The following is a 112488-nucleotide window of genomic DNA, read 5'->3' on the forward strand; positions in this document are numbered from 1 at the left end:
CCAAATCGTTAGATGTGTTCTCCATATTAAAATATGCTTGGAGACCAAATTTTACATTTTTTGGAATTTTTTTACTATTTATTAAGCCACTTTGAAAATTGCTGATCCAACGGTGGCTTTCCAAACAGTAAAAATCAGAAGCTACCGTTGGATCAGCGATTTTCAAAGTGGCTTAATAAATAGTAAAAAAATTCCAAAAAATGTAAAATTTGGTCTCCAAGCACATTTTAATATGGAGAACACATCTAACGGTTCGGATCGATCATTTGGACTTTAAAAATCGGAAAACCACTTGGTTGCACGAGAGGCGTGGTGCAATCGATTGTATATTAGCCTATCTCTCTCTCTATATATATATATGGATATGATTTTTGGTTGCCTAAATGATCAAGAGAGCAATAATAATTAAATTAAAAACTCACGTATGCCTTTTGAAATAATGACCTAATTCTAGTTCTGTAGCGCTATATATGATGCCACATCTAGCTATATCGAACTGGTCAATATCAACCAACCAAATCAAAACGAGGACATATACAACATGCTTGCAAGTAATAATTATATGAACAAGTTTCCACCTATCAGCTATGAAATTTGAATCCTTCTTAAGTACATATATATGTTTAGGTTTGATTAGGGGATGCCTCAAAGAGCTAAAGTCTTAAAAACTAGTAAAAGTTGTTGATTGTTGGTTGTGCACCAACTTCTCATTAATTTCCCTCTTGTTTGAACCAAATTACTTATTTGACCTTAAGTTAATTAATTAATTATGTTGCATATTTTCAATTCAGTATTTATCTCTTCTCAAATTTTACAATATGTGCTATAGAGAGATGTGTTTTCCTAATAAATTAGGAGGCCCCCAAAATTTTGATGCTCAATTGGTTCTAAATCTAATAACATTGTCTCAAATTATTATTTTTTAAACTTTCAGACAATAATATTAATTGATTAAATTTTTTATATGTATAAATTGTCTCAACAAAAAATTAACAATTAAAATAGATAGATCAAGTTTTGGCATTTTTTTTCATTTCTTGTTGGTTATTTAAATGAAAATTTGTCTCTCTTAATTAAATTTAATCTAAGAATATAGGAATTAGTAATTCTATCAAAATAAATTGTTAAGGTCACTGTTAAGGTCATTTAAGTCATTTGGCCTTACTCAACTAGACCCACATTGGCCAATGATCAGATGCCACGATCTTCATACGTTGATATTAATTATATATAAGAAGGACATGTATCTATTCTAGAAGCAAAGGAGAAAAAAGCTTAATTCCCTCTTGACACCTCTCATTAATGGCCATTTTGAAGGTTACACAGTACTTGCCATTTATACTTGCTCTGCTACTACTATGCATTCCAACTCCAGTTTGCCAAGGTAAATTCTAATGTTGTATCTGTATATTATGTTCATTCTTAAAAAAATGTAAATAATGAAATTTTTAAGATAAAAAACTTGTAGTTCTTGATGTACTGAATAGACTGTTATTGTAGTTATATATGTTTTTCTTAATTACATTCTGTTAATTTGTTTTCTCTTTTTTAGCACAAGCTGATGCGGTTCAAATTGTGTCAAGAGCTGCTCTTTGTCTTGACAATAGATCTGTAAGTTCCAAAAGATACAAAAAAATATAGACAAAAATATATATATATAGGCTAATGTGCTTTCGGTAGCATATGGGCCGAAATACACAGTTCAAATTTGAAATTTCAAAATTCAAAAAGTCGATTTGAACCGTTCATCTTGTTCTCCATATTAATATGTGCTTGGAGACCAAATTTTATTACTATTTATTAAGCCACTTTGAAAATCACTAATCCAACGGTTTTACTGTTTTGTGCAGCCACCGTTGGATCAACAATTTTGTAAAATACTTAATAAATAGTAAACAAATTCAGAAAAATGTAAAATTTGGTCTCCAAGCACATATTAATATGGAGAACAAGATGAACGGTTCAGATCAACTTTTTGAATTTTGAAATTTTAAATTTGGACCGTATGTATTTCGGCCCATATGCTACCGAAAGCACATTAGCCTCTCTCTCTCTCTCTCTCTATATATATATATATATACTAATACTAGTAGCGTGTCCGTGCGTTGCAACGGGAACATTATAAGATTGAATAGAATATGAAGAGACTTGTTTTATTGAAATTTCACCCATAATTAAGTAAAATGTATAAATGAAAATAAAAAAACACAAATGAAAAAAAAAATGGAGAGATAAATAAATTATAAATAATAACAGTAAAAGAAACAACAATAAATAAATAAAAAGGATCAAATATAACATATGTTATAAAAAAAACTTGTAGTATCATTGCCAGTATGATCCTCTTCGATGTAGTCTAACATTTTTGAAAATGAACAAAATAATATGAAAAGTAGATTATAATTGCTCCAATTGAAAAAATATAATAAAATTAGAAATGTTAAATTAATATAATTCGTACCTTATTCCTCGCTCAAGACCTCCCAGTAAACTATATTTTTTGTATACACTTTGGGGGCATCAATTTCCTCCTATTTTAGCATGATTTTTGTTGTACGTCATGACGTACCTATTGACAATGCGACATATATTTACTGTTTTGTATATTGTGCATGGTATGAAATGGTAATAAACATTCTTTCTGTATATACGTAGGTAATGAATGGATGCCTCCAGTCAATGGGAATAAACATACCAGGTTTTGGAAACACCACAACCACCGCCGTTGCCAATGCTTCATCAAGCGATGAATTGGCTCCGGCTCCAGCTCCGTCTTCACAAACAGGCATGTGTGGTGCACCGTGCTACGGCCAGATGATGCTCCTGATGCAGTGTATGGACGGGATCATGTCGAACATCCAAGGTTACCAATCCGGCTTGATGCAAGGCGTTCAGGCCATTTTTCAAATGTCATGCGGAGGTCAGGGTAACGGCAATGGTGGCAGTGCGGGTGGAGGTGTTGGTGGCGGTGGCGTTGGCGGAGGCAGTTCAGGTGGTGGTGGCAGTTCAGGTAGCGGTGGCAGTATGGTTTCCAGTTCCGGTGGTGGTGGGGGTGGAAGTTCAGGTGGCGGTGGCAGCACGGTTTCCAGTTCCGGTGGAGGTGGGGGTGGAAGTTCCGGTGGTGGTTCGGTTTCCGGCCAGTCGGTTGCTGCTGCTACTACTACTAATGGAGGTGAGCAGTGTCTCTTTCAAAACATTTGGATCCTCTCCATTTCTGCTGAAACCAAATAGGTGCCTGACACGTGTCTTGGTATTAATCATTAGATTAGATAGGCCTCAACAAATTAGTATCTAATAAGAACCTCAAATTAAACAAATATTAAATACACTCCATTATTTTATTAGATAATAGTACAAAATTCCAAGATAAGGCCCAGAGAATATTTTTTTTTTTGAGAGAAGGCCCAGAAAATTTTAGTTTAAGAATTTCACGGCAAATTAAGCACTGTTAAAAAAAAAAAAAAAAAAAACTGTGTGAAATTAAAATTGATTTTTTTTTAAAAGTACTTAGTTGCATAGCCTTTAATTTTAAGGGAATCAGGGCTGTCCGATGTTTATATCGGATCAAAATCGGTCTGATGTCAGATTAGAGTCTTCTGATTTGTATAAAGATTCGTGTGGTCATGAATTAAGTGTGCATAATTTTGATACAGATCAGACATTAGCCCGAATTTGACGGACAGCCCACACTGCTAAATTGACATTTTTATTTCAGGCCCGTTTTTCATTATAATTTGGGCCTACTTCTATTTTTTTATTGTAATTTGGGCCTAATTGTCTCTTATTCTGTGTACTCTTAAAAAGGTTCTCACTTGGCAGCAAATGGGCAAGGCACAAATGGAATTGGGTCAACAACTCCAAACTTGAGATTTTTGCTACTACCATTTCTCTTCACTGTTATCTATCTCATATTGTGTTGATAATTAATACCAATTTTTAAAGGAAAGTACATTGTAAAATGATATATTTTGTGGGATTTTTTTTTTCTTGTAAAAGAAATATTTGATTGAGAAAAAAAAAATTATATGAGATGCATGTCAGCCTCTTATGGGCAGTCACATGTTATTAAGCCCAAAACATTAATTGGGTTTTTTTTTTTTTTAAGCAACTGAGAGAGTTGGTTGGCCCCATCATGCTTGTGTTGTCTTAAGTATATAATGTACAATTTTTGAGGAAAGATATGAACATGCTAGCTAATTGTTTGAGGTATAATAATATGATAGAAAATGTATACTAAATGATTAATATTTGGGATGAAAGAGTTATATTGTTTCCTATTTGAATGTAATGATCTAGACCATAATTGACTTTTCTCGTCTTTTTTTATTATTATAGATTACGCATAATAATATAAAATAGAAGGAGCTCGATGTATCGTACATGCAAAAAAAAAAACAATTACGTTCTTTATTTTTTTGAAATATAAAACAATAAGTTCTAATACATATGATCAAAATTTTAAAATTATGGAAGTAGTTGAGCCAGTACTTAAATACCATTAAGGCCTGGAATGAATTAATTCAATAAAAACATCCGAAAGGTCCTTTTGTTAAATTGATCTCAGGCCCATAACCTTAATTAATTGGGTTACATAACATTGACACCCCTAATCCTAATCTAATCACTCTATCTTGTATATTTACACTAATAATGTGTTAATTTCTAGTTCCTGACAGGTACTAATTGCATTGCATATTGGCATATCATAGATAAAAATGCATGGGTGAACCGATATTTAAGTTATCGACAAATTGCAATTGATGACATATACATTTATATCAAGCAAAATTTTCACTTGAAGCCAAGCACTACGATCCTATCGATACCTATCTTCAACTCATAACTACCACAAGAGTTTCTTGCAACCAAAACAAAAAGTTTCTAGAAATAAAAATTAATTTCATTTCCTAAATTTCTTTGGCATGCTTTCCGTAGTAACAAGTAATTATTAATTAAGCATAGAAGAGCTTAGTGAAGAGGAGCTCGTTCCAGGTGTCCTGGAGACCGGGCATGCACCAATGCACACAATCGGCATAGCTGACAGGGTTGGCGATTTGCTCCGGAGTTAAGGGGTTCCACTGCTTCTTGTAAATGGCGGTGTGTGCATCTTTTCGGTAGGCCGACAGCTGTGTTATGTTGAGGAAAGTCACTGGCACGTCGTCTTGGTGCTCCTGCAGTATGTCGCTGATTACACGCATGATGCTCTTCCTGCTGTCGGAACCCCAGTAGTTGGGATCCTCGATCATTGTTGTTTGGTTATAGCAGTTACCACCGGGAGCAGCACCCCAGTCCTGGCTCCTGTGTGTACGTACGTATGTCGATTAATTATCTTAACAAATTTGTCATTAATTAATTAGGGATGTACAATTATACATATCATGCTTACTTTCCATGTGTAGGGGACATACTAGTGAAGAAAACCCTAGTTTTGGTGAGATCCATGGTGCGGTTGACCCATCCGAGCATGCTGTTAATGGCTATGCTATACGCATCTTCCGTTGAAACCTTCACTATTTGCTTTTCTTCATCCTTAAATGATCCTTCCCTGCACATATACATTAAGTCATTAATTTCATCTACCAATTAATTAATTATTCTCACTTCAAAGAAAAAAAATAGTGTATATATATATATATATATAAAAGTATGTACAAGATTTTCATCTCGAGGCCGGTCATCCACCAGAGGTAGGAGTTGAAGACGATGATGTCTCTGCCTTTCCAGTGATCTCCGTGCGTGTTTATCGAATCTCTGCGCACCATCCTGTCTGATATCCTGTGCACGATCGCATCATCCGAGTTTGATTCCAGAAGAAACGGCGCCCAATAGAACTCTACCGTTGCATTATAATCCTGAAAAAAATAATCCAATTTATAATCCCGATAATAAATACTATCACTACTGTGCCAATGAAAGAAAAATTACAATAACTTAATGAGAAGAGAAGACTGTAAATAGTACCATGGCAGTGAAAACTGTCAAAGAACCGTTTTTGACGAAGGATTTAGCGTGCGACGGGATAGCGGATTGAAGAAGGCAAACCATGGAAGTGAATTGACCTCTGTTTAATGAATCTCCTACATACAACATCCTCTTCCCTCTCAATGCCTCTAGCATCATTGTTGCATTAAAACTGCATGTTCATTGGATTTGATTTTTCTCATAAATTGTTGCATTAATATTTAATACATACAACAGTGGCTTGAAGAATATGATTAATTTCTTTTAGAGAGTTTGTAATTAATGAAGATTAATTGAATATGATTAATTTCTTTGAGACAGTTTGTAATTAAAGATTAATTCGGGTTGGACGAACCTTGGAAGGTCACACTCGAATGGTTGCCAGCGCCAGAACTGGTAGTCTTTTTCGGGTCTGCCTCTTTCAAGACAGGTGAGTTGCGGCTGTATATAGGGGCAATCGGCCTCTTGATATAGTGGCCGAGTAAGCTCGTCTCTCACCCATTTTCCACTAAACAAGTTGCACGATTCACCATCATCAAGTTCATCAATCACAAATGGCAACTTCTCCCTTTTTTCTAATTACTCAATGGGAGGAACAAAAAAAGAAAAAGAAAAATGTCATTTATAATTTGTGAAAAGTATGAAAGAAACTGTGGCTTAATTAAACAACACAACACTTGGACTGACCAAGTCGTACCGGCGCCGGTTGCTTTGCATCGACTCGGCTAAACTGGCTAGATGGGCTAAATTGGCCAACTAGTTGTGCAAGTTCTTCTTCATATAAATAAGCAAAGAGAAACAAGAAAATGAACAATGTATATAGAAATGGAGATAGCTTGATTTTTCTTACAACAGAAACATATGAAATATTAGATGGAGGGATGTGAGAAGCCTTCATTTCCCCCTTTCCCTTTAATTCTAAAATGGTCCCCTTAATTTCTTTGCTTGAATAGTGGTGCTCACCGTCCGGTTGATTATATATATGTACCTTAGAAAAATTAAAAGGGTTTGACAGCCTACAAAGATGGAGAGATATTGTTTTCCATGATGGAACAGTTGTATTTCTTTACAGGAGAAATATTTCGGTAGATGTAACCTGTCTTTATATAATATAATATATTTAATTAATTATACAATAATGCTCCTTTTTTTATCTTTAATTTTGTGAGACTAAAAGGGGTTGCTTAAGACGTGAAAGAGTAGAATTTGGTGGGTTGGTCAGATTTTAAATAATTCAACTTGCTTTAATTTATTCTGCTAGTTCAAACTAGGGATGTACATTCCAATTTTTTTTATAATTTTTTTTTTTTGATAAAAATGAGCATGTTCACCTTTCTTATTTTCTTATTTAAATCACATGTACATTCCAATTCAATTCGTACAAAATTGTGGGAACATTTTATGAAGGCTAGCTTTTCGTCGGTGCATTTTATCATGTGCACAACTTGTCGGGCCGTGATCAAAATCAACGAGAATGCATGGTTACGTCATGGAAATAGTCACCGTATATACATTTAAGTTACGTTATGACTAAACGTGACATGACTAATTATATTTAATTATATATGTTTGATCATATTTATTAATTAGTTAAGTTTAATCATATTATTTGGTCACATGTAGTGGCGTTTGGTCACCTTTAATTTTTTTTTTTTCAAATATAAGTTTGTTTAATAAAGAAAAATATGAAAAATTAGTTAGAATTGTATAAAGTTGTAAAATAAAGAAACAATCAATGTAGTCGAAAAATTAATTATTAATCTGAATTTGAGTTATAGTTTGAAATAATAATAATGATATAAAAGTTATGTTTTTATTAGCACGTGTCGTGTCGTGTTATTTAAAAAAAATATAATTACAACATGTAAATAATCATAACCCGTATCTAAAAGAGTGTTAAAGTGGGTAATTAGAAAATGTTGAAAGAGCATTAATTACTTAGAAAATAGCACTTGAGGTTAAAGAGTAGTATTCATGAACTGGGTAGTTCGAAAATGTTATATAATGACCATGCATATAGCTAGCTAATTATCAATTATTGGTCTCTTGAGTATAGGTCAAGATTAACTATAGATATGGTCTTGCTGTCTTGGTTTTATTTTTTCCTTTCTTTCTTTATAAACAAGCTCACCATCATGAGCTACAATATTGTATCTTACTTTACTGGTTACAAACTTTTGTAACCTTTTCTTAATATCAATCAAATGAGAGCTAGACTCTTATTTTTCCTCAAAAAAAACTATAGATATGGTCACATGCTTTATTTCATTTTTTATTTTTATATTTAAATATATTGCCATTATGGGAGAAGATTACAAGCTATATATCAGATTTCAATAAATAGCTTCAAGTTTCTATGAGCCATGGTGCAAAAAAAAAATATAAAATTACAAGCTATCACATGGTCAACCATGCACATGCAACCTTCATATCACTGACGGAAAGTAAGAAATTTGACCAATTAAACACATGAAACTTCTGGGGTAAATATATTTTAACGAAAAATGAGCTCGATCCCAGACTATTGGAAATAAAAACATGCGAGGTATAGGATTCTTAATTATATAAGTTATAAAATAAATGGAAATATTGTTGCAGTTCTGTGCATGGTATGTGGGGGCTAAGTTGCCTCCGCTTGAAATTAATGTATTGTCAATACATTTATTGTTGGGAAAAAAAAAAAAAAACATGCGAGCCCATCCAAATTTAACTTAGAAGCTAATGATTTGGATTGTTGACAAATTTATTATCCGCTTCGTATATATGATCTATTCGTTTAAAGCAGATTTAGTTTTAAATTTTAACATTCGTTTATTATTTAAATCTGCATTCGTATCTGCTCATTAAAAAGACGTATACAAATTTGATATCAATATTATCCGCTCCATATTGGATTAGTTTAGACCCGTATAGAAGGCCCTTAAACTTTTGGTTTGTGGCACGTTGACCTCCAAACTTTTTAATTTTGACAATCACCTCCATATATATAGTTCGTAATTTTTTTTAAGTAAAGGTTGGAGGTAAAGATTTCTAACTATTAAATATTCACAAATGATTGTTTTTTTTTCCGTATTTCAAACCTGCGACCTTAATTCCATATAGAGAACATTGTTTTTGTTATTTGATAAAAAACTAATTAACTATATACATAATTAGTGACAGTGATCCCCAGGTTAAAATTTAATACTCAATTTTAAATATGAGGGTCTATCTTGATGTTCTATTGGAACTTAAATTATAACAAATTAATTATATGAGGGCCTATCTTGAAGAGAGTATAGGTGATGGATACATATGAAATTTTTGCTGGGTCCTGCATTTTGGGGTCTTATGGAAGAAGATTAGTTGGTGTTGCATCACAAGGATCAAAGACCTTTTCTTGTCTTCAAAGCTAAGGGATCAAGGGAGGGGGACGCATTAATTATGCATACAATTATAACGATCGAAAAGGTAAAATATAATAATGATGATCAATTGTGGTACCTTTTTCGGTTTTAAGGATACGATTTTGGTAACTTTACACGAAAATATAGTAGCACCCTCTATTATATATGGGCTTGTTAATTCCAATTTGAGCATTATGACTTGCAAGATGTAACAAATCGACTATTTTATTTATGATATATGGTATCTTAAACTTGTTCAATAGGGTTGTCATGATGTGATTCATAAGAGAATGTTTTTTTAGCAAAGGTTGGAAATCAGGTCATCCAACAGTTTATTTTTCACAAGATTTTCCATCCGAATTTCAAATTTATAATTTTTCATATATTTTTTTCTTTGTAATATTAGATCAAAAGTTGATTCTCAAAATATTCATATTATTAGAGTAGAACAAGGGTGTTCTTAAGCTCACCAAGTCTTTTTGTGAGTTTAACTCAAAAACCTACCGGGATTGTTAATTGCAAACAACATATCAAAATCATTAAAATCAATCTACTTCACGAGTGATGTGTTTACATGTGAGATTTATAAAATTTCAAACTAATTTAGTATAAACTGAAGTGGTAAAAAAAAAAACTTTATAAGCAAATTTAATGCGTTCATTTTTCATCATTTTTTGACCGCTTGATTGTATACTAAATTACTTTGAAAAACTATAAATTTGACATGTAAATACATAATTCGGTTAAGAAGATCAGTTTTAACGGTTTGAATTCGTTGTTTCAAACTAATTAAATAGAATTTTGAGTTAAACTCACAAAGAAGCTTAGGTCATGTTTGGTTGTGGCATAAACAATGGAATAAAAGATTTAGGTCTCGGTTAAGCCACCAAACATGATGTAATTGAGTCGGACTAAGATGGAATAAGCCGAACTTTAGATAAGCCTAAAGTACAAAAAGTTAAGCCACCTATCAGGGTGGTTTAACGTTTAGTCCCTTATATGGCCTAATTAACTTATTTTCAGTTTTCTTTTTTTCGCACGATCTTGCATTTATGTATGCTTGGAGTCTCTTGATTGATCTAAGTTGTGGTATTTTTTTTTCTCTTCTCACTTGTTTCCATTTGGCTTTGATTGATGAAAATAATTATTAATGGACCAGCTTGGTTACTCGAGAAGATTAGCTTTTCTAAAACACAAGCACTTAGTTTTCACAATTAGCAATAGACAAATTAAGAAAAAAAAATGTATTTGAATCTAGCATCGAAAAATTAAAAATGGACCACCATGTACTCTTGTTCATAGACAAATTAAAAAAAACATGATCAATAGACCAGCTTGATTACATTTAGCATAGACCAATTGAAATAAAAAAGATTAGACCTAGCATAAACTCTTGTAAGATATTGTCATTATGCAATTATGTTATTTAACACTCCTATTATTTTTTTTTTCTGTTATGTTTGAAATTATACGATTCTGTAATTTTTTTTGTAGGAATTATATGACTATTGCATTTTTGTGTTATTTCTCATTGGTAATTTCCATTATTTCTCATTCCTTGCAAAAATCATGTCACTTATAATTTTGTAACATTATATTTCAATTATAATTAAGCTGGTATTATAAATATACTTGTTTGAACTGGTACCAGCTTTTTGTATTATGTTTTGCAATAATAAAAATTAGAATTATTTCGGTTTTCTTTGTTATGTTTTTGCAGTACATGCAATCTAGTTAAGTAAGATAAGTAAACAAAAAATAAAACAAAAAAAAAGAAGTTAATGGACAAATTAAGCCAAAAAAATTGCAAAACCTACACAATTTAAATTTCCATTAAGTTTATTGCATTAGTAGGTGTGCCAATACAAAAAAAAAAAAATTAATCATATTTTAAGCCACCAAAATGTAATCAAAAAAGAAATAATTTAAAATATGACATAACTTTAGATCTCAATCAAATATAAATAACTTAAGCCTTGTAAATTTTAAACCTCAATCAAACACCACCGTAGAGCTTAAGAACATGCACCCTTGTCATATTATTGATTTGTCTTAAAAAAGCTGAGTCATCATAATGTTATCTTTGGACTCGGAGCCCGTGTCACATCTAAAAAAATAGTATATGACCGGAATTCGAGGCCTAACAGATAATATAATTGCGGGCTCAAATTGGATCTAATTAGCAAACATTATGGGCCTTGTACAACTTTTTTGTAATTGTCTAGTGCTAGTGCGCCACTAATAAACTGGTATGCTGTTGATGTTAATTTTATTATTTCATCATACATAATATTAATGATATCCAACAACTGCATTATCTGCAGTGCTATATAGAGTAAAGTTGGCGTGTGAGCGCAGCATAACTTAAAAATTTATCATATTGGTTTTAAACAACGAATCAAAACCGTTGATACCGATTTACTTCACAAGTGATGCGTGTATATGTAAAATTTTAAAATTTTAAAATTTATTTAGTACAAAGCCAATTGAAAATTTTGAATGAAGACAACTAATTCTGAAGCTCTCACAAGTGTGTGTATATATATATAGGTGAAGACACATGTAAGCATATGGCCGAGCGAAAAATACATCAAATCTTTGTGCTTGTAAATGTACTCTCTCAAGTAAAATAAATTGAAACTGATATACTCCTCTCTTGATTCCACAATCCAAGTTAAAATTTCCAACACTTTCTGGTGCTCCCACAGACTGGTAAATTAAACACTAGGGTATGATACCATGTGCTTTTTTGAAAGAATATACTATAAATATATATATGCCAAGTGTCTCCAGTATGCTTGTCCCCAAAAATACACAATTCTCTTATGCTTGTTTTACAATTAATCATGTTATATCTCCCTCACACTAGCAACTTGTTACGTGCTAAATTCAACTCTTTTAAAACATCATTCATTGCAATGCGCTCTTTTGACAACTCCTTGGAGCACAATAGGCCGCATCGAATCACTGAAACCAAGCATTCTTGAGAGTTCTCTGGTACAAATGCATTCTCATTCCCATGATCTGATGAGAACAATTTGGTATCAATAATGTCCATGACTTGGGTTGGAAATGCTGTCTCGACATGCCTGTGAAGGCTCAATCTGTCTCCAAATCTTTCATCGGTGGGACTAATTCCAGTGAACATTTCCAGCAGAAGAATCCCGTAGCTGTAGGCGTCTCCTTGCGTGGAAGCCTGACCGCCCATTCCATATTCTAAGCAGCAGTGAAAAATATAAAGAGGACAAGTTGTTAATACTCAATATTAGATGAAAGATACAATACTGAAGGAAATAATTTCTCATGAGCAGGGTTATTAAGCTTAGTACCTGGAGGAATGTAGCCAATAGAACCCTTGATTCCACCAGTACTTGTTATTGATTGATTTGGCACAGTATCAGATCTAACTAGAAACCGGGCTAATCCGAAATCGCCCACATGTGCAGTCATGTCGAACATTGCTGGGTTTAAGATCACAATGTATAATTGGCATTGGCTTGTGATCATGGAGATAGTCCAAAGCCTTGGCAAAATCAATTGCTACGTTCACCCTTTGTGATAGGGTGAGGCCTTTGGATGGCCGATCCCTATATGCACTCGGATGTAACCATTTTTCCAAGCTACCATTAGGCATGAACTCAAAAATTATCGCCTTGAAATCATTACCTCGATGATCTATGCTAGAGCACACACTGAGGATCCTAATAAGATTTTGGTGTATCACATTTCTTAAGGCTTCACATTCCGATAAAAAGCTTCTAAAAGCGCCATGTTGCTCGAGGTTTAGTACCTTAATAGCAATGGTGTTGGCACTTCCTAAACTCATAGAAGCTTTATACACCACTCCAAAGGAACCACTTCCAATTAGATTATCCACAGAGAAACTGTTAGTAGCTCAAAGAAGGTCATTACAGGACACTCTTTTATATTCTGTCATGGCCATAATACCTTGTGGATCTTTTTGTGACCTCCTTCTCCAATATAAACCAGCTACTAAACATATGATGATGCTTATACACAATAATCCACCACCTATGCAAACAAGTATTATCTTGATACTTCGGGAATGATGCTTTTGTTTGGGTGAATCAGAAATACATTTTGGCAGATGGTTATCAGGTAATCCGCCACAAAGTTTCGGGTTTCCTCTTACATCAACTGCAGTCACATTCTTAAAAACACCTTCTTCCGGTAATTCTCCTTGAAAATCATTGAAAGAAATGTTCAGACGTTCGAGTTTCATTGCACTAATAAAATAAGGTATTTTACCAGAGAAAGAATTGTTGGAGAGATCAAGCTCTTGCAACCCTTCTAAATTGCTCAAAGAGGGAGGAATGGGCCCGTTGAGTGAGTTCCCTTCTAATTGAAGGATTTGTAGCACCTGACAACCATCAATAGTGCTAGGAATTTGACCAGATTAATTGTTATACGACAAGTCAATTTGGACTATATTATTCAACTTGCCGATTTCTGATGGTATCGATCCATTTAAAAATTTTTGTGACATTAAGCTTAGGCCAATAGAAAGAGAACGAATATTCATGATTTCTCTTGGAATTTCACCGATAAATTTGTTGTTTGAAATATCCAAGCGCACCAGATATCGCATGTTACCTAAAGACAGTGGTATACGCCCTTCAAATGCATTATTCATAAGAGCGAGCTTATTCATCTTAGTAAGGTTACCAAAAGTAGATGGAATTTCACCGGATAACATGTTGTTGTACAATAATAACCCTTGCAGGTTCCAAAGATTCCCAATTTCCATTGGGATTTTGCCACTAAGGAGTGTTTGATCCAATTCAAGTTCAATTAGATTAGTCAGCATTTCAAATTCTGCAGGAATAAATTGGGTTCCCAGATAATGACAGAACAACGAGACTGGTAATGTTTGCTAAAGAACGAGGTATCACACCTTGAAGTTGGTTGTATGCAGCTATTAGACGTTGAAAATTTGCACAATTGATCAAAGCATGAATGAAACTCCAATCACTAGATGTCTTCGCTTCTAGTTGATTGCTACTAACTTGAAGACTATAAAGTTGTTGCAAGCTTCCTAAACTGGAAGGTATTGCACCAGTGAAATTGTTATAACTAACATCAATCGCTCCTAGAGTTGTGCAATTGGAGAGAGAAGATGGAATTTGACCTTTAATTCTTTAAATTGGTTTTGATAAATGAGTAGAACTTGTAAGGTCTGAAATGAATCACAGATGTAAGTAGGAAGAAATCCTTGGAGATAATTGTTTCCGAGATCTAAAAACACCAAGTTGGATAGATTGTAAAGAGAACGAGGTACTATGCCGGAAATTTGATTATCATTGATTTGAAATACATGAAGGAACTTAAGTTGGCCAAGCGTATCCGGAGTGGAATCCGTAAAGCTATTTGAGTAAAGATCCAAAAACTGTATGTTAGTAAGATTTCCCAAGGTAGGCGGTATGGTTCCGGTGAGATTATTGACAGACACAGATAAAATTTGGAGTTGCGGGAGGTTACCGAATCCAGGAGGTATACCTCCTTCGAGAAAATTATTTTTCAGAGAAAGGACTAAAAGATTTTTGCATTGCGTGAGACTCGAAGGTAAGGTTCCTCTGAGATTATTATTTCTCAGATGAAGGTATTCTAAATTGGAACAATTATTACTGAGGGTGGAGGGAATGCTTCCATGAAGAGAATTAACGCTGAGATTGAGGTGCCGCAATCTGCTCAATCGTCCGAGTTCCTCTGGGATGTTCCCAGAAGGTGGTTGTCAGAAAGGTGCAAACTCTGAAGAAAGGTGAGGTTTCCCAAATAGGAAGATATTTGACCGTCCAGTTGGAAGGAATTGAGAGCGAGCCCTGTAACTCTGTCAGGATGGCGACGGCCGCAGGTGACACCTTGCCACCAACAATGGTGGAATGAGGCATTCCAAGAGGACAATGCGCCGGAGGGGTTGCTCGATATGAGAGACTTGAAGGAGAGAAGCGCGAGCATGTCAGTTTCTGTTGCGTTGGTAGTGGTAGTGGCTGCTGCATTTGAAGGAATAAAGAAGCAGAGAGAGATGAGTGAGATTGAGATTGAGATTATTAGGAGGATGTTAGAGAGAGTAGTGGTATCAGTTTTGATGAAAAAGCAAGGTTCTAAATAGCGATTATAGCGGCATAGCGGGGAGACAAAAAAAAAAGCTATTGCGAATAGCGTAGCTATAGCGGAAGCTATCACACATAGCGATTTTTCTTTTTCAAACTTTATATTCTATATTTCTACTAATTATCAACATAATCAATATTAGAGAATTAATGTAACAACTAAATGAGAACTAATCTAAGTCTATACTTTTTATCAATTACGCAAATAAGAATGAAAAAAAATCTAAAAAGTAACATTATTTAATAGTTTATACTTCATGGTATTACATATTATAATAGACAAAGAGCAATTAATTTTATAAGGTAAATGAAGTCAATATACATATTTAAACATTTTATAATTATAATAATAATCAAAATCAGCTTTCAATTAAAACAAACGATAATAATTTTACAAACGAATACTATAAAAAGAGTAATCAAAATGAATAATTAGTATTTGAATATTTCTCGATATAGAATGATAGATTAAATCACAAATAAAAATAGAAGCATATAGTTTGATTTAGTATACTTATCGTAGAAAACCATGTAGCATTAGAAATAAGAATAGAAGTACAGAAGTCCATATAAATTGCAAAAAAAAAAAAATGTAGCATAGCGGTAGCTATAGCGGGTCTCATATAACGGTAATAGCGGTCAGCTATTATAGCTATAGCGGTCGTAGCTGAGTTAGCGCAATTTTATCTCATAGCTTAGCGTTTATGGTCCGGAAAAGCTATAGCGTAGCTATAGTGCCGCTATAGCTAGCTATTTAGAAGCGTGTGAAAAAGAGATGAGAAGAAGTCATTTCTTTGATTTTTTGTTGGATGAGTTCTGGTTCGTATACCATACATGCATATTTAACATGGATAGAAAAGCTAGCTAGCACTAACAAGTGGATATATGGCAGTACTACCATAGGTAGTATTGTAGGATGGAATTCGTATCTTCTGCATTAACTCAAAAAGGAATCTTTTGAGGTAATACATCTGGATCGTTCAATTAGCTTTAAGATTCGTGCAAATTAGAACACACTAATATTAAAGACTCTCTATGTTTTAAGCGAGGACCGGATGAGCTATGTTTACAATCAGACGGCCGATATGTATTAACTAAAAATATGCTCTTTTGAGCGGACTCTGTAGGATGGGATTGGACATGTGTGGGTTCATTCAAACACTTTAGAAAATGTGTGGATTAATTATAGAATGCACGCTTCAATTGGTTGCGGTTTTTTTTTTTTACATAATTATATATGAAAAAAAATTCGAAAGCTACTTCCGTTTTATTTTTATTTTTAAACTGTCTAGACTGTCAAAAATTTTAATTTATAGTAATCCTATTCCTTCAGGACTGTCAAAATTTTGAGCAGTCCTAAGTTGTTGTTGTTCTTTTTTTTAAGAAAAAAAGGGTATTTAAATATGTTTTCCCTCTTCTCTCACTCACAATTCACTCAAATATAACCGAAGAGAAAAAAAAAAGGAAGAGGTGATTTTTGGTAATTTTGTTTTTATTTAATTATTTAAATTGGTAATTTTTTTTTTTATAATTAGTAAATTGCTTATAAATATTTATCATTTGACAAATATATATAGTTTGTTGACCAAAAATACTCATTGCACTGGGAGTGGGGGAATTTAATTAAGAAATGTGCGAAAATATAAATGAACCAATTTCATTGGATTTCGTTGTTTTATTCTTCAAATTTTTTCACATGTCAACAGAAAAAAGTATGCAGCTCTTGTTCGTTGTCAATTTGAAAAGATTCAACTCTCCTGTCTATTTTAGTTTCCAAAGATCCTTACTTTTTTGGGGCCCCTTTTATTTCTTCTTTTTCTTTGGTCAACATATGATTATTACAAATACGCCCTTTCTTTTCAATAATTCAACAACAGTCCTTGTTTAAATTCAGACTTAGTGCCAAACCATAAACCCTTTTAATTAATTCCTGCCAACAGAAAAAGATAAATTATTTCATTTGAAAATAAACCAATTTCTTTGTTCAACTTTAAGCAGCATCTAAATCTAGGAGAAATTGAGAATTGTATTTAATTTGGTAACAAGGTAAATGTATTTGATTACCAAGTTATAGGCTGTCAATAGCAAATTGGGTTTGATGCATGAACACGGTTAATTATCATTTGATGTAGTCCAGAATACCAATTAAAGCATCCCATTTCCATTGTCACTGTTTATTTAATCAAAACTCTACCTGCTTCAAGAGATGTACATGTACTATATATATATATATATATATATATATATATATATATATATATATATATATATATATATCTCCATTCCATTATTAAGCACGTTGGGTGTCCGATCCGCCAACGGCTAGGATTGAAAGATGAAATTTTGAATTTAATCTCAACCCTCCGATCACATTATTTGTCTTCTTTTGATTAAATACATATGAATAATATGTAGAAGTCTAAATTTAGTTAAAAACATACTAGCCATACGTAATGGCACACGATACGTTACAATTAAAGTTGAACAGACACCAAAAATATAGCAATATATTTATTTTTTTCCTTATTTCTTACTTTCCTTACTTCTCTTTTGTTTCTATATAGATCATCTATTATAAAATTTATATATTAAGATCATCGAACGACAGAATGAAAATTTATATATTAAAATTTTTCTGCCATATAGATCACCCCCATTTTATTTTCATATTTTTCAATTTTGTTTCTACACAGACGGTCCAGAGAAAATCAAGAATCAAGAGTTTATTTTTCAAATTAACTTGATAATTCTTAATTCTGTGTGTCCCTCTTATTATCTCTTATTATTTGATTGAAAAACTATATTTTGCTTAACATTATTGAACAATGTGTATATTAATATTTTTTTTTGTGTTCGAGGAAATGTCTAAACCAAAATAATACATAATTTATTGTTGATTCGTAGATTGACACTTAGATTATTAACTTATTTATCACTTAGATTATCACTTAACATTCTGAAAAATTAATTTATAATTATCTATACTTACAATTTTATTATAATATAATAAAGATTATAAAAATTTTAGTAACACATTTTATTGAAAATTATATTGCTTTTAAAAAAATAGAGAAATAAAATCGTAAATAATTTTTATTTCCTAAATTATTGAAGTGGCCATCTTTATTTCTATTTTTATTTGATTCTCTGAATCATTAATTTTGTTGCATCTAATTTTATTTAGGAAGAAATGCCAATGTTGAAATTTCATGTCCTTGTATTAATTATTTCCTCTGATTTCTTCACACGGCATACATAAGTTCATATAAAATATTATAAACGGATTATTTATACTTTAATTTGATAATTGCTACAAATAAATAATATTTCAATGTGATAAATGATAAATGCCAGATTTATTTCTATTCATATCCATTTCAAATTTAATATAAAATAAGGAAATCTTTTGATGAGGCGCATCTCTCTTTATATCCACTCATCTTTTTATTTAGTCATTTAATTCTTATGCAACTATTTGAATAACATCAGGTTTTAAAAAAAAATGTATGCTTGTTTGCACTATCACTAATTGATATACATTTTTCAAGGAAACAAACTTTTATTATTATTTTCGTCAGGATCTATAGCAAATAACATTCATAGAAGGTTATTGAACTAAATGGTCATATATTGTTGTTTCTTTTAATATTATTTAATATTTATCTCTTTGTTTAATTTTAATGTTTAATCTTATAATATATTTCCGTTGCAACGCACGGGTCTGATACTAGTATATATATATATATATATATATATATATATATCGAGTTGGGCTACGGTATTTCGCAAAGAGAAGTAAGCGCTTTACTTCTCACGTCTATATCTTCAATTTTAAAGTTTAAAACGTCAATCCAAACCATTCAAGTTGATCTCCATATTAAAATGTGCTTGGAGACCAAATTTTACAATTTTTATAAATTTTTTACTATTTTTTTTGAAATTTTATAAAATCACTGATTTAAAAAAAAATATGGTCTATGATTTTCTGAAAAACAGTGATTTAAAAAATAGTAAAAATTTCTACTAATGATAGTAAAAAAAAAAAAACAGTGATTTTAAGAAAATCCAAAAAAATAGTTAAAAAAAACAGTGAATTTTCTTGTGAGCCGAACAGATAAATATAATTGTGGGCTCAAATTGGATCTAATTAACTAACATTATGGGCTAAATTGTACAACTTTTTTTGTAATTGTCTAGTGCTAGTTCCCTAATAAAATGGTATGATGTTGATGTTAATTTGATTATTTCTTCATACAGAATATTAATGATATCTAACGATTGCATTATCTGCAGTGCTATATATTCTCTTTTCACAATTACACATTTGGGCTTTGATACAGCTTAATTAGCCCAATATCTGTTTATATCAGCATCTTTATGCATAAATAAGTTACAAGTAGAGTGAGGCTATAGTATTTTGTAACGCGTATATTGGTCCGTGTTATGAATATATTTTAATTTTTAAAGTTCAAACAATCGATTTAAACCGTTCAACATGATCTTCATATAAAAATATACTTACAAACTAAAATTTATATATTTTTTTCAACTTTTTTAGATAGGTAGAGAATGTATTCTGGAGATCAATTACTTGAATCTAATTCCAACACAGTTCGTTTTATTACATTTTGGTCAATTCGAGTTTAAATCCAAAATTATTTTAGTTGGCTCACTCGAGTTCGACTTTGAAATGCAATTACCTTAATAACTTAATATATAGTCTAATATAATATAATCTGCTTATTTGTTTAGACATTAAAAAAAAATATTAAACTAACAAATATTAGTATATAAATATACAAATTAAAAAATGAATATTAATTATTTTACTCATAAATTACTAATATGAAATAAATATAAACGGAGAGAAAGTTAGAAGTTAGAACTATTGCTCACTGGCGAAAAGGTGCATGCCTTCAACTTCAAGATAAAATTGGATAAGAACAAATTAATTCGTATAGAAAACAACCAATAATTTTAAGCAATTATTATTTCAGTTGAACTCTTAAATTTTCGAATATTACGAATAGAAATTTGAAGTAAATATAATGAAATAAAATTTTGGAGAATTTAAATATAAACAATACATAATCTTGCCCATGAATGTTTGTAACGTAACTCAGGTAGGCATGGTTTCTCTTATGAATCTAGATTCAATAGAGGAAGGCCAAATTTAGGATTCAGGGGAAGAAGAACTTGGATACGGAGAGATGGACCTTTTAGCCGAGTTTTTTAAAAATACTCAAATTTATTAATATTTTATTATAAATAATCAGATATTTATAAAAAACTTGGACCTTTTAGAGTTTCTGATAGACAGAGTTGAATCAAGTCCATGGACACCTCTTCTGCAGACACCCAATCAACTGATGTCTCTCATATGGATTACTCTTCAGCTTCTACTAATGCTTAGTGTTTTCTTTTTAATGCATGTCTGTTATTTCTACCTATTTCTTGTTTTGTAATATGATCTAAGCCGATTCCGTGACAGTATGTGACTATATATTTTGTACAATGAGGATTACCTCATTGATTATTGTATGAACTGAAGTATTATGTTTCTATAAGAAACAGGTGGGGGATACCCACTTTTGTCAAAAAAAAAATAATATCAACAATACATGCTCTATAAGTACGAGAGCAATAATAAGTTTGTAATTGAACAAAATTGTAGAGACGTACGGTTGTGCAAATTGGCGACAAAAAAAATTATTAGTCTCATGATCAGTTTATTGTCTTAATTTGTTTGTTTGTAGTAAATTGTCAAATACATATAATTATCTGAATCTGAATCCGTATCTGATACCAAATCCAAAACCATATCCATCAAAAAATATCCGAATCCGAATCCAGATCCAAATATCCAAATTTATTATTACCTTAATTTTGATCTATATAAAATCGAATAATATCCAATCCGTTTCACCCCTAGCGCCAGCCCTAGGACTTACAAGTCAGAAAAAAGCAAAGCAGCATGTTAGGCAGCATGATCAAAAATTCCAAATTTGGTTTGGGGATTCTGTCACCGTCAAGGGCCTCAATCCATGACCCAGTTCATTTTTTTGGCATTATTTTCATTTTCACAAAACCCCTTTTTCTTGTTGATTAACGCCGGTCAAAATGAAATAATACTTTTTGAAATAACTTTTTCAACGCTGTAACATGACATGTATTTGCTTCTCAATTTTATCCAAATCCAAATTAAAAAAAATATATAAGAAGCTAGGTTGGTAGAATGGCAGGTCTGATAATTCAAATGACTTGACTTTGTTTAGAACTTTTCAATTGGCTTCAGTTGACAAGTTAATTTTAGCGTCTAGTCTTCGCTCAATTATTCTAAATTTTGAAAAATGAAGATCGGGATCGGAATCAGTCTTTTGGCCGTAAAATTAGAATCAGGTGAATTGGTTAGAATTGATCGAATCAAATTGAAAACTCATATTTTTTTTATCAGAAACTTGTTTTGTGTTAAAGAAAATTTATCAACAATATTTTGTTTAAATAAATAATTACAATTAATTATTCCACTAATACAATATAATACAAGCATTATTCATCTTCAATAGTTGTTTAAACACTTATATTTACATATAGTTATGTATTCTAGTAACAAAAGGTAGCATGGTATGGTGGTAGTTGGCTTAGTTTATATTCAAGACCTCCTTGGTTCGAGTCATACAAGAAGCAAAATATTTTGGATAATAGTATTTGTGCGTTTTGGATGAAATTTGACTGATATTAGAACGTTTTGGCCGAAATTGGACGAAAAAATCACCTACCGTGTAACTCGACCTGAAATCAGATCAATATAGCCCAATTCCGATTCGAATTGGCCAATTCCGATCCGGAACGACTAATTTTTCCTTCTATGCAAAGATCAATCTCACTCACCCCTTTCATTCCATCCCTTCAACCTCTTCTTCTAGGTCTCAATTTGACAGTGATATTCTTCTCTCATTTGTATCTTTTTAGAATGGAGAGGATAATGGAAGAGAGGGGAGTGAGTCGAGCCGAGTCAATCGGAACTAAGATTGTGGTATCGTTGGAGCTCGGATAGTAGAGTGTTTAGATTCGGCCGTCGGAATGCGATGGTGAGTAGATCCGTTTATCAGAGCAAGACCGTGATCCAACCGTCGGAGTACGACAGTGTATTCGGTCGTCAGAGAGTCGCTGTGAGTAGATCCGGCTGTCAGAGCACGGTGGTGAATAGATCCGGCCGTTGGAGCTCGGCAGCTATTGGACAAAAGCGGATCCGGGTTTAGGGTTTAGGGTTTAGGGTTTAAATTAATTAGTGAGAATAAAAAAAATTTAAATATAAAAATTAGAGTTAATTGATAAATATGTTTTTTATTGATAAATTAATTGATATTTAAAGCCATTAATATTGAAAAAAAACATACGAAGAATAAACTTTTTAAAATATTAGAACATATCTCAATAAAGTCGATATAACAACTCTATAGCACTAATTCTTCAAACACAGAACATTCCATCAAAATATTCTTGAAAAATTCATAATAAATATTAATACCAATAAGTACAAAATTGGTCCCGCAGATATAATATGTGGACCAGTTTAATAAGGAAATTCTCAGAAAAACTGATTAAATATTTTTTTTTCGAAGATAAAAATAAATATATTAAAAATTATCAGAAATTTAATACACGCACAATTAAAAAAAAACTATATATTAAATTTCTTTTAATCTAAATAATATTTTTAAATATAAAATAAATAGAACTATTCAAAGAATTTATTATAGAATGAGTAAATAGAGTTATAGTACACTTTATAAAACAATTATAAAAAAACGGTACGGTTGTACTTTCAAAAGAGAAAATTATGTGTCAAATTAACAACCATATATTCTTTAGTTCTGACACATAATTGCTCTATCAAAAGAGCAAATAATATATCCTCCTGCTTTCAATCCCAAAAGCCACAAACATGGCCTCTCATTCATCTCCACAAAGCTCCTTGCGCCTGTTTCTCCTCTTCTTTGCAACAATCTTTCAGCTTGCTACTTCGATCTTTGTCAAGTGCTCTGACTCAAACTTCACGAGGAACAGTACCTACCAATCTAATCGCAACCAACTTCTCTCTAACCTTTCTTCGGCTGGATGGCACACCGGCTTCTCCTTTCAAACCCTCGGAAAAGACCCTGACCAAGTTTTCGGCCGTGCACTGTGCCTCGGCTCATATAATTCTTCTGTCTGCCAAACATGCCTCCTAAATGCGGTAGAAGCAATAAAAACCAATTGCTTACTTAGCTTAAGAGCTGGTTTATGGTATGATGGCTGCTTCCTCCGCTACTCCGATACCAACTCCATCACCTCTGACGAAGACTCATGGTCCCCGATACTCTACAACACAGCTAAAATCTCAAATCCCGACACATTTGAAGAAGTGTACAGCAATCTGATGGGTAGCCTTGCCGATAGAGCAGCTAATTCCACAAATTTGTTCAAGGTTGATACAGCAAAATTTACTGAAAGTATCACATTGTATGGACTGGTACAATGTATTCGAGACATTTCGCCAGACGATTGCTATACATGCCTACAGCAATATATCGGCCAGTTCCAAGCCAATGAAGGGGATAAGCAGGGTGGGGTCATGTTAGGCTTTCAATGTTACATGCGTTATGAGATCTATCAATTTTTTAATCTTTCTCTCATCGATGCAACGCCAAAAGGTATGCACAATTATTTTTTTTACTAAAGATTGGAAGTCAAGCTATCTAACTATTTAATATTCTTGTTATTACAACAAATGATTTTCTCATCTGAGTTTAAAACCCATAACCTCCCATATAGAGACCATGTGTTTTTGTCACCAAACTAAAGACTGATTCTTAGATATGCACAATTATAATTAATGAATTAGTGTAAATTTCTTCTCTTGTGCGCCAATAACCGGCATAGGAATGTAACCAAAAGTATGGAACAGTTTGAATAGTCACTATACTCTCGCACATTCGCTCGTTAGTCGACAGCATTTTCTATACCGTGTTTAGTTATACCACCTGTCGTATGTTTGTGGACTGTACCTTTCTTCTTCAAGCTCAGTGTTATGTGTAAGTCTAAATCTATTATTGTTTGGTATACAACAAACTAATTGATAATTATATAAAGAAAATAAAATTGACTTATCAACGAAGAAAACAAATTGTTTAGTCACAACGATCTATTTGGTTGATGTAGCCATGAGGGACATCTGGTTGAATTTATTCCAAACAAGAGCAAATTAACTAACAACAAATAATAAGCTGGATCAAATTTAAAGTTTTCTAATAAAACTCATTTAAATTTTAAATTTTGTAATTTATTCTAAATCCAAACTTAGGATACTGAATATGTCCGTTCAAAATGAACCGTAAATGTATACATTCACAATTTTATTTGAACACATGATTCAAGTTGAATTATGAACCCTTACATTACTAATTCAGTATGTTATCCCCCATGCAGGCAAGAAGAAAACATCAACTGGTACAATTCTGGCAATCACTATACCACTGGTCCTTGCTTTTGTTCTCATTGCTGCTCTTTGTGTTTGCTTCTTAAAGAGGAGAAAATCAGGGCTCATGACAAAACCATTGCTGAGTAAGAAAGATCAAATATAATTTTGATAGATATTTTTTCTCAAGTAAGCTCGACACATGCTAATTGATTTTGGTGTCAATGTACAGATGGGAGTAATTCTGAGGAGATCAAAACTGCCCAGTCACTGTTTATTGATCTCTCTGTATTAAGAGTTGCTACAATTAACTTTGCAGAGGAAAACAAACTTGGTGAAGGTGGATTTGGAGCTGTATATAAGGTATGAATATATATACTCAAATTAACTTTACTTATTATCTGGATTTATTGTATCTAATTACATTTTTTATTCTTCCATTAGGGTGTACTGCCTGATGGCCAAGAAATAGCAGTAAAGAGGCTCTCTCAAAGCTCCAGCCAGGGACTAGGCGAATTGAAAAATGAGCTACTTTTGGTTGCAAAGCTTCAACACAAAAATCTTGTCAGACTTCTTGGCGTTTGCTTGGAGGGCCAAGAGAAATTGCTTGTTTATGAATATGTACCTAACAAGAGCCTTGATCAAATCCTTTTTGGTAAATTTTTCTCTCTATCAAATTTTTTTTCTTCTAATTTGTTGACTCCTAATTCTAGAGTAACAGCCATAACATTAATAATCTCATGTGATTTTTTGGTGAATTTTTTTCTTTTTTTTTTTAAATTTGATAGTAGCTACCAGTGAATTTCAATATTTTTCTTAGGTTTGATCCAAACCAAATTAGTATGGTACTAGCCTTCACAAAAATAGTTAAACATACCCCTTTAGATACTATGCTTTTATGTTAAGTTTGCTTGCCAGGTTGGCATTATTGGCTTTAATTATTTGGAAATGCCGACGGAGTTTTGGGCATATATATATACTTAATACTATATAAAATGTAGATAGCTATATATATATGTATAGTAGTTCAAATATTGGAAAAAGTACATTTGTAGTCGTAAATAAGCTCCTCATTATCTACTTGTGTAGATCCTGAGAAGCGGCACCTACTAGACTGGGGAAAAAGGTACAGGATCATTTGCGCAATTGCAAGAGGGTTGTTATATCTACATGAAGATTCTCAACTAAGAATTATTCATCGAGATCTGAAAGCAAGCAATATCTTGCTCAATGCAGAGATGAACCCAAAGATATCCGACTTTGGTCTGGCTAGACTCTTTGGAGGAGACCAAACTCAACAGATCACAAGTCGAGTTGTAGGAACATTGTAAGTAATGTACAGTTATATAGTGCAGTAATTGCTGAATTAAATTACCATAATAAAACTGACGATGATATACATACTTTTTGTAGTGGATATATGGCCCCGGAGTATGTAATGCGGGGACAGTTCTCGATCAAGTCAGATGTTTTCAGTTATGGTGTTTTAGTTTTAGAGATTATAACTGGAAAGAAGAACAGTGGTACTTTTGAGAATGAAGAGACCGAAGATCTCTTGAGCTTTGTAAGTAGTAGATCTCTTAAGCTCTCTATAACCAGCAAAGGAAATGCATGTATACTAACAAAACTGAAATTAATTACCATAACATATATATATATATAGGTATGGAAGCACTGGACCAATGGTACCATTACAGAAGTAGCAGATCCGTCTTTAGGTCAGCACTATCCGAGAAGTGAATTGTTGAGATGTACACAAATAGCGTTGTTGTGTGTCCAGGAAAACCCAGCAGACAGACCAACTATGTCAAACGTGGCCGTGATGCTTAGTAGCGAAACAATGTCTCTCCAGACTCCATTTAAGCCTGCATTTTGCATTGCCAATAGCAGTATACGTGGAGGAGGCAACACCGACTTCTCAAGCAAGCCTATCCCCATTACACAAAATGAGGTTTCAATTACTGATATTGAAGCCAGGTAGATTGAAAATTAAGGATAGAAATTGTTGAGTTTTTGAGTTTGAGACAGAAAGTTCGAATGAGAGAAAATTATTCCTATTATTTGTATCTGTTACAGTGTACCTATTTATATCTAAAGGGAGAATATAGCTGTTGGAAAATAACAGCTGTACATGACTCTAACGGTTGCCTATACTCTAAAAAAGATAAATGCTACAGTAGCTCTATTTAATTTTAACGGGTCTAAAGCTTAACGGGTCTGACTTATCCTTCATTCTCAACAGAAATGCTCTTCTCTGGTGATTGAGTATGTTAATATATCCTTGAGGTTTGTAAAATAAGGTCAGTAATAGGGCACATTTTCCTTTTCTTTAGTTTTTTTTTTCTCTTGGATAAAGTACTTGAATAAATTTGATTCAGAGATTTTAGCAGCTTACAAAAGTTATACATGTTCAATAATGTAAATTTTGCTCCTGTTGGTCCCTTATATAAGTTATACACTGTGGGTACACAAGAAAAAACAAAAATGTATTCCAACAATTGATGCCATTATTCCATTGGTAAAAGCGACAGAAATACTTGAGTTTAGATCGGGATAGTCGATCCCTTTGATATTCGTGCAAAAGAAGATAGAACTTCCTGATATGAATTCATCCGGACCATAAATGAATTATCTTCTAGAGAGAGATGACAAATATAATAACTAATTTTGTATTGAATGAGATTTACCTTATATATAAATAAATATTTATTAGTAAATAATTAAATAATTTTTATCTATATGATTAAAGCTGAAAAAATATATGCAAACGCTGTGCATCAGTAGTACATTAAAAGTCTATAGCCACAGTCATAGAAGAACTGAAATAACTCCATGCGGGGAAGAGTGCGTATCCTTTGAGTTATCTCAACTTTTGCACGACCGACGTGTCCGGTGCCTATTCGGGAGTGATGTAGGGGGTCAGTATTATGTGCTTTGAGATTCATGCAGAACATATTTAAACGGTTGGAATTTTCTATAAAGTCACGCAAAGTTTGAGATATCTCAGAGGATACGAATTCTGCGGGGAAAGGCACTACGGCAGGGAAAAAGAAATTCGTATCCTCTGAAATATCTCAAACTTTGAGTGTTTTTTTTTGGAAAACTCAACTGTTCAAATACGTTCTTTATGAATCTCAAAGCACAAATAATACTGACATCTGAGAAGCAATGTTTTAATATTCTTGAAATTCGTGTCATCGAGATATCTCTCTAAGAGTCAATGAATATTAAAACAAATAATATTTTTGTTCTTTACTACTCTAAGAGTGAGATATATCATCTCAATCTCACTGACTCAGAAGTGAGTTCTTTGGCTACTGTACTAGGTGTCAAGTGGCATCCTTATTATACTACCTTAATTTTCAACGAAGTTTTACGTCAGCGATGAACAGTGTTTCCCATATGTTTTGCCGTCCGATAATCAAAATGTGATGCAGATCCATTCAAGTGATCTCACCTCTCGTCATCCATTACCTACTGGATTCTCCAGTAATTCGTGCGCTACAGCCGCCCCCACAACAAACGAAGGCTAAAATCACTCTCTCGGCTTCTCTCCAGTTCGCATGGGGTCCCAGCTGTCGTCCGCTGCTCCCTCGAGCGCGCCACGTTGTGAGTGTCCGCGCAACGTGTTGGCTCCCCGCGCTTAGAACCTCCGCCTTTTCCCTGTCTCCAGGTATTTCCCCACCCTTCTCACCACCGACTTCGACTTTCCACCTAATTAACCACGCTCCTCCACTGTTTCCCGTCGAATGCCGCTCAATCTTTGACCTCGATCGGCCTCTTCCAATTGGACTCCTCCTTGCTGGCTCAGTCACCTACAAGAGAGAATAACTGATTCATGTGAACAATCGACTAATGCATGGTATGTAATTCAAAGGTTCTATTTTGCTTTTTTTTTTTGTTTTAATCAAATTTCATTTCCGTTGTCTCCTTACCATTATGATTTGGTTACATAGGTTTCACATTTTAGTTCCCAATTCCTTCTTCCAATCCCGGGACACACTGGTAATTCTGACCTATAGTTAGTTCTCGGTTCATGATTAGACACTGGTGGCAATTAATTTCTAGGATTAGACCAACGAAGTCTTTGTCCCAGTTCACCCTGTCAGTATCAGCATTCACTTGAGAGCAGTGTTTCATTCAGCTAATCTTTCATCATGTGTGGTATCGATTGAAGACACAAATCTCTTCAGTCCTGACTGAGTGCCGAATTGTGCATTGGTAATAATTTATGATGTAATTTATTTTCCGGGATTCCAAACATATGCAGGAAGATTGCTCAAGTACAATCAACTGCATCATTGACTGTTAGGCTGATGAAGGTACAGTGTTCCCTATGTTCTTCTCATTTACTACTCTTGATTTCATGATTATGGATTTATTGCCTAATTGTATAGGGTTTACCTTCAAAGTGTATGCAAGCAAATTATTCCCCACGACATCTTTGTTATGCCAAACAAAAATGTACAATATAATTAAATTGAAAACTTGCTCAGGATGGATTGATCTTTCCAAGAAAGTACAAAAAAAAAATTAACAAGAAATGAAATAATTGCACTGTTGACATATCGTCTGCTATGAATATCTTGTTTTTCGTACAATAATCTTTTACGTCTATTTGACTAATTTGCAAAAACATACAATTATTGAATTTTACGATTTCTTCTATTTTGAAAATATATAGGTCCAAGAAGAGTAAGAACTGCAGTATAATATGCTTGGACTGAAGAAATCACGAAGACTTTTATTAAGAATACAAATTGTAAAATCAGAAACTTGGTAAAGTATGTGTGAGGTTGATTAAAATGGGATAAAACGTTGGTAACGTTTTTAAAACGTTGGTAACGTTTTTAAAACGTTATAACGTTTTATATTGGTCAGAAACAACAAACTGATCAAAAGAAGAAACAAATTACAACGTTATAACGTTATACAAACGTTGTAACGTTTTACAAACGTTGTAACGTTTTACAAACGTTGTAACGTTTTACAAACGTTGTAACGTTTTACAAACGTTGTAACGTTTTACAAACGTTGTAACGTTTTACAAACGTTGTAACGTTTTACAAACGTTGTAACGTTGAATAGCTACAGAACTACTAAAGCACAGCTGTACAGTACCAACATGAAACGTTGTAACGTTTTTACAAACGTTGTAACGTTTTATAGATGTCAGAATTTTAAGTACAGCTGTACCAAAGATTGAAATTTCAAATTTAAACGTTGTAACGTTTTCTAAACGTTGGTAACGTTTTGTGAGACTTCAAAAGTCCGAAAGCTTCACAAAAACGTTACACAAACGTTTTGAAAACGTTATAACGTTTTGCTGAGCTGTCAGAAAACTAAAACAATAAAATCGCATTTGAATTAAACGTTGTAACGTTTGATAAAACGTTGGTAACGTTTTATGTCAAATAAATCATTTTTGAGCTGACACTATAAATAGAGTGATGGGATCTCTTCCCAAAGAACCTAAGCCGACCCTAATCATTTCAAAAGCGATTTTCTGAGAGCTTAGCCTATTACATTGTTGTGAGAGCTTAAAACTTCAAAATCTCTCAAGCAACCTCAAACCTACTTCACTAATCTTGATCTAGATTAGGTTAGAGTGATCTATTGAGTGTTTCTCTTGTTCTTGAGTAGCTTGTGTGACTTCCCTCGTTTTGTAAGGGCTCGCCGGCTCAAACCTCGAGTCGCTCGTGTGACTTCCCTTGTTTGTAAGGGCTCGCCGGCGCTCATCTCTTGTTGGCCGTGACTTCCCATTTTGTAAGGGCTCACGGTTCACAATTGTAATCCTTTCATATTGGGTAATAGAAAGGCGCACCTAGAAAGAGGTTGCGACGCCCCGGAGACGTAGGCCATTGTTTTGCCAAACTCCGTTATCATCCCGCGTGTCAATTTCTCTAAACTTATCTCTTTTACTTTCAATTGCAATTTAATTTCAGTTTTCGAGAAAATTAGCGGTGCCCCTAAGTGTAACATATCTGTACTATTTAACAGTACATGTTCGCAAATATTCAGGCTTGTATTGCTCCCACTATGTTGCATTTGGTACTGTACAATGTTTCTGCGCAATTCAAAAGTACAATTTATTTTGTTTTTTTCCCCCAAAGTCCACATCATGTGAACATCAATAGCAAAAAAAATATACAACTCAGTGATTTATTCCTGTCATGCTGCTTGAAAATTCAGGTCGTCATCACTTTCTGTCGGCTATAGCTATGAATATTTACCCACTATGTAGCAACCTCCGCTGATACAATTATCAACTTATTTTCCGACCTAAATTTAACTTCCTGGATTTCAAATGTATGCAGGAAGAAGCTTCAAGTATAATCAACTGCATCATTGAATGTTAGGCTGAAGGTACAGTGCTTTCTATGTTGTTCTCATTTACTGCTTCTCTTGCTTTCATGATTACGGAGTTATTTCCTATGTCTGTATATTCACCAATTACGTACAATTTCAGCTGCTATGCAGCAGCACTTGTACAGTAAGATGCATCTAACATTTTCCAAAATTTCCTAAAGTTCAGCTCACGTTGAATTCTCACTTAATACATGAAATTAATCAGTCATGCATTATTGTAGTAATTGAATTTTTTTCATACAGATTAAAAAAGAAATAATACATGACACACCAAAAAACTCACCAAAATTCACCAAAACGAGAAAGAAGCATAAAGCACTTGCCCTGATCTTAGTACCAATATTTTGTAGTATGTACCCAGTGGCGTAGCCAGGATTTTTATTAGGGGTAGGCAAAATAAATTATTGTTATATTAATAATTATTATTATTTTATTTAAATAATTAAATTATAAAATATTATTAAATAATTTTCATTGGAAGCGGAATCGGTAATTAACCATAAATTAAAATCGAGAAAATCGGTAGAAATCCACCGAATTAGATCGAAAACTCGATTTGTTTGAAAGTTTACTTTGAAGCACAGTTCACAAGACTTTTTTATTAAAATTCAGCTCATTTTGAATAGTTAAACATAATAAAAATATTTTAATGCATTACATTAAATTTCAGTATATTACTTTATAAAACATTTTAGTCTATTTCTTTCACAAAAAATAACAAATTTATTGTGGTTCCACGATCATACCATTCTTATTAACCTTCTTCTTGTCAGAATATTTCAAAATAGATTGATGAAAGACTATCAAAATTGTAACAACTCGGCCAATTTCACTAATCAAGAGTTTTGACTCAGTCAGAAATAAACAAAACCTAAATCCAAACCAACTATATACGAACTTGGTACTGTATTTCAAAATCCAGGGGTAGGCGACTGCCTACCCCTGGATACAGGTGGCTCCGCCACTGTATGTACCTATATGAGTTAATGGAACATCTTATGTTAACAACCTATACTGATCGTAGTTTAAAATAGATTTTGCATATCAGCCTTTCAAAATATCAAGCTTGCATCTGTCAAGGTGTCACAATACAACTGTCTTTTTTTCCCCAGTGAGAGTAAAAACACTACTCCAAAATAGACATTTTGCAACAAATTATTGCAATGAAACATAATTTTGATGCATTAGATCAATGATATTGCTACGAAATTAATTGGTTGTATTAAATATTATTTATTGCAACTAATTATTTTTATTACAACCAATTAATTGGTTGCCCGCAAAATGTAGTATTTGCTACCAAATTAAGTGCAATTGCAACCGAAAATATGTTGCTAAAAATATTCACGCGTTATTCCCTTATAATCATTCATTCTTTCAAAATTTCTGTCGCGCGTTGATTCATATCAGTTCCTTGCGATGTCTTATTCCAAAAGGATTAATTTTTCACTGCTTAACGCTTAATTAATTTTTTTAATGCACCACTCAAACACTTTTATATAGCATTTCTACATAAATAGATCATTTTTGTCCAAAAGCTTCGTCTGCTCATATTAATTCATTTTTTTCAATGCACCGTTCAAGTTTCTAAGAATTTTCATTTAACAAAAATTATTTATTTGTTATCCCCATATAAACATGTGTCTTTACATATTGTGAAAATTCCAACCTCTTCCCATAATTTTTGCATAAATGGACTTCAATCATTATGTGATAATTTTGACAAATGTGACTCAAAAGGCACCGATCAGTAAGAACCAAAAAATAAAGAAAACAAAAATAGATTACTTACAGTTTAATATTAAAGCAATGCGCATGGATCATGAAGTGAATTGGAATATTAAGAAGACACACATTAGGATCCACAAATTATAAAATGAATTGAACAGTTCCAAACAGACATACATCATACGCGTTCCAATTCCAACAAAGAAGCGCCAAGCCGCCAAGCACCAGTTAGTAGCACTAGTGGAAAATATGGAATCAGGATCGGTTATATACACATATCAGTAACGGAATCCAACCGATCCTGATGAAGGCGATACTGATACTATCAGGATCGGTTTTATATTTTTTAAAGAACCGTTCCAAATAGAAACTAATAGGATCGGTTTTTTCATAAAACCGATCTTAATAGTAGTTATCTAGATCAGTTTTTGAATAAAAACCGATCCAGATAGGAACTATTAAGATCAGTTTTTATATAAAAACCGTTCTTGATAATATTTTCGAATATTTTTTTTTATTAAAAATTTCATATCTATATCAGTTTTTGAATAAAAACCGATCCAGAAAGGAACTATTAAGATCAGTTTTTATATAAAAACCGTTCTTGATAATATTTTCGAATATTTTCTTTTATTAAAAATTTCATATCTAGATCAGTTTTTGAATAAAAACCGATCCAGATAGGAACTATTAAGATCAGTTTTTATATAAAAACCGTTCTTGATAATATTTTCGAATATTTTTTTTTATTAAAAATTTCATATCTAGATCAGTTTTTAAATAAAAACCGATCCAGATACGAACTATCAAGATCAGTTTTTATATAAAACCGATCCTGATACTTTTTTTTTTGTTGGAATGAGGATCTGAAATCTGGATCGGTTTTTAAAAAAATAACCGATCATAATAGTAGTAATCTGGATCGGTTGTTTAAAATAACCGATCCTGATGTTTTATTGAAGCTAAAAAAAATATTTTTATTTATTTAACCAGCTTCCATATATATTTTGCTGGCCAGCATCCTAAATATATTTTTTTTTGCACAGTAAGAAACAATAATCAAATATCATATACACATCATAAATTAAATATCATACACATCTTAAATTATTACAAAAAATTCATGTTCATACAAAGTTTTGTGAAGCATTACATATTATAACAAGAAATTTAAATCCAAAAAAAATTAATTAACAAACATACAAGTGACTAATTGAGCTATTTCTTCAATTAACACACATTTATGCAATTAATGTAAAGCACAACAATAAAAAAATCAATAATTACCTCTTTTGCAATCACATCACTTGAGATTAAAAAAGATCCTAAAAATAAAAACAAATGTAACAATTAGATGGAAAAACATTTTACAATAAAAAATACAAAAAAATGTGTTTTTAAAGCATAATAATGAGAAAATTATATAAAGTTAATACCGTAATAGTTGATCGGCCGAGCCGGAGGTGCGAGAGGCTCGGCTTTGAGAGGAAGAGACGGAGAGAAAGAGAGAGAGAGACACGGAGGAGAGGGAGAGACGGAGACAGAGAGAGAGACACAAAGAGTACAGAGGGAGAGACGGAGACAGTGAGAGAGACGCTAAGTTGAAAATGAGAGGCGCGGAATGAAAATAAGAAGAACCCTAAGCAGGTTATATAGGGAGTTATCATTAGGATCGGTTGTTTATAAAAAACCGATCCTAATAGTATCAGGATCGGTTTTTTATAAAAAACCGATCCTAATACTAATTTTTTTTGGCGGGACTAACTTTGAAAAAAATAGTATCAGGATCGGTTTTTTATATAAAAACCGATCTTGATAAATTTTTTTTTCAAAATGGGTTCTGCAAAAAAAAAAAAAAATCAGGATCGGTTTTTTATAAAAAACCGATCCAGATACTATCAGGATCGGTTTTTTATAAAAAACCGATCCAGATACTATCAGGAACGGTTTTATTGCTAAAAACCGTTCTTGATAATTTTTTTTTTTTTTTTTTTTTTTTTTTTTTTTTTTTTTTTTTTTTGCTGCAGAACCAACTTTGAAAAAAAATAGTATCAAGATCGGTTTTTTATAAAAAACCGATCCTGATACTATATATAAGAAAGATCACTGCGGTAAACCCCACTCATATTGATGGTCTATCAACCATCAAACGGCTACCATTTATTTTCTTTTCTGTTGATAATGCATGTACACAGATAAATATTAAGAAAAATGTGAAAAATATCAAATTTATTTATTTGTGTTTGTATGGCCAAATCAACTCTACTATGATCAATTTTGTACAATTTTATTATTATTAATGGCATCAAATTGTTAAATGGAATGCAGACCGTTCATTTCTGCATGATCATCCAACGGTGGGTCTGTAATTAAATGACATGTAATAATTTTTAAAATGATCAAGATATAACATGGAACATTAATAACGTAAAAGTGCTGAAGACCCGACAACTGTAAGTTTTGATCCAACGTAAATTATTTACGGCCGTGCGATGTTGCTATATTGTTTTGCTTTGATGAACTAGTACACGAATCCCGAATTGTATCAAATTTTATAATGGTGAAATTAATATGACATTCTTTCATTTTAACGGTTCCGATCGACCAAATGCTAATATTCGTATTCGTTCCTTCACAACCCCACACAACAAGGGTTCAAGTCCTATGTATATTATTATATGGCACAAGTCATTGATGCATCATGCATGATTGTATAAAAAAATTCAATAGTCAAAATGACTTCAAAATGAAATATCAATGTCAAATAACTAATTATATTATCACATAAATTTTAATAATGTAAATTACATTAATTTTCATCAAAAAATATTTATAATTGAACCATATGCCATATACAACAACCATATATATATATTCTATTAATCACCACACTAATTACATATACAACAACCATATAATTGAACCATATGCCATATACAAAAAAATAGTATTAGAATTGGTTATTTGAAATAACTGATTCTAATACTATTTTATTTTCAAAGTTGTTCTTAAAAAAAAAAAAAAAAAAAAAAAATTATCAAGAACGGTTTTTAGCAATAAAACCGTTCCTGATAGTATCTGGATCGGTTTTATTGCTAAAAACCGATCCTGATGCTATTTTCTGATATATATTTCATTTGTTAGATGTATTTAAGTTATCTGAGAAATATATATATAACCAGAGATTATTTAAAAAAAATAAACAACTTGTTTGTGTTTGTATAATTGTTTGTTTAATTATTTATTTGTTATTTATAAATTAATACCATAAAATTAATTGCTTAATTGATGTCATGAACAAATGGAAACGAATTCATATTACCTGAGATAACAAAATATATATGGTTAGACCAAGACCATATTGATTCGAATTTTATCAGACGGTTCATATATAGGATGTACATAGGGAATTAAATATCTTTAATTTGACATCTTTAAAGAAATTAATTCAATTATAAACCTCTTTTTTAAAAAATATATATACTTGAAAGCTGACCAGGTTTTACAATGCTACCTTTAAAAAAAAAAAAAAAAAAAAAAAAAAAAAATTTATCAAGAACGGTTTTTAGCAATAAAACCGTTCCTGATAGTATTTGGATCGGTTTTATTGCTAAAAACCGATCCAGATGCTATTTTCTGATATATATTTCATTTGTTATATGTATTTAAGTTATCTGAGATATATATATATAACCAGAGATTATTTAAAAAAAAATAAACAACTTGTTTGTGTTTGTATAATTGTTTGTTTAATTATTTATTTGTTATTTATAAATTAATACCATAAAATTAATTGCTTAATTGATGTCATGAACAAATGGAAACGAATTCATATTACCTGAGATAACAAAATATATATGGTTAGACCAAGACCATATTGATTCGAATTTTATCAGACGGTTCATATATAGGATGTACATAGGGAATTAAATATCTTTAATTTGACATCTTTAAAGAAATTAATTCAATTATAAACCTCTTTTTTAAAAAATATATATACTTGAAAGCTGACCAGGTTTTACAATGCTACCTTTAAAAAAAAAAAAAAAAAAAAAAAAAAAAAATTTATCAAGAACGGTTTTTAGCAATAAAACCGTTCCTGATAGTATTTGGATCGGTTTTATTGCTAAAAACCGATCCAGATGCTATTTTCTGATATTTATTTCATTTGTTATATGTATTTAAGTTATCTGAGATATATATATATAACCAGAGATTATTTAAAAAAAAATAAACAACTTGTTTGTGTTTGTATAATTGTTTGTTTAATTATTTATTTGTTATTTATAAATTAATACCATAAAATTAATTGCTTAATTGATGTCATGAACAAATGGAAACGAATTCATATTACCTGAGATAACAAAATATATATGGTTAGACCAAGACCATATTGATTCGAATTTTATCAGACGGTTCATATATAGGATGTACATAGGGAATTAAATATCTTTAATTTGACATCTTTAAAGAAATTAATTCAATTATAAACCTCTTTTTAAAAAAAAAAATATACTTGAAAGCTGGCCAGGTTTTACAATGCTACCTTTAAAAAAAAAAAAAAAAAAAAAAAAAAAAAAAAAAAAAAAAAAAATTATCAAGAACGGTTTTTAGCAATAAAACCGTTCCTGATAGTATTTGGATCGGTTTTATTACTAAAAACCGATCCAGATGCTATTTTCTGATATATATTTCATTTGTTATATGTATTTAAGTTATCTGAGATATATATATATAACCAGAGATTATTTAAAAAAAAATAAACAACTTGTTTGTGTTTGTATAATTGTTTGTTTAATTATTTATTTGTTATTTATAAATTAATACCATAAAATTAATTGCTTAATTGATGTCATGAACAAATGGAAACGAATTCATATTACCTGAGATAACAAAATATATATGGTTAGACCAAGACCATATTGATTCGAATTTTATCAGACGGTTCATATATAGGATGTACATAGGGAATTAAATATCTTTAATTTGACATCTTTAAAGAAATTAATTCAATTATAAACCTCTTTTTAAAAAAAAAAAATACTTGAAAGCTGGCCAGGTTTTACAATGCTACCTTAAAAAAAAAAAAAAAAAAAAAAAAAATTTATCAAGAACGGTTTTTAGCAATAAAACCGTTCCTGATAGTATTTGGATCGGTTTTATTGCTAAAAACCGATCCAGATGCTATTTTCTGATATATATTTCATTTGTTATATGTATTTAAGTTATCTGAGATATATATATATAACCAGAGATTAAAAAAAAAAAAATAAACAACTTGTTTGTGTTTGTATAATTGTTTGTTTAATTATTTATTTGTTATTTATAAATTAATACCATAAAATTAATTGCTTAATTGATGTCATGAACAAATGGAAACGAATTCATATTACCTGAGATAACAAAATATATATGGTTAGACCAAGACCATATTATTTCGAATTTGATCAGACGGTTCATATATAGGATGTACATAGGGAATGAAATATCTTTAATTTGACCTCTTTAAAGAAATTAATTTAATTATAAACCTCTTTAAAAAAAAAAAAAAACGTACTTGAAAGCTGGCCAGGTTTTACCATGCTACCTTAAAAAAAAAAAAAAAAAAAAAAAAAAAAAAAAAAAAAAAAAAAAAAAAAAAAAAATTTATCAAGAACGGTTTTTAGCAATAAAACCGTTCCTGATAGTATCTGGATCGGTTTTATTGCTAAAAACCGATCCAGATGCTATTTTCTGATATATTTTAATTTGTTATATGTATTTAAGTTATCTGAGATATATATATATAACCAGAGATTATTTAAAAAAAAATAAACAACTTGTTTGTGTTTGTATAATTGTTTGTTTAATTATTTATTTGTTATTTATAAATTAATACCATAAAATTAATTGCTTAATTGATGTCATGAACAAATGGAAACGAATTCATATTACCTGAGATAACAAAATATATATGGTTAGACCAAGACCATATTGATTCGAATTTTATCAGACGGTTCATATATAGGATGTACATAGGGAATTAAATATCTTTAATTTGACATCTTTAAAGAAATTAATTCAATTATAAACCTCTTTTTAAAAAAAAAAAATACTTGAAAGCTGGCCAGGTTTTACAATGCTACCTTAAAAAAAAAAAAAAAAAAAAAAAAAATTTATCAAGAACGGTTTTTAGCAATAAAACCGTTCCTGATAGTATTTGGATCGGTTTTATTGCTAAAAACCGATCCAGATGCTATTTTCTGATATATATTTCATTTGTTATATGTATTTAAGTTATCTGAGATATATATATATAACCAGAGATTAAAAAAAAAAAAATAAACAACTTGTTTGTGTTTGTATAATTGTTTGTTTAATTATTTATTTGTTATTTATAAATTAATACCATAAAATTAATTGCTTAATTGATGTCATGAACAAATGGAAACGAATTCATATTACCTGAGATAACAAAATATATATGGTTAGACCAAGACCATATTATTTCGAATTTGATCAGACGGTTCATATATAGGATGTACATAGGGAATGAAATATCTTTAATTTGACCTCTTTAAAGAAATTAATTTAATTATAAACCTCTTTAAAAAAAAAAAAAAACGTACTTGAAAGCTGGCCAGGTTTTACCATGCTACCTTAAAAAAAAAAAAAAAAAAAAAAAAAAAAAAAAAAAAAAAAAAAAAAAAAAAAAAAATTTATCAAGAACGGTTTTTAGCAATAAAACCGTTCCTGATAGTATCTGGATCGGTTTTATTGCTAAAAACCGATCCAGATGCTATTTTCTGATATATTTTAATTTGTTATATGTATTTAAGTTATCTGGATCGGTTATTATGTATAGACCCGATCCAGATGCTATTTTATGATATATTTCAATTAATAAGATTTATTTGAGATATTTTAATTATCAGGATCGGTTTTTGTTGGAAACGGATCCTGATACTATCAGGATCGGTTTTTACTAAAAACTGATCCAAATGATTGAACTATTAGGATCGGTTCTAAAATAAAACCGATCCTGATAGTATCAGGATCCGTTTCCACAAAAAACCGATCCTAATAGTAATAAACTAGGATCGGTTGTTACTAAAAACCGATCTGAATAGTTTTTTGGATCGGTTTTTTTAAATAAACCGATCCAGATACTTATTAGGATCGGGTGTCCATATAACCGATCCAGATAGGCCGATCCTGATTTCTGTTTTTCCACTAGTGTAGTACAATTTTTTTTCTTTCTTGCATTATTCTTCTTGTTTGTTCTTTTTTTTTGGATAAACTGATTAGGGCTCCAATTTGTTTCCAATATAAAGGGTACCGTATTGGCTCTTCGCGCCAATTTTTGTAGGGAGTCAATTGTTCTTCGCGCCAATTAAAATTTTGTTTGCCGGTTCATGCCATAACCGCCAGGAAAAGATAATTAAAAGGCCTCTGTTTCCATATTTCACAATATCTTGTTTCCTTATTTCATATATTGTTTCCATATTTAATACAAATTATTTGGTATTTGAAACGGACTATTAGAATTGTACAAAACATTTAATAGAGAGAGGATTGACATAATTATTTGACAAAATTTTTAAAAATATTCATGAAAAAATTAATATAATTATTTGACATGGTTCATATATGTCCATTATAAAAAATATCACTTTTCAACTTTACTTTTATATAAATCAATAGATAAATATTTTTTGTAATTTTTTACATGTTCACAGTACACTGATAAAAACAAATATCATAATTAATAACTATAGTACAAATTGTTTGAAATATATTTACATAACTTGCTAGTTAAATTCTCAATTAACTCGACACTATGAGTATACTTGATAATACAATAACAATCATGAATTTTAGATTTTTGAACAAGAATATTTAAATCACTTATTAGTGAATAAGAAATTATGAATTAAGTCTTGTTATTTTTATAGATATAATGCATTTATTAGAGTGAGGCTACAGTAATTTGCAAAGGGAATAACGGTCTGTACCGTAGATTAATATATCCGTTTACAAAGTTTAAATAATTTATTCTAACTGTACAATGTGATCTTTGTATAAATATACTTGGAGAAAATTTTACATTTTGTAGAATTTTACTATATTTTTAGATAGGCAAAAATTCAACCAATCTAAATCACCCAAATATTGAGATTTCCTACCTATCTAAAAAATGTTGACCCAAAAATTCTAATAAATGTAATATTTTGTCTCCAAAATTAGCCAATATGGTCTAATTAGATCTTTTCCCCCTTCATGCATAGATTTCATAGACTTAAATCAGTCAATGTAATATTTTGTCTCCAAATTCAATCAATATATGTTATATTTTTGGTCTCATATATATAAAAATTATTTAATGATACCTAACAAATTTTGTTCTTTTTAGATAAAATTTAATTCATTTTGGTATACTATGCTTAACATATATATTCAAATGTTTAATGATTGTTATAAGTAATTTTTTTTTTGAAATATATATATATGTATGTATATGAGGAGGGTACCAATGCCTCATTTTTTTTATACCTCATCAGATGTCATATTTTATATCTTCATTTTCTTCATATTCAAAGTCTAAATTGTTGATCCGAACCGTTCAACATAATATCCATACTAAAATATAGTTAGGGATGAAATTTTATAATTTTTGAAATTTTTTTACTATTTTTTAAAATGGGTAGAAAATCGCTGTTTTTTGAACGGTTCAAAAACAGTGATTTTGTACCTATCTTAAAAAATAGCAAAAAAATTCCAAAAAATATAAAATTTCATCTCCATGCATATTTTAGTATAAATATTTTGTTGAACGGTTCGGATCGACAATTTGGACTTTGAAAACGAAAATATAAAATATGAGGTATGACCCTAGACGGATAAAAGAATAACTAAAAGAAAAGAAATCCAATCTATTAGTTAGTTATTTCCAACCAAAAAGAAAATAAAAAATAAATTAATTTTTTTTGACATAGTTCATATATGTCTATTAAAAATATCACTTTTCAACATTCTTTATTTATAAATCAATAGTTCAAAATATCACTTTTCGTAATTTTTTACATGTGCATAAATTAATAGATTTGGTAGAGTTTCCTAGTGAAACCTAAGTTTTAATATTACAATTATTAAAATATAAAAAATAGATTTAGAAAATGTTATGTAAATTTTAAGTTTAACTAATGTGGCTAAATTTAAATTCATTAAGCGTTTCTAGCTATAGATCCATAAAATGTTATGATTAATATGAAAATAATGCTATTAATTTTATAGAGTTATTTAAGAAATGTTATTTGGTCTAATTTTTTTTATGAAAATTTATCATTTTGTATAATTTTTTTGTTGTTCTTTTATAATATTTCCATTGCAATGCACAAACACAATACTAGTAAGTTGTTCGTATACATAACTTGCTAATTAAATTTTCAATAATTCGACCCTTTGAGTGTAGTTGTTGACCAACAAAATATAAGATGTTTGGCAAAATAAAAATAATTCGACAATTTAAGTATTGTTGATAATACAACAATAAATAAATTAAATTCTCAAATAATTTAGCAATCTGACTTTAGTTGATAATACAAAAAATAATCATGAATTTTTGAGGATTTTTTAAATGTTTAAATTACTCAGTGAACAAAAAAATATATATAAACTAAGTCTATTCGATGTTGGCCAAGAAATGAAATACTGCACAACTTATATAATACATTTATTATATAAATTGTATTATAATGTTAAATTTTAAGTTTAAACTATTGATGTGGCTGAAATTTAAATTCATTACATGTTTCTAGATCTATAAAAATGTTATGGTTGATATGAGGACGATGCTATTAGTTTTATAGAGAATGGACGATAGAAAAAAGTTTTAGAAAAATATTTAGAATATACTTAAAAACTATTTGTCGAAAATATATTTTTACAATACGAACAATATTTTTCCAAATCAAATTAATTTAAGAAGTGCGCATGGTTTCATGCTATTGGTTTTTTTTGTTTTTGTTTTCCTTATTGATAATTAAAAAGTATATTACATGTTGTTTATAATACAAAACTTGCTAATTAGATTCTCAAATAACTTGACACTTCGAGTATATATACTTGATAATACAACAATAATTATGAATTTTATGTTTTGGATAAATATTTAAATTACTTAGTAAATAGCAAATTGTAAATTAAATTATATTGTTGTATAGAAATAATATATTTATTATATAACTTGAGGAGGGATCAAGTTACAACACTTGAAAGTTACAACAAAGTTACAACATCATTTTTTTTCATTTTCAAAGTCCAAATCGTCGATCCAAACCGTTAGATATTCAATCTATATTAAAATGTGCTTACAGACCAAATTTTACATTTTTTGAAATTTTTTTGCTATTTATTAAGATGGGTACAAAATTGCTGTTTTTTAATGGTGCAGAATTTTAATAAAAACAGCGATTTTGTACCCATCTTAATAAATAGCAAAAAAATTTCAAAAAATGTAAAATTTGGTCTGCAAGCACATTTTAATATAGATTGAATATCTAACGGTTTGGATCGACGATTTGGACTTTGAAAATGAAAAAAAATGATGTTATAACTTTGTTGTAACTTTCAAGTGTTGTAACTTGATCCCTCCTCATATAACTTATACTAATTATAAAGTTGTTATATAATATATTTATTATATAACTCATACTTATGAAGTTCTTAATAGATTTGAAGTTTAAATCAATGCGAATAATTTTTAAAGAAATATTATAGCTGGCATCCAGGATATCTTTCCAATTTTTTTGATTTAGGGAAAGACGGTAAATTTGGGTGATATATTGGGAAAGTCCATCTAAATTGTCTCCATAATTCCCTCCGCTTGCAGACATCTATACTAGATGTCTTTCTCAATCTACAACGATTTTGTCGTATTTGAAAGTTTTCTCTAAATTGTCTCCATGCTCTCCGGCGCTAGGAGGCACACATTCAGACGTACCACTAGAGGCAATTCAGTAGTGAAAAGACGATAATATTTTTTTATCATAATTTAGTTTGTTCATTTATCATGTTATCTGCTCTTTTTATGTTTGGAAATTACTTAGGGAGGCAGTCCAAAGGAGCTTGATTTATCATATTATCTGCACAGAGGTAATTCGAGAAAATTTTCTATACTTTGAAGTTTACTTGAACGAAGAAAGAAGGGTCTTTTTGTCCATTTCTCTGATTCTCTATTTATTTATTTTCAGGGAGAATTCACATTAAAGGTTGGAGAAGCACAGTACGTCTTTCTCATTACTCTTTTACTAATTTTGTTATTTCTCTTGAAATCAAATTTGTAATTTTCTTGAATTTATTTTTTCCAAAACCTCATTTAAACATCTGATGTGTTCTTCATTATGTTTTTTTTTTTTTGCAGTTTATCATGTTTTGAAAGGGATTACAAAAGCAAAATATAACCAAGACACATGATCCAATGTAGGAGGTGATTTTTCATCAAACGTACAAGATAACAGAGGAAGGGTTTGTAAATATTAGTCCAAGCTGTAAAAATTCTTTGATTTTATGGGAAGTAAAATATCAAAACATGTAAATTGTAGTTGATTTTTTTTGTTATTGATCAATGTAAATTATTATTGTTTATGAAAGCCTTTCTTTGAATATTGTATTTTTATTTTGTATTAGAATTAGAATTAATATTATAAATTTGAGAGCATTTATTAATATCAAAAATCTGCTATTTGATTTTTGAATGACTAATTGCAACAAAATATTGACCGAAATAAATTGCGTTTGCATATCAATTTGGTTGCATTAAATTATTAACGAGTTGCAACAATGAATTTTGTTCTGATATATTAAATTATTGCTATCATTTTTCGGTTGCGTTAAATACACAATAGCAACTATTTATTTAGTTAGTTGCAACAAAATATTGCTACGCATTTCTAACAACAAAAATTTGGTTGCATTTATTTAACAAATTGCAACCATAGATTTTGTTGCAATACGCTACCTTATTACTACCATTTTTCGGTTGTATTACATACACAATAGCAACCATTTATTTTGTTGCAATACCTTATTGCTACGCTGTTCTTGCAACCAAATTATGGTTGCAATAAAAAAAAATTATTACAACCAAGCAATTGGTTGTGAATATATTGCAACAAGAGATATTGCAACCACTGGCAACCAATTTTCTTTGTTGTAAAATTATTTTATTGCAACCAATTTATGCCTATTGCAACCAATTTTTTGGTTACCCGAAATAGAAAATGGTGTAGTGAAAATACTGACAAAATACAATGATCTTCTTTCTTCCATAGACATGTAGAATCCATCTGCTTAGAATAAAGCATCCTTTATCTTAAATGTTTATAAGAAAATAGTTGAAGAAGAGCAATATATGTATCATATTGCAAGCATATAACTGGACTTCATAATTAGAACTGTACCAAATTTATGAAGGTGGTTTGCAGAGTAATTGAAGCTAATTGAAGCATCAGCAGAGAGGCCAGTTACTAATGAGTTGGCTTAGTCTAAATCAAACTGGTATAAACTTTTAATCAGTGTAATTCATGTCCATCTAATTCAACTGTTTAGTTTCTACCACTAGCACAATTGGTCTCCTTAGTGTTAATCAGTAGCATAAAGAGAAACTCAAAGTTGCTCTAGCAAAAGCAATTTATTTTCCTTTTTGGGGGAATTTCATGTACACCCGTCAACAACTTCGAAATGACCTAATATGCCCCTCTAAATTTTATAATACCATATTTATCCTTCTAAATTTAAAACACTCACAAGAACCAACTTTTTGAATAATGCTTATGAGTGGAATCCAGAATCTAGTAGTATCTTTGATAAATAAATATGGAATTTCCAATCATTCTGGAAGAAAGCTTCTGATACTTCTACTTGATATGTGTGGTCTGCTACTGGCTAGAGACCCAATATCAAAGGGGCACAACTGGAGTGCTCAATGAAGCATTGGTCTGACTGATTATTTGACCGTATTTCTTTTCTCTAATGTTTGCAGGCCTTAGAATATTATTGGTGCTGCCATTTCTTCGGATTCATCCTTCTTACTCAACTTCAGGTTCGTAAACTGTCACTCTTCCTGTCAAAGTCTTACAGTAAGAGATAAGAAAAAACATTTCTATTCTTAAACTAATGTCCAAATTGGAGACAAATTTGAAGTTTTTTTGACTGCTTGTCAAAGGACAACAAACCAGTCTCGATAAGGTTGTGTTAATATGTACAGCAGATTTCAGAGGTTCCTTAACTAACTCATAATTAAGAAAAGTTGGGTGATTTTTACTTAGCTGCAAGTACATTCAATATAGGGCGGTATTAGAGGATGTGTATTTAGTAATATGTTTTAGTTACAATAAAGATCATGTTCAGCTTTTGTATTTAAAAATATCTTATTGGCAGGGTCATATTTCGGTATGTGGTTTGTGATTGTGTATCTCTAAAGAATAAGTTCAGGGATAATTTGAGGGACTATGTTATAAATGTGTCACATTAAGCTTGATTGAACTATGCTATGAAAAAAAAAATCTACAGTTTATGCTTACTTTTCAATCCTGGTTTTGGCACACAATTATTTTGTTGATTCCCAGTGTGAAGATGGAAAGAAATAATATTTTGCTATTTTTAAAATTTACAGAAGGCAGCATAGAAAAATGACAAATGATGTTTGCATACCTTTATTTGGGGTGCGATTTCTTGCTGTTTCCCTACTAGATTTCAGGTACACTGGAATTATTCTCATTTTACATCTATAATCTGCATATTTAATTTTCAAATTAAACCCTGCCTTATATTTTATTCGTAATTACCAATCACATCAAAAGGTTTTCCTTTCAGTCTAAAATAAAAACATTAAGAGTTATATTATATCTTTCCTTGATGCTCCAGATATCAGAAAAAAATACTTTCTGTTCCAGAAGAATTAAAAAAAAAGAAGTTGAATTTGTGCACTAATTTAATGTATTTTAACATGCACTACTTTCCTCCTGATGCAGGATGTTACTAATATTCGTCAAGTTCTTGATCGTAAACAATGAGTCGAAGACGTCTTGGGAAAAAAACACATTTGTAGTCATCCATCAACTGTAGCTCAATCGGTGTCTCTTTTCCTTTAAGCAAGGTATAAAGTGTGTACCAAGTACTAATAGTCTTTAAAAGGAAAGTTGCAATATTTGCCTATTACTTGTCATGCATTTAGGTCCTTGGGCATAGAGGTATCTTTATTTAACTTCGGATCAATAAATTTTCCATTGCAGAGTAGCTAATTATTTTTTATGTTTCTGTTTAACAAAGTTACAGTGGGGTTGTGGGGGGTTTCAAATTGTTTCATTATCATAATTAAAAAACCTCCTATTCGAGAACTCGAGACTATTCAGCTTTTGAATTTTCTAACCTAGAGTTTGTAATTATTTTAGTTAAATTACAGGTTTTGATGTATGATTTTCTTGAAGATGAAGGGGCAATATGTCACACCCCAAATCCCCGGGGTCTGACAGCCTGCCGCGTGTATCTATCAAGTGTCACATATACACGCAAGGCAGTGAATCTTTTATATGCATTGCCAATATCCTCATTCGCTGCATCCGAGTAACAAACCTGAAAATAATCGGGGAGAGGGGGTGAGAATAAATTCTCAGTGCGAATTTGCCACATATGAATTATTGGACTTGCAATCAAACTCTATATTCAAAAATGAAACCCAAACAATAAACAATGCAAACAGATACATATAATCATAAATAACAGAATGCCAATGCACGACAACAGTTAAATCAACCTGCAACACAGTTTACGGAATTTCCAAGATGAATTTCAAACACAACATATATTTTGGCTTAACTCGATTCATAACTCAGTTCATTAGGGCTTGTAGCAACTACAGATGTTCTTTCGAGCTGAACCGTTATCAAACCCACATCTGTAGGGTTACAGGCGCCTACAGATGGCCAACCAAGCTGGACCCTTTATCTGACACCCATCTGTAGCTGTTTGGCTTAACCATTTCCTAAGGTCCGGTTACAAGTCACCAATACAGGTCAACTTGACAAATGCAATCACATGGAATCAAAGTTACCTATACAGGTCAACTTTGCTAAATCTCAAGCAAATATATCAAAGCCACACATACAGGTCAGTCTCGCAAAATCATCACAGGTCAACGCATAAGTCAGCAGCGTCACCTTATCCAGCCACCTAAACAGGTCGGTCTGGCAAATTCTAACAGGTCAAACGCATAAGTCAGCAGCGTCACCCTATCCAGCCACCTAAACAGGTCGGTCTGGCAAATTCGAACAGGTCAACGCATAAGTCAGTAGCGTCACCTTATCCAGCCACCTAAACAGGTCGGTCTGGCAAATTCTAACAGGTCAACGCATAAGTCAGCAGCGTCACCTTATCCAGCCACCTAAACAGGTCGGCCTGGCAAATTCGTAAACACAGGTCAACGGATAGGTCACCGTCACCTTATCCAGCCACCTAAACAGGTCGGCCTGGCAGATTCATTCACATCAAGAACAATTAATAGAACTAATCAAATGATAACCATACCAACATGCCAATTAACCTTAACCGAACAATTCAATCATTCTCATTTATGCAAGAATCAATATGCAGCATGAATTCCAAAATATGCAACAATTAATCATTCAACATGACAAACGAATAAACAGTTTAATTCCTGAAAATAAAGTATCAAACAAGTCCAAGAATCCCGCACCTTATTATGACGAGCGTACCGCTTAATTTAAAGATCAGGCGTCTTGAATTGCCTCGCGAAATCTGGCTCGACTGAGCCTACACCTATATTATACGATTACTTGGTTTAGTTCGGTTACATTCTCAAAACTTAAATTCCAAAAGCCGTCTTTCAATTCGTCAATTCTTTTATACCTTTCGGCTCATTTATAATCATTTTAATTCAAGTCCAATTCCAAAATTATATATATATATGGTCGGCCCTTATATAAACTTTCACCTTATTACACTTTGGTCCTGTTGACGTATCAATTATTTTATTCCAATTCAATTTAATTAAAGGCCCATAATTTAGCAAAGGTTTAAGCCTCTAATTAACAATTCACAATTCATTTCAAGTCCATTATAACTATTTTCACTTTCAAGGCCCATGTATAAAATTCTCATGCATGTCATACACTTTAATCCAATGGCCTACTTATTTAATTTAGTCCAATGCATACATATGGCCAGTCTTATACATAAATTTCACCACATCTACAATTTGGCCCCCTTCACTTACATTATAAAAAACTAAATTTTAAAGTCGTGTTTTATCCGACAATTATGCCTTCTAGAAAAATTCCAGGTACCGTAATAATTCTTTTTATCCGTTTTAAAAATTTGGCAAGCCTATTAGTAAGCCTTGTTCTAATTCATTAATAAATTAGACATAGGCCCAACAAAAATCAGAGCCCAATTAATTCATTTCCAAGGCTTATAAAATACAAGCCCAATTCACTCATGGCCCATTTTATTCAAATCACGTATATGGCTGGCCATCATATTAAAATTTACATTGTTTCACTTAGGCCCTTATAATTTCTACAATTCACGTATGACCTACAATTTCCCATGACAGCCCCAAATAGCATAAGTTTTAAACTTTGGTCCCTGTCAATCCAATATTCTGGTAAACATGTAAAACCAGACAGTACCAATTTCGGGTAATTAGCACAACACCACTAACTCAACAATACATCAAACAAGGCATCAACAAGGCAGTAGCAAGGCACAAGCCACAAGTCAGCACCTTTGCCGGGAAAATCAACAACCCGAGCAAAGGTGAAATTAACAACAATTCCTTTTACAAAATACAACCAATTGAACAAGAGAATCGATAATTTACCCAATTAGGGCAAGCACAAAGAAAGGGTAATAGAACGGTTGTCAGAAAAATCGAACACCAGAACGGCACCAAGCAAACACCGAGGCAGCACCAATCAAGCATCGAGGCAGCACCAATCAATACCAGCACGTCTCAGCACCATAACCCTAATTTCTAGGGTTTCCCGAAAACTCGCAAAAATCAGCGGCAATTGCGAAGAATCTAAGAGATTTGTTTCCCCGGGTCAGAAAGAGAGAGGAGAGAAGGGTTTTCGTGGTGGTGGCGGGGATCAGCGAGAGAGAGGAGGGGTGGTGCGGAGGGGCAGTGGAGGCAAAAACCGAGAGAGAGAGAGAGGGGTTTCTGGCGGGTCTGGTGGGTCGGACCGAGGATAAAAAGGAGAGAGATGGGGCTGGGGCGCGGGCGGCTCGCCGGCGACGGGAGGGGGCGGAGCCCCCGGTTTCTCCCTTCTCTTTGGCGTAGAAGAGAGGGAAAGGGGGACGGGTTGGGGTTGGGTTTCTGTCACGTAGAGGGAGAGGAGAGAAAGAGAGTTTATTTGGGCTGCTTTGAGATTGGTGCTAGATTAGATCTAAGGGTTCACAAATATATGAATTTTTCAATATAGTTCCATTTAATGATTCATGGTTCATTTACTTTGTAAAATCGAGTCGAAGTTCCATAAAATTTTGCAATTAATTACGCATGAATACTTCGTACTTTTATTTCCTTATTCTAAGATTCGAATCATTCGATATCAATTGTATATCTCCATATATATATTTATTTAATTAAACTTTTATATAATTTATCTCGTACGAATGATTTCGTATAATTATATTCTTACTTAAATTAATTAAATTTTTTTTTTAAGTCAACTGATCGATTTATCCATTTAATCATGTTTTAAAATTTTGGAATGTAACACAATATCTCAAACATGAGGGGCTCAAATTCTGGTTATGCACATTATGGACAATGATGATGCGTAACACTAATTGAAAGTTTCTTGAACTATCAAGGTATCTTAAAATTTCTTAAAAAGGTGGAGCCCATATGTTAAGTTTAAAATGGTTGGGCTCAGTGGGAAATGAAATGGAGAGAGAATTTGACAGTTGGAGCCTTGGAGGTGAGATGAAGAAAGATTTCTGACTGTCAGTAGTCATCTTTTCTAAGTAATTCTTTGTATCACATGTTTTTTTTTCAAAGTTAATCATCTATGCTTATGCTTCTCCATGTAGTTTGAAGTTGTTGTGTAATGATTTAGTAAACTTTTTGAAGAAATATTAATTCAAGTTCAATTTTTTCTTTTAGATATTTCTCAAAAAAATAGTTATTCCTCTGTGCGTAACAATCGATTGCTGTGTACATTTGACTCTTATTATTGTCACCATACAAAAGAATGAGAAGAAATGTCACCACAGAAAAATGAAAAAAATTGACACTTATGTATACCAGCATACACAAAAAAATGGTTGCGGCGTAGCCGCAACAACGACGCACCTAGTTTATTTAAAGAAAGAAATGACACAAATTGTATTTTAGCAGATGAATTTTATAAGTTTTGTTATTAAAAGTTACAAAAAGAAAGAAATGAAAAAGACTTAAAAAATGAAATAATTTGAAATCTCTTATAAAAAACAATACAACACAAATCAAAATACATAAAGAGAAGGGTTCAAATGCCTCCATTTTTTAAAACTTTAATAACTCAAAATTTAAAACTTAAAAGTCAAAATAAAACCGTTAGATGTGATCTATGTTATTTTCTCTATGTGCTCATAGAAAACTATCACATTTTAATTTTGCTTTTATGTGAATCAATAAGTTCAAAAATCAACGTCTAGAAATCATCCATATTAATGCAATTTTTACAAGCTCTTGATGATAATCAAAATAAAATTGAAATGCCATAATTTTTTACACGTGCATCAATAAAATAATGTAGAGCATATCCAACGGTTTTATTTTGTCTTTTAAGTTTTAAATTTTGAGTTATTAAAGTTTTAAAAAATGGAGGCATAGTAGAGGCACAAAAAATAGAGGCATTTGAACCCTCCTCATACATAAATTGTATTACTTTTAGGCCATCCAATTATGCATACAATTATGACGAAAAGGAAATATAATGATGATCAATTATGGTACCTTTTTCGGTTTTAAGGATACGATTGAGGTACCTTTAATTAAATTAAAAAAATAGTACCACCCTCTTTTTTGACCTTATTAATTTCAATTTCAGCATAAAATTGCGGGTTTACTGCAATAGAACGAGTCATGTATATTTACCAAGGTTCTAAATAGCGATTATAGCGGCATAGCGGGGAGATAAAAAAAAAAAAAAACTATTGCGAATAGCGTAGCTAAAGCGGAAGCTATCACACATAGCGATTTTTCCTTTTCAAACTTTATATTCTATATTTCTACTAATTATCAACATAATCAATATTAGAGAATTGATGTAACAACTAAATGACAACTAATCTAAGTCTATACTTTTTATCAATTACGCAAATAAGAAGGAAAAAAAAATCTAAAAAATAACATTATTTAATAGTTTATACTTCATGGTATTACATATTATAATAGACAAAGAGCAATTAATTTTATAAGGTAAATGAAGTCAATATACATATTTAAACATTTTATAATTATAATAATAATCAAAATCAGCTTTCAATTGAAACGAACGATAATAATTTTACAAATGAATACTATAAAAAGAGTAATCAAAATGAAGAATTAGTATTTGAATATTTCTCGATATAGAATGATAGAATAAATCACAAATAAAAATAGAAGCATATAGTTTGATTTAGTATACTTATCGTAGAAGATCATGTAGTATTAGAAATAAGAATAAAAGTACAGAAGTCCATATAAATTGCAAAAAAAAAAAACATGTAGCATAGCGGTAGCTATAGCGGGTCTCATATAGCGGTAATAGCAGTCAGCTATTATAGCTATAGCGATCGTAGCTGAGTAAGCGCAATTTTATCTCATAGCTTAGCGTTTATGGTCCGGAAAAGCTATAGCGTAACTATAGCGCTGCTATAGCTAGCTATTTAGAACCCTGATATTTACAAAGAGACGCAAGTTTAACTCTTGAAAATAAACATTTAAGAGATACTGGAGTATACCGAAACCCTTTAATAAAAATAAATTAAATCCAATTCAAGCATTATGACTTGCGAGATGTAACAAATCGACTATTTTATAATATATGGTATCTTAACTTGTTCCCTAAGGTTCTATGATGTGATTCACAAGAGAATTATTATTTTTTTAGTAATGGTTTGAAGTCAAGTTGTTCAACGATTTATTTTTCACTAGAAAATTGTATTTATATTTCAAATTTATGAATTTTTATTAAATCAAAAGCTGGTTCTCATAATATTTCTATCATATATTGATTTGTCTCAAATAAGCTCAGTTATCAGTTATCATAATCTTATCTTTGGACTCGGAGTCTGTCACATCTAAGATGATAACAAAATAATAGAGGAAAAGTGAAATTTAAAACAAGTTTTTATTTCGTACAAATTTGTTTGTGTTCGGTTGATAATAGAGGAATGAAAAGTGAAAGGGTATATGTAAGATGTTGATTGCGAGCACTGAATATAATAATCTGAATTTAAATTATAATGATAGAAGAGTGTCACATCTAACATTATAGAAATATAACCTGTGTATAAATTTTCTTTCTTCGCGTACGTAGCAGATAATATAATTGCGGGCTAAAATTAGATCTAATCAGGAAATATTATATGGGCCTAAATGTACAACCTTTTTTTTTTTTTTTTTTTTTGTCTAGTGCTACTGCACCAATAAATTGGTATGATGTTGATGTTAATTTTATTATTTCTTTATACAGAATATTAATGATATCCGACAATTGCATCATCTGCAGTGCTATATATTCTATTCTCACGATTACACATTTGGGCTTTGATAAGGCTTAGTCCAATATCTGTATATATATATATATATATATATATATATATCAGGGAGGGGGAGGCTATAGTACTTTGCAATGTATATATTGATCGCTCAATAAGAAAAAAGAAGAAAGAAATCAATATGTTCTATTCTTTTTGAAGAGATTTGGCGAGAAGGGAAGTTTCGATTTGGTATAATTGATATTTGGCGGAATGGAGAGAAACCTACGCTTTTCTGCAAAGGTCTCTTTCTCCATCTCTCGCTCAAAAAGAACATAAAAATGTAGGTTTCTCTCTGATGAATTTAGCGGAAGTATAAAACAGAGAGTTATGAATATTTTTATTGATATTGATCTGTTTTTTCTTTTGTTATATTTTCTACAGTATATGCAGGAGGTATTTATAGCCTCCTCTTATATTTTACCGTTGGTATTCCAACGTTACAATTCTAATTATTCTAAATTACAATTCTACCCTTCTAATTATTTTTACAATTTAACCCTTCTAGTTTATTCTATTCTTCAACACTCCCCCTCAAGCTAGGATTATAAATGTCGATTAATCCTAGCTTGCTTGTTATTTCTTCAAATGCTTTCGGAATGAGACCCTTAGTGAAGATATCGGCTAGTTGATCTTGACTTCTCACATAAGGAGTTTCAATCTCTTTTGCTTGTACCTTTTCTCGTATGAAATGACAATCAATTTCGATATGCTTTGTTCTTTCATGAAACACGGCATTTGAAGCAATGTGCCTTGCCGCATTATTATCGCAAAACATCTTCATTGGTTTATCAATTTTGAAGTTCAACTCTCCAAGCAATTGTTTAATCCACGTGAGTTCACTTGCGGTGGATGCCATGGCACGATATTCCGCTTCCGCACTCGATCGTGCCACGACATTTTGCTTCTTGCTTTTCCATGTGACTAAGTTTCCACCTACAAACGTGCAATAGCCGGTTGTTGATTTTCTATCAAAGCTCCCGGCCCAGTCTGCATCGGAATAGCCACACACTTCATTAGATTTATTATTTTTCATCCATATACCCTTTCCAGGTGATTTTTTCAAGTATCTCAAAATTCTATCTATTGCATCCAAATGAGGTTTCCTTGGTGCGTGCATAAATTTGCTAATTTGACTTACGGCAAATGATATATCCGGCCTAGTTACCGTTAGATAAATTAACTTACCTACAAGTCGTTGGAATTGGTTGATATCTTCCAACGACTCCCCTTCTTCGGAATTCAATTTACAATTGCTATCCATTGGTGTTGAGGCCGGTTTGGATCCTAATTTTCCCGTTTCTTTTAGAAGGTCAATGGTATATTTTCTTTGTGAGATAAATAAACCCTTAATAGAATGAGCTATTTCAATTCCTAAAAAATATTTAAGTCTACCAAGATCTTTTATTTCAAATTTTTCTTTTAAGTGTTTTTTAACATTGTCAATTTTTTCACAATTGTTTCCGGTTATAATTATGTCATCAACATAAACAAGGACAATTGTGGTATCATTATTCTCATGTTTTGAAAATAGTGAGGCATCGGATTGGCTTACTTTAAAACCGAGAAAAAATAAATATTGAGAGAGTTTTCCATACCATGCCCTTGGCGATTGTTTAAGTCCATAAATTGACTTATTTAACCTACAAGCAAGGTTAGTATTGTTTTCTTTTATATGACCTGGTGGTAAAGTCATATAAACCTCTTCTTCAAGTGTTCCTTGAAGAAATGCATTTTTAACATCCATTTGACATAAGTTCCACCCATTATTTACCGCTATTGAAAGCAAAATTCTTATGGTATTCATCTTTGCTACCGGAGCAAAGGTCTCTTGGTAATCAATACCATATGTTTGGGTATACCCTTTGGCAACTAGCCGGGCCTTATACCGTTCTATGGATCCATCGCTTTGATATTTTATTTTGTAAACTCATTTGCATCCAACGGGTTTTTTATTTTTTGGTAATGGTACAATAGTCCATGTGTCATTTTTTTCTAAGGCTTGAAGCTCTTCTTCCATAGCCTTATACCACACCGGTTGGTTAATGGCTTCCTCAAAATTTCTTGGTTCTTCTATTTTAGAAATTGAACTAAGAAATGTACGATGGTTTTGTGAAATATTTTTATATGAAATAAAATTTTCAATAGGATATTGAACCTTATAGGTTACGAAATCTCGTAACCTTGTTGATGGTTGTCTATGACGAGTTGACCTCCTTCTAGGTTGTTCTTCAATATTTTCGTCTTCTTCAATATTTTCATTTTCTTCCTCCTCGGCTCCACTTTGAGGAATATTATTATTTTCTGCTTCTCCTTCTCTCTCTTCTTCTTCTACTTCTTCTTCGTCATTTCCTACAATTCTTTGCTCAATAATTTGATTAGTAGACATCGGAATGACAAAGTCATTTGTGATAAGTTGATTATCAATCTCATCTTTATTTTTAAAATAAGGCTCATTTTCAAAAAAAGTTACATCTCTAGAAATATATAATTTTTTATTTATAGGATCATAACATTTGTAACCCTTTTTTTGAGATGAATATCCTAAAAAAATAGCTTTTATAGAAGTATGATCTAGTTTATCTCTTTTATTTTGGTGTACATAACATGTACAACCGAAAATTCTTAGGTGATTAAAAAATATTTTTCTTTGGTAAATAATTTCTAATGGACTTTTATTTTTTAAAACGACACTTGGCAACCTATTTATCAAATAAGTTGCAGTGAGAACGGCATCCGACCAATAGATTTTTGGAACATTGGTTTGAAACATAAGTGCTCTTGTCATTTCGAGTAAATGACGATTTTTTCTTTCGGAAATCCCATTTTGTTGTGGAGTATAAACACAAGTTGTTTGATGTATAATCCCCTTTTGTTTCAAAAAATTTGAAAAATTTTGATTTACAAATTCCGTTCCATTATCGGTTCTAAGAATTTTAATTCTAGTATTGTATTGATTTTCAACTAAATTTGAAAAATCTTGAAAATGAGAAAAAACCTCACTTTTATTTTTTAATAAATATAAGTAGGTTAGTCGTGAAAAATCGTCTATAAATGTAACAAAATATTTGAAATCATTATAAGAGTTTACGGGAGCGGGTCCCCAAACATCGGAATGAACAAGTTCAAATATATGATTACTCTTAGAATTTGAGCTTGCAAAAGGAAGTCTTGTATGCTTAGCTAATTTGCATACTTCACAATTACTACAATCTATATTAGAAAAATCAAAAATATATTTTAAAGTTCTATCGGAAGGATGCCCAATTCTTTTATGCCATAAGTGTCCCATGTCTTGCACTTGGGTATTGAAATTGTATTTTCGGCTATACAAAAAATATAATCCATTCTTGAAAACACCTTCACCAATCATCCTCTTTGACACTATATCTTGAAAAAATACATTTAGAGGTGAAAAAATAATTTCACAATTTAATTCTTTTGAAAGTTTACCTTTTGATAATAAATTGGCGGTGCAATTTTTTACATGCATGACATTTTTAATTTCTTTTGAAAAAACAATAATTGAGCCATAACCACAAATTTTCATTCTTTCACCATTTGCAACATAGACAAATTCTTGACCTTTTCCTATTTTATAATTATGTAATAAATCTTTATTTCCGGTCATATGGTCGGTTGCACCGGAATCTAAAATCCAATCTAAATTATTTTTGGAATATTCTTGATTTAAATTTCCTAAATATGTATATTTTTCTGATTTTACTCCACAGTTTACGGTTTCAAATCTGTTTGAGTTTTCATTCACTCTTTTATTGGGTATTATATAAGTATTTTGACTTGGGCTTCCACTCTTTTGGGCTTTAATTAAATTGTTGTTATTAGAAGAACCTGAATTGGGCTCTGCCCTGTTGAGAAGCGTGCTCAATAAGAAGAGAATTTGGGATATCATAGATCGGGTCATGCTGACGGGTCGGGTCTGCACAGAGGATGTGTATCCAATAGAGGCATCGAACTCATTAGTTTGGACCGTTGTTTCTTTCTGATCGCTCAGTTCGCGACTCATCTTTTTGTTCGATCCGAGAAATTGCGCCGCTCCTGTGGCAGCTACAAATCCCTTCTTCTCCCCCTTAGGGTTACTCGGCCGATCACCTCCATCGTTCTCCTTCCACCATGTTGGTCGGAGATGAGGATGAAGGAACCAGCATCTGTTATAGGTGTGGCCCTCTATTTTGCAATTGGTGCACCAAACAGTGCTGGAAGCTCTCTTCATCTCTGACTTCAGGTTAGGGTTTCGGTTGGATTGCCGATCTTTTCTAGTTTATATTTTTTTTTTTTTGGGTTTATTCTTTGTATTTTGATTTCTGGTTTGTGCTGGTACTGATTTTGGGGTTTTATGGTATTTTCCTGGTACTTGGTTGTGGATTTTGGGGATTTTTCTGGTACGTGTTGGTACAGAAAGTTATGAGATGGCTTTTGCTTTTACAGGTTTTTTGCAGGTTTTTTTTGTTTTGTTTTTTATGTAGCAATTTTGTTGTCTGCCCCTTTTTTGGTATAGATCTGATAACACGGATCTTGGAATTTTGATGGATTATTTTCTTGGTCCCGATAAGAACAACTACCAGTAAGGATTGGTTGTTATTTATTGGGTTATCGGGTTATGGATATCTGATGAGAGCAGATTTTTGTTGGAATTTATGATTACCAGGTTTGCTGGTAGATATCGAAAGGTTAGAGCTTTATCAGGTTATTTGGGTATTTTATCGATTTATCAGAATTGCTCTGATACCATGATGAATTTAGCGGAAGTATAAAACAGAGAGTTATGAATATTTTTATTGATATTGATCTGTTTTTTCTTTTGTTATATTTTCTACAGTATATGCAGGAGGTATTTATAGCCTCCTCTTATATTTTACCGTTGGTATTCCAACGTTACAATTCTAATTATTCTAAATTACAATTCTACCCTTCTAATTATTTTTACAATTTAACCCTTCTAGTTTATTCTATTCTTCAACACTCTCCATCTCGCTAAATTTCTCCATCCTGCCAATATCTATTTTGCCAAATCAAAACTTCTCTTCTCGCCTAATCGCTCTTGATGATGGCAACAATCGATTTGGAGACAGCGAGGTAAGCTTGGCAACAATCGATTCAGGATTTGAGATTTTCTTTCTTCAATGTTATTTGAATTTTTTTTTAAAATACAGAATCTCAAAAGGCAAATTAAAATGTTGGGCCGCCTGATCCAAAATTCCAAATTCGGTTTGGGGATTCTGCCAATGTCAATTGGAGAGAATATTCACAAATTGGGCTGGAGATGTACATGGGACCATTTTGATTTGGAGATAGCTTATACACCTCAACCCATGATCCACTTCGTTTACTTGGAATTATTTTCATTTTCACAAAAACCCTTTTTCATGGGCTATCTCTTGATTACCCCTTGTCAAAATGCAATAATATATATTTGCATCTCTATTTTATCCAAATCCAAAAAAAAAGAAAATATATATATGTAACAAAGTTGGAATGCTAGGTCTGATTCTTCAATTGACTTTGACTTGGGTCTAGTCTTCTCTTAATTAATCTAAATAAAGTTTACAACTTTTCTACCAACTAATCAGTCTAGAATTTGACTTGGGTCTAGTCTTCTAACAACCATATATTCTGAGTTCTGACACATAATTGCTCTATCAAAAGAGCAAATAATATCTCCTCCTGCTTTCAATCCCAAAAGCCACAAACATGGCCTCTCATTCATCTCCACAAAGCTCCTTGCGCCTGTTTCTCCTCTTCTTTGCAACAATCTTTCAGCTTGCTACTTCGGTCTTGGTCAAGTGCTCTGACTCAAACTTCACGAGGAACAGTACCTACCAATCTAATCGCAACCAACTTCTCTCTAACCTTTCTTCGGCTGGATGGCACACCGGCTTCTCCTTCCAAACCCTCGGAAAAGACCCTGACCAAGTTTTCGGCCGTGCACTGTGCCTCGGCTCATATAATTCTTCTGTCTGCCAAACATGCCTCCTAAATGCGGAAGATGCAATAAAAACCAATTGCTCACTTAGCAGAAGAGCTGGTTTATGGTATGATGGCTGCTTCCTCCGCTACTCCGATACCAACTCCATCACCTCTGACGAAGAGTCATGGTCCCCGATACTCTACAACACAGCTAAAATCTCAAATCCCGACACATTTGAAGAAGTGTACAGCAATCTGATGGGTAGCCTTGCAGATAGAGCAGCAAATTCAACAAATTTCTTCAAGGTTGGTGCAGCAAAATTTACTGGAAGTATCACATTGTATGGACTGGTACAATGTATTCGAGATATTTCGCCAGACGATTGCTATACATGCCTACAACAATATATCAGCCAGTTCCAAGCCACTGCATGGGGGCAGCAGGGTGGGGTCATGTTAGGCTTTCAATGTTACATGCGTAATGATATCTATCAATATTTTAATCTTTCTCTCATTGATGCAACGCCCCCTGCCTTGCCTCCTGAGCTCCCTCCCCAGCCAAAAGGTATGCACAATTATTTTTTTCAGTAAAAGTTGAAGATCAAGCTATCCAACTATTTAACATTTTTGTTATTATAAGAAAAGATTTTCTCATCTGAGCTTCAAACTCATAATCTCTCTCATATAGAAACCATGTGTCTTTGGAACTAAACTAAAGACTGATTCTTAGATATGCACAATTATAATTAATGAACTAGTGTAAATTTCTTCTCATTCGCTCGTTAGTCAACAACATTTTCTATACCGCGTTTAGTTATGCCACACCTGTCGTATGTTTGTGGACTCTACCTTTTTTTTTCATGCTCGATCAGTGTTATGTGTAAGTCTAAATTAATTATTGTTTGGTATATATACAACAAACTAATTGATAATTATATAGAGAAAATAAAATCGACTTTTCAACGAAGAAAACAAGTTGTTTAGTCATAACAAACTATTTGGTTGATGTAGCCATGAGAAACATCTGGTGGAATTAATTCCAAGCAATAATATTAGTAGTCAACAATGTCACCATCAATCAATCAATCAATTAAATTATTGTGGAAAATCAACGCGCATTTAAACAAATACTAAATTCAGGGAGTTGACTGGAAGTCTGGGAACCTTACTTTCAGCTAAGGATTAACAGCAAATTAACTAACAACAAATATAAGCTGGAATAATCTTTCAAATTTTATAATAGCTCACAGCAATCTGTTTTTAATTACCATGGACTAGCGGTCATTTTTTTTAATACCCAAAAAAAAAAAAATTACAAATATGACCAAAGTTTTGATTTTTTTTTTTTCAAACCTACTCAGACCGCCTGACCTACAGGCGGTCCAGATCTCTAGTGAACCGCCTGGGAGTGGGGCAGTCCACTAGAGACCTGACCGTCCACTACCCGGGAGGTCCACTATGGATCCATTAAACAGACCGGCGAACACTCCCTCTCTTCCTTCAATTATTGTGAAGCAGAGCTGTTTGTTGCCTCCGCCAGAAAACCAAAAATAGAAGGAATTAATTTCATGTATCCCCCCTGAAAAACCTTGAAATTACGTATTTTCTTGTCTAAAATTCATAATATCATATTTACCCTTCTAAAGTTTAAAAACCCAAAAATTTATTAAATTTATTAATTTTTCTAATAAAACTCATTTAAATTTTATAAATTAAAATTTTTCTTATAGAACTCATTTAAATTTTAAATTTTGTAATTTATTCTGAATTCATGTGTGCAGTCCAAACTTAGGATATTGAATACGTCCGTTCAGAATGAACCGTAAATGTATACATTCACAATTTTATTTGAACACATGATTCAAGTTGATTTAAGTTGAATTATGAACCCTTATACGTTCCTAATTCATCAGTCTGTTGTCCCCCATGTAGGCAAGAAGAAAACTTCAACTGGTACAATTATGGTAATCACTATACCACTGGTCCTTGCTTTTGTTCTAATAGCTGGTCTTTGTGTTTGCTTCTTAAAGACTAGAAAATCAGGGCTCATGACAAAACCATTGCTGAGTAAGAAAGATAAATTTTTATTTTGATTGACTTTTTTCTCAAGTAAGCTCAACACATGCTGATTGAATTTGGTGTCAATGTACAGATGGGAGTAATCCTGAGGAGATCAAAAGTGCCGAGTCACTGTTTATTGATCTCTCTATATTAAGAGTTGCGACAATTAATTTTGCAGAGGAAAACAAACTTGGTGAAGGTGGATTTGGAGCTGTATATAAGGTATGAATATATATACTCAAATTAACTTCATTACTTATTATCTGGACATTTATTGTATCTAATTACATCTTTTATTCTTCCATTAGGGTGTATTGCCTGATGGCCAAGAAATAGCAGTAAAGAGGCTCTCTCAAAGCTCCGGCCAGGGACTAGGCGAATTGAAAAATGAGCTACTTTTGGTTGCAAAGCTTCAACACAAAAATCTTGTCAGACTTCTTGGTGTTTGCTTGGAAGGCCAAGAGAAATTGCTTGTTTATGAATATGTACCTAACAAAAGTCTTGATCAAATACTTTTTGGTAAATTTTTCTCTCTATCAGAAATTTTTATTTTAATTTGTTGACTCCTAATTCTAGAATAACAGCCATAACATTAAGCAATCTAATGTACTTTTTGGTGAATTTCAATTTATTTCTTAGGTTTGACCCAAACCAATTAGTATGGTATTAGCCTTCACAAAAATAGTTAAAACATATACCCCATTGTCCCTTGCCAACCAAATCTTAATATACTATGCTTTTATGTTAATTTTGCTTGTCAGGTTGGCATTATTGGCTTTAATTATTTGAAAATTTCGATCGAGTTTTGGGAATATATACTTAATACTATATAATTAAATTGTAGATTGCTATATACAGTAGTTCAAATATTGGAAAATGTACATTTATAGTCCTAAATAAGGTCCTCATTATCTACTTGTGTAGATCCTGAGAAGCGGCACCTACTAGACTGGGAAAAAAGGTACATGATCGTTTGTGCAATTGCTAGAGGGCTGTTATATCTACACGAAGATTCTCAACTAAGAATTATTCACCGAGATCTAAAGGCAAGCAATATCTTGCTCAATGCAGAGATGAACCCAAAGATATCTGACTTTGGTCTGGCTAGACTCTTTGGAGGAGACCAAACTCAACAGATCACAAGTCGAGTTGTAGGAACATTGTAAGTAATGTACAGTTATATAGTGCAGTAATTGTTGAATTAAATTACCATAATAAAACTGACGACGATATCCATACTTTTTGTAGTGGATATATGGCCCCGGAGTATGTAATGCGAGGACAGTTCTCGATTAAGTCAGATGTTTTCAGTTATGGTGTTTTAGTTTTAGAGATTATAACTGGAAAGAAGAACAGTGGTACTTTTGAGAATGATGAGACCGAAGATCTCTTGAGTTTTGTAAGTAGTAGCACTGATCTTCTTTCTCTATTATTCTATAATCAGCAAAGGAAATGCATGTATATATAATAACAAAACTGAAATTAATTACCATAACATATATATATATAGGTATGGCAGCACTGGACCAATGGTACCATTACAGAAGTAGCAGATCCGTCTTTAGGTCAGCACTATCCGAGGAGTGAATTATTGAGATGTACACAGATAGCACTATTGTGTGTCCAGGAAAACCCAGCAGACAGACCAACTATGTCAAACGTGGTCGTGATGCTTAGTAGCGAAACAATGTCTTTCCAGACTCCATCTAAGCCTGCATTTTGCATTGCCAAGAGCAGTATACGTGGAGGAGGCAACACCGACTCCTCAAGCAAGTCTGTCCCCATGACACAAAATGAGGTTTCAATTACTGATATTGAACCTAGGTAGATTGAAAATTAAGGTTAGAAATGCTCTGCTATGGTGATTTAGTATGTTAATTAATACTTGAGGTTTGTAAAATAAGGTCAGTATTAGCTGGCACATTTTCCATTTCTTTAACTTTTTTCTCTTGGATAAAGTACTTGGATAAATACGCTTCAGATATTTTAGTAGCTTGCAAAAGTTATACATGTTCAATAATATAAATTTTGCTCTTGTTGATCCATAGGCGGAACTAGAAATTCATGATATGGGGTGCTAAAATTAAACTAAATAATATGTTGTTGGTAGGAATTGAATACAAGCTCTCCACAACCACAAGAGAAATTATAACCACTAGGCTACAAGTAGACAAATGATATTTTATGAGGGGGAGCTAAATGATATAAAAAGTTCCAAAAAAATAATAATTAAATTTCAATATATACATAACTAAGTAGACTGAAGCTATGGTACTTTGCAATGTACATATTGATAGCTCAAAAAGAACATAGAAAAGAAAGAGACAAGATCGACCTTTGCACAAGAATGTAGGTTTTTCTCCATCCCACCAAATCTCTCCTTCCCGCCAAATATCCATTCTGCCAAATTGAAACTTCCCCCCTTCTCGCCAAATCTCTCTCAATAATGGCAACAATCGATCGATTCAGAATTTGAGATTTTCTTGCTTCAATCTTATTTTTTTTTTTTTTTTTAAATACACAAAGTCTCAAAAGGCAAATTAGAATCTTTGGCAGCCTGATCCAAAATTCCAAATATGTTTTGGGGATTCTGTAAATGTCAATTGGAGAGAAAATATTCACAAATTGGGCTGGAAATGTGGGCCCATTTTGATTTGGAGATGGCTTATACCCCTCAACCCATGACCCACTTCATTTTATTGGCATTGTTTTCATTTTCACAAAAACCTTTTTTATGGGCTATATCTGTTGATTACCCCTTGTCAAAATGAAATAATATATATTTGCATCTCTATTTTATCGAAATCCAAAATAAAAGAAAAATATATATAACAAGGTTGGTAGAATGGTGGGTCTGACGATTATTCAAATGACTTTGACTTTATTTACAACTTTTCAATTGGGTTCAGTTGACAAGTAAATTTTAGCGTCTAGTCTTCGATCGCTTAATTAATCAAAATTTTTATATCACAACAACTAACTAATTAAGCTAAACGGAACATATCTCAATAATGTCGATATAATAACTATGAAGAACATATTTTTCTAAAGTGTTGAAACATATCTCAATGGAGTCGATATAATTACAACTATGAAGAACAGATTTTTCCGAAGTGTTGAAACATATCTCAATGAAGTCGATATAACAGCTCTATAGCACTAATTCTTCAAACACAGGATACCCCACCAAAATATTCTCGAAAAAATCATAATGGATATTAACATCTAAGTACAATATTGATCCCGCATATATAATCTGTGGACCAATGAAATATGGAAATTCTCAGAAAAAACTGATTAAATGGTTTTTTTTTTAAAGATAAAAATAAGGAGTTAGGCTAATATGACACTAGTGTTATATCAAACTAAATAACACCACATCTTAAACCCTTAGATCTGCTTTAAGATTCGTACTATCCGCTTTTACTGTTCAAGCACTTCATTTTGTACGAATCTTAAAGCAGATCTAAGGGTTTAAGATGTGGTGTTATTTAGTTTGATATAACACTAGTGTCATATTAGCCTAACTCAAAAATAAATATATTAAAAAAATCAGAAATTTAATACACGCACAATTTAAAAAAAAAACTATATATACAATTTCATTTAATCTAAATAATATTTTTTAAAATTAAAATAAATATACTTAAATATGAAATACACATAGAACCATTCAAAGAATTTATTATAGAATGAGCAAATAGAGTTATAGTCAACTTTCAACAGATAAAACTATTCAAAAAAAACGGTACGGTTTAACTTTCAAAGGAGCAAAGTATGTGTCAACTTAACAACCATATATTCTTGAGTTCTGACACATAATTGCTCTATCAAAGAGCAAATAATCCTCCTGCTTTCAATCCAGAAAGCCACAAACATGGCCTCTCATTCATCTCTACAAAGAGCAATTAATTTTATAAGGTAAATGAAGTCAATATACATATTTAAACATTTTATAATTATAATAATAATCAAAATCAACTTTCAATTGAAACGAACGATAATAATTTTACAAATGAATACTATAAAAAGAGTAATCAAAATGAAGAATTAGTATTTAAATATTTCTCGATATAGAATGATAAAATAAATCACAAATAAAAATAGAAGCATATAGTTTGGTTTAGTATACTTATCATAGAAGACCATGTAGCATTAAAAATAAGAATAGAAGTACAGAAGTCCATATAAATTGCAAAAAAAAAAAACCATGTAGCATAGCGGTAGCTATAGCGGGTCTCATATAGCGGTAATAGTGGTCAGCTATTATAGCTATAGCGGTCGTAGCTGAGTTAGTGCAATTTTATCTCATAGCTTAGCATTTATGGTCCGGAAAAGCTATAGCGCTGCTATAGCTAGCAATTTAGAACCCTGGTAATGATATCTATCAATATTTTAATCTCTCTCTCATCGATGCAATGCGCCCTGCCTTGCCACTTGAGCTCCCTCCCCAGCCAAAAGGTATGCACAATTATTATTTTCAATAAATGTTGGAGGTCATCCCATCCAACTATTTAATATTCTTATTATTACAACAACAAAGGATTTTTTTATCTGAGTTTCAAACCCATAATCTCTCATATAGAGATCATGTGTCTTTGCGACTAAACTGAAGGCCATTTATTAGGTATGCACAATTATAATTAATGAATTACTAGTGTAAATTTTCTTCTCATTCGCCCGTTAGTTAACAACATTTTTATACTGCGTTCAGTTATGCCACCTGTCGTATGTTTGTCGACTCTACCACAAGTGGAAAAACTGGAATTAGGATCGGTTGTTTATGTTGGGGTTTTCCGGTGCTGTAACCAAAACCCGTTTAGACTTTGATGTGAATTATGCAATGCAAGTAATAAATCCTAAATTACACTCAATTCGGTTGCAAGTGTACAACCTTGTCGAGTAGTACTTAGGGATCGTCTCCACAGGGACAAGTCGGAATATCAAATCTAACCTAACAATTTAATTTAGTAAAAGAAAGTAAAAAAAAGTTTTTGTTTGTTCAAAGGTTGGTTTGGTTTCGATTAAACTGAATTAAACTAAAGTCTTAAAGCAAAATCTGAGTTTTTAACAAGTATGAGAAATTAGGGTTTCTTAGGGTTCATATCCACTAGTGTTATGACTAATTGGTTTATTAAATTTGTTATTTTAGTTATGAAGGCACAGTTGGGTGTTGTAGGTACAAAGGGATATCTCTATATTAATACCATCTTTAAATTAGAATAAACGTCACCTCTCGGTACTTGGCTACCCTAATCTAAAGTCATTAAGTTCTTACTGTCCCAATAAATCTAGAAAACTATCTTTCACCTCTCGGTACTTGGCACAATTCTCTAAACTATTAGGTAAAGCCCGTATAAGACAAGTGTCACCTCTCGGTACTTAGCCTATCAAATACCCTATTCCTTATGGTCTGGACCTAATATTCAATTTCTCAATTGCAAATACCAAATCCTAGGATTTCATGTGATTTCGATTAAGTCCTCACAATCAATTAAAATAAAGAATAGATCATAATAAAGAACAAGAATATATAAAATAAAACCAACTAAATCATAACAAAAGTTCCAAGTACAACCCTAATCTACCCTAGAAGAGTCCTTAGCCTGTCATGGCTAAGATACAAATCAAATCAAAGAAAAATAGAAGAGTTCCGAAAGAAAGAAAACAAATAAAACCGATTGATCAATGATCTCTTCCTCCTCCTTCTTTCTTCTAGCTTTTCCTTGCTTTTCCTTGTTAAAACCCTAGAAATTATGCCTAAAAAACGTCCTCAATCTGTTCTACAGGTCCCTATTTATAGCCCCCTCTAAAACCTAGAAATAACCAACCAAAAATAGCAAATTCGGACTCTGAACCGACCTAATTGCGGGCCGCAATACATTCATTGCGGGCCGCAATGTACTGTAGCAGTTAACAGACTGCGCAGAAAAATTCTGAAGAGGTCCTTGCAGGCCGCAATAAAAGTCTTGCGGGTCGTAATACATTCCTTTTATATTCTCAGGTTGTAGATCTTCTCGTTAGCTTTCCAAAAAGTGGTCACAAGCCTAAATCGGAGTTACGAGTCAAAAGTTATGGCCGTTTTAAGTTCAGACTCTATTTTTGGCTGACTGCTACAGTGCGTTGCGGGCCGCAATAAATGTTGGCAGAAGCTCATTTCTTCGTGCTAACTCACCCGTTTTGCTTCGTTAAGGTCCAAACACTTGATTACCTGTAAAACAAACATAACTAGGGCAGTAACTTGAACTTTTGGACATTTCTAACCTAATTAAACCTAATTTAAACTAATTTAACCAAAACTTGGCTTAATTTACATACCTAACCCTAGGTTTAAATAGATACAATTTTGGCTTATCAGACTTAAGCTGCGGAAAGAACGTAAAACAAAAATTTTTACTTCTAACTTAAGCCAAGGATTAAACGGGGCATGTCAGGAAACTTTCCAAGGCGGTCCACCTTCAGTATTCCTTTGACATCAAAACCCAATTTAATCATTTTACAGATCTACTCCATGATTGATTTCTAAAACTTTAATCTACTTACCAATTAAATAGATTAATATAGCATATTTTATACCTTGTTTCCAAATCACAGTTGGAATGCAGACCGAGCGAGTAGAGCCTCACCAAGGAAGGAATCGACTCGGAGTATCACACGTGTGATACCTCTATCGGTTATCCACCAGGACTAACCAGAGAGCGGTTTATTTCTTCTGCCAGAAATACCGTAAACCGCCGAATTTTGCAAAAACACTATTCACGGGAAAAAGATGAAAACCCGTAAACACGAATTTTTGGTTGCTCAGTTTCATCAATATGCAAAACTGACATACCGCGAAATTCGGTAAAACACTATTCATCGATCCCGTAAATATACCTCACAACAACTCGCAAGATTATACGTCAACTACGTATAACTTTCTTTTCTCAACCGAAATACTATGAAAGAGAGAAAATACCGATTCGATTCTGCACGAAACGATACAAGTGAATTAGCGGTTTTTCTCTCTACATGCACCCCTCTATTTATAGGCTTTTGAGGAGGTTCGCAAAAGACCGAAATACCCCTCAACATATGCCTATTTACAAGATATGCCATTGAATGGATAAGGATGACATGTCATGTGGATAAGATCGATGACGTGTCATCTGAATAGGATCGATGACATGTCATGCGGATAAGGACGAATCTGAAAAGACCCGAATGCCCTCGGCCCGAATACAAATAATATTCGTATAATTATTCTGAACAATTATATATATATTTCTTGCGGCTGTTGTTTCGGTAATTTATACAATGTGTCCTGCACATTTATAAATTAACCGGTTAACTTTTATACAACGTGTCACACACGTTTATAAATTAACCAATGTTTTTGCTTGTTATTTTTACATAACATTTATAATTTAATTATAACACGTATAATTAATTATAACCATCTTATTATTGATCATAACCAATTTATAATCAATCACAATAAGATTCTCCGATTAACTCCTATATGGTGTGACCCAATAGGATCTGTGTTATGTTGGTAAATAGAGTTAAAACTGTTTTAACTTCTATAATCATGAGCGGCATCTGGCAACACATCATGACCATCCAATTACACAGATGATGCTGTACAGTACAATATCACGATCCAGTAAACAATTTACTTGTGTCAGTTCTTTTGTCACATAGCTATCAGATTAGTTTCAAGGTAGGTGTGTGTCATCCTTCTAAACTTAATCTTTTCTTGATCTTGAGCAGATTATCAAATATTATTACTCTTGTAATCATACTGCGCGCTGATAATCTTACTCTATCAAGGGGCCCAGTGATGCTATAGCTCGTATAGAGATACGAGGGACAATAGTACTTTTGGTAAACCATCACTACCTCAGCTAAGCCATGTATACCGAAGAGCTACCGTTATAACTGCATTTTACCGACAGCGTTTGATAACAATCACACATATACATTTCTTAGTAGGAAAGATTAATACCTCATACTTTAGAACTTAACACTGAATGAAAGCATTAATGACACGAACACAATTCCGTATAATGTTTCATTCGGGGTCTGTCAGATATCATGTTCCTGGAACATATATCTATGTGATTAAAATGACAACTCCTTGTCTATGGTCTGTAAAACTTGACCATCATTTAATCCACATACTAACCTTACAGCGGTAATTAGTGTTCCTGCTAATTACCTTGGTCAGTGACCTTTTAAGAGTATATATCATCTATATTATGGAGTTTCACAATTTCAGTCATGAACTCGAAATGATCCATAAATGCAATAATACTCAAGGCAACAAAATGATATTAATCATCCAATTCATGAACAAAGCTCTATATATAATCAATTATCGTATTATTGACTTCTAGATTATTACACTAACAGTTTACGCACATTAGTATCGAATTTTAACCGATCCTGACCAAGGCGATACTAATACTACACTAATCTAGATCGGTTAAATAACCGATCCTAATAGTTACCATCATGATCGGTTGTTTGGAAAAACAGATCCTGATAGTTACTATCAGGATCATCGGTTGTTTCAAACAACCAATCCTAATAGTTACTATCAGGATCAGTTGTTTCAAACAACCGATCCTGATGTTATATTGGATCTAAAAAAAATATTTTTTTTATTTGGCCAGCTTCCATATATATTTGCTGTCCAGCATAAAATATTTTTTTTATTTACCATTGATTTATTGGAGCTCAAAACTAATTAAGAACACAAAATAAAATTCATGAAACACAAAAAGAAGTACAATAGTTGAAAAATTTTGGTGGCAATAGCAAAATAAAATTCAGCCACATGTATGGCACTCCCTCTTTTATCGTCTCCACCAGTGCAAACTTTAAAATCTGAACAAATATTTATATCATTAATTCCTTGCTTGTGCATCTTCGATACATCTATTATTTAAATTGAAAGACAAGGAAAACATAGCTAGCATACCTCAAAGTATACCTCTTCACCGTCGATGGAATTATCTCAAAAATCCTTGCCCAAATGAAAAAAAAAAATTTGAAACCATGAACTGTAATACTGCAATTTAGTGTAAATTAAAAATACAAAAGATGCTCAAATGTACATAAGAGATTTGAGAAAATAAACAGTATGTATGTTACGTTACGGAATTTTTACAATTTATTTCTGAATATTTTAAAGGCAAGAATTGAAAATCGTTCTAACAAAATAGAAATTTAAAATCTTAGATTATGCTTCTCTAAACAAGTACGTCAAGTGTGAATCGAAACCGCGTCGAAATTTTGAGATTTTGACACTTTATAGTCTCAGTGCGTCCGCACTGGTGGTCAGTACGGGTGACTGACCCGCACTGGTTTCTATTTTCCTTAAATTGCTTTCTGAATTTCTGTGAGTGCGGATGGATTGACCCGCACTGGATATCAGTGCGTCCGCACTCATGAATTTCTTGTGTTGATTTGAAATTCCTGAAAAATCGGTTAAGTACTGAGTGCGGATGAGCTGACCCGCACTGGATGCCAGTGTGTCCGCACTCATGAATTTCTGTGTTGATCTGAAATTTTCGAAAATTGACTAAGTGCTGGGTGCGGATAGGCTGACCCACACTGGGCTCGGACTTTTCCAAATTTTGCTGAAAATTGACTCTAAGTATTGAGTGTTTTCGCACTGATGGTGAGTGCGGGTGGATGACCTGCACCGACACTAGTTTTTGCACTGAAAATATCAACCAAGTACTGAGTGCGTCCGCACTCAGATCCAGTGCGGGTGGGCGACCTACACTGGATGATGCGGAGGGTTTATTTGCATAATTCCTTTGCTCCCTCCTCTCCCACTTCATTTCTTTTCCATTTTTTTCTGTGAATTTCACCCAAGAGAGAAGAAAAAGAGAGAGAGAGAGCTCCCTCTTCCTCTCGAACCACCGATTGTTGCGAGAAATTGAAGTTGGAACCGAGCAAGTGGCTGTAGATCTCTCCTAGCCCTCCTATTCGGTATTCCTTTCTCTTCTCGTTTCTCTCTAAAATCTCAGATTTCTCGATTGCTCGAGTTTTCATTTTAAACTCGAGATTTGTGTTCGGATTGCTTGTAGACCAGCTTCTCGAGCTTTCTTGGTTGTTTATTGTTGATTCTTTCTCCGATTCCCTCTCGATTTTGAACTTTGATTTTTAGGGTTTTCGTGCCAAAACCAAATTGGGATTAGACTTGTAATCGATAGGGTTGCCTCTTGATCTTGTATTGCTAGAACGTTTAACGGCTAATTTGAGATTTTGACCAAATTAGAGTTAACCAATCGGTAAATCGAATAGTTACGGGAACTGAAATTGTGAACTAGTTAATGAATTATTACCAAATTGAGATCGTGTATGGTTTAGAAGACCCGAATGGAAATTGTGAGAAGTTAGAGATTCTTAAGCGAGAAAGAGGAATAAGAAAGTATAAGCCCTAATCTAACTCGAGTGAACATCTCGATTTTGAACCGAGGTTAAACCAAGTTTATGTGTAATATAGGCGTAGGCTCGGTCGAGCACGACTTTGCGGGACACTTCGAAACGTCTGATCTATAAGTACGCAACACGCTCACCGTGGACAGGTTTCGGGATTCTTGGACTTGTTTGATATTTTATTTTCAGAAATTAAATTGTTTATTCGTTTGTCATGTTGAATGCCTGATTGTTGTATCATTGAATTGCATAAATAATTTGTATAGCCCAATCAAATTAAACTCGAATTATGGTGAATGAAATGATTTGCATGCTTGTATGGTTCCCATTTGTGTCGATCTATTATGATCTGATTTTGATTGAAAGTCACCACGAACTATGTATGCGAGCGGATTTACGAAGTTGAGCTGTATAGCTGACTTAGATCCAACGAATTGTGTGTGTGAGCGGATTTATGAAGTTGAGCCGTATGGCTGACTTGGATCCGACGAATTTGCAAGGTTGAGCTGTATAGCTGACCTTGAGCCCTGAATCCTTCTAGTGCTTTAGGTGAACGGCCCTCAGTTTTCCCAATACCGGTTGGAACGTGGGGTGAGTGATTGTATTGATGTGTGGTTTGAAGTCGTGGGTAACATGTGTAACGTCTGTGGCTCGGTGGTATTGTTCTATGTGTTAATGCGCACTGTACAAAAACGTTAATTACAAACGGGTTATTATTCACGGTTCGGAAAATTTTTGTATTGAACCGTGTGTCAATAAAAAAATGGGACAGTCAGCGGACATATATACACGTTTCATAGTAGAGCCGTGAATGAAGGGTATTATTACTCACGGCTGAGATTGAAGGAGCAGTGGGTAAAGGAGGGTGGCATTTATCCACGGTGGGATTGGATGATCCGTGGTTAGAGAGGTGTGGGTAAAGGGCTGTAGAGAAACGTAATTATTCTTGGTGCTGTTTCCATCTCCCTCCGTCTCTCACTTAGCGATATTTTCATTTCCCTCCCTCTATCCGTCCTTCTCTCTCCGAGGGTTTTCAAAATCGATCTCTCCGTCGCTCAGCCCAAATCCGGTCCTCTCTGTCCACCGCTCAGCAACTTCGTCCCCCTCTTCCTCCGCCGCTCAGCACAACGCCGGCCCCTCTCTCTAGGTTAGTACCGATTTTTCTCTTTGTATGTTTCTTTTAGTTTATCTTCATCTTTACAACAGTTTGAATCACCACGATTGAATCCAAGTACTTATCATTGCCTTTTGTTTTAAGCATTTGCAGATGAAGTAGCAGGTTTTTGTGTATTGCAATCATTACTTGGTTATTTTATCACCTTCCTGAACAAGATCAATACTTAACATCCTAGATAAAATTTATATTAAGTCTGATCTACACATTTTTTAATGCATGAATTAGTATTGTTGGGGTATGAACTATTATGTGTGCTTGCTGCTATGCACAATCAGTACCTTTCCTCTTTTCATCTTTGTTAAAAATCTCTTACATGTACTTTTTGTGCAATTTCTGTCATTTATTATTTACAACTGTTGCTGACAGGATGGATCTGGTATGACTTTCTTTTGATGGTAGCAATTATTGTTAATTAATTATAGCTTAAATTTTTAAAATCAAATAGCAAATTTAAACCTTCCCTAAATTATTAAACTCAATCTACTTATCTACATCATTTGCTGTTTGCTACACATGTTTGTAGATGATTATTAAATTCTGATGACTATTTTTTTTTTCAATATTAATTAACCAAATTGATTGCAAATCCAGAAGTTCTTGATCAGTATTTTCTCATCAAGAAAAAGTGATTTTTATACACCTTTATATTTTGATAAATCTGGATTCCAGGGAATAATTATGTACAAGGCTTACTGGTAAATTAGACTGTACTCTTTATGTTTTTATTCTCTTTTTTCAAAATTGTCAAAGAGACACATCACTGGTACTAGTATTCCTGTACCAGAGTGTTGAGCACAGCTTGCACCTGATTTGCGCTGGTACCAACTATTGACATTTTCTCATAAAACTAAACTGGATGTACCAACATTGTTACCAACTCATAAATGAATATGCCTGCACATGCCTAGGGACTGGTATATGGAGATACATAGCTACTGTTTGTAACATAAATGAATGCTATGCTCTAATTAGAACTTTTGTTGTCTCCCATTTCATAATTGAGTGACGTTATTTCTGAAATAAGTATTAAGTTTTAAGTAATCTCATAAATAATTTGAAGTGAAGGGAGTGTCAAGAAAAATAATCAGTTCTAATGGTCTGGTTCGGATCATTATCATTCTAGCTTGAATTTTCCCGAGAGGAAGGCTTATGATGCCCAACAGGTCCATGCAAATAACATCTCTGATTTTCTAGAAGGTATCATTTATATCTTGCATTTGAACGCCTATTCTTGTACCAGTATGCCTATTGTTTGTTATATTATGTGTACCTGTACTGGTAATTGTTTTATGTAATCACGAGGGTCCCTGCTAAGTACTTCTGGTCTGAACTGGTGGAAACCGCGTAGGCATATGTACAGTTATCAGTATGCCCACAAAAAATCAAGTAGTATCTGACACAAAATAAGGATATGGTGCACACTGTACAGTTCATTATATCTTGAAAATTTAACCCAAATTCATTTCAGTTTTGTTCTTTTAGTTGCCTCTTATTTTTCTGTTTTTTATTCTAATGCAAAACTCTTATCTTGCCTTGAAGGATGCATGCATTTTTTGTATGACCATAGATTAAAAAAAGATAATTGTGTATGCTGATCCTCTTAAAAAAATTGAAGATTAATAAAGATAACATGTTGACCCCTGAACCTGGGTGGGCTCCGCAGGTTCAGGGACAGTATTGGAGATCAGTGGGTGTAAAAGCGGGCAAATATGCATCGTGGGTGGGATTAGAGACAAGGCAATGGTTACTCGTATCTATTACTTATATCTATTACTTCAACTTCTTTCTTATATTTTATTAATCTTATGTGTTGATTAAATGTTAAAAGTTATTTTAAACTGCAGAAATCACACGATCTTGTATGCAGTCCCCAAATAAGGTATGTTACATCTATTACACATTATTAATTATAATAAAAATTAAACCATCTACTTAACTAACAGAAACTATTCTTTCATGCAGTTCCGACAAAGTGTTGTGCCCTACTCGAAGGAGCTTTGATGAAATCTGGTGTGTGTTCATGCATGAGCATTGTAAATGATTGATGATTATATGTTGTGTAGGACAATTATTTTGGAAGTGTAAAATGTGTAAATTTCAATATTGTTTATTTTGATCAAATTAATATAGTGATTTTGATATTTGATGTGCTGAAATTGTGTGATTTTTGGTATTTTGTACTGGATAAAATTGCAAACAAAATATTAAATGAAAATAGCGTCACACACATGGATACTCTTCTCAAACTGAAAATTGCATTATAATCAAATCACCCACGGATCTCCTAGAGAAAAACAATGGCTATAATATTTATTACCACGGACATTTATATAACCAACCGTGGTTAAATATTATTTATTGGCGGAAAAGGAAAACAACCACGGTTCGTTGGTGTACAACCGTGGGTGCATATTGAATCCAGTCGCAAAACCGTGGGCGTATTTCAACGCTTTTACAAACGGTGGCATGAGTCACGGTACTAAAACCGTGGATAATTTATATTTTCAGCCGTGACTAGTCTATTTTTCTGTACTAGTGGTTATTGGCACATAGAACCATTCAAATAATATAAAATAAATATACTTAAATGTTAAATACACATAGAACCATTCAAATAATTAATTTATTATAGAATGAGCAAATAGAGTTATAGTCAACTTTCAACAGACAAAACTATTCAAAAATAACTGAACGGTTTAACTTTCAAAAGAGCAAAGTATGTGTCAACTTGAACAACCATATATTCTGAGTTATGACACATAATTGCTCTATCAAAAGAGCAAATAATATATCCTCCTGCTTTCAATCCCAAAAACCCACAAGCATGGCCTCTCATTCATCTCCACAAAGCTCCTTGTGTCTGTTTCTCCTCTTCTTTGCAACAATCTTTCAGCTTGCTACTTCGGTCTTGGTCAAGTGCTCTGACTCAAACTTCACGAGGAACAGTACCTACCAATCCAATCGCAACCAACTTCTCTCTAACCTTTCTTCAGCTGGATGGCACACCGGCTTCTCCTTTCAAACCCTCGGAAAAGACCCTGACCAAGTTTTTGGCCGTGCACTGTGCCTCGGCTCATATAATTCTTCTGTCTGCCAAACATGCCTCCTAAATGCGGAAGATGCAATAAAAACCAATTGCTCACTTAGCAGAAGAGCTGGTTTATGGTATGATGGCTGCTTCCTCCGCTACTCCGATACCAACTCCATCACCTCTGACGAAGAGTCATGGTCCCCGATACTCTACAACACAGCTAAAATCTCAAATCCCGACACATTTGAAGAAGTGTACAGCAATCTGATGGGTAGCCTTGCAGATAGAGCAGCTAATTCCACAAATTTCTTCAAGGTTGGTGCAGCAAAATTTACTGGAAGTATCACATTGTATGGACTGGTACAATGTATTCGAGACATTTTGCCAGACGATTGCTATACATGCCTACAACAATATATCAGCAAGTTCCAAGCCACTGCATGGGGCCAGCAGGGTGGGGTCATGTTAGGCTTTCAGTGTTACATGCGTAATGATATCTATCAATATTTTAATCTTTCTCTCATTGATGCAACGCCCCCTGCCTTGCCTCCTGAGCTCCCTCCCCAGCCAAAAGGTATGCACAAATTTTTTTTTTCAATAAAGTTTAGAAATTAAGCTATCCAACTATTTAATATTCTTACTATTATAATAAATAATTTTTTCATTTGAGTTTCAAACTCATAAACTCTCATATAAAGACCACGTGTATTTGCGATTAAACTAAAGATTGATTCTTAGATATGCACAATTATAAATAATGAATTAGTGTAAATTTCTTCTCTTGTGTGCCAATAACCGGCATAGGGACGTAACCGAAAGTATGGAACAGTTTGAATAGTCATTACGCTAAAAATATTTCTATACCGTGTTTAGTTATGCCACCTGTCGTATGTTTGTGGACTGCACCTTTCTTCTTCAAGCTCAGTGTTATGTCCAATATTTTTATTTTTATCTATTTTATAATATATTTTTAATAAAAATAATTAGATTACTGAATTTTTGTTAAAAATACTTAAGTTGCAGAATTTTTGTTAAAAATACGTAAGTTGCAGAATTTTTGTGCGACTTGAAATTAAGGTCTCAGGTCGCAGGAAAATCCCTGGAACTTGGAATTTTGTTTTCCTTTCTTACACGATTTTTTTTGAAGTTAATTAAGTTTTGTCTTTTTCCTTCTCTAGTTCAGGGAAGTGATGCCAAACTTTAGTTTAGGACAGTTGACCTGGGTCAAATAAAGCGAGTCACCGACTATTGAATAAATATCATATAATACAGATCCTCTGTTACAAGTATGGAGAGACATATAATTTAGTATAAACAGCAAAGCAAATAAAGCAAACAATCCAATATAAAGCAAATAAAGCATATAAAACATAAACATTAAATCTAAACAGGAAAAAACTATCAATCCTAGTCAGAACCATAATTAATCCATGCCCCGGTTCTTAACATTCATTAGAACCAAATTAATTCGGTTAGGGGTATTCATCGGTTTGGCTCGATCCAAACTAAATTAAATAGACAAATTAAAATTTTATTTGGTTTTCAAAAATCAAACCAAAATTAAATAAGAACTAACTAAATAAATGAAAATAAATTTTTATTTGTTCGGTTGAACCAAAATAGGGTATTAATCATAAAAATAAACATTCTTTTGTCAATTTTTTGATTTTTTTTAAAAGATGAATTTTAAATGTTTGTTTAATTCAGATTAATTGGTTTTAAACTGAAACAAGCAATATATATGCTTGTCGTAATTTTTAATTTTTTTAAAATGTTTGGTTCGAGCGGGAGATGGGTTTAAAAATTTCAGTCAGATCAATCTAACTGGTTTTGAAGTTTCTAATTCGAATCAAACCTAACTATTAAACCAATTTTAAAATATAAACCGATCAATTTAATTAGAAAAATCGAACTCTCACAACTCGATTTAAAACTAATTAAACCGACAGGATGAACACCTCTAAAAATTCTATTCTAAGTTTGAAATTTAATGATCTCTTTAAAATTAATGTCAAAGTCAATACGGATCGAATGGTCCAGATTCTCTCCATAGTAATTGCAGACAAGACAAATTCCTCCAACAACGATATGAATGAAGTATGAGCTACCTTGATGATTTGTGACACTATATGTCTCTCCATACTCGCAACAGAAGATCTGTATTATATGATATTTATTCAGTAGTTGGTGAGTCGCTTTATTTGACCCAGGTCAACTGTCCTAAAACTAAAGTTTGGCATCAACTAGAGAAGAAAAAAACACAAAACTTAATTAACTTTAAAGCAATTCGTGTAAAAAAGCAAAAAATAAAATCCAAGTTGCAGAATTTTTCAATGCCCCCATCAATCAATCAATCAATCAAATTATTGTGGAAAATCAAGACCCATGAAAAATACTAAATTCAGGGAGTTGACTGGATCTAAGCCCGACTTTCAGGTAAGGCCTAAGAGCAAATTAACTATCAACAAATAATAAGCAGTTGGAATAATCTTTCAAATTATACACTAGCTCACAGCAATCTGTTTTTAATAACCATGGTTGCTGTCTAGTTAATACAAAAAAAAAGAAGAATTTCATATATACCACTCAAAAATTGTAAAATTATATATTTACCATTCAAAATTCTGTAATTACATATTTATCATATAAAAATCCAATAACTCACATATTTATCTAATATAACTTTAGAATATATCAAATATATCCAAAACTTAGATTAATTATGGTTAATTTTCTTTAATTTTCTTAAAACTATAATTAATCAATGATTAACTTAGCATCATCTTTTTAATTCCTTAGAACCGTTCTCCTTTATATCTAATATAAAAGATTAAAAACAGATATTCCAAACTGAGTCAATAACAGAACACAGACTCTCAAATTCAGTTACTACTTTGATAACGGATTGCAATATCAGCGTCGAATTTAGTATGAATTATTTTCTTAGAAAAGTTGGAACGGTTTCCTTGTTTTTAGACAATCAAACTGGAGTTGGAATTCTTAAATCCGAGTCTGTTGCCCCTTCTCTCTGAATTTAAGCGAGAGAGACGAGATGATGAGAGAGTTTAAGCAAAAATGAAAAATTACGTCAACAAAAAGAAAATCTATGCGCAAAAAAGGAAGGGGCAGAGAAGGAGAAGCAACTAAATAACTTGTTAATTATATTTTATAAAATCTTAAACTTAATTAATATTATTTTTGTTATTAATTGAGTAAATATGTGAGTTATTAGATTTTTAAATAGTAAATATGTAATTATAGAAATTTAAATGGTAAATACGTAATTTCACAGTTTTTGAGCTTAGTGCTCTCACTAAAAAAGCGCTCCATATAAATTTTTACCGCATGGGTCTCAAGCACAATAACAATAACGGGTAAAAGTGAAGATGCAATGCAACGTTTTATTTTTTTCTGTCCCGAAATTTAAAGAGGTTGATAATAATATTTTGTTTATAACATCGATGCTTACTTTATAACACTTGTATTTGTAATTTATTCTGAATTCATGTGTTCAGTCTAAACTTAAGATACTGAATACGTCCGTTCAAAATGAACCGTAAATGTATACATTCACAATTTTATTTGAACACAAGATTCAAGTTGAATTATGAACCCTTACGTTCCTAATTCAGTCTGTTGTTCCCCATGCAGGCAAGAAGAAAACTTCAACTGGTACAATTCTGGCAATCACTATACCACTGGTCCTTGCTTTTGTTCTAATCGCTGGTCTTTGTGTTTGCTTCTTAAAGAGGAGAAAATCAGAGCTCATGACAAAACCATTGCTGAGTAAGAAAGATAAAATTTATTTTTGGTCCACTTTTCACTCAAGTAAAATCGACAAATGCTGATTGATTTTGGTGTCAATGTACAGATGGGAGTAATCGTGAGGAGATCAAAAGTGTCGAGTCACTGCTTCTTGATCTCTCTGTATTAAGAGTTGCGACAATTAATTTTGCAGAGGAAAACAAACTTGGTGAAGGTGGATTTGGAGCTGTATATAAGGTAGGAATATATATACTCAAATTAACTTCATTACTAATTATTTGGACATTTATTGTATCTAATTACTTTTTTTTATTCTTCCATTAGGGTGTACTGCCTGATGGTCGAGAAATAGCCGTAAAGAGGCTCTCTCAAAGCTCCAGCCAAGGACTAGGCGAATTGAAAAATGAGCTACTTTTGGTTGCAAAGCTTCAACACAAAAATCTTGTCAGACTTCTTGGTGTTTGCTTGGAGGGCCAAGAGAAATTGCTTGTTTATGAATATGTACCTAACAAAAGCCTTGATCAAATACTTTTTGGTAAATTTTTCTTTCTCTATCAGAACTTTTTATTTTAATTTGTTGACTCCTAATTCTAGAATAACAGCCATAACATTAAACAATCTCATGTACTTTTTGGTGAATTTCAATTTATTTCTTTGTTTGACCCAAACCAATTAGTATGGTATTAGTCTTCATATAAATAGTTAAAACATACCCTTTGTCCCTTGCCAACCAACTCTTTATATACTATGCTTTTATGTTAATTTTGCTTGTCAGGTTGGCATTATTGGTTTTAATTATTTGGAAATGCCGATCGAGTTTTGGGCATATATACTTAATACTATATAAATTGTAGATGGTTATATACAGTAGTTCAAATATTGGAAAATGTACATTTGTAGTCCTAAATAAGGTCCTCATTATCTACTTGTGTAGATCCTGAGAAGCGGCACCTACTAGACTGGGAAAAAAGGTACATGATCGTTTGTGGAATTGCAAGAGGGCTATTATATCTACACGAAGATTCTCAACTAAGAATTATTCACCGAGATCTGAAGGCAAGCAATATCTTGCTCAATGCAGAGATGAATCCAAAGATATCCGACTTTGGTATGGCTAGACTCTTTGGAGGAGACCAAACTCAACATATCACAAGTCGAGTTGTAGGAACATTGTAAGTAATGTACAGTTATATAGTGCAGTAATTGTTGAATTAAATTACCATAATAAAACTGACGATGATATATATACTTTAATTGTAGTGGATATATGGCCCCAGAGTATGTAATGCGGGGACAGTTCTCAATCAAGTCAGATGTTTTCAGTTATGGTGTTTTAGTTTTAGAGATTATAACTGGAAAGAAAAACAGTGGTACTTTTGAGAATGATGAGACCGAAGATCTCTTGAGCTTTGTAAGTAGTAGCACTGATCTTCTCTCTCTATTATTCTATAATCAGCAAAGGAAATGCATGTATATATACTAACAAAACTGAAATTAATTACCATAACATATATATATAGGTATGGCAGCACTGGATCAATGGTACCATTACAGAAGTAGCAGATTCGTCTTTAGGTCAGCACTATTCGAGGAGTGAATTGTTGAGATGTACACAGATAGCGTTGTTGTGTGTCCAGGAAAACCCAGGAGACAGACCAACTACGTCAAACGTGACCGTGATGCTTAGTAGTGAAACAATGTCTCTCCAGACTCCATCTAGGCCTGCATTTTGCATTGCCAATAGCAGTATACGTGGAGGAGGCAACCCCGACTTCTCAAGCAAGTCTGTCCCCATGACACAAAATGAGGTTTCAATTACTGATATTGAACCCAGGTAGATTGGAAATTAAGGTTAGAAATGCTTTGCTCTGGTGATTTAGTATGTTAATACTTGAGGTTTGTAAAATATGGTCAGTACTAGAGCACATTTTCCATTTCTTTAATTTTTTTCTCCTGGACAAAGTACTTGAATAAATATGCTTGAGATATTTTAGTAGCTTGCAAAAGTTATACATGTTCAATATTGTAAATTTTGCTCTTGTTGATCCACGGGCGAAACTAGAAATTCATGATATGGGGTGCTAAAATTAAACATAATAATATGTTGTTGGTAAGAATTGAATCCAAGCTCTTCACAACCACAAAAGAAATTCTAACTACTGGGCGACAAGTAGACATATGATATTTTATTAGGGGGAGATAGATGATATAAAAACTTCAAAAAAAAATAATTAAATTTCAATATATACATAGACTGAAGCTATGTTACTTTGCAATATACATATTGATTGCTCAAAAATAACATAAAAAAGAAAGAGACGACCTGTCCACAAGAATGTAGGTTTTTCTCCATCCCACCGAATCTCTCCGTCCCGCCAGATATCCATTCGGCCAAATTGAAACTTCCCCCCTTCTCGCCAAATCTCTCCCGATAATGGCAACAATCGATTCAGAATTTGAGATTTTCTTGCTTCAGTCTTATTTGATTTTTTATTTTTTTTTAATACACAGAGTCTCAAAAGGCAAATTAGAATCTTTGGCAGCGTGATCCAAAATTCCACATTTGGTTTGGGGATTCTGTGAATGTCAATTGGAGAGAAAATATTCACAAATTGGGCTGGAGATGTGGGCCCATTTTGATTTGGAGATAGCTTACACACCTCAACCCATGACCCACTTCATTTTATTGGCATTATTTTCATTTTCACAAAAACCCTTTTTCATGGACTATCTCTTGATTACCCCTTGTCAAAATGAAATAATATATATTTGCATCTCTATTTTATCCAAATCCAAAATAAAAGAAAAATATATATAACAAGGTTAGTAGAATGGTAGGTCTGATTATTCAATTGACTTTGACTTCATTTACAACTTTTTAATTGGGTTCAGTTGACAAGTAAATTTTAGCGTCTAGTCTTCGCTTAATTAATCTAAATTTTTATAACACAACCAACTAATTAATTAAGCTAAACGGAACATATATCAATAATGTCGATATAACAACTATGAAGAACATATTTTTCCAAAGTGTGGGAACATATCTCAATAGAGTCGATATAACAGCTCTCTATAGCACTAATTCTTCAAACACATAACATCCCACCAAAATATTCTTGAAAAATTCATAATAGATATTAATACCAATAAGTACAATATTGGTCCCGCAGATATAATCTGTGGATCAATGAAATATGGAAATTCTCAGAAAAACTGATTAAATGGTTTTTTTTTAAAGATAAAAATAAATATATAAACAATTCAGAAATTTAATAAACGCACAATTAAAAAAAAAACTATGTATACAATTTCATTTATTCTAAATAATATTTTTTAAAATTAAAATAAATATACTTAAATATTAAATACACATAGAACCATTCAAAGAATTTATTATAGAATGAGCAAATAGAGTTATAGTCAACTTTCAACAGATAAAACTATTCAAAAAAAACGGTACGGTTTAACTTTCAAAAGAGCAAAGTATGTGTCAACTTAACAACCATATATTCTTGAGTTCTGACACATAATTGCTCTATCAAAGAGCAAATAATCCACCTACTTTCAATCCAAAAAGCCACAAACATGGCCCCTCATTCATCTCCACAAAGCTCGTTGCGCCTGTTTCTCCTCTTCTTTGCAACAATCTTTCAGCTTGCTACTTCAGCCAATATTTTTCCCAAGTGCTCTGATTCAAACTTCACGAGGAACAGTACCTACCAATCTAATCGCAACCAACTGCTCTCTAACCTTTCTTCGGCTGGATGGCGCACCGGCTTCTCCTTTCATACCATCGGAGAAGACCCTAACCAAATTTTTGGCCGTGCACTATGCAACGTCGCCCTTAATTCTTCTGGCTGCCAAACATGCCTCCTAAATGCGGTAGAAGCAATAAAAACCAATTGCTCAAGTAGCATAAGAGGTGGTTTATGGTATGATGACGGCTTCGTCCGTTATTCCAATACCAACTCCATCACCTCTGACGAAGAGTCATGGTCACAGTTACTCTACAACGTAGCTAACATTTCAAATCCCGACAAATTTGAAGATGTGTACAGCAATCTGATGGGTAGCCTTGCAGATAGAGCAGCTAATTCCACAAATTTGTACAAGGTTGGTACAGCAAAATTTACTGGAAGTATCACATTGTATGGACTGGTACAATGTATTCGAGACATTTCGCCAGACGATTGCTATACATGCCTACAACAATATATCAGCCAGTTCCAAGCCAATGCATGGGGGAAGCAGGGTGGGGTCATGTTAGGCTTTCAATGTTACATGCGTAATGATATCTATCAATATTTTAATCTCTCTCTCATCGATGCAATGCCCCCTGCCTTGTCTCCTGAGCTCCCTCTCCAGCCAAAAGGTATGCACAATTATTTTTTTCAATAAATGTTGGAGGTCAACCCATCCAACTATTTAATATTTTTATTATTACAACAACAAAAGATTTTCTTATCTGAGTTTTGAACTCATAATCTCTCATATAATGACCATGTGTGTCACACCTCAAATTTTTATCATCCAAAGGGTGATTATATAAGCATCTCCATATCTTTCCTTAATTGGTCCGTCAACCTATGTCGCCGACAGAAATGAAAATAAAATAACAAAATAGAGTCAGCTACAAAGTTCAGTAACCGGTTATTTAACAACGCGCTTCTCTCAAATTGGCTTAATTTAACAACCATTCAAATAGACCGGATTAATCCACACAAATACACATCAAATTAAGCACGCATATTTCATCGGCGATAGCACGTCGGTCTAGGTTATCCATAAAACAAGTCATATCATTTCAACCATCGAACCTAGGGCTGTAAACGAGCTGGCTCGGGCCGAGCTGGGCCTTGGCTCAGCTTGGTAATTCTGGCCCGAGCCTGGACCGAGCGAGCTGGACCTAGGGGTCCCGAGCCAAAAGACTTGGCTTAGCTTGTGACAAACCAGCCTAAGCTAGCTCGCGAGCTGACGAGCTTGCTCGCTGGGCTTTATTGGGCTGCTATTATACAAATTTAAAAATAAAAAAATAAGAAACTCATTCACAAAATTTAAGAAATCGTCCAGCAGGCACATCTTCAAGCAACTAAAGCCCATATCATTTCTTCCCAAACTGAAAATACATCAATTTTGCATAATGGCGCCTTTGAAAATGGGACTGGACTTAAAATTATACGGGACTAAACCTTAAATCCACTCTAGCTTAACGAGCCGAGCTGGCCCGGTCCGAGCTGACCCCTGGCTCAGCTCGTTTATTTTGGCCCGAGCCTGAGCCGAGCTAGCTCGTTAACAGCTTGGTCCACTACCGAGCGAGCTGTTAGTGAGCGAGCTAGAGGCGAGCCACGAGCGAGCCAAGAGCTGCGAGCTTTTTTTACAGCCCTAATCGAACCTGACTACGACTAGCATTCCCCGTATATCGGTCCCGACCACGACTAGCAGCCCCCGTGTATCGAACAAATCAAATTCCAACCTCAGACCCACTATCCCGTTAAATATGCCATCATAATCCAATATACAATATGCAATATGCAATACCAATATCCATATCAACCATACAAAATGAAAACACATATTATAGATAAGTCCGGTTACCTGAAACAATTAATATATTCAGAATTTCTCAGATTGAAACTGCAACTCAAAATCACTGCGACGTAGTCAGAATTCGAATCAGATAGAAAATCAATCAATAATGGAAATCATAATCTTCAGAGAGCATCGATCTCTATTATTTTTCTGTCATTTCCTTTCTACTTATTTTATACGGTTTATCATTTTTCTTCTCTCAGATTAAAACTGCAACTCAAAACACTGACGTAGTCGGAATTCGAATCAGATAGAAAATCAATCAATAATGGAAATCATAATCTTCAAAGAGCATCGATCTCTATTATTTTTCTCTCATTTCCTTTCTACTTATTTTATACGGTTTATCATTTTTCTTCTGTTTTGTATCTTTGCCTTTGTGTTTTTTTTTATATATATATTTTTTGAATTGATCAGAGAAAGAAACTGTAAGGGGCGCTAATTATAAAGGGGTTACGATGTGCGGGGGATTTGCCATGTATAACCGCATCGTTTCCTTTTTTTTTTTTTTTTTTTTAGGGTAATTAATTAAGGAGGGGAATTCATATTAGATTTATACGAAATTTATCATAAAGCATGTGTATCTTGTTAAGAAATCAGATGAGACAATTAAAGAATGGAACCGCCTATTACAACATTGGTATTTCTTTCTAAATAAAATTAAATAGAATTAAATACGGCAAATTAATGATTAAGAGATTATATAATAATAGAAATAAATTTGACCAAATCAATAATTTTAGGAAATAAAACAAAAGAAACAATAATTTTTGTACGATATCATTTCTCTCTATTTTTAAAGTAATATATTTATAAATAAAATATGTTACCAAAAGATTTATAATCTTTAATATATATTATGGAAACAAAAATTGCTAGAATAGATAATTATAACTTAATTTTTCAGGATATTACAATGTGTCTTTGCGACTAAACTAAAGGCCGGTTCTTAGATATGCACAATTATAATTAATGAACTCTAATATAAAGATCATGTGTCTTTGCGACTAAACTGAAGACCGGTTCTTTAAGTATGCACAATTATAATTTATGAACTAGTGTAAATTTCTTCTCATTCACTCGTTAATCAACAACATTTTCAATACAGCGTTTAGTTATGCCACCTGTCGTATGTTTGTGGACTCTACCTTTTCTTGTTCATGCTCAGTGTTATGTGTAAGTCTAAATTAATTATTGTTTGGTATATATACAACAAACTAATTGATAATTATATAGAGAAAATAAAATCGACTTTTCAACGAAGAAAACAAGTTGTTTAGTCACAACAAACTATTTGGTTGTTGTAGCCATATGGGACATCTGGTTGAATATATTCCAAGCAAGACTATTAGTAGTCAACAATGCCCCCATCAATCAATCAATTAATTAAATTAGGAAAGTGCTATTCTAAGAGTAATAATTTCATCAATCAATCAATTAATTAAATTAGGAAAGTGCTATTCTAAGGACAATAATTTCAATAATAAGAGAGTATGTAATCAATGTATAACTAATAAGAAAATTATATAAATGGATAACTAATAAGGATAAAAAAATAAGGAAATTATATAAATCCCAATTATCTTTCATATCTTTTTGTACATATAGAATGGAAACCAATTCTTCCTGGCCGATATATCTGCCATATCATTTACAACATTCACATATCCAATTATATTGTTTGACTCATGATATATACCACTACCTAGAAAAGTGGATGTATTAGAACAGATCAATTGTAATCACTGATTTTATATATGAAATGAAACCTAAGGCAATTTAGTTGTAAAAAAAATGGAAGCCAATCAAATAAAAAATTCATTTTAATTAACGATCTCATCATAAATTTTTATAAACTTTATAATATATATATTATGTTTAATGGTATGAAAAGTATCTATAAACTTTATATGCATTAAGTTTGAAATTATATCTAAATCACGAACTTAATTATATGAGATTCGTATTATAATTTCATACAAAAAAAATAACTTTATATGAGATTCATATATGAAAAGACATAAAAGATGAAATATATCTGAGACTTGTATGATTTTCTTATTAGTTGTCCATTGATTATGTATATATATATATATAGTTTTAAGAGAAGGGCAAAGTGGGTGTATATATATCAGAATAAGAAATATTCTCTCAGCTCTTATTATTGAAATTATTGCCCTTAACATAGCACTATCCTTAAATTATTGTGGAAAATCAAGACGCGTGAAACAAATACTAAATTCAAGAAGTTGACTGGAAGCATGGTTCTGAAAATTAAAATCGAAATCAGAATCGGTCACTTGACTGTGGAATTGAAATTGGGAAAATCGGTTGGAATCGGATCGGAAACTCGAATTTTTTTGACATAAACTTATTTTGTACTAAAAGAATCGGAAAATTAATAAAACAAAATTAATTTTTCATAAATTTTAGCGTATAGTCTTCGCTTAATTGGGTTCAGTTGACTTTGACTTGACTTCATTTACAACTTTTAAATTGGGTTCAGTTGACTTTGACTTGACTTCATTTACCACTTTTCATTTGGGTTCAGTTGACAAGTAAATTTTAGCGTCTAGTCTTCGCTTAATTAATCTAAATTTTTATAACACCACCAACTAATTAAAGCTAAACGGAACATATATATCTAAACAATGTCGATATAAAAACTATGAAGAAAATATTTTTCCAAAGTGTTGAAACATATCTCAATGAAACTAATTCTTCAAACACATGACACCCCACCAAAATATTCTCGAAAGATTTATAATGGATATTAACACTAATAAGTACAATATTGGTCCCGCAGATAAAATCCGTGGACCAATTAAATATGGAAATTCTCAGAAAAACGGATTAAATTTTTTTTTTTCAAAGATAAAAATAAATATATTAAAAAATATCAGAAATTTAATACAGACACAATTTTAAAAAAAATTATATATTCAATTTCTTTGAATCTAAATAATATTTTTTAAATATAAAATAAATATAAATGTTAAATACACATAGAACCATTCAAATAATTTATTATAGAATGAGCAAATAGAGTTATATATAGTCAACTTTCAACAGACAAAACTATTCAAAAATAACGGAACGGTTTAACTTTCAAAAGAGCAAAGTATGTGTCAACTTGAACAACCATATATTCTGAGTTATGACACATAATTGCTCTATCAAAAGAGCAAATCATATATCCTCCTGCTTTCAATCCCAAAAGCCACAAACATGGCCTCTCATTCATCTCCACAAAGCTCCTTGTACCTGTTTCTCCTCTTCTTTGCAACAATCTTTCAGCTTGCTACTTCAGCCAACATTTTGTTCAAGTGCTCTGATTCAAACTTCACGATGAACAGTACCTACCAATCTAATCGCAACCAACTGCTCTCTAACCTTTCTTCGGCTGGATGGCGCACCGGCTTCTCCTTTCAAACTCTCGGAGAAGACCCTGACCAAATTTTTGGCCGTGCACTATGCAACGTCGTCCTTAATTCTTCAGACTGCCAAACATGCCTCCTAAATGCTGTAGAAGCAATAAAAACTAATTGCTCAAGTAGCACAAGAGGTGGTTTATGGTATGATAACTGCTTCCTCCGTTACTCTGATACCAACTCCATCACCTCTGACGAAAAGTCATGGTCCCGGATACTCTACAACGTAGCTGACATCTCAAATGCCGACAAATTTGAAGAAGTGTACAGCAATTTGATGGGTAGCCTTGCAGATAGAGCAGCTAATTCCACAAATTTGTTCAAGGTTGGTACAGCAAAATTTACTGGAAGTATCACATTGTATGGACTGGTACAATGTATTCGAGACATTTCGCCAGATGATTGCTATACATGCCTACAGCAATATATCGGCCAGTTCCAAGTCAATGCATGGGGGAAGCAGGGTGGGGTCATGTTAGGCTTTCAATGTTACATGCGTAATGATATCTATCAATATTTTAATCTCTCTCTCATCAATGCAACGCCCCCTGCCTTGCCTCCTGAGCTCCCTCCCCAGCCAAAAGGTATGCACAATTATTTTTTTCTGTAAGTGTTGGAGGTCAAGTCATCAAACTATTTAATTTTTTTATTATTATAACAAATAATTTTCTCATCTGAGTTTCGAACACATAAACTTTCATATAAAGACCATGTGTCTTTGCAATTAAACTAAAAGCTGGTTCTTAGATATGCCACACTATATGTTTCTCCATACTCGCAACAGAGGATCTATGTTATATGATATTTATTCAGTAGTTGGTGAGTCGCTTTATTTGACCCAGGTCAATTGTCCTAAAACTAAAGTTTGGCATCACTGTTCAGGTCTGAACTAGAGAAGGAAAAAGGCAAAACTTAATTAACTTCAAAGCAAATCGTGTAAAAAAGCAAAAAAAAAAAATCCATGTCACAGGATTTTCATGTGACTTGAGGCCTTAATTTCAAGTCTCAGAAAAATCCTGCCACTTAAGTATTTAATAAAACCCCAGTAATCCAGTTATTTTTATTAAAATATATTAGAAAATTAGTAAAAATGAAAATGTCGGGTGTTATGTGTAAGTCTAAATTAATTATTGTTTGGTATATATACATACAGAGGAGGGATCAAGTTACAACACTTGAAAGTTACAACAAAGTTACAACATCTATGTTTTTCATTTTCAAAGTCCAAACCGTCGATCCAAACCGTTAGATATTCAATCTATATTAAAATGTGCTTGGAGACCAAATTTTACATTTTTTGAAAATTTTTTGCTATTTATTAAGATGGGTACAAAATCGCTGTTTTTATAAAAACAGCGATTTTGTACCCATCTTAATAAATAGCAAAAAATTTTCAAAAAATGTAAAATTTGGTCTCCAAGCACATTTTAATATAGATTGAATATCTAACGGTTTGGATCGACGGTTTGGACTTTGAAAATGAAAAAAATAGATGTTGTAACTTTGTTGTAACTTTCAAGTGTTGTAACTTGATCCCTCCTCATACAACAAACTAATTGATAATTATATAGAGAAAATAAAATCGCCTTTTCAACGAAGAAAACAAGTTGTTTAGTCATAACACAAACTATTTGGTTGATGTAGCCATGAGGGACATCTGGTGGAATTAATTCCAAGCAATAATATTAGTAGTCAACAATGTCCCCATCAATCAATTAATCAATTAAATTATTGTGGAAAATCAACGCGCATGAAACAAATACTAAATGCAGGGAGTTGACTGGATCAAAGCCCGACTTTCAGGTAAGGCCTAAGAGCAAATTAACTAATAACAACAAATAATAAGCTGGATCAAATTTATAGTTTTCTAATAAAACTCATTTAAATTTTGTAATTTATTCTGAATTCATGTGTTCAGTCCAAACTTATGATACTGAATACGTTCGTTCAAAATAAACCGTAAATGTATACATTCACAATTTTATTTGAACACAAGATTCAAGTTGAATTATGAACCCTTACGTTCCTAATTCAGTCTGTTGTCCCCCATGCAGGCAAGAAGAAAACTTCAACTGGTACAATTCTGGCAATCACTATACCACTGGTCCTTGCTTTTGTTCTAATCGCTGGTCTTTGTGTTTGCTTCTTAAAGAGGAGAAAATCAGGGCTCATGACAAAACCATTGCTGAGTAAGAAAGATAAAATTTATTTTTGGTCGACTTTTCTCTCAGGTAAAATCGACAAATGCTAATTGATTTTGGTGTCAATGTACAGATGGGAGTAATCCTGACGAGATCATAAGTGCCGAGTCACTGTTTATTGATCTCTCTGTATTAAGAGTTGCGACAATTAATTTTGCGGAGGAAAACAAACTTGGTGAAGGTGGATTTGGAGCTGTATATAAGGTATGAATATATATACTCAAATTACCTTCATTACTTATTATCTGGACATTTATTGTATCTAATTACATTTTTTTATTCTTCCATTAGGGTGTACTGCCTGATGGCCGAGAAATAGCAGTAAAGAGGCTCTCTCAAAACTCCGGCCAGGGACTAGGCGAATTGAAAAATGAGCTAATTTTGGTTGCAAAGCTTCAACACAAAAATCTTGTCAGACTTCTTGGTGTTTGCTTGGAGGGCCAAGAGAAATTGCTTGTTTATGAATATGTACCTAACAAAAGCCTTGATCAAATACTTTTTGGTAAATTTTTCTTTCTCTATCAGAAATTTTTATTTTTATTTGTTTACTCCTAATTCTAGAGTAACAGCCACAACATTAATAATCTCATGTACTTTTTGGTGAATTTCAATTTTTTTTCTTAGGTTTGACCCAAACAAATTAGTATGGTATTAGCCTTCACAAAAATAGTTAAACATACCTCTTTGTCCCTTACCAACCAACTTTTTTAGATACTATGCTTTTATGTTAATTTTGCTTGTCAGGTTGGCATTATTGGCTTTAATTATTTGGAAATGCCGATCGAGTTTTGGGCATATATACTTAATACTATATAAATTGTAGATGGTTATATACAGTAGTTCAAATATTGGAATAAGTACATTTGTAGTCCTCAAATAAGGTCCTCATTATCTACTTGTGTAGATCCTGAGAAGCGGCACCTATTAGACTGGAAAAAAAGGTACATGATCATTTGTGGAATTGCAAGAGGGCTATTATATCTACACGAAGATTCTCAACTAAGAATTATTCACCGAGATCTGAAGGCAAGCAATATCTTGCTCAATGTAGAGATGAATCCAAAGATATCCGACTTTGGTATGGCTAGACTCTTTGGAGGAGACCAAACTCAACAGATCACAAGTCGAGTTGTAGGAACATTGTAAGTAATGTACAGTTATATAGTGCAGTAATTGTTGAATTAAATTACCATAATAAAACTGACGATGATATACATACTTTTTGTAGTGGATATATGGCCCCCGAGTATGTAATGCGGGGACAGTTCTCGATCAAGTCAGATGTTTTCAGTTATGGTGTTTTAGTTTTAGAGATTATAACTGGAAAGAAGAACAGTAGTACTCTTGAGAATGATGAAACCGAATATCTCTTGAGCTTTGTAAGTAGTAGCACTGATCTTCTCTCTCTATTATTCTTTAATCAGCAAAGGAAATGCATGTATATATACTAACAAAACTGAAATTAATTACCATAACATATATATATATATATATATATATATATATATATAGGTATGGCAGCACTGGACCAATGGTAGAATTACAGAAGTAGCAGATCCGTCTTTAGGTCAGCACTATCCGAGTAGTGAATTGTTGAGATGCACACAGATGGCGCTGTTGTGTGTCCAAGAAAACCCAGCAGATAGACCAACTATGTCAAACGTGGCTGTGATGCTTAGTAGCGAAACAATGTCTCTCCAGACTCCGTCTAAGCCTGCATTTTGCATTGCCAAGAGCAGTATACGTGGAGGAGGCAACACCGACTCCTCAAGCAAGTCTGTCCCCATGACACAAAATGAGGTTTCAATTACTGATATTGAACCCAGGTAGATTGAAAATTAAGGTTAGAAATGCTCTGCTCTGGTGATTTAGTATGTTAATACTTGAGGTTTGTAAAGTAAGGTTAGTACTAGGGCACATTTTCCATTTCTTTAATTTTTGTTCTATTTAGCAAGTGCAATTGTAAGAAGTCATTAGGAACTGAGCCATTACTTAAATAAAGTACTTGAATAAATTTGATTGAGAGATTTTAGTAGCTTGCAAAAGTTATACATATTCAATAATGAATATTGTAAATTTTGCTCCTGTTGGTCCTTTTTAAACAAATGTATTCAAACAATGCTGTAAAATTTGCTCCTGTTGGTCCCTTATGTAAGTTATACACTGTGGGTACACAAGAAAAACATAAATGTATTTCAACAATAGATGCCATTATTTTCATTGGTAAAACCGACAGAAATAATTGTGTTTAGATCGGGACCGTCGATCCCTTTGATATTCGTGCAAAAGAAGATCGAACCATCCTGATATGAATTTGTCCGAACTTAGGACCATAAATTAATTATCTTCGAGAGAGAGATGACAAATATAATAACTAATTTTGTATTGAATTAGATTTACCTTATATAAATAAATATTTATTAGTAAGTAATTAAATAATTTTTAGCTATATGATTAAAGCTGAAAAAATATATGCAAATCCTGTGCATCAGTAATACGTTAAAAATATATAGCCACAGCCACAGAAGATCTGAACAAACTCCACGCGGGGAAAGGCACTACAGCGGGGAAAGGCACTACAGCAGGAAAAAGGAAATTCGCATCCTCTTAAATATCTCAAACTTGAGAACAGCTTGGTTCCCATGGGTTCGCTCATTATCGGATCTGCTTTAGGATTTACGCCCGCACTTTTGCGTATGCTTTAAAATTCGTGCGCACGAATTCTAAAATAGATCCGATGGTAAGCGAACTCATTGGAACCACTTTGAGTCCAATAGCCATCGGACACTACTAGAATCTGAGTTTTTTGCAAGTGTAGGACTAGTTTTTTTCAAGGTAAGGACGGCCCTTGCAAAAGAAATGGTATTTCTGGAATCCTCAAAACTTTTGCAAGGCTAGTCCCTTGTAAATTGTATCGTAGGGAAATGTGTAATCTGCAACCTTGTAAATATTTTCATCCTGCCCTTGAAAATACGTTTTGAAAGTCATATATTATAATTAATTGAACGTCCTTGCAAATAGTCAACCCCATTCGCTTGCAAATACTTTGGCACATTTTAGATGTTATATTTTATTAAAAGTACTTGCAAATACTCAACCCTATTCGCTTGCAAATACTACACCACCTGTTTATATAATATTTTATTGAAGGTCCGTGTAAATACTCCACTAGCATCATTAATTAAAGTTTTGGCTTTCGGTTTGGTACTGGAAGCCTATCTCATCATATGAAACTTTGATTTTTGTCAAATTAGAACATAGAGGAGCATCAACGATATTGTTTCAATCATTTAGATTGATTCTGGAGTGCATATGTACCTTATGTTTTATTGGATTTTCAATTTGAGTATTTAGCAATTTTCACTGTGTAGTTCATATGCTGGTGGTTCATGATTTGATTCTTAAACTTATTATTTTTTAATATGGTTATTTATTTTTATTACATAATCATATCCCTGGCCATGTTAGGCACTTCTGGATCCAATTTCACATTTTTACAGATTTTATTTATATTTTTAATTCATGAATTTGGCATGCAAGGGCATCAGTTTGTCATTTTCTGTCATTTAATTGTTAATTTTATTCTAGGCAATTGGCTACATGAAATTTGGATTTATTTTCATGAAAATATCCATTTAGACTTAATGTACTCATGTGATTTATTTCAAAAATTTTATGGCTTCCCTAGCGTACTGGTAAGGGGTTCAGTACCATGGCCATTGTATACCAGCAACAGAAAAGAAGAAGAAAAGGAAAAAATAAGAATTTTCAGAAAGTTGAATTTCAAAAATTCATTAAAAATAGTACAAAATTCATTTTTAATCAAAATTTTGGTCCAAACTGCATGGAATTGAGTCCTCTATCTGCCCGTTATGTTTATTTTGACATAATCAGAATCTTTGTCCTCTGATTTGCCAGTTTTTAGCAGAAGGGCATTTTGAGCCTTTTTTATGACAATAGAGGTCCACAAGGGTCTGGCCACTGATTCCAACTGTGTAATGTAACTTGAAAAACATGTTTATCATGGCAGCACATGCTTGGAACTGAAATCACTAGCCAAACCGCTTTCTTTTCTGATTTCTCTTACTAGCAAGTGATAGAATATGAGATTGAGAACTTTGCTTACATACCCTTTGTCATTTAGAATAAACCTTACAAAATTATTGGGAAACAAAAATAATTGTACAAATATTGTGACACAAAACACATACAACTATTGATTGACCCATATTAAAACTTTTAATCGGAACTCCGAAGCATCGAGGACCTAGAAACCAAATTCATCATCACCTTGGTCCATGTAACACTTATTGTCAGTTTCCTCAATTGGGTTGACCTCAAGGTCTTCCTCGACTTGATCCATGTCCAACTCTTCGTCACTCTCCTCAATTGGGTTGTCATCACACTCTTCCTCATCTTGCGACATCGTATCATCCACTAGCTCGTACTCATCTTTTTGAGGGGCCATACCATCCCAATCAAATTCTTGACCATTTGAAACCTCGATTGGATGATCCGGCATTTCATCTTGGAAAAATTCTAGGTTTGCATCGACTTCGTCCTCGGCACGAAACCTCCCCTTCGCGCTAGTTTTCATTGCCACCCACCATTGGCGTCTTTCAATTTTATCCGATGCATAAGGAAGGTAGAAAACTTGGATTGCTTGAGGTGCCAATATAAATGGTTCATAATTTTTAAGGCGAGAAGCATGTTTAACCTCAACAATTCCATGTTGGATGTCAACCCTAACACCGTTTGTTATTTCAAACCAATTACACCTAAAGAGAACGACCTTGTTGAGTCCATCATAATCTAGCACAATTACCTCTTGGAGAAGTCCATAGTAGTCTTGTGGTGTATCAATTCCATCCCACTCCCCTTTAATACAAACACCGCTACTCTTTGCTGACTTGTTTTCCCCATATGCTTCCGTGTGAAATCGAAAACCGTTAACTTCATACCCTTGGTAGCAGTCCGCTTGTTTTTGTGGCATGAGTCCTGCCCTTCGGATGTATGGGTCACAATCATGATCAGATAGTACCTTCTTACGTAGCCAATCTGCGAACACCTCTTCACGAACTTTGTCTAGATGTTGTGCGGATCTTTCTTGTCCCGAGCTTAGCATGCATGCATCAAACTCTCTACACATTACAATATGTCAAAATATAAGAGATTAAGCTTGAGTTTAGAGTAGATACTTTTTAAACAATCAGAATAAACATTTTATAAGATTTTACCCTAGGAATTTATCTTTTATCTCTGGACAGTTGAGGATGACATATGTGTGTGCAGCTTTAAGTTCCTTGTCATTGAGAGTCCTTCGATTTGGCCGTGTGAAGAAACGGCCCGCGGTATCAAATATCGATAGACATCTCCGCGAAGGGTTGCTGGTTACAACCCCACGTGGGTTAGTTTTAGAATTCTCTGCAAAATAACGTGAGCAAAATGAACCAATTTCTTTAACAATTGTAGCCTGGACGATTGAACCCTCAACACGCGCCTTGTTCGTGACTCTCATCCGCTGTTCTTTGTTTCGTCTGTAATAAAAATATTTGTTAAGATATAGAAACAATAAGTGAGCTAAGTGTTTCGTCATTGAATCAAAAAGGGTTTTAAAAACACACACCTTTCACATGGAAACATCCAGCGAAATCCTACTGGCCCACCCAATCTAGCCTCGTGACAAACATGGACCACAAGATGCTCCATAGAATCGAAAAATGCCGGTGGAAATATCTTTTCCATTTTGCACATTGTGACCCTAATATCCTTTTCTAATTGGTCAATACGGGATGGATCAAGCTCCTTAGCACAAATCTCTCTAAAGAAGCTTGAAATCTCGCACAAAACATCCCATACGTAATCAGGAACAAAGTCTCTAAAAGCAACAGGAAGAAGTCGCTCCATGAACACATGCAAATCATGGTTTTTTAGCCCAATTAGGGTGTTTGTTTTGAGATTTACACAATTTGACCAACTCGATGCATAGCCATCAGGGAACCTGACACTCTCCTTGAGCCATATTAAAACCTTCCTTTTATTTTCTGGAGAGAGTGTGAAGGGAGCCTTTGGTTTTCTCAACTTTCCTGGATTATCCGGGTCTGTGATTAGGTTCTGATTGGCACGATCGCAAATGACAGCCAAATCTTTTAGTGTTTTTTTCATTATCCTTGTTCTTTTTCCCCATCCCTAAAAGAGTGTAAATCAAATTTTCGCAGAAATTCTTCTCCAAATGCATCATGTCAATGTTATGTTGCAACAAATTGTCTTTCCAATAAGGCAAGCTCCAAAAAATACTTTTCTTTGTCCAATGGTGTGTTTCACTATAACCCTTAAACTAGTCATGGTCATATTGTTTACCCCATTTCATTTTCCCTAGTTTACTGACCATCGCGAGCCGCTCTTCTCCACTGACTGTTCGTGGTGGCCGATCAAAATCGGCTTTACCTTTCATGAAATTTTTCTTGTCACGGCGAAATGGGTGATCTAGAGGTAATAAACATCTATGATAGCCCCTGTCACACCCCGCGGCCACGGGTAGTACAGTCCCCCGCCGTAAGCATACAACGCCGTGTATGCTTACAAGGCTAATCACAATTTAAACCAATCAACACGCAATTCAAAACAAGTTTCTAATATAAAATCAGAGTACACAGTCTGGACAGTAAATAATACACTATAAGTATCTCATCCGGATACCAACCACGAGGCCTACCCTAAATCTATACAACAAAACATATCTAGGGTCGTATACTGGTAAGCTACTAAGGCCTACTACTCTCGTGCCTCTCCGGAATCCGTCGCACCAATACCTGTAAATAACGGGGAAGGTGGGGGTGAGAATAAATTCTCAGTGCGAATTTGCCACATATGAATTATTGGACTTGCAATCAAACTCTATATTCAAAAATGAAACCCAAACAACAACAATGCCAACAGTTATATAAGAAAACATAAATAACAGAATGCCACTACTCGACAACAGTTAATCAACCTGAAACACAGTTTACGGAATTTCAATATGGATTTCAAAACACAACATATATTTTGGCTTAACTCGATTCCTAACTCAATTCATTAGGGCTTGTAGCAATTACAGATGTTCTCTCAAGCTGAACCGTTATCAAACCCACATCTGTAGGGTTACAGATGCCTACAGATGGCCAACCGCTGGACCCTTTATCAGACACCCACCTGAAATTGCTGTTTGGCTTAACCATTTCCTAATGGTCTGGTTACAAGTCACCAATACAGGTCAACTTGACACAAATGCAAACACACGGAATCAAAGTTACCTATACAGGTCAACTTTGCTAAATCACAAGCAAATATATATATCAAAGCCACACATACAGGTCAGTCTCGCAAAATCATAACAGGTCAAACGCATAAGTCAGCAGCGTCACCCTATCCAGCCACCTAAACAGGTCGGTCTGGCAAATTCTACAGATCGACGCATAAGTCAGCAGCGTCACCTGAATCCAGCCACCTAAACAGGTCGGTCTGGCAAATTCTACAGATCGACGCATAAGTCAGCAGCGTCACCTGAATCCAGCCACCTAAACAGGTCGGCCTGGCAAATTCGTAAACACAGGTCAACGGATAGGTCACCGTCGCCTTATCCAGCCACCTAAACAGGTCGGCCTGGCAGATTCATTCACAACAAGCACAATTCATAGAACTAAACAATTAATAACCATACCAACATGCCAATCAATCTTAACCGAACAATTCAAATCATTCTCATTTATGCAAGAATCCATATGCAGTATGAATTCCAAAATATGCAACAATTAATCATTCAACATGACAACCGAATAAACAGTTTAATTCCTGAAAATAAAGTATCAAACAAGTCCAAGAATCCCGCACCTTATTATGACGAGCGTACCGCTTAAGCTAAGGATCGGACGTCTCGTATGGTCTCGCAAGTTCTTGCTCGACCGAGCCTACACCTATATTATACGTATACTAGGTTTAACATTGGTTCAGGATCGAGGAGTTTAATCGAGTGGTGCTAGGGCTTATACCTTCCCTATTCAATTTCTATGTTTTTGGTATCAATTCGTTCGGTTCATTATTTCTTACCAAAATCCTCTAGGTCCTCGGGACCATACAACTCTCCATTTGGTGACCATCAATCACCGGTTCACTACCTTGGTTCTCGGTTCATTTCAATTTACCGTTTGGTTAACCCTAATTTGGTCAAAACCTCAAATCGGCTGTTAAATGTTCTAAAAATTCACGATCAGGAGGCAACCCTACCGATTACAAGTCTAATTGGTCGGGTTAAGCAAATCAAATCACGATTAGGCCAACTTTCAATTTTGGCACGAAACCCTAGAAATCAGATTTCATAAATCGGAAGAAATCGGGAAAAAGAATGACAAACAAACTAGTAAGAAGTGTAGAGGAACTAGTCCTCGAGCAATTCGAGCACAAATCTCGGGTTTAAAACGAGAATCCGAGAAATCGAGAAAATTCGAGGTTTCGAAAGTAAAAAGGAGAGAAAGAAATACCAAATAGAAGGGTTCTGAGAGATCCTCGGCTGCTTTCTCGGTTCCAAACTCGATTTCTCGCAACAATCGGGAGTCTGGAAGAAACGGAAACTCACGGGATCTTTTCCTTCTCTCTTAACCGAAAATAACTTAGAAATGGGGATAATGGTGAAGTGAGAGAGAGAGAAGGTTTAATTTGGGTTTTAGGGTTAAAATTACCCTGAATGCGGATTAGCCAATCCGCACTGCGGGTTACCTAATCCGCACTCGAGACTTAGTCGGTTGTCAGCCGAATCCAGGAAAAGTCCGAGCCTACTGCGGATGAACCTGATCCGCACTGCGGTTCAACCTCATCCGCACTCACTACTTAGCCGATTTCAGGAAAATTCAGTGCAATACAGAAATTCATGAGTGCGGCTAAACTAATCCGCACTGCGGATCCCTCACCCGCACTCACTACTTAGTCATATTTTTGTCAAAATTCCAGAAAAATCCTGAGCCACTGCGGATGAGGTTGATCCGCACTGCGGTCAATCTAATCCGCACTGAGCCCATAAAGTTCCGAAATCTCGAAATTTCGACGCGGTTTCAATTCACAATTAACTTACTTATTTAGGAAAACCTTAATTAAGGTTTAAACTTCCATTTTATTAACACAATTTATCAGTTCTTCCTTTTAAATCATTTCAATTTAATTGTAAAAATTTCGTAACGTAACAGCCCCACCATGTAAATTTCCCCCCATGCTTTAGTCGGAATGCCTTGGTTTCACTCATGCAATGAAAACATGCTAATCTACCTTTAGTACCCCACCCACTTAGCATCTCAAACGCCGGGTAATCATTTATCGACCAATGATAAGCCGAAATTGTATCTATTGAAACATAGGGTTTGTTATGTAAATTAAGCCAAGTTTTGATTAGATTAGGTTTAATTAGGTTAGAAATGTCCAAAAGTTCAAGTTACTGCCCTAGTTATGTTTGTTCTACAGGTAATCAAGTGTTTGGAGCTTAACGAAGCAAAACGGATGAGTTAGCACGAAGATTGGAGCTTCTGCCAACATGCATTGCGGCCCGGAATGGATCCTTTGCGGCCCGCAACCAAGCAAGCCAGAACCAAGCAAGTCAGAGCATTTCTGCACCTTTATTGCGGCCCGCAACCAAACCAGTAAGAGCTTTCATTTCTGCAGTCATTGCGGCCCGCAGGACCTTTATTGCGGTCCGCAAGGACCTTTATTGCGGACCGCAATGACTCTTCAGTTTTTTTTCTGCGCAGTCTATTAACTTCCTCCATGCACTGCGGCCCGCAATGAATGTATTGCGGCCCGCAATTAGGTCGGTTCAGAGCCCGAATTTGCTATTTTTGGTTGGTTATCTCTAGGTTTTTGAGTTGGGTATAAATAGGGACCTGTAGAACAGATTGAGAACGTTTTTTAGGCAGAATTTCTAGGATTAACCAAGGAAAAGCAAGGAAAAGCAAGAAGAGAGAGAAGAAAGAAGAAGATATCATTGATCAATCGGTTTTATTATTTATTTATTTATTTTTCCTTTGAAACTCTTTTATTCTTTTGATTTGATTTGTATCTTAGCCATGGCTGGCTAAGGGCTTTTCTAGGGTTGATTAGGATTATACTTGAAACTTTTGTTATGATTTAGTTGGTTTTATTTTATATATTATTGTTCTTTGTTATGATCTATTCTTTATTTTAATTTATTGTGAGGACTTAATCGAAATCACATGAAACCCTAGGATTTGGTATTTGCAATTGAGAAATTGAATATTAGGTCCAGACCACAAGGAATAGGGTATTTGATAGGCTAAGTACCGAGAGGTGACGCTTGTCTTATACGGGCTTTACCTAATAGTTTAGAGAATTGTGCCAAGTACCGAGAGGTGAAAGATAGTTTTCTAGATTTATTGGGACAGTAAGAACTTAATGACTTTAGATTAGGGTAGCCAAGTACCGAGAGGTGACGTTTATTCTAATTTAAAGATGGTATTAATATAGAGATATCCCTTTGTACCTACAACACCCAACTGTGCCTTCATAACTAAAAGAACAAATTTAATAAACCAATTAGTCGTAACATTAATGGATAGGAACCCTAAGAAACCCTAATTTCTCATTCTTGTTAAAAATCCAAATTTCGCCTTTAGACTTTAGATAAATTCAGTTCGATCACCAACAAACAAACCATTTGAACAAACAACAACCTTTTTAATTCACTTTTACTAAATTAAATAGCTAGGTTAGAATTAATATTCCAACTTGTCCCTGTGGAGACGATCCCTAAGTACTACTTGACTAGGTTGTACACTTGCAACCGAATTGAGTGCAATTTAGGATTTATTACTTGTATTGTAATAATTCACATCAACCAAAGAAGTGTTGCTTTCATGGTGAAGTTCGCTTTTTTAGACACATCCCATGTAACCGCTCCATCCTTCCATAATGTGTTCAATTCATCAATTAAAGGTTCAAGAAGAATGTCAATGTCCCGACCCGGATGCTTAGGTCCAGGAATGACTAGCGAGAGGAACATGCTACCTTCTTTCATTAACATCCCAGGTGGTAGATTATACGGGAAAACAAGAACCGGCCAACATGAATATGGAGATGCATTTGAGTTGAATGACATAAACCCGTCTGTTGTTATCCCCAACCAAACATTTCTCACCTCTTTGGCAAAAGACGGATATTTCCGTGCGAAGTGCTTCTAAGCCTCACCATCAGCCGGGTGCACCATAATCCCGGGCTTCTCACGAAAACCTTCCTTATGCCATCTCATTTTGACCGCATTGGATCGGGTCATGTACAACTTTTGCAATCTTGGTGTGATCGGTAAATAACGAAGTTGCTTTTGTGCAACCGGTTTTGCATTCTTATTAGGTCCCGGTGGTTTATATCTTGGTGTACCACATTCATCACAATGTGTCTTGTCCTCTCTATCCTTATAGTAAAGCATACAAAAGTTTGGGCATACATCAATGTTCTTATGTTCCATGCGAAGCGGCTCGACCAATCGGTTGGCTTGATAGAAGTTTTCCGGCATTTTTTCACTAGGGGGGAGTATGCTTTTGATAAGACTCATCATCCCATCAAAGCATTTTTGGCTCAATTGGTGTTCCGACTTCAATGCTAGTGCTTGTGTTACGGCTGACAAGATTGTGTGTGATTCGCATTTCAATTGACCCGTCATGTTCTCTTCCCAAAGTGGTGTTTCCGATGCGGCTAGCATGTCAAAGAATTTTTTAGCCATTCCGGTAGGTGCATCCTCCTCCCAATTGAAATTTTGACCCGCGGCTTCCCTTACCATATCAGCTCCAACATCATAATTGTCACATGTACACACTTGAGATGAATGCTTCAATAACAACAGCCAATACTAACCTTGGTTTTTTCATATGTTAAACTTAGGTACCATATAGCAGCCCCGAAATACCCCAAGATGGTATACTAGGGAATATGGAATTCAATCAGGTAAGTACTTCTAGTCTACGTATGTTGAATAATTAAATTCTTATGAAAAGAACATATAATTAGTCAAGTGTACAATTGTTATAATCAGATGTTCAACACAATTGGGTTCAACATTAATGGGTAATAATACTGTATGACAACAATGGGTAGTAATACTGTATGATCAATAATAACAAATTTCTGACATGCTTCAACTACATAATTATTGTTTTTAACAGTATTATTTGGTCTACATAGGATGTTGCTGGTCCTTTACAACCAAATATGGAAGGGCCTTTCCAAGCACTGCTGAGTTCTCAAAATGGAGTGGAGTTTGCAGTGCATGATGCCGCAATGAACACTTGGATGGCCAATCAAACAAGGACATGAACAAGCAGGTTCTAGTTGGGTTGTCTGTATTTTGGTTAAAGTCTTTTGGTGATATTTTGGGTATACGTTGTTAACTCATGGGGACGATTTCTTTTTGTGAATGCTTGACAGGTGGGTACATTTTGGGTATACATTGTTAACTCATGGGGATGATTTCTTTTTGTGAATGCTTGATAGATGGGTACATTTTGGGTATATTTAAAAGTATAAGTCTTTATTGGCTATGTTGTTTTATTACTTTTAAGATCTGGTATTATGTAAGATGATTATACTATGGTTCAATGCTTATAAGTTACTTTCTACACATTTCTCATTGTGTTTTATGTAAATCTTGATGAATGGGACTGGGAATTGTAAAACAGCACTGGGCTGGTACCAGATTGGTACAGGGAGAGGGTGGTAAGTTACTTTCTACACATTTCTCATTGTGTTTTATGTAAATCTTGATGAATGAGACTGGAAATTGTAAAACAGAACTGGGCTGGTACCAGATTGGTACAGGGAGAGGGTGGTAGAATTGGAGCATAATAATTTACAGCTACTTCTTGTTAATATATCCATTGCTACTTCCACGCAAATAGTGTGAACTGAAGTGCATGCAAAAAATGTAAATCATATCCTTGAAAATAATCAACCATGTAAAAAGATAATCATCTCCCATGCTAATAGTCATGTGGGACCCACGTTACCTTGCCTTGCTAATAGTCAGGTGGGACCCACGTCCACTAGTCTTGCTAATAGTTAGGTGGGACCCACTTGTGTTAGCCTTGCATATAGTCAAGTAGGACCCACGTTTTCCACGCTTGCAAATAGTCAGGTGGGACCCACCTTCGCTTCCCTGGCAAATACTCCAAACTGGGCCAACTCTGAAAGTATTTTCATGCGTAGTTGTTGCAAGGCAAATCTCTTGCAAAAGGTCAGAACAGCGTATTTTCAAGGGAGACCTTGCAAATACTGAGTATTTGTGACGAATGCAGTTCCAAGAGTACATTTGCAAGCGTATCTCCTTGAAAAAAGCCTTTTTGGGCTTGTTGCAAGCGTATCTCCTTGCAAAAGGCCATTTTCCTTGTCATGTAAAAAAATCTGATTCTAGTAGTGGGACTCAAGCTGAAGTCCTCTAACTTTAGTGTGTTTTTTTGGAAAACTCAATTGTTCAAATACGTTCTGTACGAATCTCAAAGAACAAATAATACTGACGTCTGAGAAGCAATGTTGTAATATTCAATTTATATGCAGTATGCAGAAAGTTACCACATATATGGATTTTTAGGCGGACTTGTATATGTGGATTTCAAATGAGAATTCATATATATAAAAGCAAGTATACCGTAATATGTGGTATAAACCGCTGTTAATATACTCTAAATCAGTATTTTTATCACTATTAATATATTATAAATCGGTAATATCTGGTATAAACCACTGTTAATATACTCTAAACCGGTATTTTTATTACTGTTAATATACTCCAAAACGGTAACATGCTCTAAACCGCATATTCGGACCGAATATAGCTTTTTCTATTCGAATTGCAAGAATAAGAATATTCGGCCAAATAGATTGAATATTACTACACTGCTGACAAGTATAAACAATAGAAAGGTACAATATCATCTGTTTGATCAAAGATCTGACGTCTCAGAAGTATCCAGAAGAAAACACGCTATTTCCTCTATAACCCCGTCAATTTCGAATTCATATCCCCTAAGTGAACACAATATTTGTGTTAATATATGCAGGGATGGACCCAAGATAGATCGGGGGGCAGCTGCCCCCCCTGAATTTCAAGTTTTAATGGTGATTTATCATTACCGATGGACTTTGCCCCCCCCCTCCCCTCCTCCTCGGAAATTTTTTGGCCCCACTCTGAATGTTTGATTTGTAATTCGAGTTAAATTTAGTGTTAAAATCAAAATAAATTTCTTGAATTATGATGGTAATTAGAATTGTAAGTTAAAACATTAGAAATCACAAGTCAGAGCATCGGAAAATATAAGTCAAAGCATTATTTTTTTATCGAGTATCCAATTAGTTAATGAGTTTAAATCTGATAAGCTATGTAAACCCAATTCGATATTTTTTTGTCCACCCTGACGAAAATCCTGACTCTGCCCCTGAACATATGGACAGTCCGATCAGAATTCAAAGGTGGAATACACAGACCGCTTTAATATTCATGCTAATTCTAATCGAACTTTGAGATCTAATTATCTAAACAAAAAATATTCTGTTAGCTTAATTAGTTAATTTGAATTCGTCAATTCCTACTATTTCCTTATGATCAAGATCCAACGGATTGTATGTGTTTTGCATGTGTATAATATCACAGTTCATTAGCAAATCCAACATGGATTTTTTTTTTTTTCAAACAATTCTGGGTCTTGTGTGACACAGGCACCAGCATGTTGTGGTGAAGTGTGCCTCTTGTCTTGCCATTATCTATATATTTATTTCTAACTAGTTTGAACTAGTTTTGTTTCTAGCATGTTGCTAGTGTATATTTGTTAGTATTATTTTGCATAATATGTTTTAATTTGTTTTAGATGCAACTTGGCTCAAGATTATTATGCTATGATCCAAATTGCTATTTGTGCCCAATAGGCCATGTGTGTGTGTGTGTGTGTGTATAGAGAGAGTTGGGCTACGGTGCTTCGCGAAGTAAAACGTGTATTTTACTTCACACTCATATTTTGTGATTTTAAAGTTTAAAATGTCGATCCGAACCGTTCAAGTTGATATGAACTCATTCGGACTTAGGAGCATAAATTAATTATCTTCTAGAGAGAGATGACAAATATAATAACTAATTGTGTATTGAATTAGATTTACCTTATATAAATAAATATTTATTAGTAAGTAATTAAATAATTTTTAGTTATATGATTAAAGATGAAAAATATATGCAAACGCTGTACATCAGTAATACAATAAAAATATATAGCCACAGCCACAGAAGATCTGAACAAACTCCACGCGGGAAAAGGCACTACTAGGGGTGTCAACGGGTACGGTAAGGGTCGGGTGGAAGCATTTTCATACCCGTACCCGTCACAAATTATCCTTACCCGTACCCTACCCTTACCCGTTACAAATTGCCTTACCCGTACCCTACCCTTACCCGTTATAGTTGTCGGATAACGAAACGGTAGCGGGTAAATAACGGTTAATACTTGTATAATAATTATTTTTATTATTTATTAAATAAAGCACTAAGACACATTTATTTGTCACATATATAATCACACTACTAATATGAAAATTAATTCTAACTATATTGATTTTTATCAAAACACAAATTTAAAAAAAAATATCTCTGTTCTTTAATTAAAAAATCAGGTATGTAAATAAAAGCAAGATGGTCAATTGTTCAAGTACTTTAACGATAATTATGTTTAACACAGTTACATAAATGGTCAATTGTTCAACTTAGAAAATTTAATAAATTTTATTTTCTAAGATTAAGAGTAGTTGTCAGTTGGACTGTTGGAGAGGGATAGTAATTCAATGCTCATTAAGATATATAATATATACAATTTTTTTATATAATTACCCGATCGGGTAACGGGTACGAAATAGGCTCTACCCGTACCCTTACCCGTTTTGATAACGAAAAAAAATATTTACCCGTACCCATACCCGATAAGTTTACGAAAAAAAAATCTTACCCATACCCGTCTTATCGAATACGGTACGGGTCGGGTAAATGGATAAAAGGGTGCCATTGACACCCCTAGGCACTACCGCTTGAAAAAAGAAATTCGCATACTCTGAAATATCTCAAACTTTGAGTGTGTTTTTTTTGGAAAAATCAACTGTTCAAATACGTTCTTTACGAATCTCAAAGCACAAGTAATAGTGTAATACTGACGTCTGAGAAGCAATGTTTAATTTAATATTATTGAAATTCGTGTCCTCGAGGTATCTCTCTAAGAGTCAATGAATATTAAAACAAATAATACTTTTGTTCTTTACTACTCTAAGAGCCGATTTTTTTTAAAATACAAAAAAAAAATATTTTATTTAAATAATCAGGTTCTGAGTGGAATTTTAAAAATACTCAGGCCACAGATTTTTTTCGCGCCCCGAATTTTTTTTTTTTAGATTTTTTTATTCCGAGCGAGGATTTTTTCTGCTGCCCAGATTTTTTTATTTTTTTTAGAATTTGGAGAAAGAAAATATCCATGGTTTGGTTTATTTTTTTTAGAATATATGTATAATATATGTGTATGTATATATAATATAATATATGTATAATATATGTATAATATAATTACATATAATTATATATAATTAAGGTTTTTGTATAATTATATAATATAATACAATTATACAAAAATCTAAATTACTCTAAATGCAAACTAAAAAATTTCACAATTAATAATTACACTATAAAAACCTGAATTATACTAAACAAAATACTGATCATTGTACGTCTACCGTCAAACTAAAATTTAAACTGAGTTTTTTTGAAATTCTGATGCTTCCGATACGATGATGTCCGATGTACCACCCGAGCAAAATCGGATCCGTCTCGTTCTCCCCTTTCCGAAAAGTGCTCATACACGCAAATCCGACTTTCCTAACCAAAGTTATGGATGTTTAAAGTTTTGGAAATTCATAACTAATTGCAGAAAAATCCAAATAAATTGAAATTTGTGTCAATTATGTGTATTTTTGAATGCTCTACATGCTGGTGTATTTTTTATAGATACATATACATATATTATATATACATACACATATATTATACATATATTATAAAAAAAATCAAACCATGGATATTTTCTTTCTCCAAACTCTAAAAAAAAAAAAATAATAATCCGGGCCACAGAAAAAATCCGTGCTCGGAATAAAAAATCTAAAAAAAAAAAAATATTCGGGGCGCAAATTTTTTCCATGGCCCGGAATAAAAATTCCGGAGCGCGAAAAAAATATGTTGCCGGTGTATTTTTAAAATTCCACTCAAAACCTAGTTATTTTTAATAAAATATTTTTTTTTGGGTATTTTTAAAAAAAATCGGTCTAAGAGTGAAATGTACTAGGTTAGGTGTCAAGTGGCATCCTTATTTCAAGAAAGAAATAATACAAATTGTATTTTAGCAGATGAATTTTAGAATTTTTGTTATTAAAAGTTACAGAAAGAAAGAAATCGCAAAGACTTAAAAAATAATATAATTTGAAACCTCTTATAAAAAATTATACAGCACAAATCAAAATACATAAATTGTATTACCTTTAGGCAATCCAATCAGCCACAAATTACCGAAATTTTTATTATTACCATATTAAAAAAAAAACTAAAATACTCCAGATTTTAGGAAATTCCATAAAAACTCGGGCCACGGAGCCAATCCGTAGACCTAACTAATAGAGTCCGCACAGCCTATCCGCAATCCCAGACTAAGATCGGTAAATTCAATCTGCTCCTCATTTTTTTTAAAGAACATTTATTAACAAAAATGAAATATCTCAGAGGACATGAATTCCAAGACATTTGTGTTAGAGAAGAAACGAAAATCATTTCTTAAAGAACGTGAATTTCAAAAGAAAAATGAGATATCTCAGAGACGAATTTCAAGAAAAACCAAAAGTAAATGTCTGATTTTCCTGAAACATCTCAAAGGCACGAATTTCAAAAAAGAAAACAAGAAAAAATAAAACTGGGGATGTAGGTACAATTAAATCAAGGGATTGAATTATCTGCCCCTGGGGTAGGAATTTCCTGCTCCCAGAGTCACTGTTGGTGGATCCCCTAAACTCTAAACCCTAAATCCTAAATCTCTAAACTCTAAACCCGGTCTCACCCCACAGTGACTGAGGGGGCAGGATTTTCCTGCACCCCGGGGGGCAGGTGATCTGCTTCCTTAAATCAAGTTAGCCCAAATAAAGAATTAAGATTATTTTTGTGTCTTTAAGGTAATATATATGGAGCTGCAACTAACCTAATAACAAATTTTAGTTCTATCATCAAGAGAAACAGAATCGTCATGATTTACCTCACCTGACGGTCCCAGTTTTACTCTTTCTTTTTTTTTCCTTTTTCTTTTTTCTTTTTAAAATTTGTGCCCAATGAGATATCAAAGAAATAATTAAAACATTTACTTTTGTTTTTTCTTGAAATTCGTTTATATATCATTTTTCTTTTAAGGTTCACGTTCTCCAAAAATTAATTTTTGTTTCTTCTCTAAGATAAATGTCTTGGAATTCATTTTTGTTAATAAATGTTCCTTAAAAATCAGTTGTGCGGACTTCAATCTGAAGTTACAAATCAGTTGTGCGGACTTCATTAATTGAGTCCGCGGATTGGCTCTGCGGTATGGGTATTAATGGAATTATCTAAAATCTAGAGTATTTTAGTTTATTTCTTTTTTTTAATATGGTAATAATAAAAATTTCCGCACAAATTGTATTCTTTTGTAGGCAATCTTATTTTAAAATATTGAGATTAACGCAGAAGTACAATCTTCTGCCGCTCGATCAGTCACATTGGAATTCAAAGCTTTTGTTAATAAAAAAAAAAAAGATATGATTTTTTTGTCCCATTCATCGATTGGCAACATGAAGGCTTTTCAGTTTTCACACATGTTGAAAAAAGTTCAAATAGAGAAGACCATGGAAATAAATCTGTTTCGATCCGAAGGAATAGCAGGGTCTCCGTTATTCTAAATCAAAGCTTTCATTTTTTCAATTGTACAAATCTCTATAGATAGGGGTGAAAACGGAACGGATTCGAAGCGGATAATGCTAATACCGTATCCGTATCTGCCTTTTATTGAGCAGATACAAATACAGATACAAATGCGAATGGTAAACGGATATCAAAATTTAAAATCAAATTCGCTTTAAACGAATACAGATACAGAGCGAATAATTTACGAATATGGGTTTGAATACAAATACGAAACGGATAATTAAGTTATACACATTAAGATACAAATAAAAATATGAGGAATACAAAAACAAAAGAAGATAGAAGACTTGTTTTGTCTTGTTTTATTAAAAAATACCAGAGAGAAAATGTGATTAAAAAAGAAGAAGGAAAGATCGGAATGGAGCTGAACGGAGAAAAGAAGAAATGGTGGTAAAGCAAAAAAGAAAAGAAAATTAGTGTCTGCTTAAGAAGTAAAGATATATTTGGATTCACGCCAATAGAACAAAAGTTTGTTATAGTATTCTTTATTGCTTAACAATCACGATGTTCGATTCACGCCAACCAATTTTATTTTTTTCTTTTGAAGTTCGAGCCCTTCGAGATAAAATCAGACATTTACTTGTTAAGCAGAGATCTCATTTTTCTTTTGGGATTCACGTTCTCCAAAAAATGATTTTTGTTTCTTCTCTAATATAAATGTCTTGAAATTCATGTCCTCTAAGATATTTAATTTTTGTAATAAATGTTCTCTAAAAAAAATGAGAGGCTACATATTGAATCTTAGAATTTCAATATGAGGTCGCGGATCGGCTGTGCGGACTCTATTAATTAATTAAGTCCGCTGATTAACTCTTAAGTCTGAGTATTGATGGAATTCCTCAAAATCTGCGATGTTTTGGTTTTTTTTTTTTTTTTAGTATGGTAATAATAAAAATTTCGGCACAAATTGTATTACTTTTGTAGGCAATCCTATTTCAAAATATTGTGATTAACACAGAAGATTGTTAGTACAATCTTCTGCCGCTCGATCAATTAATAAACAAAAATATGAATTTTTTTGTACCATTCATCGATTGGCAACATGAAGGCTTTTCACACATGTTGACGAAGAAGTTCAAATAGAGAAGACTCTGCCTACCCGACCATGGAAATAAATCTGGTGCGATCCGAAGGAATTATGGAATCTTTGTTATTCTAAATCTAACATTTTTATTTTTTAAATTGTACGAAATTACGAATCTCTATAAAAATTGTTTTATGTACAAATCTCAAAACAAAAGAAATGTTGAATTTAAAATAACAGGTTGGTAGAATTTCTTAGAATCGCAGCAGATTTATTTCCACCCGACCATGCTAACGTTCTTCTGTATCATCTTTGAAAAAGCAAGGGATTGCAGAATCCCATTTTATTATTTTAAGCTGCCTTTCCTTTATGAAACATATGCCCCACAATCACGCATACAGAGCAAAGGAGTTCATCACATCGATCATTTGCTGCCATACAGACCAAATGTCCCAAGGTGCGCAATGTACACCCAATACAATACATACAATTGTATATCACTAAATCATGAAATTTTCTATAATATAAATTCAATAAATTAGGGAGAGAAAAAGTGCTCCAGAGAAGGACGGCCAAGTCTTTAACTTCTGTGATGTCAAATTAATGTCAATTTAAAGCAGAAATATACTTTTTTTAGAATAGCAACTTTATTTAATATTAGCTTAATCTATTAAAATCAAGTGTTGCTAGTTTAATTATGGTTGTTTAGTAATTTTTTATATTATTAAATTGTACTTGTTTAATTAATTTTAGTCTTTGTATTATTAAATTTTGTTTGTTTAATTGAGTGCTTGATTGTACAAGTTAATGTTAGTTTAATTAATTAAACAAGTATCAATTAGTATAATTCCTCTTTTAATTAATTAATACGAGAAAGAAATTTATAACACCCAATTATTTATGTATAAGTCACGTCAGAAATAAATTTTCAACACAACTAAAATCTGAGGCACACTTCAATTCGAGCTGCGCCAATTGGATAA

At 33.1% G+C, this 112488-nt stretch overlaps 9 protein-coding genes and 2 long non-coding RNA genes across 20 annotated transcripts; 8 read left to right on the forward strand and 3 right to left on the reverse strand.

Moving 5' to 3' along the window:
- Positions 1 to 1267: 1267 nt before the first annotated feature.
- Positions 1268 to 3231, forward strand: LOC144554442 (uncharacterized). Its single transcript, XM_078302761.1, has 3 exons — positions 1268 to 1384; positions 1553 to 1611; positions 2656 to 3231. Exons 1-3 carry the CDS (start codon positions 1303 to 1305, stop codon positions 3229 to 3231), a joined length of 717 nt encoding a protein of 238 aa, XP_078158887.1. The 5' UTR covers positions 1268 to 1302.
- A 1481-nt stretch (positions 3232 to 4712) lies between these two features.
- Positions 4713 to 6906, reverse strand: LOC144554861 (protein trichome birefringence-like 33). Its single transcript, XM_078303218.1, has 6 exons — positions 6649 to 6906; positions 6317 to 6536; positions 5962 to 6133; positions 5653 to 5852; positions 5387 to 5545; positions 4713 to 5298 (listed from the first exon to the last, which is right to left on the reverse strand). Exons 1-6 carry the CDS (start codon positions 6857 to 6859, stop codon positions 4953 to 4955), a joined length of 1308 nt encoding a protein of 435 aa, XP_078159344.1. The 5' UTR covers positions 6860 to 6906; the 3' UTR covers positions 4713 to 4952.
- A 5213-nt stretch (positions 6907 to 12119) lies between these two features.
- On the reverse strand, positions 12120 to 14827 carry LOC144554553 (receptor kinase-like protein Xa21). Its single transcript, XM_078302869.1, has 2 exons — positions 12677 to 14827; positions 12120 to 12563 (listed from the first exon to the last, which is right to left on the reverse strand). Exons 1-2 carry the CDS (start codon positions 12852 to 12854, stop codon positions 12208 to 12210), a joined length of 534 nt encoding a protein of 177 aa, XP_078158995.1. The 5' UTR covers positions 12855 to 14827; the 3' UTR covers positions 12120 to 12207.
- An 8532-nt stretch (positions 14828 to 23359) lies between these two features.
- Positions 23360 to 24832, forward strand: LOC144554444 (cysteine-rich repeat secretory protein 38-like). Its single transcript, XM_078302762.1, has 2 exons — positions 23360 to 24174; positions 24825 to 24832. Exons 1-2 carry the CDS (start codon positions 23427 to 23429, stop codon positions 24830 to 24832), a joined length of 756 nt encoding a protein of 251 aa, XP_078158888.1. The 5' UTR covers positions 23360 to 23426.
- A 130-nt stretch (positions 24833 to 24962) lies between these two features.
- Positions 24963 to 26935, forward strand: LOC144553994 (cysteine-rich receptor-like protein kinase 6). The gene is made up of 6 exons (XM_078302169.1): positions 24963 to 25084; positions 25171 to 25301; positions 25383 to 25593; positions 26028 to 26265; positions 26352 to 26502; positions 26602 to 26935. The coding sequence occupies exons 1-6, from the start codon at positions 25066 to 25068 to the stop codon at positions 26917 to 26919; spliced, it is 1068 nt and encodes a 355-aa protein (XP_078158295.1). The 5' UTR covers positions 24963 to 25065; the 3' UTR covers positions 26920 to 26935.
- Positions 24970 to 63794, forward strand: LOC144553992 (cysteine-rich receptor-like protein kinase 6). 4 transcript variants are annotated; one of them, XM_078302164.1, is made up of 7 exons: positions 59398 to 60318; positions 61686 to 61820; positions 61906 to 62036; positions 62123 to 62333; positions 62739 to 62976; positions 63063 to 63213; positions 63325 to 63794. In XM_078302164.1, exons 1-7 carry the CDS (start codon positions 59538 to 59540, stop codon positions 63640 to 63642), a joined length of 1965 nt encoding a protein of 654 aa, XP_078158290.1. In that variant the 5' UTR covers positions 59398 to 59537; the 3' UTR covers positions 63643 to 63794. The 4 variants fall into 4 exon arrangements, with proteins under 4 accessions (XP_078158294.1, XP_078158292.1, XP_078158290.1 ...); XM_078302168.1 differs by lacking the exons at positions 59398 to 60318; positions 61686 to 61820 and adding an exon at positions 24970 to 25084; XM_078302166.1 differs by lacking the exon at positions 63063 to 63213 and having other exon boundaries at positions 58772 to 60318; positions 63325 to 63507.
- On the forward strand, positions 28462 to 47525 carry LOC144553997 (uncharacterized). Of its 2 annotated transcripts, XR_013511504.1 has the most exons (8): positions 28462 to 28800; positions 29209 to 29260; positions 31256 to 31304; positions 45489 to 45572; positions 46057 to 46116; positions 46690 to 46773; positions 47048 to 47172; positions 47479 to 47525. It is a non-coding gene; the product is annotated as an uncharacterized LOC144553997 (long non-coding RNA). The 2 variants fall into 2 exon arrangements; XR_013511503.1 differs by lacking the exon at positions 45489 to 45572.
- A 9381-nt stretch (positions 63795 to 73175) lies between the features above and the next one.
- Positions 73176 to 75566, forward strand: LOC144553996 (uncharacterized). 2 transcript variants are annotated; one of them, XR_013511502.1, is made up of 3 exons: positions 73227 to 73395; positions 73516 to 75304; positions 75388 to 75566. It is a non-coding gene; the product is annotated as an uncharacterized LOC144553996 (long non-coding RNA). The 2 variants fall into 2 exon arrangements; XR_013511501.1 differs by having other exon boundaries at positions 73176 to 75304.
- Positions 75567 to 76248: 682 nt separating this feature from the next.
- On the forward strand, positions 76249 to 93474 carry LOC144553990 (cysteine-rich receptor-like protein kinase 6). Of its 5 annotated transcripts, none has more exons than XM_078302161.1 (7): positions 76249 to 77030; positions 80108 to 80242; positions 80328 to 80458; positions 91734 to 91944; positions 92347 to 92584; positions 92671 to 92821; positions 92955 to 93474. In XM_078302161.1, the coding sequence occupies exons 1-7, from the start codon at positions 76250 to 76252 to the stop codon at positions 93270 to 93272; spliced, it is 1965 nt and encodes a 654-aa protein (XP_078158287.1). In that variant the 5' UTR covers position 76249; the 3' UTR covers positions 93273 to 93474. The 5 variants fall into 5 exon arrangements, with proteins under 5 accessions (XP_078158287.1, XP_078158286.1, XP_078158288.1 ...); XM_078302160.1 differs by lacking the exons at positions 91734 to 91944; positions 92347 to 92584; positions 92671 to 92821; positions 92955 to 93474 and adding exons at positions 80546 to 80756; positions 81156 to 81393; positions 81482 to 81632; positions 81742 to 82249; XM_078302162.1 differs by lacking the exons at positions 76249 to 77030; positions 91734 to 91944; positions 92347 to 92584; positions 92671 to 92821; positions 92955 to 93474 and adding exons at positions 79783 to 79887; positions 80546 to 80756; positions 81156 to 81393; positions 81482 to 81632; positions 81742 to 82167.
- On the forward strand, positions 83747 to 86033 carry LOC144553995 (cysteine-rich repeat secretory protein 38-like). Its single transcript, XM_078302170.1, has 2 exons — positions 83747 to 84593; positions 86014 to 86033. Exons 1-2 carry the CDS (start codon positions 83807 to 83809, stop codon positions 86016 to 86018), a joined length of 792 nt encoding a protein of 263 aa, XP_078158296.1. The 5' UTR covers positions 83747 to 83806; the 3' UTR covers positions 86019 to 86033.
- Positions 93475 to 95709: 2235 nt separating the features above from the next.
- On the reverse strand, positions 95710 to 97607 carry LOC144554445 (uncharacterized). The gene is made up of 3 exons (XM_078302763.1): positions 97069 to 97607; positions 96680 to 96979; positions 95710 to 96583 (listed from the first exon to the last, which is right to left on the reverse strand). Exons 1-3 carry the CDS (start codon positions 97605 to 97607, stop codon positions 95710 to 95712), a joined length of 1713 nt encoding a protein of 570 aa, XP_078158889.1.
- Between the last annotated feature and the right edge of the window lie 14881 nt (positions 97608 to 112488).

The sequence above is a fragment of the Carex rostrata genome, chromosome 5 (genome assembly GCF_964058835.1).
Source record: "Carex rostrata chromosome 5, lpCarRost1.2, whole genome shotgun sequence".
NCBI classification, from domain to species: Eukaryota; Viridiplantae; Streptophyta; class Magnoliopsida; order Poales; family Cyperaceae; genus Carex; species Carex rostrata.

Coding starts and splice junctions, on each gene's coding strand:
- LOC144554442 (XM_078302761.1), top strand. CDS start 1,303: ATGGCCATTTTGAAGGTTACACAGTACTTGCCATTTATACTTGCTCTG. Junction 1,385..1,552: donor TCCAACTCCAGTTTGCCAAG/GTAAATTCTAAT, acceptor TCTCTTTTTTAG/CACAAGCTGATGCGGTTCAA. Junction 1,612..2,655: donor TTTGTCTTGACAATAGATCT/GTAAGTTCCAAA, acceptor GTATATACGTAG/GTAATGAATGGATGCCTCCA.
- LOC144554861 (XM_078303218.1), bottom strand. CDS start 6,859: ATGAAGGCTTCTCACATCCCTCCATCTAATATTTCATATGTTTCTGTT. Junction 5,853..5,961: donor TGACAGTTTTCACTGCCATG/GTACTATTTACA, acceptor TATTTTTTTCAG/GATTATAATGCAACGGTAGA. Junction 5,546..5,652: donor GGCCTCGAGATGAAAATCTT/GTACATACTTTT, acceptor GTATATGTGCAG/GGAAGGATCATTTAAGGATG.
- LOC144554553 (XM_078302869.1), bottom strand. CDS start 12,854: ATGATCACAAGCCAATGCCAATTATACATTGTGATCTTAAACCCAGCA. Junction 12,564..12,676: donor TATTGGCTACATTCCTCCAG/GTACTAAGCTTA, acceptor ACTGCTGCTTAG/AATATGGAATGGGCGGTCAG.
- LOC144554444 (XM_078302762.1), top strand. CDS start 23,427: ATGGCCTCTCATTCATCTCCACAAAGCTCCTTGCGCCTGTTTCTCCTC.
- LOC144553994 (XM_078302169.1), top strand. Junction 25,594..26,027: donor CCTTGATCAAATCCTTTTTG/GTAAATTTTTCT, acceptor CTACTTGTGTAG/ATCCTGAGAAGCGGCACCTA. Junction 26,503..26,601: donor CCGAAGATCTCTTGAGCTTT/GTAAGTAGTAGA, acceptor ATATATATATAG/GTATGGAAGCACTGGACCAA.
- LOC144553992 (XM_078302164.1), top strand. CDS start 59,538: ATGGCCTCTCATTCATCTCCACAAAGCTCCTTGCGCCTGTTTCTCCTC. Junction 60,319..61,685: donor GCTCCCTCCCCAGCCAAAAG/GTATGCACAATT, acceptor TCCCCCATGTAG/GCAAGAAGAAAACTTCAACT. Junction 62,334..62,738: donor TCTTGATCAAATACTTTTTG/GTAAATTTTTCT, acceptor CTACTTGTGTAG/ATCCTGAGAAGCGGCACCTA.
- LOC144553995 (XM_078302170.1), top strand. CDS start 83,807: ATGGCCCCTCATTCATCTCCACAAAGCTCGTTGCGCCTGTTTCTCCTC.
- LOC144553990 (XM_078302159.1), top strand. CDS start 89,039: ATGGCCTCTCATTCATCTCCACAAAGCTCCTTGTACCTGTTTCTCCTC. Junction 91,431..91,515: donor CATGACAAAACCATTGCTGA/GTAAGAAAGATA, acceptor GTCAATGTACAG/ATGGGAGTAATCCTGACGAG. Junction 92,822..92,954: donor CCGAATATCTCTTGAGCTTT/GTAAGTAGTAGC, acceptor ATATATATATAG/GTATGGCAGCACTGGACCAA.
- LOC144554445 (XM_078302763.1), bottom strand. CDS start 97,607: ATGAAAAAAACACTAAAAGATTTGGCTGTCATTTGCGATCGTGCCAAT. Junction 96,980..97,068: donor TGGATGTTTCCATGTGAAAG/GTGTGTGTTTTT, acceptor TTTTTATTACAG/ACGAAACAAAGAACAGCGGA. Junction 96,584..96,679: donor ATAAAAGATAAATTCCTAGG/GTAAAATCTTAT, acceptor TGTAATGTGTAG/AGAGTTTGATGCATGCATGC.